This window comes from Pseudopodoces humilis, chromosome 14 (genome assembly GCF_049639895.1).
Source record: "Pseudopodoces humilis isolate 2021_Gansu_Grassland_sample_001 chromosome 14, ASM4963989v1, whole genome shotgun sequence".
NCBI classification, from domain to species: Eukaryota; Metazoa; Chordata; class Aves; order Passeriformes; family Paridae; genus Pseudopodoces; species Pseudopodoces humilis.
The window spans coordinates 18,749,024-18,889,153 of record NC_142213.1 but is presented as its reverse complement, the minus strand read 5'-3'; the positions used below and the strand labels follow the sequence as shown (position 1 = coordinate 18,889,153).

Sequence of the window (140,130 nt, the reverse complement as noted above, 5' to 3'; positions counted from 1 at the left end):
TGGGAGTCTCCCAGAGGGAATGGCATTGAGGTGAGGCTGTGGTTGTCACTCAGGGTGGCTGTGTGGGGTCCTTGTGCCACTGCCTATCAGCTCCATCAGCTCCATCAGCTCCATCAGCTCCATCAGCTCTGCTCCTGGAGGCAGTACGGCTCTGATCTGGTAAAATATGCATTTTCATAGCCATAGTTTTATTGCTGACAGAATTGGGATCAGGATCTTGCCTGCAGTACTGGGAGGCCGTGTTTGGAACTGTCTGGCTCCTGCAGCAAAGCCCATTCAAGGAGATTTTGTGCTGCCTTTCACAGTCCCTTTTTGCTAACACAAGAACTGATTATTAGATTTGTACGGTAAACTCACAAGCAGTTGTGTAGGGAAAATTGTGAATAAAATTGAGGGAACTCTGCAGACTAACACTGCTGCCAGGAGATATGAACTGCAGGATGTAGTTCAGGTTGTACTGGGAGCAGGAGCAAGGGGCTGATGCAGCTCAAAATCACATTGGATGCAGCTATGTCTGAGCAGCCTCACTGTAAAATAGTTGCCTGAGGATAGAAGAGTCTTTTCTTTTGTATTTTTTATTTCAGCATGGTTTCAGCACACTTTCAGCATTGCAAATGTGATAGAATTGTGCCTTTCAATTGTTTATCACATTTGTTTTAACAAGTCAATTATTGCTACATTTTCTTCTTTTTAGTGCTATCTTTTTAAAACGAGCTGGAGGAGAGTGATCTGATTTTACGTGACTGAGACACAGTAGAATAGCAGAGCATAAATATTAAATGTTTCCATTTATCTTTTCAGAGTGTTCACACTTAGGTTGTTCCACTTAACAACCCTTAAAATAGCCACTCCAAGCGATTCCCTTCCAAACAAAGAAGAAATACATGCAAATGAATCACTGTGGCAATTTTTATAACAAACATTAAAACATCAAAGGGAGCATAGAATGCAAACATATATTGACTCATGGGCCCTAAAGAATAAGTGCCTACCGACCTCGTAGGAGATAATTGGGCATTGAAACATCTTAGGGACTCAGCCAAAACACACTGCAGTGCATTAGCTATTAAAAATCCCAAGCTCATTAAACAGGCAAAATGTGTATCAGACCATCCTGCAGCTTCATCTGTTTCCACTTCGTGCAGAAGCTGGGATCAGGACCTTACTGCAAAAGAAATCTCGTGGAATAATGGAATTTCACAACAAAAGTGGTTCCTACAGCTAATATGTCCTTACTGAGGATCAGGCCCTGAGTAATTACCATGGGCTTTGTCCATGCTCTGCATTCACTTTGGTGTCCTTATCCATGGATATGCAGCACCAGGACTGCTGGTCACTCCAGAGCAGCACCAGGCAAGGCCCAGGGCAGAACTTCCTCGTGTCCAGGTTTGTCACAAGCAGGTGGCATCAGGTGCAGTGGCCCAGCTGATAAAAGGAGCCATGTCCCTGAAGGCAGCTCTCACAGACAGGCTCCTGCTCTAGCTGGGAGCAGCAAACCAAAGAATGGAGATTGAATTTTCCCTCAAGTTCCACCCACCTGTGCTGCCCTAGGGCTGGATGACTCCTTGGTCATGCTGGTTTTCTTCCTGTGGTCCTTGCTGGTTGCTGGGCTGATTTTTCAGGAAGGCATTGAGAGCTCGGGCACCCGAGAGAAGTTGTGGGTTCCATCCTGCACAGTTCCATGTGGGGCAAGCAGAGGCACAGGAGCTGAAGGGGGGCTTTGTTTCTGGCATTTTACACCCTCACAGAGGGAAGGTGCCCAGTCTGAGGTGGGAGCTCAGCACAACCTACAAGAGATTTGTTCTGGTTTTCTGCAGTTGCAAACAGGGCCAGAACACCTCATCTGAAGAAGAAAATACGTTCCAAGAGGAGCTCTAGATCTCTGAGCAGGGAGATGCTGTCAGTGCCAGAGGTATCACAGGAAGGTTTGTCTGGATTTGAGCCCTCGAAGATGCTGAAGGCCATCAGGGTGAGTGGACTCCATGGCTGGTACATTCCAAACTGTCCCACAAGTGGGGAAACCAGACCCCCATCAATAGCCTAGAAATATGGAAAAGAGAACATAGAAATAATGTAGGAAATAACATTTTAGATGGATAATAATCTGCTCTGAATGGTTGTTGTGCCTTGGTAGGACCTTCTGCTCAAGCTTCAAACTCAAATTAATTTATCCAGCTGCCCTTCTTGATTTTGAATTTTAATCCTACCCTTCCTGGAAACAGATTTGAGATCTTAATCAAGGACAATCAAGGAAGCTCTGCACAGACACCAGCTGGCTATATAAGAGCAAAACAGGTCACTGCCCTCTTCTCTGGGTGGAAATAATTTTCTTCATCTGTGCTGCAGCAGAAACAGTCCTTGGCCTTTCCACTCGGGTGAGTAAGGGCCTGGAGAAACTAGTGAGCAATATTTATAAATGGATCTTGTAGGTCACTGACAACAGCAGGGAAAAAAAAGCATGTTGGCAATCTGTTCTTAATTCTATTTTAAGATGCCATGACTTCTTTAATAGCAGGTACAACAACTTGGCCCTTCAAGGCCAGAGGCAAAGGTCAGCATGCAGGATAAATTGAAGGCTGTTTTCCTTAGGCTCATGTGATACAAATGCTGAAAAGTGCTGCAGTGCAGGTTCAGATGAGGGCCCATTCCAGACTCCTGCCATTACTCCTTTTTCATATTTCAGTGTTATTTTCTCAGTATTGTCCTGTTGTTACCTCCACTGGATAGTCCACAAAGCTGCAAAACGTGAGGTGTCTTTTCCTGAATGTGGATTCTGTTATTTCCTCCTTGGTCAGCCTCCTGTGTCCTTTGCACTTGCCCTTAAATAAATTTCATTAAGTCTGTCAAACAAGATTTACTACTTATGTTGACTCATTTTTAACAGCATATATATCCTAGTTTTGTGGTTTCATCTCTTATTCATGTAGCTACCAAGCTACAGGAGACAAACTTCTCCTTCCCTCCTGCTTGCTTAGGAACTCATTGTCTTCTGCAGTCCCTCTCTGCAGGTGGATACCACCACTGGAAACTCTTGACATTATGTCCCCAGTTTCTCCTAAATACACTTGAGCTGTTTTTCCACCCAGTTATCACTGCATGTACTTGAGTCTATAGTACAGAACAAAAGCTTACTAATGGAAATATTAAGCAGATAAATTCTATAATGAGTTTTCATTATTAAAATGTGTTTTTAAATGAAAATAAACTATATGAACAGATAATTATAATGGTGTAGTGCTGGGACATTGAGCACACTTAATCCAGACTGAGTTGTAAAAGAAGGTCTTGGACAAGATTTATTCCTTTCAGTTATTTCCTGCATTATAGGTGGCATGACAGGAACAACAAAAAGAAAACAATTTACTGTCTAGATCCTGCTGAAGTTGCAGGTGACTTACCAAATGCAGAGGCAACTGCTCAGCGGCAGTGGAGACATTGGAGGTTTTGTTTTGGGACAAAGTGACAGAGATCTTCCATGGCACATTGTCAGATTAATAAAATTGCTTCTCCAAAAACTGTGCTTTGGCATGGAGAACAGCTCTAAGCAAGGCTGCAAAAACAACATCAGTGAGAATTCATGGAGCAACCTTAACATAAAGCTGCCAGGGAGACAGGGCTATAACATGCAATTCTCTGAATAACATGTCTGGGGTTTTGTTTGGGTTTGCTTGTTTGGGTTTTTTAATGAATGTATAAGCATCTAAATAGTCCTCAGCTTTCAGGGAATGAAGTGGAAAACCAGTTTCTTTTGGTTTGGAGTCTGGACATTGGGGAGTTCAGGATGAGTAGGCAAATTGTACAGACTACTGAAATATTCACTGTGAAGAACACTCTTATTTCACAGATGTAGAGATTTTAAAGTAAAAATGCACAGTTCTGATCATGAGTCTAGCAGTGCCCTACATCCTTGCAGGTGCAGATTAACCAGGGAAAAAAAGGGAATAGAATTTGCCAAATCAGCAAAGTGTCCTGTGAATATCCCAGCCCAGCCCTCACATGCATTATAGATAATAGAGACAAATATTGAATTTGCCCACTTCTCACTGAAAGGTGCACACAGAGCAAAGCTGCTCAGTGTAGTGTTTGTGTAGGATTTCTACCTGTAACTGCAGTAGTGGTGAGATCCTGATGTGACCAATCACTGGGGAAGGGATCAACATGAGCTTCTTCCACCCCTGCCATCCACTCTGGCCAAGAGAGTCCCAGGAACTCTACTGACCTTGCACTCCACCAGGGCATTTCCTAGAGACTCCTTTAGTGTCTTTTAGAGCAAGATGTTCAACTGTTCTTTAATTACTTAAAACTGCAAGAAAAATACTGCAGTAGTCTTTTTGCAGAATACCAAGCCCACGGGAATAAAACCTTATTTGTACACACACAATCTATGGTTTTTATTGTCTGATATTTTGTAAGCAGAGATTTAGAAGCAGCAGCTGAAAGTGCAGACACTGCTGTGTCATTCCAACATTGCTAAAAAGAACTCTTACTGTGTCTATGTGACTCATGTCTCAGGTGATGTCATGAGATGTCTGGAAACAGATTTTGAAGCAGGAGCAATATAATGACTTTTAGTGTTGCATTGATTCAACTTCATTTAAAGAAGTATGCATAATGCTAGCCTCCCACACTCCCCAACTTTATTAAATCAGAAAGTAGAAATAAGGGCAGAGAAATGATGATCAGAGGACTACAACAGAAGTCTCTGCCATGTGAGTCCATGGATTCCATATGATTCAAGCAGTGTCTGTAGTTCATGTTAGTATTTCTTGAATTACAAATATAATTTACATTGGGTTTGAAATAAATATATAAGCATATATCTAAATAGTCCTCAGCTTTTAGAGAATGGAGTGGGAAACCAGTTTCTTTTGGTTTGGAATCTGGACATTGGAAAGCTCAGGATGTCTAGGAAATCTCTTCCAATGATAACGGATAAAAAAGGGATCCAAACCAAGCCACAAATTCTTCTTATTTGCCAACATGAATAAATGATGGAAGAAGCAGTGTATTGCTTCCCTTTGAATCTCAGACTGGGATTAATCTTTCAAATAAAGAAAGTTTTGGATTAGCAAAAGCCACAACCCAAAATCTGTTAGGCCAATGTGCCTAATCCTGCTGCCAACACCCAAAGTTGTGAGTGCACCCTTGGAGACTTCCTGGGAATGCAGAACTCAGCTCCTTCCAGCCCTGATTTTGAAACTGTTCAGGACCGGGCTTTTGGAGTGCTTGACACTATTTATATTCAGGAATGAATCATCCCATTTGATTCCCACTGCAATTGTCTATAAAGAAATGTGGTCACAGTCCTCTTGTTGACCTTCCCCTCTTGGGTCCATGCTGTCAGTGCTTTAGCAGTCAGCAGCTGAGGCTGCCTGGGGTGGGTTTAGTGCCAGCCTCGCTCCCCCTGGGCAGCTACAGCAGCCTGGTGGGACACAGACGAGTTTTAACTCACAGCACTCGCTCCCACAGATGGTTCTTCCATTCACAATGGCATGAGTAGATTCCCCATCTGCTGTCACAGCTAGATGTGATTCAGAGGCTGAAAAAAAGCATTCCTGTCCAACTTACTTGTGGGGTTTTTAAGGTAAACTGGTTGGTGATGTCACTGTGTGGGAATCAGAGGCGAAGCAGCTCCCAGAGCTGGGCATGGCTGGAGCTCGGGGCTGGAGGGGCAGCCTGGTCCTCACACACAGCCTGGCACTTCTCTCAGCTCTTCCCAGCCTCACCTGACTGCGAAGCAGCTTTTGGGGAGGAGAAGTCACACTGAACTTTTGATGTTTGTCACACTTGGTGTAATCTGGATTACACTGCCTTGACTCACAGAACAGAGACATTTCCAAGGTGCAGCTGTCCCAGCTGCCAGGAATGTGCTTTGGAATCAGGGAATTGCTGCTAAAGCCTCAAAACCAGCAAGAGCTGTTCAGCTTTTCCTTGTGTGCATTCCTACTGCTTCTCATGATACAACACTGGGGCATGAAGGAACTCTTTCTCAGTTAAACAGCAAACTTAATTTGAAAACAAAAGAAAGGTCTACCAAAGAACACTTGTTTTGTATGAAAGAAAATTCTTTTTGCCACATGGATATAGTAGCTTACAGTACATTTTCTCTGTTGTATTCAGGAATAGATTTTTGCAGGAATAAACAGCCACACCAAAGGTTTCTAATAATCCTTGCAGTCCCCACAGTGCCACAGAATGCTCTCCACTGATCTAAATGTGTGCAGGTATCCTGCCTTTCAAGGAGTAAATAACCCACAAAGGAAGACTTTTATGGAAAATGGATCTCAAATTAGGCAATAATGATCTATCAATTTTGATAATTTCATCTGAAGACAGAAATTAGAGGCCAGGAACCTCTATCTTCATGTTGCCCTCAAAAAAAAGAGAATCACAGGAGTTTCCCATGTATGCTCTGTCATAATGTTCTTTAGTTTGATTTTTCTAAATGTCCTAGCTCTTGAAATAATTTTGCAATCTGTATATCAGGGTGTTGGAAGCTGGACAATTGTGTGTAATACATCCTTTAAAGCAATATTGCACTTTGAAAAATTATTGTCTGCATATGAAATAGCTCTTACAATTCTTGACATTTTTTACATTGGAGAATGACTGTAAAGGGCTACAACAGCTCAATCACAGCAGAGAGTGTGCTGGGTTGGAGGGATGCCCACCTCTTTTATCTGGAATTTAGATGTCCAGATATTTGAAAAGGTGGAAAATGCAAATCAGTGTCTTAGATGGGAAGAAGTTGAATTAAGGAGCTTGAAAAGGAAGAATCTGTACTAAGCAGTCCAGGAATAAAATATCAATGCTAATAAACTTTAAGTCTGACATAGGATACAGATGTGGTAAGTTACATGAGAAGTTGTACTGCTGGATTGGCAGAAAAGAAAAATCTAGATTTCTTTAAGTTCCTCTATATGGTGCTCCCCTGCATTCAGCTCCTATTAACCAGTGATTTATCTACTCTGAAAAGAATCTATGTTCTCGTGTTAATGTTGTTTGGGAACACATTACCAAGGCAAATAGAAGGGAATTTGAGTTGTAGATTGTGCTTTGAAAGAAATCAAGCATTAGCTCATTAGTGCCTGTGTGCTTGCTGGCAGGGTGCCAAAGCATCTTAGAAACAAAGAAACAAACAAAAAAAAAACCTTAGATACTGCCTCAGTTCTAACCAGAATTCCAGAATTGTTCTTTTACAGCATGGCCAACCTTTTCACTCTTACTTTCACTTGAGGTTCTGTATATAGAAAGGAAATATAGAAAAGGAAATGTGCTATGCTATCAAAAACCTGCAGCCTTTAAGGCTGACCATGAGTGTGATAAATATTTTCAGAGCATCAACATCTTTTCCATCCTCTTTCCTCAGCTGGCAGCATCCAGGTGCTACTGGGAACAGCTCAGTCTCTTGTGTGGATTTGACAACTTCCCCAGCATCATTAAGGAAACAAAGTCCACAAGTCCTTTTGAACGAAATTGTTCCTCCAATAGCTTGCCTTATTGATTTTGGCTATTCTAATCATTGGACAGCAAAGTGTGCAAATAAGGAAGAGTAAATAATACATCAATGATCCCAGCTACAGCTATGAACAAAATTCTCACATTTCAGTTCTTGCCAGAACAGCCTTTACTGCCAAATCCAAAACATTCTTCATAATTTTATTTCTCTGCCCCTTGCTACAAAGCTGAAACTTTCCAAGAGTTTATGGGTTAGATACTTTGACTAGAAATATTAATGAACATGCAGCAGTGCTGTTGCTGGTATTGATAAACCTGTTCCTAGCCCACGTTGTTATGCATGGAACAAGAGAAACCTCTGCTTCAGCTGTCCCATGTACTTGACTGGGTTTTAAGGACCACAAGTTACACTTTTAGCATCACTGCTCAAGACATCCACATGTCACAGCTCCAGGTTTCAGTGCAGGTGGCAATCTCCTTTTCCTGCCTCTGGCCAGGGCACAGCTGCCAGAGCATCCTGAAGTTGGGCATTGCCCTCCCCTGCTCAGCTGTGAGCCTGTGGAGGGTTTGGCATGTGGCCTCTGTGGAAATTAAGATAGGAGAAAATAATTAATGGGAAGAGGCATTTTTATCACAATAGCTCCAAGAATCCAAAAGACTGACATTTAATGACATTTCTCTCATTCCAAAGGAAAGAACATGAAATTCACCAGGAGAGTGTAGTAGGTAGGGCTGTCCTCAGTCCCCAAAGGGCAAAAATGAGCAGGATAGTTACAAAGAAGAGTCAAGTTTATGGTCCTGTTTTCTCCTTGGGCTCTTCTTCTTCAATTCTGGATGCTGTTTATGCTTTTAATAATTCAGTGTTTTTAGTATTTTTGTTCAGCTATCACAAGCATTAAAACCTTCAAATTAAGTTAAAAACCTTAATTCCCTCTACCTAGCCTGTGTCCTCCTCAGATAAATATTATTCTGAAGGAGAACAAAAAAACAGTATAGCAATTGGATGAGTATCTCCCAACTAAGAAAAACTGGCTACAAATGAAGGACCCAAATCAGAAGCAGTAGGGACAATTTCTCTGAATACCACAATAATCTGATGGACACTTAAATTTCCAGCTGTCTTGGATGTGGTGATTTACCTTCAGACATGCCTGGCTTGGCATCAAGGCAGTGCACAAACCACAGTGAAATTGTAGAGACAGAGCAGAATTATTTTGTCTTACCAAACACTGAGACAAAGTCAGCATTTGTCTCAGAGATGGTAAATGAGGTTATGGTAATATAATCACTCTCACTCTTTAAGGGCTGCTGTGTAAAGCCAGCTCATACAAACTCATGCATGCTCTGAAGGATTTCCCTGCTCTGCACTTGGGTCTCTGCTGAGGGACTGTATTTGGGGTTAGCTGTAATCATCTCTGGCTTGATGTGATTTATGAAGAAGTGGGAAACAATTACTGTTTACCCCAGTTAGTCTAGGCACAGTTTTAATGGCAGTTACACAGAAACACAGAAGAACAGAATGGCTTGTCTGGGAAGGGACCTTAAAGGTTTATCTAATTCTTACCCCTCTGCCACAGGTTGGGAACCTTATCCCTAGTTTTAATAGCAATTACATGAACACTTGTGTTCCTGTGTGCCCCCTTTTAAAATAATCTCAGCAATCTCACAAGATAGCAGTGATGGGTACAGAGAATTCAGGACAGGCAGTGTGGTGCTGGGGATCTCTGTCCCAGGCACTGTGAGACCTCAGCTCATCCTTCTTTGCTGCTTGCCACCCTCCACTGTCATCCAGAGACAGGAATTCCTCTCTGGAGCTTCCAGTGGCAGGATGATCTAAATGCTTTTCCCCTTTGGAACTTTTTCGACAGAAATGTGACTGATATGTTGACCAGAGAGAGAAAACTGACTGTCTCTTTCTTGGGAAGTTATGAATTTACCCTTCAAATTCTACACTTCAGCAACCTGAGCCAAGCTCATTGAAATGAGAGTAATTAAGCACTCTGGAGGGTAAGAGCAATTTAATTTAGTTTGGTTTAGAAGAGTGCTATGGATTTCTTCCTCTGACCTTGGGATCTAACTATCTAAACTCCATTCAAACTCCATTCAGGAATTTGCCTGATTCAAACCTAGCACTTCATGGGCCACTGGTATGTTATTTGTAAGTGTGCTGGTGTGGTTTTTTTTTAAAGCACTTTAGTCTTCTCCCTTTGTTTCTAAGCTTTCAGGCTCTGACCCCACATTTCCCACTGGGAATATGTGAAGCCCCTTGGGGTTCCAAGTTTCCAGTGCATGAAAACACAATCTGATGGAGAGCTCCAGCAGGGCTTTCCCCACATCCTTGTGTGGAGTGGGACTGAGGGCTGGTACTTTCCTGCTCCCCATCCTGTGAGAGAGAGACCCAAGGGAGGAAGGCAGCCAGGAGAGGCATCTGAACAGAGATAAAGGTCTGGAGAAACACGTGGAATACAGGTTACTCTCATTTTTAAGGTATTTGAAAAGCACTGTCTCCTGAGGCAGCAGAACCACCGGATAAAAATGGATATTCATAATTAAAAGCGTGTCCCCTGGATATAATATTGCCATATTCTGCTGCAGAGTATTTCCTGGCATCTGCTGAGATTCAATAGATTGTGTTACATGTCAAGGACAAAATGTCTTTTTAGTTGGTGGCACCTAACTCCGTACTTTTATAATCTGCAAATTGGATAAAACATTATTTTAACTTTTTGGATTTAAACAAACCATTTGAAAGTTCAGTTCTGAACTAACAAACACCTTGTCTTTTGAACAGTTTGTACTAAAATTGATACTTGATAGCTGCCAGCCTGTGCTTATTAAGTTATTGACTGAGAACGTGCTGGGTACTTGGGTCTGAATATTCTCTTTTACCTAATTCCACTTTTGTCAGAAGCTAAAATTTCCTTGAAGGTGACATGCAGGGACTAAAGACAGCCTGTTCCAGCTGACCTCACTGACAGGATGTTATCATTTACCTGGCTGGCTGCTTAGCAGCATTAGCACTTTCAGTGATGACACCAAAAATCCCAGGTTTTACCCTTTCACTGACGTCAGCAGCAAGGCAAGGCTGGTTTACACAGAAATAAACCAATAAGGATGTACTGCATCACACAATTACTAAAAGATAATCTCTTTTTTTCACTGCTTTTATTAGTGACTCATGTGGTCCCAGGACAGAACAGACACTGTGGTTTAATGAATTCTGTCATTGCCACTTAAATCCAAAGGAAAATGAATCTCCAGGGCTCGGTTCTTATCCCTCACCCTGCAGGATTCCAGCCAGGGGCAGAGGTTACACCAGGGGTGCAAGGCCAGGTATTCACAGCCCCATCTACTCGTGGGGATGGCTGCAGAAATAATTCAGGTTATTTTAACAAGTGCAGTGACCCATTTGTTTACTTATTCTGCAGCATCACTTGTCACTTCAATTACAGCCAAACTGCCTGATTAAAGTAGAGGAAGAACTAAACAGTAATTTTCAGGAGCTTAAGGCTATATTTTAGGAAGGAGGTAATTTAATTTTAATTTAAAAAAGAATAAATATTTTCATCTCCCTTTTTCCTTTTGTAGCTTTATATCACATTGTGCTCTTTTCCAGGCAGGAAAAGAGGGAACAGTCTGGGTTTCATAGAAAAGTGGAGTTACCTGGAAACCAGATTACAACAAACTGAAGGATTTTTGTTTTGTTTGGTTCTGTTCTTTTTATTTTAACACTGTTTCAGCTCCATGGAGAGGGATCATGGCTGGCTGTGATTCCAGCAGACTCTTAGTGATACGTAGGCATTTAGTAAGGACTGTTGGTAAATCAGAGTTCCAGCCTGGAGCTTCATCCAGTCCTTGTCTCTACATTGTAAGGATCTCCTCAGTTCTGGTGTTTGATTCGCCCTGATCAAGCAGAAATACCAGTACAGTAAATTGTGTGGAACGGGGGCTAAAGTGTCTTTTCTCCAGAGTTTTTTCTTTTTGTGGATTTTTTATTACTGGGTTTGGGGTTTTTTTTCTCCTTAGAAAGTCTCGTGTTCCTTGCCCTACACACAGGGAAAAAACACATTTATAACAGTGAAAGCAGGGTCCAGAAGGGTCATTAAGTCATTTTCACAAACCCTGATTACCTTAAATCTTCAGAAGAGAAGATGTTCGGGTTTAGAGGACAGACTGAACTGCTTCTAAATAACTCTTATTAGATCTTATGCTACAAAAAGGCTGGAGTGCTATACAAGATCAGTCCACAGGCTGGTAAATATCTGGGAATAATAACTTAGTTTGTCAGCTGCCACCATATTCAGGTACTTTAGTGCTAATAACACCTCCCTTATCATATGGTACCACAGTAAGAGCAAATTATGGACAGAGCTGATTGAATAAAAATGTAATTTAAAAATTTATCATGAAGGTATTTCTATTGGTTTTTCATGCATCTACTGTGAGAAATAGCATTTCTAGTTCTACAGTTTGTATTAGGAGCTGCCACTATTCTAGTATTTATTAGCTGAATTAGTCTAATGTCTGAGCTGAAAACACAGTGAAATTCTGTTTTCAATTCCAAGAGAAACCCAGACTCTACAAAGCACACAGTTACTCTGGACTGGAGTTTTTTATGGCACTTTGTATTATTTTTATACTGGAATTTACTATCTAGCCCAGAGGTTTAAATGTAGAAATTAGTTTAAACTGGTAAATCTCTTCTGCTAGACACTTTGACCTATGAATTATCCCATCTAAAAATACCAACTTTGCAATGCAAGTGTAACTTCCAGCTTTTTATGTATCACAACATGTTCTCTAAGTCTATCACAACATATTCTCTAAGTCTTTGTAAGTGACCAAGTACACAAACAGCTACTGGCTGAATTCAAGCTTAGTGGACTTAGTCATAACCTCTTAATGTGAACAAATTTTAGCCCATTGGTTCATAAGCTTTAAATTATTTTGTCCCTGGCTAGAACCCAGTGGTATCTTTGCAGACCAGGTCTCACAGTCTGGGGTCATTTACACTTTTGAAGGTTCCACCATCAAATGATGGTGGAATGAACCATGAAATGAGAGTGAATGAACTTGGATATGAGCTTCACCTGCTGTGCCCATGCTTGCTATCAGTGGCTGCTGACAGAAATGAGTCTCCTGTCTCACACTGGGCAAGGTTTGTGCCAGTGCAATCAGATTTCCAGCTCTGAACTCCTCTGGGACATCAGACTACAACAAGCCTGATTCTTCTCCCAGTGGAATTAGTGAAGATTTCATCACTGACTTCAGTGGGAACAAAATCAGGTCTACCCTTTCCCTGTGTCACAGCTGTCTACGTGGAGAAGTGCCCGAGCTGGCAAGTCCATGAGCAGCATGGGCCACTGCAGAGAGGGCCCTCGGGGGTGTCAGCACTCCTGGCACAGCTGCCTGTCACAGCAAAGTTTCCACGTCTGCTGTGTTAATCTGGCCCCTCTGAGATCAAACACTGCACCTTCTATAATAAGCCTGACAACATCTTAACGGGTCAGATACTTATCAGGGGTGCTTGGAGCCACTGCTCTGCTTTGAGCTGTGTTTATCTTGGCCTTGAGCCCTCACAGGCTCTTCTAAAAACAACTGAGAAATACTGAGATTGTGAGAAGGAGCTGTCAGTCTTACTGAAGCTGCTTTTAATTTTCAGAGCATTTTTCTAGCCTGAGCAGGCCATGTCTTCAGAAACCAATGGAAAGGAGAACTTGTCAAACCTGGGTGTGCAGGATAAAACTCTGACCTGCAGTAAAAGCCTCAAGATGCACCTGGTATTTTGTCAAGTACATACAGGTGTGTAGATATCCAAGTTAGTGTGCCCATGCTCATGCTGCTAAAATCTTCTGAAAACAGGTACTTTAATAAAGTTTTAAATCCCACAAGCAGCGTAGAAATGTGAATTGATTGAAATGCAGATGTTCTAAAAACAAATGACAATTTTTTCCCTTCTCCCCTTTACAATTTGTCTGTAAATCTGTCTCTGTGTGGATGTTGGACTTAGAATAATGTCATGGTCTGAGAGACTTCTCCCTGATGTTTTTAACAGAGATGATGTTCCATGGTATAACTCATCCAGTCACTACCGGGTGCACAATCTGTACAAACAGATTTTTGACTGTACATTAAATACAGGCAAGAGCAGGTAAATCTGCACACCTGCCTTGACAGCTCACACACCTCCCAAAGCAGCAAACATATGGACTGCTAGTCCCAGAATTACTCAAATACATGTTTAAAGGTGCAAAAGAAGACCTATGAATGTATTTCCAGTCCCTCCAGCCCCAGATTGTGCCTCTGTGCAACCACAGGTGGGTTAACCACCCATGCATTGGCCATGTGCCTATTAGCTCATTAAAATATTGGTTTGTTGTCCATGGTTGATAAATACATTATAAATTTGAGTCCCCATGTCTTTCCCAGTTTATTGGATCGTTCAACAATGTGTCTGGGCTTGCTTCATGTACAGAACAGACAGGAGACAAGCCCATGGCTGCAGTGATAACCACTGTGGCAGATGCTTCTGAGAAGCCTTTGCAGCAGAGAGCATCTCCTGGTCACCAGCACAGTGCTCAGCAGGAACTGCAGGGCAGGAGCTCACTAACAGCAGCAAAGAGCAGCCCTTTGTGAGAATGTGGGAGAGTTGTTTACCTCCACCTCTTTAAGGAAAACATTACAAGAGCTGCTAAGAACCAGTGAGGAAACACAGGTGAACTTGTTGACCCAAAGGAAATATTTTTTGCAGAAGCAGAGGTTCTTTAACTGTGCTGTCTACTGCAGGGTCTGTGATGTTGTAAGTTTGACAAGAAAGAATCTGCTCTTCTGATTCAAGATCTGTTCTAGACCTGATTTCAAGAAAGTTGGGATAACAAAATTTGAGTGATCGGTTCAGTCAGTGCAGTGTTAATTGTAAACTTGTCTGTAACTGTGAAATTGTCTGTGTATGTGGATACTCCGTGTAAAAAGGATTTGTGTGCCTGGGTGGTCACTTCCTGACTGCCATTATTTATGTATTTCTGTATTTATTTATGTATTTAGCAGGTATTTAGCAGGTTCCTGTGGAAATGCCTGTGTCAGCTGCAGCAGTGCTGTGTCCCTGCATCGTTGGGAGCCACCTGCCCAGAGCAGGGATCTGGAGTGAGAATTTATTCCTCCAGGCACTGCAGAACCTGCTGGGCTCAGAGCCACTGGCTCTGAGCAGGGAGGGGACACAGCCCTGGCACCCACATTGTCATCCTGCATGGTTATCTCTCCAATCTCCGTGCTTATCATTCTGTCTCTGCCAGTATCAAATGAAAAGCCATTTGATACCTGAGGCTTCTGGCTCAGTATCCCATAAGCAATTAGCCTATTAGTCTTTGAGTCATTAATATTCTCTGCTTTCACTGTGATGATCTCACTTCCTGCACACAGGAACACTGAGCTGAGAGTGAATTATAAAACCCAACATAAATACAGCAGGTAAAAAGGTTGTTTTAATGATGCATATTCTTTGATCACTACTCAGCAAAAAGAAGTTGTTTAGAGTGATTTGAGAGTTTTTGTAATATATATTTTATAAAGAATGTGATAATGAGTTGCCTTGTAGAAATATAAATTAAACAAGATGTTAAAAGAAACAGACATGAGAAATAAATAGTGAATATTCAGGTATTGTAGATTCATCTCCAATTAATTAATGAGGTCTTTCATCATTTTTAATAAGTATTATCCCCACTGCTGATCTTTGAGCTTTTCCTCAAGGGTTTTTTGTTACTTCATGGGTGATCATGTCTCTTGTAGATCAAAATCAATAAAACTTTGAGTGCTCTTCCAAGTCCTGTGCAAAAAACAAACGGGATGCATTGATTTCTCTCATTTAGCCACTTCTAAGGGAAGATTCTCACTGGAGCAAAAACTGTGCAGCTGAGTCCTAAGTAAATTATTGCTCCTTCTCAGAGTTGTGGCTGGCCCATCCTGATTTCACAGCCTGAGTTACTGCTTAAGAACCATTGTCACATTTGGCTGTGCTCCTTGAGTGCTGCCTGATAAAAGTCCTGGATGGCTGCTGGCAGATTGTCATTCCCATCCATCCCATTATCAGCACCTCAAGGGGGTCACTGTACAGCAGCCTGTCCCTGCTCCCAGCAAGAACATGAAACTCAGGCTGATACAGCTCAAACTGATGGGAAAAAAAAAAAATAAGTTATATGTTTAAAATGTTCTTTTTAAATTTTACTAAAATTTGGCATGAATAATTCCATTTGTATAAAACTCTGCTGTGATCTGCAGTGTAGATATATACAATATTCATCTGACTTTGGAAAAATTGTAAGGATGTGAAAGGGGTTTAAACTGTTAAGAGTTCTGTGTTGAGCTGCACAGGCAGCTTGTGTTTTATATATATATTTTTTAAAACCCTTGTGTTATATAAAACTTTACAATAAGTTGTTTTTTTTAATAGATTGCTTAAAGCCTAGTGCTATATTAGCAGAAGGAATGGAAACAAGAATAGGAGAGGAGAATACAATAGGGGACAGCTAGTGTGTTTAAAAAAGAAAAAAATTTAAAATTCCTCCTTTTTTGCCTCTGTCAATTGTGTCTTTAGTTACAGGGAGGCATAAAAATTCACTCTTAGCTACTCCATGTGGGCTGTGCTGGTAGATGCTCTAAACTTGGGAGCCTCTCTGCTCTGGAAGTGGTGCCTCACCAAAACAAGCTGAGTAGTCAGTCTTGTCCAGGAGCTCAGAGTTTCTCACATGAGCTGGACTACAAGGACAGAGCTCAAATTACTTTCTATTTATAAATTTCTCTGACAAGCATTGATCCCATATCAAATGACACTGGGAGTGTTCAAAAATGAGAGTTTGTCAATAGAGATCCTCAATCAGGACTTCGTTGCACGCACTATTCTCAGTTTCACAGATTCCAGAGAAAAATCTAAAAGCCCTCAGGGGTGTCCCTGCACCCTCAGCTTGGTGTCACCTGCAGATGTGCTGAGGGTGGCCTGATGGCTCTTTCTGTGTCACTGCTGCAGACATTAAAGAGCTCTGGGCCAGCCCAGACCCCTGGGGGACATCACTGGCCACTGATGTCCATCAGGGCTCGGAGCCTTTGGCCATTGCACTGACAGAAAATCACTCCAGAGTCCCAGATGGCAGCTTGCAGGCTTTCCTCATGCATGGAAGTCCCAGGGCTCTTTCTATAAATATCCAGGACCGTATGTTCCTGCATCTCTGAAACATCACTAAACTCTTTGCCCTTACATCCCTTTGTGAAAGTGGGACAGGAGCATCATAGTAATGACATCAGAAAATCTAAGAGAAGATGGTTTGGACAGTAATATCTGTGCTGGTGTCTACCCAGCTCAACATTGGCTCAGTATTCTTGCTTAATAATGCTTGTTCTGGGTTGATTGATTCTGGGATCAAGTTTAGGAGAATATGATACAGTATTTAAATCCAGATTTAGTGTTGCTGCCACACCTGTGCTGCAGCAGGAGTGCACAAACAGCTTTCTGTGCTCTCCTTTTCCTCAGAGGGCTCTGGGCTGCACTATTAATCCAGAACATGTTCCTGTCCTCACTGGGCTAGAGGCTGGGGCTTCCATTCTGTTTTCAGGCAAATTAAAGTTGGTATCCCTGGTATTTTGGGGGAATTGTGACTAATTACATAGTGAAATATCATGACATATAATCCCATGAAAATAATTATGAAAGAAGTATAAAGGAATGCAGTACTCTTATAAAAACCTAAACAGAGTTAATGCTCCAAATCAAATTAAAATTAAAAATCTGAGTTATATGTGAGAAATCACCTCGTTTATAGATGAAGGGCAAATCCCTCTCTTAACTCTGTCTGTACTGGAAAGTGGATCTGTTTTCTGCCACTGGTGTCAGGAGCTTGTTCCTCCAGGGAGGAGTTGAGTGGGTAGGGCACTGAACAGGGTGAGTTGCTGGCTTCCTGTAGGAATTCGGGTGAGTGACTCTGCCTTGTGTCCTTCCCTTTGTAGGGTGAGATAATTGCATTTCCCCACTGCCCAGAAATGCTGCAGGGCTCTCTGTTCTGGTGAGCATTAGGGTGGCAGGGACAGAAATTCAAGTGCTGTGAGACAAGGAGTTATTAGCAAGCAGAAGATTGTTTCCCTGGCCTTATCTTTCAGGATCCTGTTGTTTCACAAATGTGAAGTTTCCTTAATCCATATTAACAAAATCCTCTCTGTACTCAGATGTTCTGAGCAGTACTTGAAGAAGTCATGCTACAACTTCAGACTGTTTCTTGTATTTTTCCTTACCTCTGCCTGACTTTGTCACTAACTCTCTGGTGCCACATAAATAATTTCAGCTGGATCAATGGAAAAAAAAAAAAAAGCTCTGAGGGAGCTCCCCCTCAAACTGTAATGGACCTCTCTACTTTGCCACTGAACCTGGACTCATGGCTAAAACATTAATGTAAATGGAAATATTCTAAGTTAAAAAAAAAAAAAAAGAGAAAAATATTAGAATGTTTAAGTCTCAAGGACAAAGGGTCCCTCAGAAACAGCATTAAAATTTTGCTGGCAGCTGCAGGAGGTTGCAGTTCAGAATAAGCAGGCATAGAAATGAAACTGCCCTGCAGAAATCATCTACTCAGAGAAGTGCCCTATACTGAGCATGAACCAACCTTGTCTCTGGTGTTAGCAGCCCTGGGTTTGATCTTACCAAAAGAACTTTATCCTTTTTTTCAGTTGTTTTTAGAGAGGCAGCAGAAGGCCTCAGAACGAAGCTGGGTACAGCAGAGCTCTGGCATCTCCCACAGTGCAGGGTCTGCTCCCAGAGCAGCTGTGATGGAGGCTGTGCCAAGGGCTTGTGCCAGAATAGGCTTCTTAAGCTGTTTATTTTATCCAAAATGTTGAGATGTGGTCTGCTGGCCACAGAAGGCATCTGGGAATGGAGAAATGCTGGGCTTGGCTCATTCTGTGCATCAGTAAGCAGAGGAGTTATGACTCTGAAGTTAACTGGTTTCTATTTTACTGGATTTGTAAATTAATATCTAAATACTCTGCATCAATTATGTATGTAAAACATAATAATTTATGCTTGTCTTCTGCAATATTGCAGGACTTCTATATGCAATTTTCTCAATCTGCTTTGAGATACTTTTGAATGTGTAATTTTGTTATTATTCAGACCTCTGAAGAGATAGTGCAAGTCTCCACAATTCCCCAAAGAACAACATTTTATATCAAATTCAAATGAGTAATAATGAAATTGAAATGAAATAATGAAATAATTGAATTCTAGAACTTTGGGACACCTTTCCACATTGTTACATGGTGTAATCATTGTATCGTCACAAGCCAAAGCAAAACCAAATCAGTGAAAGCTTTGCCTGACATCCTTTGGCAGACTGGAAGGCAACTCATTTTCAGATTGATTTGAATATGAAATTGAATTAGTGGAGCTAAAAATATTTCTGCAGTGCTGCACTGGTGAAAAGCAATAAACCCTTTTATGCCAGATAGTCTGTGGAAGAATGGACAGCAACCTCTGAGAAAATGATAGCCCATTTTTTTGCTGTTACCATGGCAATGCAGCTATAAACACTTGTGTTTGGACTTACAATCCTCATGAAATACAGCTTGTCAGTTCTTTTTATGAGCCATAAACCCTTTCAACTCCACGGATGCAGAACAGCTCCTAAGAAGGAGAGAGTAGAAAGAGAATGTTATACATGGGAGGTGTGCAGGTTCTCATCAGTCCTCAAAACACCAGGGCGAGGCCCTGATGGAGGCCTCATTCTAACTTAAACATCTATTTGTTAATCCATTCATGTGTTTCTTGGGTGATTTTGTTTAGATTTTGTGCCTCTTAACCCCTCTGACTGCATTCCCAAAGTATGTGGGAGCTCACTCTCCCCACTGCATTCACTTGCTGCACTGTGAGGAAAGGCAGGGCAGTCTCTAATCCATGTTTAAAATAAGATTGTTATTTTAAGCAACCTTTCCTCCCCCTTTTGAATCTTTGCATGCTTGAGGGATTCCCTTTGGAGTCCCAATAAATAAAACAGCAGGCTTTACTCTGCTTTGGGCAGCCCTGTGTTTCTGTCACTGCTGAACAGGCAGTGAGGGCTGGAGCAAGATCCTGGGAAAACACAGCAGTGAATTTAGTTATTCCCAAGAATGTAGGGGTCAGAATGCAAAAGTGTGGAGTTTAGCATTTCTCCTTTAGCCAAGGAGAAAAACCAGACTGTCATTCCAAAACACAGGCATGCAGATGATTTTAAACTGTTCATGTAAGTGAACCACGTTGTCAGCTGAACACTGAAGGTCAAACACCTGGGAGCTGTTTCTGATCCCCTCATTAAAAAGGGCCACACTCCCCTGCTGCCACATTTCCCTTTTGTTTTCCAATGTGCAGCACACAGCAAATGTGCCTTTCATAACAAACCTGTGCACGCGGCAGCATTTCTGCAAATGTACCAAAAAAAAGGCTGAATTTAATGAAATTATTCATAAGCTTAAATTAACCACAGGTTTACAGCATCAAAGCCAATGTTCCTAATCCAAAGGATTTACCCCAAGTAGATTTAAGATTGCACAGAGTAGATTTAGGATTGCGGGAGAATCTCAGCTCATCTGAATTTAATGATCTTGAACATCAGGGTCTCTTGAATTACCTTGACAATTATCTGGAGATAACTCATGTTCAGAAGTACTGGAAGGAAAATGGCACCTGGGTGCTCTCCAGAATTGCAATTTCCAGTGTTGCTAAGACACAATTCCCTGGAGACTGATTCCCCAGATCAAACTCACACAATCAGATGACAACTGCTGACCTGGGATTTTGGCATAGAGCTGTCTACAAATAAGGGAAACTTATCAAAGACATAATTTATAATTTTTTTGCAAATGCGTGACAGCTGGTCCAGGAACATGGAATTAAGCTGCCTTTCTTGTTAATTGCTGCTTAATAATTACAGCAGCTACTTGCCATCAGGATGTTTCTGTATTCTTGAGTTTGTATATTTTCCTGTATTTCTGTACTTATGGTCCACCCCACTTTTGTTACTGCCAGTGGCAGCAAGGTCCTGAGGAAGAAAAGAGGAATTTGGGGGGTTTCTGGGTCTGACCTGTACCATGTTTTCCATGACACCTGTGGGTCATTAGCAGCCTTTCAGGGAGGTGTAATGGCTGTACTGAGGTGACAGAGAGGGGTTCCTGAGGCTCAGGCCTCACTGCCAGGCCTGCAGCCTTTGCTGCTGGAAAGGGAACGAAGCCATGTCGGGAAAAGCTGCCCTGAAGGAGAGGTGCCAGGAGAGAGAAGCACAGCTCTTGGCTCGGAGGGGAAAGCTGCTCTGGGAGGGGCAGAGGAAGGGTCTGTAGGCAAGTGTTAAGAATAATCAGAAGATTGTTAGCTATGTTACAGTTTGTAAACCCCTTACCTTGTACCTCTGTCCCAAATTGTTGTACCCCGTGTTTCTTGTTCCTTGTTCAGCCAGGCCCTGCCCCCACTGCTCCTAGACTCCCACATGCCAACCTTGTACCCCTGCCCCAAGCTGCTGTACCTTGTTCAGCTGGGCCCTGAGGAGGAGGATGGCATAAGGACTTTTATGTAAACGAGAGAAACCAGAGACTCATGGGACGCACACAGACTGAAAAAAAAAACCCCGAGACAACGAGTAACACTAAAAGGAAGGAATAAAAACAGGACCACCGAACGAGGAAGACCCAGAGGAATCTTCTGACTTCCCTCCAAGAGCTGACATAACCTGAGGGGACTCGACTAAGATGAGACCCTAGACTACGAAGCCAAGAAAATGAGCGTTCCTGCAGACTCCTGTGAGGACGGAAGTTTCTGTGTGGTAAAGTTAATCTCCTCCTTTGCATAGAAACTGGGCACGGTGGCGGTGTGTGCGATTCTTCAGCCCCCCCCCACTCATTTCCCAAGTGAGGAAGCTCAGCTCGACATGAAGCTGATCTGGCTCTGGGGCTGTGCCTGCCGTCCGTCAGCCGGGGCTTTGTGGCACCCCGCAGCACTGCTGCTGCAGGCACTCGGGGGAAAGGCTTTCAGGGAAATGCCCCTTCCCATTTCCAGTGGAGGAATCCTTTCAGATGAGCTAACACCAGCTCCTTACTCCTCCATGAGTGCCTGGTGTGCCAGGGTGTGATGGGGCCGGGCAGGGATGATGTCAGGCTGGGTCAGAGTGACCAGAGCGTCCCCAGGCTCACAACCTGAGCCCCAGCAATTTGTCACCGGTGCCTCCTACATCTCCCCCTGCCCTTCCAGCAGAAGGCAGCCCTTCCTCTCCCCAAGTGCTCTGCAGTTCTCCTCCAGCTCAGGATTTTGCTAGGTTACCTTTGTGCCTCCTCTGTACAAGTAATCTGTGACTGGAGTTAGGAATGTCAGGTGTGGGAGGGGATGGAGGGCTTAAACTTATCTTGACAGAGCCTGGAGGGGGGACAGTGATTTATCTTTGAATGCTGCTCCCTCCTACATTTCTGTCGAGCTGATGATGCAGCTTTCTGTAATGATTCTGTAGTGACTAATACCTGAAAACCACGGAAATTTCTCTGAAGTCTTGCATGAGGGAAGATGGGCACTTCTGTTATCACCAGGGAGGCAGAGGATGATTTGCTTTCGGATCAGAGGTGAGATTTGTATCAGGTTGCTGTGTCAGCCAGGAGATGGAAGTTTTGAGAGCTGGGTGTTCTTCCATCTGTACCCAAAAGAGAGTTATCTGGATGATGTGTTTTGCTGTTAAACTGTTCCTGGAACAAAGGAAGTCAGCTGAAGGACAGCTGTATTTTACATATCAGATGAGCAGTATTAGATTAGAAAACTGGGAAAATATTTCATTTGAAGTTTTCTTTTTGGTGCTTGTTGCTTAATTTGACACACATGTTCAGTGATTAGTTGCAGCCTTCCCATAACCTAAGAAACCAGCTGTCAGGCTGGTCATTGTTCCTGAGTGTTGCTCTGACCTCAGCCTTTATCTAAAACATAAACAAAGATCTCAAGTCATGGACATCAGCTGGTTTTCCATCAGAAAAAACTCTTTTCCCAGTTCCATAAAAACACTTAATTTACTGTTTCAGCATTGGGATTTTTTTTAAGTGTTCTTCCCATTGTGGTGGTGAGTCTTGCATGGCATAGGGAAATGTAAAAATAAGTGAAAAATACATTGAAGAGCAGTTCACAGACCTGCGCTTTTAATTTATAATTAATTGATTGAAGCTTTCCATGCTCTTGCATACAGAACATGGGGAGATGACCAGTGTGCTTTTGTAACAAAATGCAGTGCTGTACATTTAAACAGGGCACTGTGACTTGGGTTAGCTTCTTAAATGCTGAAATTATTCTCCCTGCCCAGTTCTTTCCATTAGTGTTTTTGCATTGTCCTGTTCTACTGCTATATCTACAAGTTTCTTTTCTCTGTATAAAATGTCATTTCCAGAATGTCCAAGGAAGGTGAATCTACTACAGAGTCAGCTCCTTGCAGCCCAAGCCAAAACATTAATTCTTCAGGCAATATAGCATGTAATTAAAAACTTCCCAGGCTGGATATCCTGTTTTGGGGGAGCAGATATTTGAACTTCTGCAATGTTTGACATTTATTATTTTGTAGGAATTTTTTAAAGGAAAGGCTCCCTTTCCCTTCCTCTTTTCTTTCCCACTGATGTAAAATAATATGCAGTTTGTTGACACAGTTCCAAATTACAGAAATTTAGGTTTAGAAAAACCCAGATAGATTTATTTAATCCCCATCCCATACATCTATCTTTTAACTGCACTTTCCAAAACTTTTTATGGCTTTTATGTTAGTATGGATTTAGTCTTTCAAGAATCTCATACAGTACAAATTGACTGCAGGCACACAAAATGAACTTCAAAAATCCTTTCACTGCACTACAGAAAAACCCAGTCATTGGTGGTGGGGCACTGTGTGGGTGTACACAAAGCATCAGGCAGTGTTTTTCAAGGACAGCAATCTGCACATTCTCAGCTGTACTTTATGATCTGCAGATTCAGAAAAACAATCCAGTATAAAGTCAAATTTCCTGGATTTTATTCACAAAAGAAGTGAGGGTAGGACTCATCAGGCCAGCATCATCTGGTGGGAGGTGCACTGGGATGCAATCTGGTGTACAGCTCCATGCCTGGAGTCACGAAAATCTCGGTATTACCAAGCTCATTGTGGAGTTCCACTCGGTGAGTAATGCCAAGGTATTGTGTTTCTGCTGCTTCAGTAACCTGAAATCAGAACTGAAAACCTGATGGAAAATTTTACATCACATATGACTAAGGGCCCTTGTTTTCATACAAACCCAAGGAGTCCTGTGATGTGACAGCTGCTCTGTTGGGTGCTCTTGTTTCCCTGCTATGTGTGAATTTGGTTATTCAGGCATTTTATCACTGGAGCAGTGCAGGGAGCTCAGGGGATTGTCTTTATGTGGTAGCAACACCCAAACAGCTCTCCAAACCTAGAGCCTTACTCTAAAAGAGACAGCACATCCTTGAGCTCTAAAAACATTTCTTTAGTTCACATGCTTGTCTGTGTTCTGCAGGGTCTCAAAATAGAAAATTGCCTTCTGTTTCCTAAGACTTAAGGTCTATAATTGTTCCAACACTTCAATACAAACCAAGAGAGAACTACTCAGCTGTATCTTACCTTCTACAGATAAAGAAATAGCTGGTGTCCTTGAATCTCTCTGGAACATATGCTCTGAAGGGTGCCTTGGAGCCCGTGGGAGGGTTTTGTACCGTAACTCAGTGTTTGGTGTGAAGTGTCGTGGTTTAAGCCCAGCTGGCACCCACAGCTGCCTGCTCACTGCTCCCCTCAGCCTCAGTGGGATGGGGAATGGAGCCAGGGAAAAAGTGGGCTGAGATAGAGACAGATTAGTAGGCCAGGAAGTGAAGGGAAAATAATAATAATGATAACACAATATACAAAATGAGCAATGCATAATACAGTTGCTCACCAGCAATGTCCAGTCAGTCCTCAGGCACTGATGCCTGCCCCATGGCCAACTCCCCCAGTTTATGTGCTGAGCAGGACGTTCTGAGGTCTGGAATATCCCTGTGGTCAGTTCAGGTCAGCTGTCCTGGCTCTGCTCCCTCCCAGCTCCTTGTGCTCCTGCTCTCTGGCACAGCACAGGAAACTGAAAAGTCCTTGACTTGGCATAGGAACAACTTAGAACAACTAAAACATCAGAGTGTTACCAACATGACAACTGCAAAGCACAGCACTGGACCAGGAGGAAAGTTAACTCTCAGCCCAAAGCAGGACAAGGGGGGATCTGAGTCAGTGGCACAGGCAGGCCAAAGGATGCTCCGGGCTGGAGGGCTGCAGGTTGGCTCTGGTGGCACAGTAATTCATCTAAAACCCAGCGGGATTCATCATGACAAATCCCTTGTACAGACACACTTGTTTTCCCAGTGAGCATCTGCCTACCCTGCAAACATTATATGCATTGTATTTATAGGCATTTTGTGTGGCACTTTGCTGTTTTTTTCAGGTGGAAAAGAGAGAGTAGTGTTTTCCTTCCCATAATCACTGTGTTCCAGCTGATCCTGCATTCTTTGCTTGTTTCGTGGTTTCTTTTTTTAAACTTTCAGTTCTTAAATCTTAGAGCTGCCTTGGTTACCTTCTGTAAATGTGAGACTCCAGCAAAAGCATATTGATAGCACCTTTTCTCTGAGGCATCCAAGGGCCTTACTGTATTCCTTACCAGCCCCATCTTGGAGGCTCAGTGTTTCCAGCTCTTACAGCATTTGTTGTCTTTCCCACTAACTCTTGCAGTATTTGTTGTCATTCTCACTAACCCATCTGCTGACAGTTTTGATTAGGCTGTGGTGGAACAGCAAATTTTCCTGATTGCACAGAAAACCTTTAAAGTGTAGCCTGAGGCTCTGGGCACAGGAGGTTCTTTCCAGTTATTGCTTTTTAAACCCTTCAGCTTAGCTGGAGATGTTTCTCACAGGCTGTGTCTTGTGCCTTGGAAACGTGTGGAGAAGGTACAGACAGCTCCTTTCTGGTTTTGTTCTTAAACTGTCAGACAGAAAACTTAAGCTGATAATTTGGGGTTAAAGAACTTCCTATGGTTTCTGTTATGTTTGCATGTGTGATGTGTGGAAGGAGCACAGCAGTCAACAGAGCAAATCTTCAGGCACCTGTGCGTGTGTCCTTGTGCCAGCAGAATCTCCTGGTGCTTCACCAAAGGTACAAAATTGAAACAAAATACAGTGATTTGTCCAAGTGGTGGAAATGCAGGGCACAGATGTTGGTGAGCCTCATCTGTACACACACCCCCAAGCTGGGATGGAGTAATTCCTGCTGGATCCATGGAGTTTCCTTTTGCCTTCACTGAGATCAGTTATGGCTCATGAAGCAACAGCTCAGACATGAGTTCAGGTCAAGGACTGTCTCTTGGGGATGGCAGTATTTCAAAAACCTTCATTTTCTGCTTGGAGTGAAGACAAATTCTCTCATTTCTCTTGCAAAAGTGTGAAGCAGCCACCAAACAGATGTTCTGCTTAGAGTGTTGGTTTATCTCAGTGATTTTCCCTCATGTGAACAATGTCCATTCTTTCCTTTCTATATTTTAACGCTATGCTCCTGACTTCTTCAGAATGAAACGTACCTTGAAGAAAACCTTTTTTAAAAGCTTTTTTAAAACCATTTTTACCTTTGTGTGAGCATTAAACAGCTGCTAAATGGCTTTTGTGTTCCATAGTTGTGGCAGCTGTTTCTGTGGTCAAAACCTGGCCACATTTTGCCTTTGCCTATGTGTCAATGTAAGTGGGATTTTCTGGACATTGTGGAGAATTTCCACGTGTTTGTGGCTCATGCAATCAGGTAGCATCTGCCAAATGTAAATTCAATGGTGGTGTTGGAATCGTGGTTTGACATTCGTGGGGAATCCCAAAGGACCTGCCAGGACAAAAATGTGACTCTTCTTATGAGGGATAATGCAGGCCCAATGAAGTTTTGCAGAATTGCTTTGAGGATCCAACATTAATAAATCACCTAACCCAACACAGTGTATTTGCACCGATATGAAAGTGGAGACAGCCCACGTGAGGGTCAGTACTGGGAACAGCAGAAATATTAACAAATAGCTTTAAGAAAGCACTGTTGTGTGACATGTCAGTAATGTAGCACTGTGGATTGGAGCCCTCCATTTCTCTACCCATTTTCCTTTTGTTCTCAAGGCTTTTTGTTCCAGGTTGGAGCAAATGACAAGCACACATTAAAACTAATTCAGCCTTCACACTATGAATCTCACTGCTGCTGTGGTGGGAAGTGACTTTTTCCTCTCTTGCAAACACATGGAAATGCACAGCAAAACCCTTACAATGTCTACAATTTAACAAATATTGCTGTCAAAAGCCACCTTCTGTGGCAAAATAATACAAGACAGCATGACCAGTGCAAGCCAAAAGAATATATTGAGGAAACCTTCACACTGAAGACAACTAAGAATTTCAGAAAGAAAGAAATTTCTTGTGATTAATCAAGGATCTTATTCTCTGGCTTGCACCTCATTTCCATCAGTATAATAGACCAGAGCTCTGTGGAGTTACTCCTGATTTATAACAAAGCCAGAGGACTAGAGTAAGTACCAAATAGGTCACATTCTCTGCTGATTGCTGCCTCGCATCATGACTGCCTGACATCTCTGCTGGCTTTAAAATACTTTCTGTTTCATGTAGGAGCTTTTTATACCATTTGTACTTGCTGTGTAGGGGAGAAGAAAATTAATTGCAGTCTAAATTAAATCCCTTTGGCATGCATTTAGATGTGACTAAGAGGACTTCTAAAAATATGTTAACTAACATGCTTTATTGGGAAAAGAAAATAGAACATTTTAATATATGCTTGCAGGTAAAGGTGATCTATAGACTGAGTGTGCCTTTTTGGGATCAGCTCAAGAAATTAGAGCATTATCTAGTCTGTCACCTCTCCAGTCTTTGGCAATGTCCATCATGTGCTACCTAAGGTGGTGTAAAACCACCTCTTGTCCTTTGTGGTCCCAACACATTTTCTGTGTTGTAAACATTGACAAGTGAGACGTGGTGCACCTGATTTTGCTGCTCTCTGGCATTAGTAAACCACAAGCAGATACTCAGTTAGTTTAATGCACTTTTTTGCTGGGAAGCTGACAAATCTCTCCAGTTTAAGTCTCAGGTATGTTTCTAGCAGATGAGGGGCCTGCCCTTTGCTGTTTGGAGCTTGTGTGCTGGGACAGTGAACATCTCAGGTACCACAGGTCCCAGGATGAGGAGCCCCAGAGCAATGGACCAGCTCAGGAAATGCGTGCACATGAATCAAGTGCAGGGTCCTGCACCCAGCCCAGAGCAACCCCCAGTGTCAGAACAAGGCGGGGGATGAAAGGATGGAGAGGAGCCCTGGGGAGAAGAGCTTGAGGTGCTGGTGAGGGAGTAGCTCAAGGTGAGCTGTGTACCTGCAAGCTGGAGAGCCTGAGCCCAGCGTGGGCAGCAGGGCAGGAGGACTCTGCCCCTCTGAGACCCCACCTGCAGAGCTGCCCCAGCCTGGGCCCAGCACAGCAAGGACCTGGAGCTGCTGGATCAGCTCCAGAAGAAGGTTAAAAAATAATCAGAGGGCTGGAGAACCTCTCCTGTGCAGAAAGGCTGACAAAGTTTGTCTTGTTCAGCTTGGGGAAGAAAAAGCTCTGGGGAAACCTTATTGTGGCCTTTCAATACCTGCAGGAAGCTCGTGGAAAGATGGGGATAGACTCTTTAGTAGGGCCTGTGGTGACAGGACAAAGAGCAATGGTTTCAAACTAAAAGGTGTGGGAAGTTTTTTGGGGTGAAGGTGGTGGAACAGCAGAATAGGTTGCCCAGAGAAGTGGTGGATGCCCCTTCCCTGAAGTATTCAAGGTCAGGTTGGACAGGGCTCTGAGAAATTTGATCTCATTGAAGATGTCCCTGATCACTGCAGGACTCAATGGCTTTTAAAGGTCCTTTCCAACTCAAATCATTCAATGATTCTATGAATTCCTTTTATTGCAAAACTGAGACTTATCAAGAAATTTGCACTTATTTACCATTCCATATCATCTGAATGCTTACATGAGGATAATCTTCTCTTTACTTCTGATTTATGTCCTGAAAATTTAGACTTATATTTTCCCCATTTTTCTGACAAGCAGAATAATTTTAACATAAAGGCTTAAGTGCAGTAGCAGCTTAAACCACCAGCCTAACAAGTTTAAAGTATCTCCCCTAAAATGAAGGTCCTGAAATCGCCCCCACTTCCATATTAAAACACTCTCTCCTTTTGACTTTACAATTGGCTAAGGAAAAACATTTGCTCTTCAAAAATATGTTGGGAAGTTTATCTATAGAACTAATGATAGAACAGACCACGTTTCTAAAATAGTCTCCTTTTAGCCTGCTTATCTCTCCCCTGACATTTCTTACTGAGCATCAGTGAGCAGGCAGCTTTGTACTGACATCTGAAAGCAAGGCTCCAGCAGCAGCGTGCAAACGGCTGTGGAACAAGCAGTCACATGGTTTCTATATTTTCTCTCTTTGTTTACTGTGTTCATAATGCCAAATGGCAAATTAAAAGAATGCCCTAATCCCAAAGAGTGAGGCATGGTATTTCTCCTTCCCACATGGATGGTTGTGATTATCTTCGGGGAGGGAAGGCATTTTATATTTGGGTTTTTTTTCTAATATTCTGCTCAAGTCTTCTCTCTGGTAATGCAAATAATTTGTGAATTTGTTAGTATAAAAATGATGTGATTTATAGAAATTGAATTATTATAATGAAATGTTTGACTAAATTTACAAAGATTGATATGTATGGTCTGCAAAAACTTTGAATGTAGGAGAAGACACAGGAATGCCCCTTTTTAGAAAGGAGCTGGGAGGTTGCTGTTAATTTGCTAAGTTGTGTTAAGAGCTGCAGAGAAGAACACCACCTTTGGTCATATTGCCTTTTTTCATCTTTTACTGCTGTGGTCACAGAACTGAAAAATTCTGGCTGCTCACCTTCATCTTTCCCAAATGCCAGTTTTTAAAATGTGTTTTATAATGCGCATGGGGATACTAGAGCAGTAGGAAAACTTCTATCAGCTACTGCTAGTAAAGGGCATGTGACATTTAAAGTCCAATTAAAAATTATTTAAAATACAGGGAAAAGAAACAGAATGAGATGTGGAGAGAGGATTCCTCTGTCCTATCTGAATCTGTCCCTCAGAAAAAGGTGATGGGAACACAAAATCAGGCTCCAGCTGAGACCTCCAGCTCCTGCCATTGCTGGTAGCAAGGTCCCAGGGACAGAAATCTGGGATTGCATGGGGCTACTGGGTTTTTCCATCCAGTGACCTCCAGGTGCAGTGCTCCAGTCTGACACAACAAGTGAGGACATGACAATCACAGGAGAAAAGGGATATAGATAAAAACACATTTTTGATAGACATGGGCAAAACATATGTTGGTTGTAATAAGAATTTCTGGGTTTTTTTAAGCAATATGACCTTAAGGATTTTGTCTATATTCAACACTTATAAAGTGTACAGAAATGGATGCATCTGAAAGTAATTTTAAGGAGAAGGCAAATTGGTAGCAATTTGTTATTTAAAGAGGTTCTGCTAATGTTTTCTGAGTAGCCTTTCAAGAAAGATCCAAAATATCTCTAGCAATACTTTTCCACATGCATTTAATATCTATTTCAGTGCACAAAAGTCAACTCTGCACTCACACTTGGACAGTTATGCAATCCAAACACACTTTTAGTTCATAGAAACATTTTAAAATCGCCTTTAAAAATACGTACTTTAGTTTCACTGTATGAAAAATAGCACAGTCTTATTTCAATGATATTGTTCCTCAGAATTCAGAAGAGGACAGGTGGGGAAAATAATAAAAGACTGGGAATAAAGTTCCAGCAGAGGTTACACAAACCTGGAAAGAGTTTTCAGGGCTATTGACATTCTCAGCATTGACTTTAAGGGTCCAAGGAGCTGCTGCAAAGCACAGCAGCAATAAAATGGCAGTGTTCTGTGCAAAGTCAATTTAAGTACAGATTAATGAGTCACTGAAGCACCTATGAAATGGCAGATGGTGCTTATGGCTGGGAAGGAGAATTTCCATTTGTTATTCTAGCAGAGGGCAGTTACTGAAGTCAAACTGGTTGTTAGGAATTAAAAAGCAAATAGAATCAGTGGCATTTATTTTGTTTTGGTTGCAGGCTCCATGATAAGATTGAACAGGAAGAGAAAATTTAAGGGGACTTCGGTTTGTTTTGAATGATTCTGATGCCTTCTCCGAAATCTCCCTGTGCTTTATTAGACCCCAAGAACCCATTGCACTTTGTTTTCAAAATGTATTTAAAGTGAGTGACTCCAGTCAGCAACATTTATCCTTACAAATGTAGGATATTGTGTTTGTTTTCCACCATTCACAGTGCAAAGGTTATAAAGTAATTGTAGACCTCAAGACTGGCTGGGTATGTAAAAATCTTCATTGAAAATGTAGCTGCTGACTAAAAACTGAGAAATTACAGCTTCAAGTAGTAAAGAATATATTTGGAGACCCTCAGAGCCTTCTAGAATGTATTCTCTTGTAGCTCTCCTCTCCTCTGTGAACTTACCTCCATTATCCCACTTTTTTTTTTTTTAATGCACAAGGACCAGGAACTCTTTTGATGTGGAAGAAGCAGGAACACTTTGGTGCTTTATGGATGCCTGTTGCCCATGAGGGACCCAGCTCATGCAGTAGAAGAGAGTATGAACTGTGGTTTCTTGGAGCTACCAGCATTTGGAGCAACAAATTCAGGCCCACATTTTCAGGAGGTTTTTTTTAAATTATTCTATTATTTAAAAAAAAAAAAAATGTTTATATGTTTCTGATGATATTTTTCTTGGAGGAAAAACATTTTCTAAATACTCCTTTTAAGCATTGAGATAATTCTTTTAAGTAAATGAAGACCAGACAAAGCTATTATAGTCCCTTACTTACACTGAACTTCCATTCTCGGTCTGTTTCAAAAATGTTATTGGTATAAAAGATTTTTTGGATATAAAGCAGAAAAGAGGCTGCTCAAGACAGAGATATTAAAATCAATATATTTTTATTTGATACTAGTGGCTTTTTCATGTATTTCCTGGATACCAGCCATAGGGACCTGGAAGAGTAGAAAGGATTGGGAAGCTCACAGCAAGTGAGATTGAAAGTTTCTCTTTATTATTTATTATTATAAAGTTTCTCTATATTATTTATTATTTGAAAGGTTTCCTGACAGCAGCACCAGGCTGTGGAGTGCAGGTGAGCCAGCTTAGTCTGCCTGGCTCACTCCTGGTTTACAGTGGTGTCATTTCATGGACTTGGATGGTGCTACCAAACTGGAAATGAGAGGAGAACAATAATTGTGTAATCCTGGGTGGGTTTTAGGGCAGCATAAGGAACATTGAGACTGAGCCACCATACTTTTCAGCTTCCTTCACACATTCTAATGAGTTATATTGTTAACAGCATAAAAACCTAAAAGATAAATTATGTTCTTAATTCAGACAAAGTCAACTGAAAATAACCACAGAATGATGCATTCCCTTTCAGCAATATAACCAATACCAAACTCATTCAGCACCATAACTCCCTGAAAATTAGTCCTGTTCTTCTGAAGTTGATTGATAGGCACTAGAGCAGACCTTAGTCCTCCTTTCTCCTCTTTCTAATCAGAATAATTGTTTTTTCTTATTTGCACAGTGCCCCTAAGCACAGAACAGAAACACTCCTACACAAAGGAAATGTTTGCATAGGTTAAAAACTTAAACACAACATTGTGTGTTTAATCTTCCCCTTCAGTGTGAGCCCAGTGGCTGAGATCTGGCTGTACTTCAGGAAATGTCCAGACTCTTTCTGGCACTAGAAAGGATAAGCTCCAACTGTCATAGAGGATTTAATCTTGAGTAGTGCTGGACACTGACAATGTCCACTGAGTCACCTGGCATCCAGAATGTCTTTGTGTCAGGTTTCTAATCACAGGTACCTGAACTCATCTGTCTAATCTGGAGTTTTTAATGCTCAGCAATGAGCTCTGAACCAACCTGTAACGTTTGGGTTTGGTCTGAGCTCCTCAGCTCTCAGTACCTCGTACAGGAACCAGGCACAGTCAAGTTTCTTGTTCTTAAATAAACTCCACCTAGCAGGTTATTGTAGTTAGAGATGGTCAGAATAAAAGCTGAGCAATAGATACCCCTGCATTTGTGAAAAATTTTGCCTCAGGCTAAGTTTATGGTTCATGATCATGTGAATAATTACCATCAACCTTGAATCAGGTCTGAATAAAGTCTCAGGGTAATTAAACAGACGGGCAGATTTCACAGGTGGCTGCTCAGGTGACAGCATTCTGCACTTGTAAAGGTCATGTGGAAGAAATACATCTCATTCCCAGCACTGCAGAAACAAATGTTTCTAAACTCCCTGCCCATCAGATGACATGAGGAAACAGAACACTTGAGCTGGGAGACTGAGAGGTGTTGCATTTTCATGATTTGGTTTTGATGTTTTCCACTGATTACATCCTAGGCAAGAAGCATAAAGGAAAATTCTGAATGGAGTCACAAACATATCATCCCATTTAATCATAAAATGCCATTAGCACTCCTTGATACAAATATACCATTACTTACTCACTGCTATGACATTACTGGTATATTGGGTACCAGTATAAAATATATTTCTCATATATGGGGTCCCTATTTGTATTAAAGTGACCTGCAGGAAAGATAGGATATCCCACATCAATTTTAAGTTACCTCCTTTTATTTACTCCCTAGCTGAGTTAACAATTCTGTGCATAGTGAGCAGTGAGAGAAAAGCTCAGGCCATTACCACTCCTCTGAATGAAGGAAACAGGGGTTTAACCAAATCCTGGATACAACTCTACATTGTACATTTGTATGATGCCTGTCCAATGAAAAAAGGGTCAAAACAATACAGTTGTTTCACCACCCAGTAAGAAAAATGAGGAAAATAACTGGTGTCTATTAGTATTGTGAACTACCACAGAGAGGGAAAAAGAATATGAATAATTGTGGGCTGCTCCTATAACTCTTTGTAAGGATGAAGAGATCTCAGAGGAGTGTTGTAAATCTGTCTGTAATATCCAGAAGGTGTGAAGAGGAAGGAAATGGAGGCTCTGCTCCTTTGGTGCTGACGTCACCACACAGGCAGAAATACCAGTGACGTTCCCTGCGATGAATCTTCCCCTCCTGGGAAGCGTGGTATCCAAGTGAGACAAAGCACAAACTCACTCCTGCAAAACCAGAGAGTGGCTGGGCTTCAATATTCTGTCAGTGCACGGCTGTGAGGTTTCTCTGAGTCTTTGGAAGCCTTTGTTATGATCTCCTACAGTGTTATCACCTTATTTTCATAATTTTCTGCTTTACTGGGACATTGCCTTTGTCATCCTGCGCCCTTTTATATCTAATTATGGAACAAATGCAATAATAAGCTGGCTGTGGATAGATGTGTTATAAGATTGTAACAATCCCAGTCATAGCAAGGTTTCTGCTCATGGTTCAAACTCCCAGAGCAGGTTCATTGTGTACTTTAGGGACAAAACCAACTCACACCTTTTATGATCCAGGAAGAATATCTGTGGTACAAAGGACTCTTTTCGTCCCCTGTTCCTCTTAGAACACAGTGTTACAATCCAAATATCCTTTTATTATTCCTGTGAAGATGTGTCTTGTCTGATCACCCTAAATTTCTGAATATTTGGGTTTAGCTGGCCCTTGCTGAGCCCTCAGTTTGTTCAGAGAGCCCAGAACTAAACCTGTCCCTGCTGTTTCCCAGCTGACGTGGATCAATCAGCATTACGTGGCAGTGCTGGGAAACTGCAGCCTTGCCATGAGTGAGTCTGGCTGGAGAGAGAGGGGAAACCTGCACAAATGGGATTTCCCACAGGGATTGCCCCCAGATGAGGAACAACACAGCCAGGCCTCCCTTCCTCTGCCCCTCTTTTATCTCCAGGCAGCTGGCACCTCATTCCAGCCCTCTGCTCTCCTCTTGAGACTTGCTTTGCATAAAAATATAAAAGGGAAGTACAGAGGGGGTCCCTCTCTATTCCATTCTGATCTCACAGCAGCATGAGTTCAACTCAGTAGAATAACTCTTGATTCAGGCCATGATTCACCCCCTTTCTTGAGTAGACATCCAGTTTTAGGCACATGAATAAGGCAACGACTCATAGGAGGATGACAACCCTGTAGTGGATTTTTTTATTGGAAGGGACTTTCCATCTTTAGAATGGAGCATAGCTGGGATCATAAATCTGTATTTAACACTAAAATCTTATTTCCTTATTTTAATGCTGATAAAATAAGTTGAAAAAGTGAATCCTGTTTTATTTCTTGTCAGTGACAAGACCAACCCTTTTGTAATATTCTACTACTTCTCTTAGCTGGGACTTCTGTTGAAATTCCTCCCTGGCAGGGTGGGCAGGCCCTGGCACAGGGTGCCCAGAGCAGCTGGGGCTGCCCCTGGATCCCTGGCAGTGCCCAAGGCCAGGCTGGACAGGGCTTGGAGCACCTGGGACAGTGGGAGGTGTCCCTGCCATGGCAGAGGTGACACTGGATGGATTTTAAGGTCCCTCCCAACCCAAACCATTCTGGGATTTTATGATTGTTTAATTTTTATGCTGCAGGTGGAGTCCTACAATATCTACTCCATGGAATCCTAAGGTCTGTGTCACAGCAAAGTTATTAATAGAACAAACTGCTTCTATTTTCAGGTATGGAAAGGAAGTGATCAATAAGTGGGCAGAAAATTTTATTTTAGGCACTCTGAAATGAAACGAAAGAACACAGCTAGAAAACTTTTTACACTATTTTAATCTTCTGGTTTGCTTAGAAATAACTAAAAAAAAAATCAAAATACATTAATGGAGTAAGATGCAAATAATATGTTAAAATGTTATTAAAATACATATAGTTAGCCTTATGAAATAATAAAAGAATTTGAATATACAGCACCTAAATAAGAAATAGGGAGGATTCCTGCTTACTCCCCTGGCAGTAAGTATCCCACTAGGCCCACAACTAGTGGTAACTCTGCTCATTAAATTTACTCTTGGACCCTTCAGTCAAAAGAAAGAATAAAGGAAAGAAACACTGACTTCTTTCTAGAAGGCCTAACTCTTACCTACCATGGTTCTGGATTATTTTTTTCATTTACATCTTCAAAGAAAATGTTGTTTCTTTCTAAGGCTCAGAGTTTTAACTAGAAAAAAACAGTCAGCCTTGAGCAGAGGTGTCTGCATTTGTCAGGGATCTCATTACAGAGGGGCTGAGCTCCCCTGTGCCCTTGGTGCTGGGACCTCACTGTGACACTCCCAAAATGAGACTGATGATGGTGACAGTAAAAGATTTCAAAATCATAGAAAATTCAGGGAGTTAGAAAGAAAGTCAGGCTTGGCAAGCCCTGGGAAAAGTGTTAAAAGTAGGCCCTGGGAAATGTTGGGCCTTGTGCTTGCTAAGATCAGGTGAAACTGCACCTGTGTAGTCAGTAGATGATAAATGATATAATTGTTAGATGTGATTAGATATAATTATTGTTTAAAGAATCATGAGAAACTATGTTAGGGGTTTGGGGGGATCATGAGAAATCCATGCTTGGGTAAAATCAATGCCTACAATAGAACAATGTAAGCTTAATAATTAATGTGAAAGTTATATAATGATAGAGTATAAAAACATGTTCAGCTCAAAACCAAGTGGGGTCAGATTTGGGTCTGTGTACCCCTGACACCCAGAGCTCTTAATAAAGCACCTTCATATAATCCTTCTGGGATTCTGTGTTCCTGAAGGCTAACAATGGGTGCCACACACCTGGAACCTGGTGTTTAAATAGCCCCATGAAAGGGATTTCAAGGTGAAATAAAAGCTCATTTATACCAGAAAACTGGAAGTAGCAATTTGATCAGAAGGGAACATTAAAGAAGGATTTTTATTGTAAATACTTTATTTATTAAAATTAAATGGATGATTATTAGAGTAGTATGGAAATGCTTATGTTTACTGAAAATTAATGATAATGCAACAATATGTGGAAGAATTATTTGTGAAGCCAGCTGTGCCTACTCTCTGGCTCAGTGTCAGAAAACTGGCTTAATTGCATCTCTGGTATAAACTAAATTAAAAGAATTGAATCAATTTAATTGACCATTCCCATGATGTAATGCCACAAAATCCAGCAGTGGATGAATGCTTTTTATTTCTCCTGTTTTCATGTAAATCTTGGGCACTATTTTAATTTATCAGTATTATCCTGATGTCTTTCAAATAAATTATTCTGGGATGAAAATATTGGTTTGCACAAAAAGAAGAGCAATAGCACAGTGGATGTCCTGCTCAGTCACTGGAGCAGCAACTCTGGAAATACATGTGCACAAATTACTTTGAATTTTGTTCAGGCAGCATCAAGCACAAGGCCAAATGTCAGCAAATCAGGGAAGAAGCAATAAGCAAAGTACCTTTGGTAAAGCTGCCCATCAGTTTCAGTTCTGATCCATTCTTTACCACACAGCAGCCTGCACAGGAGAGCTCTGAGCAGTGAAAGCTGTGATAGGAGAGCTTTGGGACACTGCTGTGGATCTCTGACATGTTCACAAATAAGGACGGCACCTCTCAGGTGAGGAGCATCCAGGTCGTGTTTCAGCCCTGCTTTTAGTCCTGTGCCTTGAGCTGGGGTGTGGGGAGCAAAGAGGTGAGGGACAGAGAGCTGGGGCAGGTCAGCTCCTCAAAAACCCAGCAGATGTTTAATTTCTTAAATTAAAACTGTTCCTCTGAGCTCAACTAAGCTCTTCTGCAGCAGACAGTGTGGTGGAAGCATTTGTCTTTGTAGGACCTCTGCTATTTTTAATCAAATTGAATGCAAGACCTGTCCACAGTTTTGTTGTTGTTAATTACCTCCCAGACATGGAAACATACTTTTGCTTTTAGTCATTCAAATATTTGAGATGTTGGAAACAAAAATAATCAGAAAACCCTTACTGGGTTCATTTTCTTAATTTCTCTGTCTGAATGCATCCATCTGTCAAAACATTTCTGTGCAAAACACATAACATGAGGTACAGGTTTCAAATTCTTTCTGTGCATAGTTTGCCATTTTGTTCAAAATACCCTTGAAAACAGAAGTATTTTTCCCATTTGTGCTTTTTCATCTTTGCTGAGAGGAAATGCAGCTACAGTCAGCTCTGAGGGAAAGCTCAGTGTCTTCACTGGGGTGGTGTTTAACACCTTGTATTTGCCAGGCTCAGCAGGAAAACATTGTCCTCCCACTCTGTTCTTGGGGACATTCAGCTTTTTTCTTATTCCCAGCCTCAGGACAGCCCCCCAAATTAGAGAAATCTAGAGAAATCTAATCTCTGCATTAGAGAAATCTCATCAGGGAATGATTCTGGAAGCTAAAGCAGCTGGATCCAGAACCATCCATTCTCCAAGATGCCCTTGGGATGGGTCTGAATTGTGAAAGAAAAGGGAAAAAATGTGACATTAACTATTAAGGCTCAGAATGTTCCTCATCAGTGGAGGAATTGTTTGGCTTTGGTTTTGATCAGTTTGGAGAACTCTCTCTGCTTGCTCATGTCCTTGCCCCAGTGTGGTTGTGTCTCCCAGAAATCACCCTGCAATTATTTTCTTTTCAAAACTCAAATGTACCACTCATTTTCATGAGGTGATGAAGACCTCACCTGCAATACCAAGTTCTATTTTTGTTTTTCCCATAGTGTAGCAATAACAAAATTCTAAACTGTCACCCTTTGAAATATTCACTCAGTTTTACACATGCAGGGTACTCTGCTGACAGGATGTGAGTGCTGGTGTTTGCAAAAGCAGAGCCTGAACCTGCTGACTCTCCAGAAAAGAGCAGCATCTCTCCTGTGAGCCTAATAACATTATCTGCATAAACAGCTCTGAGTTGAATAAGGAATAAGCTGTGTGTTCATTTAACAACAGAAGTGCTGTGCCTTCTCTGCCACCCAGGTATTGGGAATTTCAGCTCGGGATTTTCCCACTTTTCATCTTTGTGGAAATGACAAAAAAACATTAAAATGCAGTCAATGTTTTTAGTTCATTATTCACCAAGTGACCTTAATAAGTATTTCCAATGACATGTAAAATGTTTCAGAGATTTGAATGGTTTGGGCAGTTTTTCTCACAGAAATTCAGCACAATTCAAGGAAGAGTGCAGAAAACTGCCTAAACCTCATCTCTTAGGTTAACCAACCTCATCAAGGATTTATTTCCTGAAATGGATGGATTTTGCTGGATTATGTTAGTACCAGGTGGAGTTTTAATTAAACCTCTAGCCTGCTGTTAGGAAACAAAGCTTTACAATCAGTGAATTAAAAATAGCTTTCTTGGGGGAAGCAGGGAGGGGAGAGCAGGAGGGATGGAGGTGATGCTTTGGGATGCAGGAAGTTTCCCACCATTACATGGACCAGCAAACTCCTTCTTGAGCACTTTGGAGACCTTTCACTTGATCCTCTTCAGGCACAGCTCCCTGTTGAAGTCAGCAATCCTTGAGCTGCTTCTTGAGGCAGCTCAGAGAGCAGGAATTAGTGCAAGTGATGTTTTCATTCCTCCTCTGGTTGGAGTTCCTTTCTCTGCCCCAGCTGGAGAAGCCCTGGCTTGGGCTGTGGAGTTTGGGCAGGGAGCAGCAGGGGTGACCCAGGGCAGCTGGACCTGCAGGATTCCCGTGCCCTGTTGATCCACTCCCTCCTCCAGCTGCAGCTCCAGAGGGGAGCTCGGGGCTGGTTTTGCATCACAAACCCTCCAGCTCTGCCCTGGGATGGCAAATCTCTGCACACACAATTCCTGTCAGTGCTTTCCTCTGCACTCTCTTTTGTGTGGCTCCAGTGGGTGCCAGCACAGGGGAAGTCTGACTGTGACACCCAAATTAAAAATCCTGGAAAACTCAATATAAAATAAATGTGGTTTTATAGGAATACTTAATTTTTGATACTTGCCACCAGACTTACCCTGCTCAGCAGGGTAAATTTAGAACAAAATTGAACATTTAGGACAAGGACAAAATTGAAAATTTAGAGTACTTGAATGCTTAAAAGCTCCTAAATGAAAACAAAGCTACAAAATACTGACATATTTTTTGTACTGTCTATACAGTTATTAATGAGAGTAGTAAAAGTCTTTGTCCAGCCAAGGATGGCCTGAAGTTACCACCCAAAATATTAATTTGCCTTTGCAATATTCACAACATCCAAACTCCTGTCAAAATTTGCCTGTGGTTTGTTCTTTTGGATTTGACATCTGCTCTACATCAGATTCCTCAGATGAATACTGTATTAGCAGTAGTCATTCAAAAAGAAATGAAAAAGCAGAAAAGCAGGAAAAACACTCAACTGCTCACTTCAGAGTCTGGAGATGTCCTCCCTCACACTGGAGGGGGACAGGTGAGAGCAGGCTGAGTTTAAAGGGGTCACAATCCAAACCAGCAAAAAAAGACAAAGTCAACCAATTCATGGTTAAAATTTGATGCTTCTTAATCCATCTTACCCTTGAAGGGCAGAATGTTACTTTGGGTCTGAAATAATAAAGATTTGCTTGTTAATTATTTATTCTCTAATTAAAAATGAACCAATTACTAGCCAAGCCAAGATCTGTAAAATTTAAATAAGAATTTAATTTGCTACTAATTTTCTGAAGGCTGAGAATAAATCTGTTCATTAAAAAACTCCCCACACCTTTTTGGTTTTGACTATGTTTTTCTTATATAATATTATTATATTTATATTATTATATTAATATATTATTATAATATTTCTTTTCTAGAACCCCTGAAACCTTTCTAAACAGAGCTGGACATTCTGCTAATGAAATCTCTGGGAAGATAGGAGGTACAGTGGTGCTTATTTGCAGCCTAAATCTTTGTGCTTGAGGACTTGGCTGTTCAGGAGTTTTGCTCTGGTACTTGGCCAGCTCAGCCTTTGGATAAATGTTGTGGAGAATGCAGGGATCCTGCAGCTCTGCAGGGTCTTGAAAACCTAACACTAAATATGAGACAGATGTGCAGGCGGAATCAATTGCTCACTCAGTGCTGTCTGCTGCCTTATTTTCATGCTTATTTATTTCTATTCCATAACTTAGACCTCCACTGTTATTTTTTTTAATTACTACCTAAGTAGAAAAAAGGAAGAAAACCAGTTCAGCAGTAATGACCACATGTAGATGCATTTGTTGTGTATTTATCATACATATGAGCTGAGGGTCTTAATTTGCACCAGTGAAAGCTTGGATTGGAACAGCCTGGTCTTATAGTTTCCATTTTCTCTGCTTCAGTGCAGTTTAGTACAGACTTAGATCTGCTGCAGAGTATCTAAAAAAGCACAGAAAATATTTATTATTGATGAAGACAAATAGTTTTTTGTTTTCTATAACATAGATTGGTTTTTTTTAAAATTTAATGGGCTACCAAAGTGCTGTAGACTGTGGGTTGTAAACCCTGCACAGAAATGTTGATTTGTTACATAAAATGCTTTTGTTAGTGCCTTTCAAAATCACACCAACTTTGCAATTGCTCATTGTTTTCCCTGAGATTTCATGTGTTAGACTTCTTAGAAGATTTTCTGTATGGGACTGGGCAGGAAGGATAGAGATCCAAGGATTCATGTGTAGTGAGAGGGCAGAAGAGCATACACAACATTATCCAATAGCCAAAACTATTTCTATGGAGAAAACAGCTAGAGGGTAAAAAAGAGAGGTGGCTATTGGATTCCATAAGTTTTTCTTTCTTTCCTCCATACACAGATTAGCTGGAAGTCTTCCCTTTGCCTTGCAAATGCAACCACAGCTCTGAGAGTCAGGAAGAGAGGAATTTAATTTGCTATGCCATCTTAATCAGGGACTTAAGTGCAGCAAAATCTGACATTTTTTACCCAGCCAGTGTTATGTGAAGCAGTGAGCAGGGGGCCCAGGTTCGTGATGCTTGCAGGCAGTTGTGCAGCAGCAGCAGTGCAGGGGTGACAGTGTTGCCATGGAGGCTGCAGAGATAAAGCTGCAGCTGATGTGAAAGGCGTGTGACAAAGCTGCCCCACAGCTGAGATACCCAAAACTGAAAGATCTGTCAGAAAGTTGCTCAGCACCTGGCTGATACCCACGGGTCCATTCTTGTTTTTATTGAGGGACAGGGGTGGGTTCTCCCCGCTGAATTCCAGGCCCTGGAAGGAAATGCATGGATTTAAAGCTCCCTGTGTGTGTGAGTGCAGTCAGGCATCCCTGAGCTGCAGGGGGAAGGAGGAGGGCAGGACCTCCTGCAGGTCCCAGGGCTGCAATGAGCCCCCAACACCTGCAAGAGCTTCCTGCGCCAGCAGAAATGCACTTTGCTCTTGTGGAGCAATTTCCAGCCATGCTGCTGAATTCATGGTGTGCCAAACACACTCTGCAGCCAGCCAAGAGACTGCAACCAAGAGAGGCATTTTTGCCATTGGTGCAGTGCCATTTCCAGCCTTTCTGGGAGTGCTGTGCTCCTTTGGCCACGGCCAGCTCCGTTTGCAGGGCTCCATTTCCCACCTGCAGCTCCTGCAGGCTCTTTGTTAAGCACAAGGCATTACAATAATCCAATGCAGAACTGACAAAAATTACTGTCCCTCTGCTAAGGCATATCCTGAAAACTCATTCCCAAAGAAAGGGTCACAGCCTTCAGTGGGGCTGTAAGCTTAACAGTACCGTAATTATTTATGCTAATAAAGTGAAGCTGATGGAAGTGGGACTTAGTGCCAGGAACAAGCTGAGGAGATTTTCCTGGGTCTCACTGAACTGTTGTGAGCAGGAGCACTTGTTGTCCAAATCCTTTCCTTTCTCCAACCCTGTGTAAGAACTTAGTGAGGCTTTTTAGGAAGGCAGGAAAATTAATATTTGCAAACATATTCTATTTACCTTTGTCTCTGAGCATTAAATTGTAATTCAGATTAATATTTTCTTCATTTCCTATGATGGGTATTATTGAAAAAAAAAAAAAAGAAAAATCTGTAGGCTCCTAATTGGTTTCCAATGATTCATTCAGCAGCACATTTATAAATAGGAAAAAAGGGGACGGGGAGAAGTCAGCAAGAGAAAGGAAAACCTTCAGACATACAGCTGCCATTTTAACCAGGGGCCAGAACATTTCTGTGCTACTCAACTGATACTATTTTGTTGGTGAAGTAAATTTTTCATCCTGCTTCCTACCTTCTAGTGCTGGAATCCTTAGTACATTTTCAAGTTAAACAATGTTGTTCCCTCTTGAATTCTGAGCAGTGGCTACAGAAACATTATTTGCAGGCATGCAATTGGGATTTGTTCTCTCTTTTACTTCTCTGTTCAACCTCCATGGCACAGAGCACAAGGACAGTGGATGGAATTTACTATTTCAACTTTTAGAGACTCGTATTTTCAGTAGTATTGGTGTTCAATTCCTTTGTGCAAAGAGGGAATCAAGGTGTCCATCACAATGCCAGGGGTCTTGTGGTAAATTATGAGTTAAAGTCATTGGTAAATTATGAGTTAAACCTCCTGGAATGAACAGGGAACACTTTTGATTGCAACTGCAGATTCATTCAGGTCTCTGGGATGTACTTGAAATTGAACCTGTATGGTCTTTCAATAAAATTAAGAGCACTGAAGTAAATTTCAGCATGACATAAGTATTAACTCGCTTTTTTTAGGCTACATCTTACATCTTCTGACATAGGCTGCATTCTTAATCACTGTCAACTCACTATATTTTCCTTCTCAGTGAGGAGTGGTGATGTTATGCAATGTTACTATGTAGATCATGCTCTGGTTTTTCTACTCCTATTTTGAGAAAATGCTTCTGAGTAAAACTTCATTTTTGGTGATGCCAAGTCTTCCCCAGCAGATAACATTTCATCTATATTTATGTGACATGATTTTATGCTTCGTGGTTTTGGCAGGTGGAGGAATGCTATTTTTCACTTTTTTTCATATGGTGAAGAATGTAGAGAGCCTAATTTAGCACAGCAAGCACAGAGGGTTTGATTTGTTTTCCTAACATGTGTGTCACATCTAAAAGGCAATGTCCTTGCACTGTGCCTGTTAATAACTGTCTGTTCCAAATGGATTTGTGCCAACACAGAATCCACCACCACAATTAGCAGTAGTGGGAACTTCAGCTGGCAGCAGCAGAGAAAGCAGTAAAGATTAAATGACTGTGTGAACTGTCTCTCCAAATTAAAACTGATGTGCATTGGCAAAAAATAAGAAAACTCACGTGTTACCCCTTATACTCTGTTCTACTTAATAATTAGAGAAAATGTTGCTGTCTGGGACTCAGTATTTTTGATGTGACAGATTCACCCCATTAATGACAAGAATCTGAGTAACCACACCAGGAAAACATCTCAAATTGCAAAAACTTATAGATGACTTTCAAATGTTTGAGGATACAGAAAACCTTTTGAAGAAAGTTGATTTTTAGAGACATTTGTCAGCCTGTTACTGATTTTTATCTAGTGCTTCATATGTGCTTCCAAAAACTCCGCTTGGAAATTCCAATAAATTAGAACAATTTTTTTTTTTTTTTTCCTGGGCAGGATATCTTCCAGGAGCTTCAAAATCTCTGCAAAATACTACTCATGATAATACTTCCACAGCATAGAATATGATCTTGGTCTGGAGCAATTATTGTCAGAGATGCAATAAAAACAAACCTTCCTCTCCTCAAGAGCCATGGCTGAATTATGCTAATACCTGTACAAACAAATGAATGAAAGAAAAATACAATGAGGATTTGAATAAGTATTTAATTGTGCAATATCAACAAGTGATAGAAAACATTCTAGATTAGCCTATGTTTCTTTAGAGTGACTCACAGTTTATTGTCTCACAGTATCCTATATGACACACTTCCAAAATACAAATTCTTCTCTACAGTTTAAATGAGCCACTAGGAACATGTTAGAGCTCCTCAGAAATATCTGAGGCTTAAGAACTGCCCCAAACCGACCTGTGAATTCATGAACAGTAAAAACCATCTGATTTCTATGTCAGTGTGCAAAAACCCCAGCTGGTAACCACAGCCTTGAAGAGATTTTGCAGCTGCAGTGACACAAGAGATTGTTGTCACTTTGTGAACACCCAGTCTTACACTCCAGGTGTGCATCCCATTCCTGGTGCTTCTTATGGACAGGATTTCATCCCATAAATCAGCCAGACAGGTCAGTCCTTTCCTGGCCACTGTGAAAGCAAAGGGCAACCAGAAGTCCGAGGCTTTGCCAGCAGGGAACACGATGTAGTTTTGCCATTAACCTTGGCACGTACCTGAATAGGGATGTGCCAAACTTGGACACTTTGCTGTAGAATTTTCAGGATTAGAGCAATTGCTTTGACAGCTGGCAATTGAAGTTTGACAATTGGTGTTGACATTAAAAGTTTCCATGTACAGAGATGCCCGGTGCCATACTCTGACAGTGGTCAGATGTCCCATAATGGATAATAATAGATATATAATAGGCAGTGATAGATATGTAATAGAAAAATAACTTGCCAGGAAGAAAGGCTAGTGGAAAAATAAAGCCAAATCCAATTAAAGTGTCTGCTCAGGTAAATGTGAGCTTTGACTGCAGGACAGAATCGGTCACTTTAGACCACTCAGGACACAAAGGCAGCACTTCACAAGAAATGTGACCTGTTAGCAGCAACATAAGCTAAACTTGGCATGTAACCAGCCAGGCCCAGCAGCAGCACAGCAGGAGATGTTCATTTCCTAATTCTTGCATTCCCCATGTGAATTCCTGTGCTGAGGAACATGGAATAACTCCGTGGAGAGCTGTTTGTCCGAGCTCTGGCAGCCCAGTGCAAGGTGTGAGATCTGAGGAAGCCTCCCAGAGCTTTGGGAAAGCTCAGCCCCTCTGACACCATGGACAAACTGTGCTCTCAGGCAGCTGGAACAATCTCTAATGAACTGAACTCAGGCAGGGACAGTGGAAAGAGGCAGAGGAATGTGTGTTTTATGGGCTTTGAGAACAGACTTTATGGATTATTTTTAAGAGAATGTTTCCTATGAAGAAGAATTTATAAAGAAAATGCTGTCCCAGTTCCTGCACTGCAATATTTGGTTTTAACTTCATTGATAGCAGATAGGGGAAAATCAATTATTACACACTAAATTGCCACAAAAACAGCACTGAAGGCCACTGTACACAACTGAATCCTACAACTCCTTCAAACACCCTTGCCAGCCTGAACTTCTTGAAAGCACTGGAAGCTATCTACAGGAGTGGGAGTAGGTTGGACAATTATACTGCTGCCAGGAAGGAAAAAACCAACCTCCTGCATTTGCTTATTGGCTGTAACACAAGACCTTCAAGCCAGAAGAGGACTTCAAACATTACAGGGCTCAATTTATCAATATAAACACAACACATCAATCTCACTAAAGGCTGTATATAAAGCCTTGCTCCTGCCAGAGCTGATGAGAGCCAGGTTGAGGATGAACAATAATATGAAGGGTCAGAGGCTCCCTTGCCAAGAAGAGCTGTTGAAGCAGAGTGTTCATAAAAGCAGGGTTTACTTTTTAAAGAAACTCTCTATCAAAGAAAAGGACAGAGGATTTTCCCAATTCACCTTGTTCCAGAACTTTATCACATGTAAATCTTCAGTCTGTGTATAACATTTTGTGCGGTGGAAAAAGGTCAGTATAGAAATACTGCTCTCTCATTCTTTATCCACACTATGAGAAAAGCACAGTTTATTATAACAGGAAATAATATTTTATTATAAAATCTGCATGTAAACAAGTAACCAATTAATTGAATAACAGTTAATGGAAGTGCAAATTAATTTCATAAAATGATATCTGTTCTGTATTTAAATATATATATAATTTGTTTTCTCCCATTCTACTGTGGTTCTACTCCCCCCTCCCCACATTTGAGTTTAAAAAGATTTATCACTGCTTGCTTTATACTAAAAAGAGCGTACGAGCCTGCGTACAAGTTTAAGTTTTGCTCTGCAAACGAGACAAGTCTATGGTGATAATTATCCTTTCTTATCTTTGCATCTCTGGTATCCACAAGACAAGAAGATAAAGAACATATGTACACAGTGGGCATGTCAAGCCTCATATTTCAAGTTAGTTCATTTACTTGCACACACTGAAACTTAAACCATTTATCAATGGAGCGCTGTAGTGTAACTTCCAGACTTGCTTGAGCACCTTAAGGCATGAACGAGAGTCTCAGTGGAGAAGTCCTGGCTGTTCCCAGCACGAGGATCCTCGGCACACTTGTGAGGAGCCAGGGGCTTGTTCATCACCCGCCCCTGCTGAAAGCTCCTATAGCACAGACAAGTCATGGCAAGACTTTGATTTTGCTTTGAAAGCCATCTTCTTGTTGTTCTTTGCCACAATTCTGCCAAGGAATCTCTTGGCCTTTTTGCTGATGCTCTCCCTCCTCTTGGTGTTGGCCATCCTGCGGGCGTTGTCCTCCTTGCTGTCCTTGCGCAGCCGGATCTGCCGTACAATGCCCTCGAACAGATCCTTCACATTGTGGTGCAGAGCAGCTGAGGTCTCGATGAACTTGCAGTCAAACACCACAGCACAGGCCCTGCCCTCTGCACAGAGAGACAAAAAGGAAGATGAGTGGAGATGGACGTTTTCTCTTCACATATTGTCAGAAAAACACAACAAAAACTGGCCCTAAGTAAGGGAAGAGCCCTCAGTGCCATGAAAGAGCTTTACTGCAAAATAGGAAAACCCAAATTTGCTCTCATGGTTTTGCTCCCTTACTCTTCTTGGTTTTGTTGTGTGCTATGGTCAGAAATCTCATTTGATCAATGGAACTGAATAGATGGCAGCAGTGGTCCTTCAGCCAGGCTGCCCCTGATCTGTTTGAGAGCTGAAGCTGGTTTAGGAGAGGCTCTTGGAAACATGTTTGCAGTTTGATAAGGAGCACTTTGAGTGCCCTGGTTTTGCATTTAACTGACTTTTGGTAAAGACCCACTACAGTGAGATAAAAAAAGAAATGGAGTTTATTCTGGGAGCTGTTGAGCAATTCTGCACCTCTGCCTTGCTGTAACAAGTGAGTTTTCCACACCAATAGAAGTGGAGCTGATACAGGCCACAAGGTCAAGTCATTGAACACACATCAGTAGAGGTCACAATGTTGTGTACCACTGAATCTGACCAGGGCTGAATTTGAAATACAAGATGTTCATTGTTCTGGACATAAGCACTTAACCCTGGAACATATCTGCAGCACAAATTTCCACAGTCAGCTGAAGTAAATAATGGCAGAGTTGTAAACCTGAGGAAAGTACAGATGCCAGAACTAGGACAGCTCAACCATGCCCTGCTCCAGCCTGAAAAAGTAATCTCCTGATAAACTCCAGTAATTCGCTGTGCAGGAATTTAACACTCGGAGCATGGGAAGCCAGATAGGGAGAGATGGTTCATCATCAAGGCACCAATGTTTCAGAATATTCTTTCCAGTGCAAGGCAAAAAAAAACACCCCAAAACAAAACAAAATCCAGCCAAAGAAAAAGCCTCAGACAGTGTTTAAATAAGCAGAATTGATACTGTGGTGTTGGCACTGGTTCCTGTGCTCTAGGCACCCAAATTCCAGCTGGAATTGGCTGAGAGGATTCTCACTGATCACAGCTGAGAAGATACACAAGAAGACTTTTGAATTGTGTGAGCCTGGTCCCACCAGCTCAGCTCAAATGTGGAGTCACCTCCAGCAGAAAGGGCTGCACAGGCTCTGTGACATGCCACTGTGTCCCTAAAGAGCACAGCTCAGACTGTCACATCCCAAGCCTGGCAAGAGCTGCTGCACATGTACCACACAATTAAAGCCTGGTTTTATTAGTCCTGCTCTAAAACTGCAGCTCTAATGCATCTTGCTCTCACACTGCAGCTCAGAGCTCTGCACAGCCACACATTTCCCCCACAGCCATCCCCAGTGTTTTCTGTGGTACCAAGCCCTTCAGCACAAACCAGCTGGCTCCACTACCCCAGTGAGTCTCAAATCACGCATTTTTCTTCATCAAACCCAGGCCATTCCCACTGGCTCTGATCCTGCACAGCCTTTGCTACTACTTTAGTCAGCACTTGTGAAATTCAGTGGCTCTTACCATCAACTGAGACCTCCCGGGACCTGACCAGGTCACTTTTATTTCCCACAAGGATAATAGGGATGTCCTCTGTCTGCCTTGCTCTTCTCAGCTGGATTCTTAGCTCAGAAGCCTTTTCAAAACTAACTTTGTCTGTCACTGAGTATACAATAATATAGGCATCTCCCATCTTCATGCAGTGGTTCTGGAGCCATTGGCTGTCATCCTGAAACAACAGACAAGAAATAGATTTATTGTGCTGAAAAATCTATTCAACACTGAGTGATGATTTATTACCCTAAGCACCTTCAAGATTTTTTTTTCTTAGCTTTATTATTAAAAAAGTCAGTAAAAAAAAGTAAGCCAATCTCCCCAAAATTTCAAAGATTTTGTTATTTAAAATACCAAACAAAAGAAATTACTCTTGTTTCCAGAAATAATATCAGGATTGATAATCTCAATTTTTACAGTAATTCCCTGAGCTGTTCATGACAGATACTGATTATTCAAAGCATTAAGAGAATGCTCAGCTCTATTCAGGGTTTTAAACTGCCTGCCTAGCTACAAGAAATTAATTGCAGAGAGAAAAAAGGCAGTATGAGCTCTAATTTTTTAATGTCACTTATCTGATTGAGCAAATAGGTATAGTTGTTCCATTTCTACTTTTTGATTTTTTAAATTTTTTTTAATAGAACTACAGACCAAGCCATAAAGCAAAAGCATAAGAAAGAGCTGTAGGTACCTGCTCCCATATATCAAACACCACGAGAGACGCTTCTTCTCCATCAACTATAATTGATCTGTCGTATGTATTTCCTATAGAAAATTGAAATAAATAAATAAATGAATAAAATTCAGCAGAAGAAGTTATTGTGCTCCGTCCCTGCCGGTGGCCCGGGAGGGGATGGCAGGGAAGGCTCCGAGCCCGCTGTGCCCTCACCGGCCTCCTCGGCGTCCGCGCACTCCTCCACGCCGCCGAAGATGCGCGCCAGGCTGGTCTTGCCCACGCCGTGCTCGCCCAGCAGGATCACCTTGTAGAGGCCGCCGTCCGAGTCGCTGCCCGAGGAGATGACGGAGTCGGAGGAGTCGGAGGCCCAGCTCTGGCGGTGCTGCCCGCCGGGGCTGTACGAGGTGCAGCGCACCAAGCCCGACAGCTCTCCGGGCGGCAGCGGCCGCAGGTCGCGCTCGTCCACGGGCATGCTGCGGCGGTGCAGGTGCTGCTGGGCCGCGAACGGCGTGCTGCCCCTCCGCTTGTCCCCGCGGTTCAGAGTCATGGGCTGCGGGCAGGGCACGGCTGTCAGCCCGGGCTGCGGGCACGGCGGGGCCCTCGGCACCCGCTGTCCCGCACTGCCCCGCAGAGCCACAGCCCCACACAGCTCCGCACAGCCCCACACAGCTCCGCACAGCCACAGACACAGCTCCGCACAGCCCTACACAGCTCCGCACAGCCCTACACAGCTCCGCACAGCCACAGACACAGCTCCGCACAGCTCCACACAGCCCCGCACAGACACAGCCACAGCCACAGCTCCGCACAGCCACAGCCACAGCCCCGCACAGCCACAGCCACAGCCCCGCACAGCCACAGCCACAGCCCCGCACAGACAGACACAGCCCCGCACAGCCCCACACAGCCCCGCACAGACACAGACACAGCCCCGCACAGTCCCAGCCCCGCACAGCCCCAACCCCAGCCCCGCAGCCGCGCTTACCTCGGGGCGCTGTGCGGAGCGAGAGCGCGTGAGGGATCGCTGAGGGAGCCCTGAGGGAGCTCTGAGGGCGCGGTGAGTGAGCGCTGAGGGGAGCGCTGAGGGGAAGCGCTGAGGGGAAGCGCTGAGGGGAAGCGCTGAGGGGAAGCGCTGAGGGGAAGCGCTGAGGGGAAGCGCTGAGGGGAAGCGCTGAGGGGAAGCGCTGAGGGGAAGCGCTGAGGGAAGCGCTGAGGGGAAGCGCTGAGGGGAAGCGCTGAGGGGATCGCTGAGGGGATCGCTGAGGGGATCGCTGAGGGGAAGCGCTGAGGGGATTCCCCGGTGGCCGCCGCGGGAGCTCCCGAGCGCTGCTGCCGCCACCGCTCCCCGCTCCGCTCTTTATGTCCCGGCGGAGGCGCGGGGCCCTCCCCGCCGTGACGCTCTCCGGGCGCTCCGCCAGCGCATCCTCGGCAGCGCCGCCGCCCCCGCGGGCTCCGCAGCGCTGGGCGGGGGCGGCGGCCCGGCGCGGGGAGCCGGGGGAGAGGCGGGAGCCCCCGGGGGCGGGGGGAGGCACGATCCGCTCCGCTCTCAGAGCGGGGGTTCCGCCCGTCGGGGCTGCTCTGCAAACTGGGGTTGCCTCCCGCTGCCCCCGGTGCAACACCCGCAGCATTCGCCGTGTGTGCCTCTCGTGTCCCCTCCCGGCCCGTGTGAGAGCGCATGGGGAGCTTCCCTCGGCCCTGTCGCGGCGCTGGAGCTGGGGCGAGCTCCTGGCGTGTGCGGGAGTGTCAGGGACAATCTCTGCGCTCTCTGCATCCCCCGTGCATGCCCCGTGCATCCCCCGTGCATCCCCCGTGCTGGCTCTGCCCAGCGCCCCGGGAGCAGCGCCCGTGCCGGGATCACTCTCTCTCACTGCCGTGCCACTGCCCCACGTGCGGGGCGAGCGGTTTGAGAGGCTCAAAAGGCTTTGAAAGGTCAAATTCTCCTCTCGCTTTCACCTGAGCAGCAAAGCGAGACAGTGCAAGCCGTATCTCACGAGTGGCACAGTCATGTGCATGTGATCGGGCCAAGAAAGCACTCAGCAGATAACTCTGCTTGTCTCCTGCATGGCTCACCCAGCGCCCTGAATACAGTTTGTGTTTACTTAGCAACCGAAACAGGTCCCACGTTGTGCGGCCAAAATAGCCCTGGCCCCTGCTCCCGAAAGATTACAGCCCCAGAAGAATGGGAAAATCCCTGGGACTCTGGACAGGGATGGCTGCCATCAAATCCCTGTCAATTTTCGGGTTTCCCAATCAGCAGCAGAAACAAGGTTAAAGAAGGCAAGAGGTGATGGAAACGAAGTTCGAGATGTAGGGAAGAAAATAAGGGAAAGAAAACTCTGTAGGATTGGGCTAAGTGGGTGAATATTCTGTTACTTTCAGGAGCCAATTTTAACTCTCCAGTCCACGCTTTTGGGCTGGTTTTGGCCGCTTCACGCTGATAAACTGCAATTGGGAGTGTTAATGTGGTAGTTAAAGATCACCAAGCGCTCGCAGCGAGTTGTCCCTGCTTGTTTCACAAAACAGCAACCAAAATAGCCTTGTCAGTTTAAATAGTCAGAGTTTGGGGGTAAAACATGCATGCTTCAGCTAACTGAACTGAGTTAGGAAGCTCTGGCTAGCATTTGGAACCATATGTTAAATAAATTATGGTTTGCATTGGAACTACACTGTGGTTGCTTTAGGTGGATAAACTGGAATCTGCCAAACTGCCTTGATCATTCTGAATTTATAAATCAGATCATATATATACATTATAATTGATCATTCTGAATTTATAGACAATTAATTATGTAAATACACTTCTAGATATGGTTGGTCTTCAGCTGACTTCCTTAAAATTTGGGTTTTTTCTGCCTAACATTGTCACCTGAAACTATTCTCAGGGAGATTTTCTGTCTTTTGCACCAGACTTTGTTGCATGCCTTTACTGTGTGTCAGGATCACACTTTAGAAGTTGACATATAAAATGGGGGTATTTTTAATTCTTTTCTGTGTGGAAAAAAAGAGAAATCTGAGAAGCAACAGAACCAAAGAGACAGCGCCACTTCTGTGCCACCAAGAGCACTCTTGGACTGGAAACACACTAAAAATGGGGATTTCATTGACACCACTCAAAGAAGCTGTATTTTATTCCAAGTCTTTTGCTGATGAGAATTATGGATATTTTAATGATGTAAATGTTAGATAGACCCTGTGCTAGCCAACAACTCTCAGGAAAGGTATATGTCAAAGTGATGAATAAAAACTTTGAGAGAACAGTGTTTCAGCAGGAAAAGGGACCAAAAATAAAATTCTACCCAGTGGAAATCATACAGAACATTCCATGACAAACACGGGGGTATTTTCCCAGCACCCAGGTCCAAGTAATGAATTTAGAGTTACAGAATAGCACCATGGTCACAGGATCCTGCTCAGGATCTGGCACTGGGTTCTTTGAGTGTCTTTTACTGGAAGGTGAGGTGGCCTTGGCTTGTGCTGGTTCCTGGAGGGATGAGCAGCACGGTGCCAGGGCTGTTCCTGCTCCCCTCTGCCCTGGGGAACACAGGGGGCATGAGCTGAGTCACCTCCTGGGATCTTAATAGGTCCAGCTATTTTGTGAAGCTGGAAGGAATTAGCTGATAATTCAGGTTAATGACTTAAGAAACATAACATATCTCTTCACATCACATGTAGTTCTGCTTGCTGGTAATTATTGCTGTGTTTTTCCTGTTTGCTGGTAATTATTGTAATTACTGTATTTTCATGTATACATTACTGTGGCACCCACTGATTTCAGTGGGGTGCATATGAGTCCTTCAAATGGTGATCTTTCTTTTCTTTGAAGGACTTTAGGATCATCTTCTCACCTGCTCTCCATTTCCACTTCTGTGTGATCATGCCTCTAACAGATACATGAACTGTAATTTATTTCTATTTAAAAGATATTTTCATGCCTTGCTTTTCTCCCCTTATTTTCTATTGTTCTAGCTTCTACTTCTCTCTAAAAAAAAAGGATTACAATTTTTTTTCAGTTTAATTTCATCTTTGCATGATTTTAATTTTCCTCATTTCATATACTTTCCACTTATAGTGCCTTTCCTTGCATTTCACTGTTGTAGTATACCCAGTTTCTTCTTTTTCTCTTATCTCTTTCCTGTTTTATTCTTTCTCTGTTTCTTTCCCCTCTCACTTTTCCTCAAGCTTTTGAGAAGTGCTGGTGTTCGTTTCTAGTGCACTCTCTCAGCCCAAGTACATTTCATCAGCTGGAAAATATAAAACATGCAGTTTGATCCTGTTTTTCCAGTTATGTATTCCTGGGGAAATAAAGCTAAAGGAATTCCTTTATTCTGTATTAGGGGCAGAGGGCATTTCATGGTCTAAATGACAAGCACAGACTGCAGGGGGTGCAGTAAACTAAGTTAACTAAACTAAACTAAACTAAACTAAACTAAACTAAACTAAACTAAACCAAGCATGTAAAACCTAACACCTAATGCCCTCCCCTTTGAATTTACAGCTTGAAAAGGAAAAATTTTGGGGTTGCATGAACTTTATGTGTTTGATCCTCATGAGTATTTGTTCAAGGTCAAATGCCATACTATAAATAGTGTTTATATTTTTTACATCAAATTAATATTATTACCAAATTCCAGTTTGTGGGGTTGCTGCTGTCTTACACCAGAACTGTTTCACCACTGATTGGGAAAAATAGGACTATTTTGATATTTTGACCAGTCCAAAGGCTGAATTAGCCATTAGTCAGCATTGTTCTTAGTGTGGCTCTACACTGAAGTTGTGGGTTTCTCTCCTCCTTACTTTTCAACTCATCTGCAGTGCTCAAGTCTAATTAATCAGCCATTATGTGGGTGAAGTTATTTCTATACAAATGGTAGAGATACCCACAAAGGTCTGTTCTTGCCAAGGAATATGAAGCATTACTCCTGCAGGAGCATGAGCCTGGCTACCTTCCAAACACCTGGACTGAGAAAGAAATAGCAGCATTTATTATTACTTTTATTACAGAACTGACACACTCGGGCCACTGGGAGAAGAGACAGAGGCAGCAGCATGAAATATGTTGGGGTTTTAACCTAAGCAAGAGAGATAGAGGTACAGGGAAATGAAAACATATTTGTCCTGGATATAGTGAAAATATGGTATCAATTTTCCCTCAGCATCACCCTTAAAATCACAGATCACTGTGAGCTGAGGAGCCCTGGGCTAACTGGTCCAGTTTGTATCAGACCTTTTTACATGAGGCATATTTATATTCCATTGTCCTGCAGGTGATGTATGGGGTAAAAGCAAGGGACTCTTTGAACTGTACAAGAAGCAGCAGAGGTGGAGCTTTCAGCTCCATGAACTCCTTTGTGGGAAGGTGATAAATGTCACATCCACACTGACCTTGCCTTTGGAGGTTGCTGAGGGAAGGCAGCACACCTCTTCAGCCAAGGGGCCAAGCTTTCCCTGATAATTACTCTTGGATTTAACGGCAGATAATATTTTTGATTGAGTGGTGGTAGCCATGAATCGAGGCTGAAAGAATAATGGGAGAAATATGAGCTTTGGAGTCAACAGAAATTGATACAGCTTAGAAAGCTCACACAGAGTGCCAAGGGGGAAATGCAAACAGAAACCAAACTAAAGCCATTGTTACAGCTACAAAAATAATAAACCTTTCATGGCTACTGTGCTTCCTCCCAGCTCTAGACCAGAAATTCTAAAGATCTCTACAAAAGAATGCAGAACTGTTTGCATTTTCAGGTAGAGAATGATAAAATAGGCACGTTTTAAGTTCATGGCTCATAATGTAAAGCTAAGGCCTGTCTTTCTTAAACTCTTGCAAAGGAGTGCAAAAAATAACCTGGGACAAGAATAACGGGAAATGTGGTTCATCTTTCAGCTGCTCTGGATTTCTCACTGCTTTGAGTAAGCTACAAAACTTCCAGTCCTAGAAAAGCCAATGACCAGCGGAACCAGGTGAATCATGGCTCTGAAAAAAAGGAGTTGCACAAGGGGCAGATCCAATTTCATTGTGCCCATGGAATTCCTCCTCTTCTTTACCACAGGCTGTTAGTAAACTACTAATATATGTTGGGGGATACTTTGGGAAAGCATTCTGTCTAAGTTTAACACTAAATTCCTGCTTAATTTCAGTTTTTCAGTGGCGAGTTTCCTTCTCGCCAGGGCGGTAACTGCTCGTGTACCGCGGCTACGGGAGGCAGGCTTTGGGTGCTCGGATCCTCCTCGGGCTCTCAGCACGTACTGGATGTGGTCAGCTGTTTGCCCCTATTACATTTCAAGTTCAGAGTAAAAGCAGAACATGACCTAAGATATTGCCATAATTGTTTTCTTTAATCACCACTAATTCCTCTATTTCAGAATTAAACCTGTCGCAGCCGATGTGTGTGACATACATCATCCCTCCTTGACTGGAACGCTAAATATCCCCTTACAATTCCTGCAGGATGTATTCTCCTTGGTGGGGATTTCACAGCCCCTTCACGAGAAATATTTGGAATTCAGAGACCATGAAAAGGTTTCTGAATTTACTGACAGTTGGTTTAGGGAGTGGGCAAAGTAAGTGGCTGTGTGTCTTACTAAGCATTACGTAGTGCTAAGGAAGCAAACTGAGAAGGGAAGATTTATTTTTTACCAGCAATAGCCCTTGGCAAGAGGAGTGAATCTATTTACAATAACAAATTAAAGAAGCCATCCTGGGTCAGACACAACTTACAGCCAGTTTCCAGCAGCTGTCTGTAGCAGATATCTAAAGAAGAATGGACAGTAAGAACATGATAAACACAATTAAAACTCCACACACGCAGCCACCAGAGGCTCTTGATGTAGGATTTTTCTGCCTATTTTTCAAACTGGTTTTTAACACACCTTGATTTTCAACACCCTGTACCACCCCCATTTACTGTATGGTGAAGCAGAAAATAAGATTTCCCTCATGTCTCCTTCACACATGCAGTGGTTTTACAGCTCTCTGCAGGAGTTTTCTCTTGTGGCTTTGGAACCTGGAGTTCCTCAGTCCATGTATAAACATGAATCCCTGCTTGCCCTTCTCTATCTTAACTAATACATCTTTTTAGACATTAGGGGACAAAAAGTACAGATTAGAAGCATGGATTATTCAACATGTTCCTGTAGACTTTCACTGTGGATGCTGAGGCTCTCTGCTTTCTTTCTTAATCCCAAGAATTTTTATCATCTGTTTATGCTGTCAGCTGAGCACTGAGTAACATTTCTGCAGACCTACTTCTATTTTATTGAGGACATTAGCATTTGATAGGCAGGAAATTGTGTAGAAAACAGCCTAAAGCCACCCTTGCTAACCCACAGAACTCATTTCTCCATACACCTGTGGGACAGAGTCTTCAAAAGTTGCCTGTTAGCAGCTCTGAAAATCTGATAGAGTTGTCATAATGTAGATATTCATGGAAATGTATTTCATGGAAATGCAGATATTTCCATGAAAATGAGAGGTGAAGAAGAAAAAGTCTCCCTGGATTGAAAAGCCATAGTGGGAGCAGCCCTGTGACCCTCAGAGGAAACACCCAAGAGGCTTCCAGAGCCACGTGGATGCACTGCTGAGGGAAGGACACAGCACAGAAACAGCTTCAAGTGCTTATGGCAATATAAAGGGAAACTTCTGCTGTGCTGCCCTCTTCTGTGTACCAGGTAAGAAAAAAAGGACAAGGAATGTTTAATGTAGCTTTTTTGTACACAGGTGCCTTCAGTTCTGTGTCCAAATGTGCATTTCCAAGGCTGAGAATCACTGCACATTACGTGAGGCTCCTGGTGGGGACCAGTGGGGACAGAATCAAACAGAGCTGCTGCTTTAGGTGCCAAAGCTTGTTCTTGCCTCCCTTGTGGAGAAACTCCATTTTCCTTACATTTCAATAAATGAAACCTTGAAGCAGGGACAAAAACTCACAGTCACAGGGGAGACAAGAATTTGAATTGGAAAAGCTTTGTACTTCTTTATAAGCCAGTGCAGAATTTATGGTGTCTTTTCCTGTGGTGAGTGGAATCACCCATGCAAAGTGTGTGGGAATTTGGATGTGAGAGATGTTATCATTTCTTCCAGGAGAAACTCAGAATTTGTCCTGTTGGAATGTACAGAGTTTGGCAAATTCCATATTTGCATCATAGCAGTAAAAGGAATCTCTGCTTCTTTTGAATGTCACATTTCCTGCTTTGCCTCTGCTGCTATACAAGACTTTCTGGTAAAAACCTTCAAAATTCTAATTGTAGAGTTATACTAGAATGAATATAATTATCCTTTATTTTTTTTTCCATTTTAAATTATCAATTTTTTTCTTGATTCTATTCTTGAGAAATTATGTCATTATTATAACCATAATATGCTTCATTATCCACCACTCTCTCTCCAAAAATATAAAATGGTCAGCATTTAGGCTCATAATTAAATACAGAGAACAAGTACGAGCCTAGACTGAGATAAGAGAATGGTATGAAGTGTGTTCCTTATATAAGGGGGTTTATAGGCAATAGACTTGAAAAATGTTATCTTGTGAAAGCAAATGACAATCTTAATTTGAAAGCCAGCCCTAACTAGATAAATCTGAATCAAAACTCCAGTGCTAAAATCTGTCAGTCCTAAAGACAAAAACTGCAAAATCCTGATGTGTATCAAGGACATCCTACACCCAAAGCAGTTACAGTGAAGCAGGTAAGAAATAACTTTATTTCCCTGTTCATCTTCCCAGAGGTAAATCCCCACTTTGAGGGAATAGCAGAATGCTGGAGTCTTCAGTGAGGATTTCACCTCTGGGCACCCTGAGCTGCTGATCAGGCTGGGACAGTGACAGGGAGTTATTGCTCAGCTCTCAATCTCTGCATGTCTCATGCATGAGGAGTTTCCAGTCAGAGGTTTTTTTGATGGGCTCATTACAGTGTAAACCTTTGGGCTTTAGGCCCTTCATTTCCCAAGTCATCAAAGCTACTTATTTTCAGTGAAAGACTCGGTGATCATCCCATTCCCTGGTGCTAATGGAATTCAGCACGCTGGTTGCTTTCCATGGCATTTTTCCATGTCACAGTTTTGGGAATGAGATCAGAATCAAGCCTTAGCATTCTTTTCCCTCCTCTACACTTACTCACAGCAGCAATTAATGTGAACCAAGCAAATGTTTCCTTGGCATCAGACTCTCACATTAAAAACATCGAGCATGTGTGTCAGTCACTGCCTGCTCATATACCTGGGCTGTGGGGTGAAATGTACTTTATTCAACAAGTAATGTCATAAAAGAATATGAAATACACAGCAAATTGCTTTGCTGCAAAGCCTTTCTTTCACACTCACCCCTTTCTTTCATATCTTTACAAGGGTTATAAATTTGCATCACTCCTCTGTTCAAGCACACCAGCTCCACCAGAATCATTCAGATGAATCTACAGCCTTCTAAGGTAACAGCAGCATGTAGCTAGGCAACAAAAAAGAATATAGTATTTTTCAGGAAGGAGGATTTTTCTAGATGATCTCATACAGATGCAGTGCTTTTTTGCCATATAAGAAGAAAATGGTTCATTGGAGAAATGAGTCTGTCATCCTGGCACCATCAAGCCACGTTGATGTATAGGCTTCCCTTGATTAGCTGTGACAGAAAATAACAATGCATTCTATACCATTCCTATTTATTTCTCCGTATCTGTTACATATTTGTGAGGTTTTTCTACAAAGACTAAAGCCACAAACGATTTTATTGCAGATTTCATTAACCATCACCCAGATTAAAGTGGAATGCTTCAGTAATTACCAAGTCAGCTGAGATAAATTGTATCTCAGTTCAGCTGAAACTGTGTCAGCTTAAAAAAAAAAAAAAAAAAGGTTTTATGAATGGGAAAGACATCCTGTGTATGAACAGTCCATCACTCTTTGTAGGGACAGAGCTGCTGTGGATGGTGTACACTGATATTTTGCTCGTGAAGGGATTCGGTCAGGTGCCAGATATGATCCAGCAGGATCCTGCCTTGGAGCCCGGGGTGAGGATGATGAGCCTGGCAAAGGGGCAGGCAGAGGTGTCTGGTCAGTGTCCATGTCCAGTCAGTGTCCAGTCAGTGTCCATACCTGGGCAGTGTCCATGTCCATTCAGTGTCCATTCAGTGTCTGTGTCCGGTCAGTGTCCATGTCCAGTCAGTGTCCAGTCAGTGTCTGTGTCCGGTCAGTGTCCATGTCCAGTCAGTGTCCATATCTGGGCAGTGTCCATACCTGGGCAGTGTCCATACCTGGGCAGTGTCCATACCCGGGCAGTGTCCATACCTGGGCAGTGTCCATACCTGGGCAGTGTCCATACCCGGGCAGTGTCCATACCTGGGCAGTGTCCATACCTGGGCAGTGCCCATACCTGGGCAGTGTCCATACCCGGGGCAATGTCCATACCTGGGCAGTGTCCATGTCCATTCAGTGTCCATACCTGGGCAGTGCCCATACCTGGGCAGTGTCCATACCTGGGCAGTGTCCATGTCCATTCAGTGTCCATACCTGGGCAGTGCCCATACCTGGGCAGTGCCCATACCTGGGCAGTGTCCATGTCCATTCAGTGTCCATACCTGGGCAGTGCCCATACCTGGGCAGTGTCCATGTCCATTCAGTGTCCATACCTGGGCAGTGTCCATACCCGGGGCAGTGTCCATACCTGGGCAGTGTCCATACCTGGGCAGTGTCCATGTCCATTCAGTGTCCATACCCGGGGCAGTGTCCATACCTGGGCAGTGTCCATACCCGGGGCAGTGTCCATACCTGGGCAGTGTCCATACCCGGGGCAGTGTCCATGTCCATTCAGTGTCCATACCTGGGCAGTGTCCATACCCGGGGCAGTGTCCATACCTGGGCAGTGTCCATACCCGGGGCAGTGTCCATACCTGGGCTGTCCCTGCGCTGCGGGAGCCGCTCCCCGCTCCCGCTGAGAGCGCAGCTCCATCTGCCGGGGGCCCGCCCGGGAACCCATCCCGGGAACTCCTCCCTGTTCCCATTTCCCCACATTCCCTGTTCTCCACCTGCCGGGTGCCCCGGGGATTCCATTTCCCCTCGGTGGGGTTCCCATTTCCCCGCATTCCGTGCTCCGGGCTGGCAGTGTTTCCCTGCTCGGTGCTGTGAGCGGTGTTTGCGGGCGGGGCTGGCCCGGGGCGCTGCGGGAAGCGCCACAAATCCCGGCCGGAGCATCCCGAGCTGCGCTGGCTGTGCCGGGCCGGGCTCCGTGCGGGGCTCCCGCTCCAGCCCTGCCTGCGGCCGATCGGGGCCATCACATCACAGCCTTGGCAGCTCTCCCGTCTTTCCTCTCCTCGGCTTCTTGTTTTATTTGTGTGTTCCAGAGCTGTGGGCAGAGCCGCACCAAGGCGCGGTTCGTGTCTCGCCCGCCCTGCCGAAGCGGGGGTTGCCCGCTGGGCCGGGAGAGAAGCCACAATTCCCTTGTAGCCAGGGAAAAACTCGAGCGGCTTTTAAGATGCTGAACCCCCCCAGGGCAGCAGAATGTCAGAGGAAGGTGCACCGGCTTCTTAACGCTCCCAACAAAATTCCTGCAGTTTTAAGGATTAGCAGAATATGTCACAAGGGCTAATCTAATACGATGCATTACCTGATGTGTACAGAATTTGCATATAAGCTGCAGTGTTTATTTATTCAGCCATAAAATGGAGCAAACCAGTTAATTGTGTGACTTGGTAACTGCGTAAGTACTTCTCCTGTGCAGCCAAGTGCTTAAAATACAGATGAGCTGAACTGTGTGCACCCAAATGACATATGCACTTAAAGGAAGGCAGGTATGACTGATATTAAAGCTGATACAATGTTTACTTTTTGTTTGAAAAAATAAATTCACTCTCTTGTTTTACTAGGAATGGCCCAATATTGTCCTTACAAAGATAAATGTGACAAAATTTCATCACTTCTATGCTAAAAATATAATCCAGAGTATGACCTCAGTTAAAGGTTAAAGTTTTCAGGATCAGACCCAAAATGGTAAGTGGAAAGGGGAAGAAATTTTTTAAATAATAGCTCCTGTTTCAGGCTCCTAGTCAATTTTGTCATTAGTAAGAAGCATTACTAAAGTAGAATTTGACAGGGTCTTTACAATGTTGACTTGTGTTTTAAAAAACCCAGTGCATAAATGTGTTGTGATGAAAATAAGTCAGTACAAATTTGAAGAGAAACAATTTATCTGACTCAGTCCTAATTATTTTCTTTCTGCCTAAAAAACAATTGTTGTTTTTTTTTTTTTAAAGTTGTCTGCAGTGTTAGTGAAACAATTTTCTGATTTTCAGTAATAAAAACTAATTTTGTTGTATTAAAACTGCTAGGGGAAAATAATGGAATCTGTTGGCATTATTTGCTTTTCTCTGCAAGCATTTCAGATTGTGTGGATGATTTATTTGTCACTTTGCAGGGGAAATAAAAAGTATTTTGCTGCTTAGATACCTTCATAACCCTTAGGCAGAGCATGTGCCAGCTCTCCCATCAGCAAAGTGAAGAAATCAAACTACCAGGGATCCCAGGGTTAAGAAAGCTCCTGACAACCTCCTGAGGTCACTTCAGACAAAGCCAGGTGTGGCACATCTGATGGGAAGCTAGATGAAACTAATTTGGGTAGATTAGAGATAAAAGTGCTTTGATAAACCATCATCTCCAAGTTACACCACAATAACGGGGAGGATCAGCTCCAGAAGAGTTTGGCAGCGATGCCTCTCTGGGTCCTGCTCGGCTCAGCAGGGACACAGCTGTGCCCAAACCCTTTGGCCACTGCACCTGGAGCTGGCCAGTGGGTCAGAGCTCTTTGTCAGCTTCAAACACGGGGTTTTTGGGGACAGGGGTTGTCCTGATCCTCCTGCTCTGTGTGACCCACATGCAGCAGGGCAGAAACACCCTGCAGCAGCACGGGGCGCTCCGGGATGTGGCACAGGAGGCACAGGGGCCAGGCTGGGGCTGCAGACCCCACACCTCGAGGGAACCTCCCCTCCAGGCAGGCAGCTCGAAGGGAAGGAGGAAAGCAGAGGGCAGGGAGGTGTTAGCATGAGGTGATGGGATCGGAAGGACAAAGCCTCCAGCAAAGGAGAAGCTCTGTGTGAGGGCAGTGGCAGCACAGGGAGGTGTGGCACATCCCTGCCATGTCTCTCTCTCTCTCTTCTCAAAGGTACCTGGCAGCAGCTGCTCCTCATTCCCCGGTCATATTTTTTCCACAGATTTAGTGGAAAATAACTTCTGGCCTATTCTCTCCCTCCTATCCTGCTCTGGAAGCTCAGGAACCAGGGCCTGCCTTAGTTCCTGTTCAAGAACCTCGCTGTCAGAAGTGTGCAAGTGCTGCCATGAGGTGCTGCAAGGCAAAAAACTGATGAGACAGCTGGAAAGAGACCCTGAGCAGTGGTGGAATGAAACTGGGAGAGCAGGGATTCACCCATCCAAAGAACCAGGAGATTTTTATCACTGCAGACAGTGCTGATCCTCAGGTCCACAAAAGAAAAGTTAAGGAATGGAGATAACCTGTGTGTGGCAGGATGCAAAAGCTGTCTAGAGGTAGGACATAAAATAATAAATGAGTTGATGATAAGAGGTAAAGAGATCAGAGTGTGACAGAATGTGTTCTGCAGCTACTGAAGTGTGTTGGACAAAATGAGGGCTCTCTGCTATTTGTGCATCTTATAAAAATGTCCTGTATTTTTAGCATTTTGTGGAATGAAAGTTTTATGTGCTATTATTAAATGTTGCTGGCAAATGGCTGAGACCAGCAAACTTAAACACACCTCAATTTTCCCTACTTTGGTACTCTTTGCTGTTACTTAGTAACATCAGAGAGATTTTACTATGAACTTTTCTTTTGCCTATGAAAAAACACTCACTCTGCCACTTCCTCAGTCTGTATTTAAGCCAAACAGCACATTTGGTAAAGGAAGGGAAAGTGGTCCAATTCTCTGCCTGACAGACCAAAGAGAAATGCTTTTAACAGCTATAGAAAAAAAAAAAATAAATTGTAAAACACAGAGTTTATAAATCAAAGCTCCAGAGGGAGATCTTTATCAAAGCCCTCTATTGATGCAGACACAGCACCCTTGAGCATGGCCAGAATACTGAAATAGCTTTTATTAATTAACATTTACAGTGTGTGGCACATGCTGCTCCACCCCAGGGCCATGAGAAATGATGCCATGCAAGGGTGAAGCTCTTCCACGGACAGTTCAGCTGCATCTTTGGATACAAAGCTGCTTCTCTGCCACTGCTGAACCTGAGACATGCAGGGGCTGCAGAGTTCAGAGGTTGGGACCAGCAGCAGGGACACTGTGGGAGCAGTGGGGGAATCCTGCCCCACCCCAAGGTGCTGCTGTGGGCTGAAACACTCTAGAGACACTGTCCTGGGAGTGGGGAATGCCATCCAGCTGCCCTGGGAGTGGGGAATGCCATCCAGCTGTCCTGGGAGTGGGGAATGCCATCCAGCTGCCCTGGGAGCACATGGAATGAGTAATGCCATCCAGCTGCCCTGGGAGCACATGGAATGAGTAATGCCATCCAGCTGCCCTGGGAGCTCCTGCCTGCACACTGGGAGTGGGGAATGCCATCCAGCCACCCCTGGAAGACTCTGCCCAGAGCTCAGGAATGTGAAGCAGATGTCTGCTCCTGGCATTTTTCCTGGACTTGAATAAGGCTGTTTGTATTCAACACAGCTGCTCCAAAGGGTCACAGTTTCTCATGGAATGTGTCCTATTACAAAGCATTCCAGAGGCTAAATTTAGGGGTGGCGTTTTGGAATAAAAAGCATCTGAAAAGAAATATTTCTAACAAATTAAGTGTTTTCTTCTCCCATTTTGTCTCCATACAAAAGGAACCAGCTAATGATCATCAAAAGCAGGATGGAAGGTTTTTACCAGAACTGGTGAAAACTGGTGAGAAACATCAGCAAGTACAGAACTGAAGGAGCCTGGACAGGAGGGCCTGGGGCCTTCAGCAAAGTCACTGTGGTTGTTTCTATCCTAAATACACTTAAAACACACCAGACCTAAAGTAATCAGATTCTCCATCCCTAAATAGCAGAAGTCAGACCTCTTCTTTTGAAAACCCACAGCAGATTCCCCTTACTGAAAAGTCATTCCCCAACTATTAACTAGAAATGTAAACCATCAAACACATTCAGTTGCTTCTCTGAGAAGGTAAATGGTACAAAGTGCATCCCCAGGGCTGCTGTGCTTCAGGAGGCAAGTGCCAACATTCCAATAAATTATTTAAGACAACTATTATGGAGTGGTGAAAGCCAAGCAGAGCAAAGCACCATTTACTGATCCCTTCTCTGTTTGGAGTGCAGGTTGAAGCAATCTGTTGGAAGCTCAGCCATTCTCCTGTTTTCCCCCTGGCACATACTTGAATTTCTTTCTTCCCCAAAATATGGGGGCAATATTTATTTTATTTTTAAAAAGCCACCAAAAACCAGAAAACAAAATAAACCAACCAAGCGTGGTGCCCAAGAGCTGCCTGCATGCATTACCATGGCTGGAGTTTCATCTGTGGTGCAAATGTTGGCAATGTCAGAACTAATCAGTTCAGTGATTCAACAAGAGAGGCAGAGGAAAGCTGGGTCATTCTGTTCCCTGCCCAATATTAATATTACATAAATACTGTCTTTATTTGCAGTTTCATTCATACATCCCAGCAGTGCTGCCCATTCAAAGGATGCTGAGCCACAGGCTGAGGCTGCTGCAGAGTTGGCTTTCTGTAGCCCTGTGCAGACAGGGAGGCTCAGCTCTGAAATGGGAAGGTCTGGCTTTGTGTCTCTCTTGCTTTGGTGTGTGACTCTAGATGTCACACTTGGAGCACTGGACTGGACTGCTAGGCTGAGATTTACACAATGTCCATAAACTTCACCCTTTTCAAACAGCATCTGAGACCCTCCCAGAGAAAATGCTACTGGAGTACAAAGCACTCCCATCACACTGATGTGCACAACCTGTATTTTCAGAAAGTGTATTTCTTATTTTCCAGATAACTGATGGCAAAGAAGGCAACATTGGTGCATGCACCAAAGGACCCACCAGGATTTCTCAACAGGTTGTTATTTTTCCATGTGGTCCAGGACTAGAGACATCTTTTACAAAAATTCAAATTAATTCCTAATGAATTGTCTGCCAAAGACACAACAGTTTAGTGAATGCCACAGTTCCCAAACCAGAAGCATAGGCTGGGTTTTAGCATTAAATCTCAAGGCATTTAGAGCAAAACTTGTCCTTTAGCTGTCAAACACTGCCAGGACAGTCTTTCAGCAGAGCCTGCTGGGCTGTTCCTACTGAGAATTGGTAATGACTGCTGTATTGCAGGTGCACAAATAAAACCTCCTTCAAGGATACTCTATTTCCTACCATAATGGAGTAGGAATTAAAAACAAATAGTGTTTTACACAGGTCTAAAGAGCCCTCCATATTCTGGCTAATCTAAGGTAAGAGAATTAAAACCAGACACATGATTTGGAAGTGTGGACAGTTACTGTTAAAATGTCCTCCAATTTGCACACAACCAGTTCATACAACTGCTGATGTCTGAAAGTGAAACTGTCTTAGCAGTCTGAAACTGTCACAGGAATGTAAAGATTTTAACTACAAGTTCTCATGGTGTATTTGTGAAGTCCAGTGTGCAAAATCCACTTCTAAAATGCAGCTTATAACTTATTTTTAGTAGTGAGAAACCACTTAAAAACAAGAAATATTTTTTATGTAAAATTGTACCTATGCAACGACTCATACAATTAAAAAGCCAATTTTCATTATATTTTTATAGCTGTTTGTAAGCTAACTCCCCACATAGTATTTTTGAAAGAGCAAGAAAACATTTCCTCAAGATGACTTTATTTTGCTCATAGGTTTATGTAAATTGTAACATCACCACTTATATACAAAATAAGTTTAATAGATCAGAATACCAATGATTTCCTCACCAGGCAATCATGACCGAGCAGACAAACACTGATTCACCACTTCCAGCAGGTGAGAGTTTTCCAAAGCAGCTGCCACACGTTCTTTATCAGCGAGCTGTTTGTTAACTGTGCAGGAAAAAACCCACAAGTCAGGACTGGGACTCGATGTCTTCACGTCGAGCCACATAATGACAGTTGCCATGGTGCTGCAGCTCTGAGGATGCCAAGTGCACCCCAGAGCTGCTGTCTCAAGGCAGAGGCTCTCTGTCATCACAGTTTTGCAGGGAGCTGGCTGTGATTCAGCAGCAGGGAGCTGCTCTGGAGGTGTAATGAGAAAAACCCATTTCCCTCCCCTTTTCTGAGTGCTCAGACAAATGAGTGACTGACTGAGAGCACAGGTTGCCTGAGGAGATGCTTAAAGAACACTACAGGACGATCTAAGTGACATTCCATGTTCTTGTTCTGGAACATCCCCCAGAATGGGAACAAGTCCCAGACACTGAGCAGCTGTTCTGCAGCTGTGGGAATTGCTCTCCTCGCTAATCTTCAAGATAAAACAAATATAAAGACCACACAAGAGAGGACTAAAAGCCTTACCTGCATGCTCAGAGACATGTGTTCCTGGCGTTATATGAACATCCAGCTGAAACAGCAGCACAAAAGAAACAGGAGATGAGTTCAACAAATCACTGGAAGGCAAAGTTCAAACAAATAAAAACAAGATAGGAACAAAACGAAGGGAGAGAGGATGTTCTTGCCACTATCAGTTATTCTACATGACTATATTAGTTACTCTACATAACTTTTATTTTGTTCTATAAAACAGATTAAAAGCCTAAAGTTACAGAGTACTCTGCATTTGCATGTGCTTAAGTCTGCTTGAGACAAGGGTGAGACCTCTCCTCCTGCCATGGCCCAGAGCACTGCAGTGATTCCCCTCAGAACCCCCTGGGCCCATAAAAACAGCCCCACAACCACAACTGGGCACTGATATTTCAGCCCACTGCCCTCTCTGCTTCCTGCAGTCTCCCTCACACAAAAAATCAAAAAAGCTCCAGTTATCTTTCACTGCAAGCCAGTTAGCACTTTTTTTTTCTTTTTTTAAAACAAAATTTCCAAATACAATCTTCTGCTTCACCCAGTGATTTGATTCCTCACCTTGAATCTCTCGGGCAGAGAGCGGAGCAGTTTGACCTTGATGGAGAGGCCGATGAGGGTGGCCATGCTGCAGTGTGGGATGGTGGGGGTGAACTCCACCGACACCGTGCTCTCGGCATCGCTCACCTGCGATGGGGAAACACAGCCCCTGCTCCAGCCCAAACCGCCCCGAGGCAACTGACAGACATGTGCTCAGTGACATTTTTCAGGACTGTGTTTAGGCGCTACTATAAATATATTTAAATATTATAAAAAAGCAATTAGTTATCGGGGGGCTGAGGCAGCACGGGATCTCACTTTCACTCGCACTTGCTCGACGACGTTCAGCTCCTCCAGGGTGAGCGGGTGCTCGGGGTCATTGATGGAGCGGATCAGATGTGCGGGTTAAGGAAAGTGCCTCTGCCCGGCCCATCCCTGCCCTGCCCGGCCCTGCCCGGCCCATCCCTGCCCCGCCCGGCCCGGCCCGGCCCTGTCCGCCGCTCCCGCAGGATATCGAAAATCTCCCGATCGTCGATGGCGTCGGGCAGCTCATCGTCCTCCTCACGGGCCGTCACGGGGCGCCCCCCGGAGCGGCGGTAGATGAGGGGGTTCGCGTTCTCCAGCGGCGCCGGGCCCGGGCCCACCATGGCGGCACCGGAACCAGCCCGGACAGGAACCAGCCCGGACCGGAACCGCGCACACCGGAACCAGCCCGGACCGGAACCAGCCCGGATCGCGATCGGCGCCGCACCGCGCGGGGCCCTGGGCGGGGGCGGATCCGGGCCCGGTTCCTCGGGCTCCTCCCGAGGGCGGCAGCGGCTACGGGGCTTCGGGCTGCGGGCCTTGGGCGTCGGGCTTCGGGGCTTGGGCTTCGGGCTTCCCCCGAGCCCCCATCGGCTGCAGCACCAGGCTGGAAGTGAATGGAGTTGGCGCCGCGGTGTCCGCCAGGGGCCTCGGGGCTGGACCAGGTGCTGCCGAGGATGCTCCGGTTAAAGTTGTTTATCTCTTCTGTTCCCTAGTTTGAAAAATCAAACAAAAAAACCCACGCAAATTTAAACTGGAGTGATAGAATACAGCGATGACATACTCTGGCTTCGTACACCCCTCTAAAAGGGGATTAAGGCAAGAATTAACTACTTTGATTTGCTTATCTTCTTTTTTTATTGTTAGTTTCTAGTTAATGTCATTTTTTTATTTGTAATCTCTAGTCCCGGTGGTTTTTTTTGGGAGGGATTGTTACTTGTTTTTATTTGCGGAGGTGTTCTGGTGAGATTTTTGTTGATTTAAGGGGGGTTTTAAGAACTTTATAGTGTTTAAACTCTGGAGTCTGTTCAGACTTGCTCTGTTTTCTGTGCCACTGGTACTGACAGCAGATGAACGAACTGCGGATTGGGGCTGGCGGTGCTGGGCCGGTGCCGGGAGCAGGAAACGCGAGGGGGTGGCGTGAGGAGCCGTGTCCCGGGCTGTGAGGGGCCGTGTCCCGGGCTGTGAGGGGCCGTGTCCCGGCTGTGAGGGGCCGTGTCCCGGCTGTGAGGAGCCGTGTCCCGGGCTGTGAGGGGCCGTGTCCCGGCTGTGAGGGGCCGTGTCCCGGCTGTGTGGGGCCGTGTCCCGGGCTCCGTGGGGCCGTGTCCCGGGCTGTGAGGGGCCGTGTCCCGGGCTGTGAGGGGCCGTGTCCCGGGCTGTGAGGGGCCGTGTCCCGGGCTGTGAGGGGCCGTGTCCCGGGCTGTGAGGGGCCGTGTCCCGGGCTGTGAGGGGCCGTGTCCCGGGCTGTGAGGGGCCGTGTCCCGGCTGTGAGGAGCCGTGTCCCGGCTCTCCGGCCTGTATTTATCGCTCTGGAAGCGTTCCACGCTGCAATTCACACTCGCAATTCAGCCGCGCTCCGAATGCCCTTGCTGGGACCTTTGTCCCCTTCTGTTCCGCATAAAACCGGAGAGAGTCACCGGGAGCCCGATCGGGGCTGAAAATGTCTCCGGCGAGCCTGGTCGCGTTGCTTTGTGCCTTGTTTTGTAGCGTGGCGTTCCTCGTGTGCGGGGCAGAAGGTGAGAGAGTGTGCAATCTCTTCATGTTCCAGCTGGGGAAGCCACCGCACCAACAAGTTCCAATGATTTTTTCAAAGGCGGTAAATCTCTTATGCTTTGGTTACCAATCTGCAAAAATGCTTTCATGATGCAAAAATTACGGGTTTTGTGAGATGAAACTGGTTTTGAGATGATTTAATAAAAATAAAGCTTTCTGTCTTTTTTAAAAGGTTGAAAGCAGCAACATTTCAGAATTCTCTAAACAAAATATTTTTAAGATCTTGCTGAATGATAAATTTAGGAAATGTTAATGTTTTTGCTGTTTGCTCTGGAATTTGCTCTTGAACAGTGACTAAACTCTACCCTACCTGGCTCCAGGTGTCACTGACAGGAGGGTTTGACAGGGGGTATCTGTCACTGCACCAAAGCAAAATGAAAACTGAACAAAATTGAAAGGAATAAGCTGAAGTGTTCTAAATTAAACAATCAGTTAAAAATACTTAATAGAAAAGTCTGTATGATAATTATGAAGATGCAATTTATTTTATTTTTTTTACCTTTTGTGTTACTTAGGACAGAGTGGTGCTGAGCCAGAAGTGACTATTGCACTCGGCCAGCTCAGAGGAACACAGGAAAATGTGAAGGGGACAGACAAGCTTGTAAATGTTTTCCTTGGAATTCCTTTTGCAAAAGCCCCTCTTGGATCCTTGAGGTTTTCCCCACCTGAACCACCTGAGCCCTGGACTGGTCTGAGAGATGCAACTTCTTACCCACCACTGTGAGAGCTGTTAATTTGTAAATAGAACCTACCCATGCTGGTCAGAGTTGTGTTTATTGGGGTGCAGTTTTGGTTTATTGACCTGTTTTTGCTGAGGAATTTATATTTGGTAGTGGAGGCACTGCCAGTACTGGAGTATTTCTGGTGCAGATGTGGGGATGTGCTTTTACAGGCTGCACCTCTCACTGATTATAGATAACACAAAATTCAAGTATCCTGTGGGGATTCAGCCAGGGGCAAAATAAGTGTATTTTCTCTACCATTGTTACATTGATGCTATTGCAGGTTTAGTACTAATGACTGTGTGTTTTGTTCTGTTTGTTTGTTGTTGTTTTGTGGGTGTTTTGTTTGTTTGTTTGGGGTTTTTTTGTTCATTGCTTTGTTTGTTTGTTTTTGTGAAGCTGTCCTCAAGATCTGTCCATGTTGAAAACAGCTGAAAAAAACTATAAAGAAAAGCACCTTGCATTCCAGACTTCTGAGGACTGTTTGTATCTCAGTGTTTACAGCCCTGCTGGCTCAAGCAAGAAGGACAAGTTACCTGTATGTAAACCACTGAATAAACTTGTGTTTTATAAAGCTTGCAAGTAATGATTGCTCCTAAGGGACTTAAATGCTTTTGAAAAGGTGATGCTGCACAAGCAGAAATAATATTAGCATGTAAAATTCGAAGTCCACCAGTCTGAAATTTGGTGATTTGGTGTTCCTAATTCTCTGATGTTTTCCAAGTGAAATCTGCAAACCAGTGCATAAAGCTGTGTCTCACCCTTTTGTTTCCAAGGTAATGGTGTGGATCCATGGAGGCAATTTTATATTTGGTGGTGCTGCTCGGTATGATGGCTCTGCACTGTCAGCCTATGAGAATGTTGTGGTGGTAATAATTCAGTACAGACTGGGACTCCTTGGATTCTTTAAGTAAGAGCACCTATTTTACTTTGTAAAAACTACTTGCTGTCATGTTTAAAGCATGGGTAGTTCTGTTTGCTAAATCTGCTGAATGTCTATATTAGCTTCCCACTGTTGCAGTGGTTTAAATGTACATAATTCACTGACATCAGGACTTCAGAACAGCAAGAAATGTCTGTACATTCCATCTGCATGGTTGTGTGATTGCAGCCTGCTATCAGATCATAGCTGGGCGTGTTTGGTGCTGGACAGGATGTTTGTTCTGGCCTTTCCATCCTCTGGTGTGTAAAGCCAAAACTCAGGTAAAGGCCAGGGATCCAGCTGTGCAGGGGTGAGCAGAGAGTGGAGGGGAGTCAGGGGCGGAGGTGTGACTGTGAGGGCTGTAGGTCACTTTGCACAAAGCACAGATGGCTGAGATTGCCTTTGTTGTGGTGTTGTCACTGTTCCTGAGGAGTGGCTCTGCTGCTTTCCTTTCAGTACTGGTGACGAGCACGCCCGCGGGAACTGGGCGTACCTGGATCAAGTCGCAGCTCTTCGCTGGGTCCAAGGAAATATTGAGCACTTTGGTGGAGACCCAGCATCTGTCACTCTCTTTGGGATATCTGCAGGATCTTGCTTTGTTTTTGCACATGTAGGTATATAGTAGATAAAAATAAAAATCTTCAAATGCTCAATTAAGACAACATTTCATGCTTAGTCTGGTTTTTGACAGTAAGTTTAACAGCACATTGGGCTAAATCTGGAGATTTAGCAAATAAAGATGTATAATACCCAACTGAATCCAAGGGTGGAATCGACAATAACTAGCACAAAGTTATGTGGTAAGGATGTTAATGCAGAATAAATATTTTTTCATCCCTTTTGGCAGGTGCTCTCTCCTTTATCTAAGGGTCTCTTTCATAAAGCAATATCAGAGAGTGGAGTTCTAATTCCCCCCAGTAAAGATTTACATCTTTCAACAGATCTTGAGGTAAGCTCATTTTTTTTTTTTTTTGCATTTTAAGTCTTTATAGCCTAAAATAGGCTACTTCTATGTGATAATTTGTTTAAAAGAGAAAAGGGGAAAATCTCATTGCATAGTGTGCAACAAAGTTGATCCAGTTAATTGTTGCAGCAAACCTGTTTAATTTCAGTCTGACAGATTGTACAGCTGTATGATTATAACAGCTGTGGGCTGACAAAGGTATTTTCAGTCACACACACACTAAGCTAGGCAAATGTCCATTTTCATACCTAGTGTACTCTATACAGTAACTGTGGCATTTATTATGGAAAGTTTAACAAGAATCTAGGAAAAAAAATTGTTTTTTTATTGACCTACAGTCTTTTAGGGTGGGCCTTTTTGTGAGGTAAATTAATTAAACATAAAACAAACAAAAAACCCTAAAATAAAATCACCTTCTCTAAGTGCCTTTTAATATCTTCTCTTGTAATGGCAGATAGTAATAATGTAAATGTTTCTGAATTTTCTTTTCTTGTGGGGTTTATGCTACAAGCTTGTATTATCTCTACAGCAAAGTTTGAAAAGCAGTGAATGGAAATAAAGCAAGAAGGAGAAGTATACCAGAATGATTTCACTTTGTGATCAAACTGTAGCATTTACAGTAAAATAAAATACTCCAAGATCTACCAGTCTCACCTAAATCTGCCACTAAATCAAGCTGTTAATAGCAGTGTGTCTAATGATTTTATAACAGTGCCTGTCTTTGTTGATAATTTTCAGAAAATTGCCAGTATCTTCAAGTGTGAGACGAGCAGTTCCCTCTCCCTGCTGAGCTGCTTGAGGAAGCAGGAAGCAGAGCACATAGTCCTTAAGAGCAAGGTCAGTGAGACTTCATGGCAACTGAGCTTTTTAATGGCTCACTTGCAAAAGTTTAGCTCAGCCTCTGATCAGAGTTCATTGATGATCCATTCCAAAGTTGATTTTTCTTATCTTTTGTCAAAATACACTCCCTATGTTGAAATAATTTCACATGTAATTTCTTTCTGGAAGTTTTGACCACGTCACAGCACCTGTGAAGTTGTGAGCAAGGTTTGAGCATCCCTGTGTTTTAATGTCAGAACAGCACAGGATCAGGAACTCATTACATTCCTCTACACCTTGACCCAGCCAGGCCTGCATTTTATACTCCTGTGCTAAACTAAATTTATGTTACAGTGGCTGTAGATACTTGAACTTCTTAAAGCTCTTTTTTGCACTTAGGACATTTAATGTGGACATCTTACACGATTTGAAGGAAAAATTGGAAATACTATTAACAACTAATTTGATTGGGTTTTTTCTCTTCCTTCAGGAAATCTCATTTCTACCCTTGGTTTTGGATGGAGTGTTTCTTCATAAGCCACCTGAAGAGATACTGGCTGGAAAAGAATTCAATGCAGTCCCATTAATGATAGGAGTCACCAATAATGAATTTGGCTGGAATATTAGATCGGTATTGTAATGTATATTCTTTCTTTTTTATGTATTTTTAATGTTTGTGTTAAGTGATAGGACAAGTCTTTGCATTGCTGGAAATACTTACAAGGTAAACTTTGCTTGCATCATGGCTCTGCAGTGACCCAGAACCACTGGGTCACAAGAGGGTGAGAGAGGCTTCATCCTACATGGACACATCAGTTGGAACATCAATTTTGTACCGTGTTTTCTTATCCTAAAATCTTAATCCCTCATCCAGGCAGAGAGAGGAAAAAGAATGCAACAATCAAGGACTTACTACTGAAAGACAAATAAAGCAAATCCTTTCCCCTACAAGGCTCAGTAGTCAGCGTTGATACATAGTGTGCTTAAAAATGTGCCACTGATCAGCTAGACCAGCTTCCCCTGGGTGTCATTACCACCCTGCAGGAAGAGCTTTCATTTCTCACCTGGGGTAGAGTGAGGCGACATTCTCCTTTCTCATGGGAACACAATGGGTAACTCCAAAACAGGAGCAAATTCTCCCAGTGCACAAAAACTGCAGGAGATTGATTTGTTTCCTCTCTCTTTCCTCTCCCTTTATTTTAGTACCTAAATATTCAGGTTCCTTTCTGTAGTACAAAGCATTTGTTCTGAATCTATGAAGCAGCTGTCACTGGGAGCTGGTTGTAAGTCCCAGAAGAACAATGCAAAGTGAAATCTGAATTAATTTTGCAGACAGAAGAGTTGTTTTATGTTATGCTGTAAAAGAGGAGGAACACTGCATTATCCTTACTTCAAAGGGCTCAAACAGTTGGACTAGAGACAGACTGCCAGTGATTTTTAAGATCTCCCCAATAGAATGAAAATAAGCCTGTGACAGAAGCAGCTTCTTGCTTCAACTCTGCCCTCATGTCTTCTAGTCTTATAAGTTTATTAATGTTGATTTAAGGATAAACTTTATATTATGAGTGGTTTATGTAGAAACTTTCATCAAGGCAACATTTACTGCAGTAAATACAATCTTTTCAAGACAGTTGCTGCGTTGAGCAGCACTTTTGCATACATGATGCTTCAAAAATAAACACCAGTAATAAGAATTAATAGAATAATGTAGTTCCAGTGTTTAAAGTAATGGAGACATTGGATGGTGCTAATAACATTGCTTTTTTTTCTCTGTACAGACATCAAAAATGAAAAGTTTGAGGGAAATAGGAGATAGAAAATCAATTGCCTCAACTGTAGAGGTTTTTCTACCAATGATCGTAAGTACTGCTGCACTAATCTAATTTGAGAAGTGAATTTCCTTTTTCATGTATGTTACAGATTTGGGTCTCACAGCTTGAGTGAGAGTGTTACTGAGGGCTGAGGTGATGTTATGCTTTGGGGAGGGTCCCAGCAAAGTTGACAGGACCTGGGTGTATGGAATTACAGAAATAGGATTGAGCTGGGATTTGGGAAAATGTTTTTTTCATTCCAGACCTCAATCAATACTTTTATCTTATGTATTTGTGGGATTACTGTAATAATATCCCTAATGTTAAGGTATCTCATGGCTAATCTCCTGCTTAGGGAATTTCAATGTGTATTTTTCAGTATGTTTACATTAAATGTAACTTTTAAAGTAGTTACTTTGCACTCTGAGTTTTGAGATGTATCTTTCACGCAGCAAATTCTAACCCTGAAAACTCACACTGCTTGGAGATCCCATTGGTCTTGTCCTCTTGTAAAATGATCCATAAAACTTCCAAGGACTGAGAATTTACTTTTGTGATTCCCATCTCTGTTTTCCTGAAGAAAACAGAAGCCAAAGATAGTGTCAGGAGAAGTTGCTGGATCTACATTTATTCTATGGATCTACATATATTTCATGTATATAAATTACATGTATAATGTCTTATAACCTATATAAATCTGGTGCAAATTTGACCTGAGGTGGTTGATTTGTTTGGTATTTTTTGCCCACAAAAAGCATGAATAAGTTTTGTTTCCCATCACCTGTCCTGGACATTTGTGCCTTTGCAGAATCTCTGAAGTTTAAAATATGTCAATTTTAGCTGCTAATTCAGACAGTGTTTGATTGGCTATTTGTTTCTTGTCTCTTAGGATGTACCCTCTGATTTTCTGCCCATGATCATAGATGAATATCTGGGAGACACAGAGGACCCTGCAGAGCTACGAGACCGATTCCTGGACCTGCTGGGGGACATGGCAATTGTCATGCCAGCCATTAAAGCACTGAATTATCACAGGGGTAAGCTGATCAACAGCAGTGGGACACTCAAACCTCCTACTGCAGGCTGGATCCAATGATGCAGACACAAATCCTGTCATATGTAGGCAACCCTTCTTGAGATTCCCACTGGGAACATGAGGAATGATACAGGTCTGCAGGGTTGTGTGTAGTCCCTTCTCTCTGTATAAGTGTCCTGCACTGTGCTCATAATCACAATACACTGAGAGCAGAGCATGATACCACATGTATATTTACCACAGGTAAATGTTTGATAGCTGAAGTATGCAGGCTTAAAACTTTAAATATATCAAAGCAACCTTTGTCCTTTGGCTCATGGCTACTTGGGAAGTCAGCAGCTCTGTGGTCTGTAAATTTTGTGGTGTTTAGGTGTAGACAAGATACTCAAAAGCGGAAATAGTTTGATTTTTTGTGTTCTGCAAGTTTTGTTAGGGTGGCTCTTCCAATTTTTTTAGTGTAAGTGCTGAATTCTTAATTTTGCATTAAAAGTACATATTTGAATGTTACAATTACACTAGAAATATGCCCAGTGTAAAGCTGTCGTGGTTTTAAACCAATAACTAAGAAAATTACTTATTTCTTGCTGTGAGATATGGATTAGAACAAGAGCAAAATAGGCATAAAACTTAAAAGGGAAAAAAAAGAAAGTTTATTGACAAACTACAATAAGAACACCAGAATAAACTTCCAGAAAAACCTTTTCATCCCCTGTCTACCCACTATTCCCTTGTTCACATGACAAAAGAGACAAAACCTTTGGAACTTTGATGGTTAAAACAGTCCCAATTCTTGCTACAGTCTTTTCACCAGTCTTTATAGAGAAACAGAAGTTTCTTCCTGTTAATTTATGGAGTTTCTCACAAGAAAAACTATTTTTCTTATAGTTTTCCATTGCTCTAATGTTAGCTGCCCAGAGCTGCTGTTATTAGAGCCCACTCCTCCCATTTTCACATCCCAAGTGTGTATGGGCCATGAGTCTAGGGATGGGATTTTTAAGGATAAGTTATTCAAAGGCAAAAAGTCTTCTTCATCTGTTTCCGTGAGCTTCACCAGAAAACAGTTTTCTCATTGCCTCTCAAGGCTTCAAATCTTCCAGCACTTCACTGTGCCATAATTACTCTACTTTTTACTCAAAATTTACACTTTGAACACTCTATTCCTCCCTATTTACTGTCATGAATTAAAGGAGTGTTTTCAAGACCTTATTGTCCATTTCCATAGTTTTAACAGAAAGATATTTCAGCTTAATTAAAGCATCTTCTTAATTCTCTACCTTTTCTTTTCTTTCCTGTCACTAGTAGTTTATAAAGTCTCTTTTCATGTTGATCACTCTCTTTTCTCTGTCTGGATAAAAAGATTAATCCGCAAGTCTCATCTGGGTAATGAAAGAGTTAAAATCTTGCCCAGGCTGTTGTAGGTAGTTCTGTGGCCTCGGCCGGTGCAGGAGCTGGAGCCGTCTGTGATGGAAAGCTCCTCATGGCTGCTCTGGAGAGTGCAGTCGCCGCGCCCAGCCCGCTGCAGGCCCAGAGCCCTCTCTCCTTCTTCACTCAGCAGTCTCCAGTGAATCCAGCCACAGCAAAAAACCTGCAGCCGAGCCAGAGATCGGCTCGGCCCGGCCCGGCCGGAGCCCGGAGAAAACCCCCTCCACAGGACCCGCATCCCCCGGCCGGGAGACACTGGGCCCAGCCCAGTCCCCGCCCGGCCGCATGGCCTGGGCAGGGAACGGGAAGCCTGGGGCTCTGCCGCCCTTCCCAGCCAGGAAAACAAAGAGAACCAAGAAAGCTCTGGTTTTACACTTTAAGGTAGGGTTCACAAGTTGATCCCACTTTTCAATGGCCTAAACTGCTGTCAATTCTCAGCAATGACCGATAATTGGTCAGGAGAAAAGACGCCAGGCAGATCCCAGCAACTTAAACTTTCTTAAAGGTAAAGTAACTCCATGACAAAAGCTTTGTTTAAAGTAGTATTTTAAACAGCTGATGACAGCTGTAGTTTATGTATCTCTTCTGTAACTCTCTAAATGTTGTCTTGCAGAGTCTGGAGCTCCCACCTACTTCTTTGAATTCCAGCACCGGCCGACTGCATACTGGGACAGCAAACCAGACTATGTGAAGGCTGACCACGGGGATGAAGTTGGTTTTGTCTTTGGGGGGCCATTTCTGGCTGGGGACATCCAGCTCCGCAGTAAGGAACAGACACCGTTCACTCATGAATTGGTCCTGTGACCCTGGCATTTCTCTATTCAGTGTTCCTTTCATTTTCATCAGATTAAAGTGCATATATTGGCACTGAGACCAAGCCATAACTCTTTCCCCTGGCAGAATTGGTTTTATGCATTTAACTGTCTTCCCCATCTTCTCTCCTTTACAGTTTGCTCTTTCTGAAGCACAGTAAGTTCCACATCTTGCCAGCAGTTCAGCAAATAGGGTATTTGCTAGAAAATTCACTGTCATTATCCCAGCACTGTGCATAAATTTGCCAAATATCTTTGGCTGAAAATTAAATTGAAGGAAAGGTCAATTAAACTTACAGAGTGCTTGGGAAGCAAGAAATCCAGGATCTCTTATTTTCCTGAGGAGTTTAGGCCAGTGTCTCCTCCTTTCCAGGAAATCCCACAGGCTGTCAGGCTCCAGAAAATGGGGGACTTAGTTTCTTCTGCAGGAAGTGATTCCAGTTGTGTTCACAGCAGGGCTTAGAATTCCAGTGTTTCATTTTCTGTGTGAAGATCTAATGGTTAGGTCTGTTCTGCTTCACAATTTAAGTAATACTTGAGCATTTATTCAAATGGAACCACTCCACTGTGGGAGGATTAAGGGCGTATTCCCAAAATTTCCATGGGATTCTGGAAATTCCTTCTGGCAGAATCCCACATTGTTACATTCATGAAGAATCTTCCAATCACTGAACAGTTAAGAAACATGATGCCACTTCCTAAGGAACATTATGAATCCAGCAATATTCTTTAATTACATATGCTTAAGACAATAATACTCAGCATGGAGTGTTTTCTTTCCCATGGAACATGTTAGGAACAGTTCTTATTTTCACAGAGACACAAAAATTCTGCTTATTTTAAGTGAATTCACTATTTTTTTCTGCTTCTATTTTTGTCATTTGTGCAGTAGTTCATAGTCTGGTCAAAGCCTACATAAGTGAAAGTATTTCCTTGTACTCCGTTGAACTTTGGAGCAATCCAGCTGTGTTGTAAAGCCCCTTGTTAATCTGTTACCAGAGCCTTTTCCTTTTGCTTATATTTTACATTTTTATTTTTACTTATGTACCTTTGGTGCTAGAAAATGCTGACCTCTTTGCCTGAGTTTACCAAGGTCTTTAAGATACCAAACATTTTTTTTAGTGTATTGAGATGCATTTATAATTAAAAACACACAGGAACTGAAATAATTTTCACCTAGTGATAGAGTGAGCTTATGTGTAACTATATTTAAAGAAATACTCTTGAAGTACTGAGAATGAAGAAATCTTTGCCTAGTCATGCTCTGAGTAATAGGGAGAATTTCAATCCCACAAAACTAGAATGGGATCCAGGAAACACTGCCATGTAGCCCATTCCTGGAGTTGTACTGGGATGCAGAACACATGGGGGGTTTTTTGGTCCTGTTCAGTTTTCCTGGAAGGTTACAGGCACATCACCTTATTTCCTTGTTCCCAAATTCCCTGATTTCTACAGTAAGGTAATTATGCTGAAGTCATTCATGAGGAGTCCCTGGATGCTTGCTGTATGAGTGATGTTTTGCTGGTGGTGTGTCACTGTTGCAATTGCCAAATTGTTACAGCATATTCTCACAGAGAAATGCTGCTGCTGTAGTAGCAATGTCTTGATTTCTGCCACACAGAGTAACTGGTCTGTGTTTTGTCTTCCAGGTGAGGTTACAGAGGAAGAGAAGAACCTCAGCAGAACTCTAATGAAGTACTGGGCTAACTTTGCTCGAAATGGGTAAGAACCATGAGATACATGACAGATATTGCTGCTTTGCACTGGCTCCATGGGGAATTGGCTGGTTTATTGATTCAGTCTTAATTTGTGTGACTGAATTCCCCTGTGACTGAAAAGAGCACTCAGTCTTTCCTCTTGCTTACAGAAATCCTAATGGAGAGGATCTGGTTGAATGGCCATCTTACAACCTCAATGAAGAATACCTGCAGATAAATCTACAACAAAAGAAAGACAGAAAGTTGAAAGGAAAGAAGGTAGAATTCTGGAAAAAAGTGATCCTTGAAAAGACAAATAACAAAAGCATGCCAAACAAGAAGTTTAAATTAGAGTTATAGTTTACAGTCTAAACACACACATAATATGCAAACTATTAGGGTATTAAAAAAAATTACTTGAAGTATATTTGAGGATAAAACTGCATTTCCCTTTTTTTCACCTTTTCTTCACAGTTGTCATATTTGCAATTATTCACTGTAATAATTCCAGTTGATCCTCACTTTTGTTAAATACAGCTGCCAGATTTCCCCAATGCTCAGGTTTTTCTGACACTCCCCCATGACTGAAGATAGAATGTAGCAGCAGCATTGTTTTAATAAAGTGGAATAAATGAAGACCCAATTTGTAAGACTGTCTTGATGCCAAGTTTATTGGTGGTACAGAAGTTTTGGTGTGGTATAGATATAGAAATGTCCTCTGTGGAAAGAAGATGAAACTACAGAATGTTCTGCTTTGTCAGTTGCTTTTACAACTGAGACAGGATAGTTCTGACTGTTGTGGTACTTAATCTCTAACAGTAGTGCTGGAATTAAGACTTCTCCCAAATGTTAGAAAAGGGAGAAAATTTTTCCAGTACCCACAATTCTCTCCTTTTAAATTTAGTTGTAACTCCCCTACAAGAATTAACATTTCTATCTTCTCCCCAGTGCTTTTCTCTGCACTTGTCCCCTGTGCCACCAGTCAGTGCCACTGTCCCTGTCACAGCCTCGCTGCCAGCACTGGGTGTGTCCCAGAACCACTCCAGGGCCCTCACCGGCTGCTTGGTGCTTAGGCTGCCAAGAACAAGGCTTGGACTCTTCATGGCAGAACTGTCCATCGCTTCTCTGCCATGTCTTTGGCTCCTAGGCTGCTCCAGCTATCCCAGACACATTCCTGGTCACACTGGTGCCTCACAGCAGTGATGCAGCTCCACAGATCTTACAGGGCAATGAGCATCATTTCCCTCTCCCTTCAGCTCCCCTCTGTATCTCTGGAAGAATTTTAAATTGTTCATGGCTAATAATGTCCTACAGCAACTAGCTACCCATCCCTTCTTTCCAAATTACTTTACTGGAAGGAGTAGAGTGGGATTTTCTACATCTTCTTGCCCACATTCTGTTGCCAGGCAAAACTTGGGAGTAGGGTGAGACTGTTTAACCACTGCTGTTTTGGTAAGCAGAACTTCCTCCTTCCTCTGTCCCTGCTTCTTTGTTTTACCTCCTTTTTCGTGTGAGGGGAAAATAATTTCAAAACAGTCTTGCTAAATCTTCATTGCACAAACCCTTGAGGTGCTGTGCCACTTTCTTTAAAAGGAGATAAACAGGCAGTGTGGTATGGGTGTACACAGAATACATACTCATCTTGTGTATGCAGAGCAGTTGAACTGACTTCTTAGCACAGGCCAGCACTAAAAATAAATCACAGTAGAAAATGTCAGAAGATCTTTAAATTTCTGTAAATTCTCTATACATTTCTGTGTAGAGAAGACCACTGTGATGCTCTTGTCTTATCCCAGAGCCCTCCTGAGGTGAGATTCACACTGTCTCTTTAGCATGTGGTGAAGCTGTCTGAGCTTTAGAGCTAGAGCCTCTAAGTTTTACATTCTGTAGTTTCACTGAATCCCCAGCAGGGACTGTGATTTTTGTCTATTTTTTTTCAGCTGTTGAAATCAGGACAGGTAGCAGTTCATTGAACTACAAAGAGGCAAAGGTCATCATGTAGCAGGATTTTTTGATTGACCATTGACTTAAGCATTATTCACTGAGGGCAGGGTGCAACGTCTCTTTAAATTAATGCCAAACAGGATTCAAGAATTGTACTCACCAGGTATTTTCCTCAGACTCTACAAGTCCAGTCTGTGTCACTGGGGTAAGAGTCTCCACATTTGCAAAGCATATAGGCTATGCTTGCAAATCTACCAAAGTACCTCCAGACAAGGCTGTAGGCATCTAAAATCCCATTTTGTGTTATCTTACTATAAGATGGGCAGAGTTTGCAGGAATTGGTTTGCACATGTAATTTTTTCAGAATGGCTACTTGTCCAGGCCTGTGGATGGGATATGGGCTCAGACTTTTTGCAGAGTGGGTACTTGAGAGAGAAGTTGTGAGTAGAACAAAGACTGAAGAGAAAAACTTAGGAATTAAAATAGTAACGAAGGGGAAAAATAAAAGGAAAGTAAATGAGAAAATATGGAGTCTAGTAAAATCAGCAAAGAATGGGAGATAGAAGATAAATTGGTATTGGAAATAAAAGTTTTTTGCAGCAGAAGAACAGCAGGTGGAGTACAGAGTATTCAGCTTTGCGGCAAAGGACTCCCCCTGTAGCTTGTGGGTCTTGAGTGAGCTGATGCATGAATGCCCACCAGTGTGGAAACTGAACCAGAAAGAGGGATTCTTGCAGTTCCACCTCGCAAGGAAACAGTTTTCCCTTGCCAGGAACCAAAGCAGCCCAAGATAAGAGGAGAGAGAGAGTTTACAGCAACACCCAAGTGCAGTGCTTAGCAGTACTCCTGTGCAGTGCTTCTGAGGTGTCTCAGAAACCTTCATCACACAGATACAGGTGAAAGATAAATTACTCTCAGCTCCATCACTGGTATCCCAGGCCCCTGTGCCATTAACTGCGTTAGACACTGCACACATCTATCATTACTGTATAGGCTGTATATTCAAGCACTGCAGACTATTCCCAGACCAGTTTTATTGACCATTGGTGTCACTCGAGAATCAGCCAAAAGTCTGCCAGGGAACACCTATAGAGTCACAATTCATTGTAATTCTGCAGCAAAGTTTTTGTCCTCGTTGTCTCAGCAGCTCAGATTTAGAGCGTTTCCCATCTGCAGTGCACAGGGAGCACCGGCCGTGCCCTCAGCCTCAGGAGCTGCACCCCAGCACAGCCTGGCCGGGTGTGCAGGACACTGGGGCAGAGCTCAGGAGCCACCACAAACACAGCAAAGGCTGCAGACACAGCATGCACTGCCTGGCACCACCTGCAGTCCCTGCCAGCAGTTTGCTCTGTGAGCAGCCAGGTTAAAGTTGACTGGAGTTTGTCTCCAGGGGCTGTAACTCACACCTGTGCACAGACATGGAGGAACATCTGGAGTAAAGGCCACAAGCAGCATTTGGAGTGAAGTGCACAAGCACAGCCACAGCACTCAGGATTAACAGGTGCATCATAGATGTGCTAAACTAATTTAAAGACTGTGGGTCTTGTAAGCCACTGAGCTGTAAAGAGAGGCGTGGGCAGGAGTGGATCTGTAGAAATGGAGCACCTCTCCTGTGGAGACAGGCTGAGAGAGCTGTGTTGTCCAGCCTGGACAAGAGAAGGCTCTGGGGAGACCTTGGAGCCCCTTGGAGTACCCCAAGGGAGCCTGCAAGAAAAATGGAGAGGGGCATTTGCCAAGGGCATGTAGCAACAGCACAATTCAAAGCAATTCAGGTGTGAATCAGATATGCAGCAGAAATTCCTCCCTGGCAGGGTGGGCAGGCCCTGACACAGGGTGCCCAGAGCAGCTGGGGCTGTCCCTGGATCCCTGGCAGTGCCCAAGGCCAGGCTGGACAGGGCTTGGAGCAGCCTGGCGTAGAGGAAGGGGTCCCTGCCCATGGCAGAGGTGGGAGGAGTAGAGCTTGGAGGTTTCTTCCCACCCAAACCATTCTGTGATCGTATCATGTGATTCTTTGAAATGCTGTTTCTGACAACTGAGAATTCCCATGACCTGAAATTACAAAAGTGCATTGCTGGTGCAAGAGCTGCTGAGTCAGGGGAAAAAAACCAAACAAACAGAAAAAGGCAGAGCCTAATACCTGCATAAAATCAACACAACCTCTTAGTTAATGTCAGCAGGTAATCTCTGTTCAGCTAGTCTGTTCTCTCCTTTTCACATCATCCTTCAATTATGGGTGGGAAATGACTCAAAATAAATCCTCTGGATTTTCCAGAGTGTGAGAAATAAACTTGTAAAAATTCGTAAAAATCTAAATAAATGTATATAACAATAATGATATAAAATATAAAGTACAGTATGACACACAAGCCCTTCCCAGATCTAGCCACGAATTCCCACTCAAAGGATAACGATCCTAGCCGGCGCCCATCAACAAAAGAATAGACAGGACGCGGCCCATCAAGCTGACAGGAAAAAAAAACAACTCCTCAAACTGACAAGGACAGGCTCGGTGACCATCAACGGGGAAGAATAGGCAGGACACGAAACATCAAGCCAAAACGGAGAGGCACCGACGAGATATTCATCACCGAACCCGAACACCTCGCCTTGCGGGCTACCGTTGGGGGAAGCCATCAAGTAAACAAAAGGAAAAATCCAGCCGAAATATCCATCGGCTCCAACCCGGATCCAGCCATCCCATCCGGATGGCCTGAACCACAAGAGCCACTCAGAATTTCTTTACATATGAGGAGACTCAGTCCGGACGTCCATTCGACTCTATTCTCCAACGCCAGGAAATCAATTCATACGACAATCAAAGACTGTTGATGAATGGTGCCTGCCTGGAATTTGGCCTCAAGGCTAAAAATCCCTATAAAAACCCCGGACAGTTTACCCTCCTTCGTGGATTTGGGAACACCTATACCTTTGGGTATAGACCCCTGTCCACCCAGCGCTGCGCTGTTTGTTTTATTGTGGTTTTCCCTCATTGTTTATTTTTTTATAGAAATTGTTTTATAATAAATTGTTTTTATTTAACCCAAATCTGCCTTTGCATTTATAACAAGAGGCATTAGATATATTTAGTTACCACCCAAATACACCCTTCAATATTGCTCCCACGTTACCAAAGCTGATCATTCATCTGTTTATTGTTGTAACTGCATTGCAGCACTAAACCAAACATCCCTGCACACACAGAACTGAGTGACAGGAGTCTCCTGCACCCTGCAGGAAAAGCTGGGATTTCTCCAGTATTGTTTTTTCTGTCCGAAAATACCTTTGAATGTGACTAAATATCACTCAACTTTGACTTCAGTAAAAGTACACTTTGCAGGGGTCTTGGTGTGGAGGTGGCTATATTGTGTTTCTTCCAGTGCGATCTTACTGGCCAAATGCAGTAAATGCAATAAAGCAGACTGGAGGCGCGTTCCTGGTCTCTGCAGCGCAGGCTGAGGAAACCCTCCCCTCCCTGTCCCAGGCGCTGGTGCTGCAGCAGCAGGACAGCGCTGCAGCTGCACCAGTGCAGGGCTGTTTGCAAAGCACTGGCAAGTTGTGCCCGAGCTCCTGTGAGTGCGATTCGAAAGGAGCAGTGAGGAGGCAGCAGGAGTCCCGAGGGGCAGGAGGGCTCCCCGTTGCCGAGCCGAGCCCGGCAGTCCCGTTGCTGGCTCGCAGCCCGAGCACTCCCTGGCCTCCTCCGCCTTTGCCTTGCGTAAGGCGGCCCTGGCCCAGCCTATAAAGGCCCGGCCTGCGGGCTTGGTGCCAGCGGCACCATGGCAGCTGCGAGGGACACGGCGCTGCTGGCCTGCATCCTCTTCCTCGGGGGCACGGCGCTGGTGGCGACAGGTAAACACCGGGGCTTCTGCCCTTTGGTCCCTGAAGGGCGAGAGGGAACCTGCAGCTGCCTCCTGCTGCCACCCGAGAGCCGGGCACAAAGCCTGGGCTGAGCCGGGCACAAAGCCTGGGCTGAGCCGGGCACAGAGCCTGAGCTGAGCCGGGCACAAAGCCTGGGCTGAGCCGGGCACAAATCCTGGGCTGAGCCGGGCACAAATCCTGGGCTGAGCCGGGCACAAAGCCTGGGCTGAGCCGGGCACAGAGCCTGGGCTGAGCCGGGCACAAACTCTGGATTGAGCTGGGCAGAAATCCTGGGCTGAGCCGGGCACAAACTCTGGATTGAGCTGGGCAGAAACCCTGGGCTGAGCTGGGCATTCAAACTGAGCTTCAATAGCAAAAAGTTCATTTCAATTTTTAATCTGCTTTCAGTCATTTGTCTCATTTGCCTCCTATGCAAACAGCAAAATCAAATTCCTGTCCCAAAATCTTGCCTGCTGACACTGAGCAGCCACAGTGCCACATCTGTAATTTGATATTAGAACTTTCACACAGATCTTAAAATGAGACCTGCTTAAATGTTATCAGGATTTGTTTGTGCCAGACTATTTTTAGCTATGTTAGAAGCTTTTTCTTTTGACTATACTTACTACTAAGAGTTTCTGTGTTCATTGTCTTTTCTTAATGAGAGCAATCTATTGGGTTTTTATCTAACAACCCCGGGCAAAAAAAAAAAGATTAAGATCTATGTGCAACCACTAATGCCTGGGTGGTAAGACAATACATATTACATACCTGAAGGAGATTGTACATTCAGACCAATCAAAATGAAGGCTAAAATTATGTCAGCTATATTGATTTAATAAAGGTATAATAAAAATGTGTTAGAATAAATTAGTAAATCTAAAATTTAAATGAGGAAACACTAGTAATCAAATGAGTAAAATATTGAGTAAATCAAACTACTAAAATAAACTAGCAGATTAGAATAGTGTACTGTTTAAAGTGATTGGAGGTTGTTGAAGCTTTTTGTATAAACATTACTTGTTTAAGTAAACTAAAGGTGCCTATTTAAGTAGCAAATCGAGCAATTCCTTAGAAACAGACCAATTCTGTGTTGTTGTGCTCCTGTCCCACAGAACACCCAGAAGCAGAGACCAAACATGGGAGAGTGCGAGGGTACCAGTTCCGAGTGGACGCAGCTGAGAGGACTGTAAATGTCTTTTTGGGGCTTCCCTTTGCTAAGCCTCCGGTTGGATCACTGAGGTTTGCTGAACCCCAGCCACCTGAGCCATGGGAAGGTGTCAGAGATGCCACTTCCTACCCACCAATGTAAGGCAATGATAAAACCACAGAACCCTTCCAAATGTTATGCTCTATGCAATTCCATGACTCTGATGTGCACACAGGGCCATCCACCAGGATAAATTCCTTGGTGTCCTGTGGTTGCTCCTGCAGCTCTTCCAGGGGATGCATTTCTGAAGACACTTTATGAGCTGCTGTCTTTACCAAAAGCTGCTGTTCCACAGGCACCAGCAATGAACTGAGATGGAGCAGCACTTTACAGATAATGCTCAGGAGCACTTGGTCATCACTTACCAGTCACTAGAGACCTTTGGAACAGAGATAGAAGAAGCTGAGGAAATGTTGGAATACAGCATTAGGGAGAAAGTGCTGAGTCAGCTGCTTAGAAGGGCACGTAAGATAAGGAGAGCAATTCTGATCTACCTTGTAAATGTCTCACTCCCGTGCTCCTACTGCCCTTGTTTAGTGTCTCAAGCCTAATACCTGCCATTGCAACATAGCAACTATTGGAGATGTAAAATGATTAACTTATACTTTCACTGAAGTAATTTATAGCCATATGTATTTGCTGATATATTTCTGTGATATTTTAAAACATGCAAAATTGTATCTGAATGTCACTGTGTACTGCAGTGGCTTGATTTTTACAGATCTCATTAATGACAGGTCAAAGGAAGAAAATCTACTAAAAGTAGAAATACATTATGCTTGCAGTGCTACCAATCTAGAAATGTGCTAGAGATCATTTCCTGGTTGGCACTTTGTTGTGGAAACACCAAAAAGCTTCTCTTCATTGCTTCCAGGTTTTAGTTAATTCTGTTGCTTGTTACTTTTTCATTTATTCAGGTGTCTACAGGACAAAGTACTAGGACAGCTGACTTCAGACATGGTTACCAACAGAAAAGAGAAAGTTCCTCTCCAAGTGTCTGAGGATTGCTTGTACCTAAATGTGTACACACCCGTTTCTACAGGAAAACAGGAGAAGCTGCCTGTAAGCAAAATCCTCATAACACCTTGAGCAAAATCATCTGACAGCAACCTTCAACCTGTGCCATGAGCCGACATGCAGGGGCAGTTTTGTTGTGATGGTCAACTTACCTGCTTTGCCCCAGCAAATATTAGCTGAGATTGAAGAGAGACACAAAATCCCATTTTACAAGTAAAATTGTATTGGCATTTTAGCTAAGCAGTGCTTGATTTAACCTAAATGATCTGTCCAAAGTCACAGGGCACTGGCACAGTGTAGGTATTTAACCTGCTATAAATCAGTGACATTTTGTAGACCTGCAGGCCGGAAACTCAAAGGCTACAATTTGTGAAATGTAATCTAAAAGTATCAGGAATAAAACAGTACAAAATATTAGATCTTGGGGTATATTTAAATTTTATCACGGGAGCTCATACCTGTGCTGGGTTGATCCTGCTTTTCTCTTTCCAGGTTTTAGTTTGGATCCATGGAGGTGGATTAGTTCTTGGAGCAGCTTCATCATATGATGGCTCAGCATTAGCAGCATTTGAAAACGTGGTGGTTGTAGCAATTCAGTACAGGCTAGGTATTGCTGGATATTTCAGGTAAGATGCTTGATCTCTGTTTTTCCTAAGTGATTTCCAAACTGAAGTGTGCAAAGCCATTTTCATAAACACAAGTGCAGAAGACTTGCTTATGCAGAGAAACATTTCTGAGCTGCAGTTACAAGAGCTGGGGACAGTTTCCAGTCCCCAGGCAGTTTCCAGCTCTGTTCTTGTGGGGTTGCTGCTCCAATCTCAGGGCTTTCCGAGCCATTCATCTGTCAGTTGTGTAGAGAAGTTCTGTGTAGAGAACGGCAGATGATTTCTCCCACCACAGATTGTCCTTTCCTCTGCCTTTCTGCTTGCATTGAGCATTTAAACAAATCTGCTCTCTCCCTGCAGCACTGGTGATGAGCATGCCCGAGGTAACTGGGGCTATTTAGACCAAGTAGCGGCTCTTCGGTGGATTCAGGAAAATATCGTACATTTTGGGGGAGATCCAGGATCTGTCACTATCTTTGGAGAATCTGCAGGAGGAATCAGTGTTTCTGCTCTTGTGAGTTCACAGTAATATGGAATTTTATTTACTTAGGGGGAGAAATCCCCTCCATCCATTTTCAGTATCTGCAAGAGAAGTCAGCGAGAGAAAAGGGACGGTGTTACAGTGACACATCACCTGGGTCTTTGATACAACAACAAGGCAACAGGATAGCAAAACAATACAGATTCTGATTGATAAAAATGTGCACTTTTCATACTCAAATGTTGTAGTTAAGGAACAGAATGTTATTCCTCATCTGCTGAATTAAATTCTGGTGGGTTTGAGATTAGACCCTCAAAAGTCTGAGAAATGTCCTTTAAGAGGAGTTGTGGACTCTTGCCCATTTTTGGTTTGCTTTGACAGCCGCTTGTGCAAAGTGCTCGAGGTGAATAGTGCTGACAGCTGCAGCAGCCCTGCAGTTTGTGACCCAGTGATTGTGTAAAATCTTTATTTCAACCTGGAGCACACGAGCTGTGACAAAGCTGTCCTTCTCCAGTCCCTCACACTTTGTTGGAGAGCACACAGCCCAACCAGGGTTCATTGTACATGGGGTACAAACCCCCGTTTCCTGAGGCCAAAAGCTCTTTCTTGCCCTTCTGCAGCAGAGCCAGACTGCCTTGGGCACCCTCAGTCTGTACCTGGCTTGCAGTGTGGTGCCGTGGAGCGCTGGAAGCAAAGTGCAGTGGGAGGGGAAAGGCAGCTGAACTCCTCCTCCCTGCGAGCGCTGCCAAAGCACTTTGCACTGCTGGACTGTGCTCAGAGGCTGCACAAGAACACTCTTACCACATGGGCTGTCAAAATGTTCCAAATGGCCACTGCTGGCACTGAAATCCAAAATCACTGCGTGGAACACAGTGCTTGTCATGCTTGTTCTTGATTTTTCACAGGTCTTGTCTCCCCTGGCCAAGGGGCTGTTCCACAAGGCCATTTCAGAGAGTGGTACTGCAACCATGGGCTTGTTCACTGACCAGCCTAACGAGGATGCACAAGTGGGTATTTGTGGCAATTTTAATCCCTTTTTCCAGATAGATTTGCACATCCTAAACTGTTCCAAAATACAGAAACATTGTTTTCTACCTGTGAAACAAAACACAGTCATTAAAGTCAATATTTCTGTGTGCAAATCATACATGTTTAATGAAGTGTTGCTTTTCAAACACCCAAATATCCACAAATAGAGAAGAATGAAATGTAAAGGACTTGGTGTCTCATAGAGCCAGATACAGGAAATGTGTCCAAAACTGTTTGTTCTCACTGCTTGCAGAAAATTGCTGCTATCTCTGGCTGTAAAAAATCCAGTTCAGCTGCAATGGTTGAATGCTTGAGAGGAAAAACAGAAGAAGAACTAGTACAGATAACACTGAAAATGGTAGGTGAAATGACACTTCTTGCATTTAAATGACATCTCAGATCTTTTCATAGCAGAGAATACTCTGTGTGTGCTGTAACATTAGAAGAACCTGATGTGGATGTAAACTCTGACTTTCTTGACTTTTTCAGGACATGACAGCCCTGCAGCTCTGCAGCGACGCCTCACCTGAAAATTGCAAACAGGTTCCTGCCCTTCCATTCTGCATCACTTGGAGCTTCCTGTGGTTTGCTGTTGTGCTCTACCAGGGCAAGGAGAAGAAAACGGCACAGATTATTCTGGAGAACCTGAAAATCAAATCATTTCTTATCTCCTACTTAAAAGCTCTTATCACAATGCTCATGTGCCTTTGGCACTTCAATACAGAAATTGGTTTTTGCCCCACTGTTCCAAACATCCATGGCCATACTGAACTAAGAAAAGATGTAAATTCAACATAATGACTTCTGTTTCACAAACATTAGTATTATCTTCACAGTCTTCTGCCTAGTGCAGAAAATCATTCAGAAAAAAAATTAAGATGGCTTGGAAGGCATTATTTCATGTATTTTCATTTGTCTTCACATTAGAACTGCAGTTAAATTTGAACGTCCTTTAGAAGCACCATGAATGTATTAATTAAGCTTTATTTTTCTTTTTCTCCTTTTTTTTTAGGACTTCTTTTTAATCAATACATGTGTAGATGGTGTATTTTTTCCAAAGAGTCCCAGGGAATTACTCTCTGAAAAATCAATCAATGCGGTCCCATATATAATTGGAGTAAATAACTGTGAATTTGGATGGGATATTCCAGTGGTAAGACACTGAATATGTTCTAAAATAAACATCATTTTGTAAATAGAAGCTTTTTGATTTAGTATGATTCTCTGTATCACACAGATGATGAAATACCCTCCTTTCGTGGACGGTCTGAGTAAAGATGTTGCACGTCAAATTTTACAGAGCCAATTGCCAGTATTCATTAAGGTAAGAGGCCATTGCCAGAATAACCCCGTGCTGCTTTCTCGCTGGTCTGGCTGTTTTTACCCCTGGAGGAACATATTTCACTGGAAATGCCATTGTGCTGGACATTGGGCTCCCTGAATTGGGGTAGAAATGGGCAGAGATGTGCTGCACTCCTGTTACCCATAGTGACTGAAAATACTCTCTAAATGTCCAGCCTAAATGCCCCTCTTGCTTAAAAGGAGGCCTGTGGGAAACCAGGAGTGATGCAGGTACCTGAACACAGGTCTCTTGGGATATTTTAGATACCCCAGGTAACGCAAGACATGCAGAGTCCCAGCAGGTATGACAGGAGACCAATGGGACACAACCTCCTGAAATGCAGCAGGATTTCTCTGCAGTTAGGAAGGTTCTTTCCACAGAAGGGAGAACAGTCTGCTTCACTGACTGCTGTTTATCAAGAGGTGTTGGATCCTTAGATCTTGCATCCCCCTTTTCCCTGAGATCACCTGAATCCACAGCTGTGTAACTCCAGTCCTGAGCTCCGAGCCACACTCTGACACAGCTGAGGATTTTCTCTGAAAGGTGATGTTTGGGGTTAGCCAGGGATGTGCAGATGCCACAGACTCACTGCTGTTAGTCCTTATACTGTTCATCATCATTCTAGAGTGCTTTTTATTGCTGTTTCAGGGTATTACATCTGAAATTGTTGACAGAGTGTACAAGGAGTACATGGGGAATGCAGAAAGCCCTGCTCAGGTCCGAGATGGCCTCCTGGATGCAATTGGAGATGTCTTCTTTGTCGTCTCATCTGTGGAAGTGGCCAGACACCACAGGGGTAACTCAGCAGCTTCTACAGAACAACTGTAGAATTCTGTCTGGGGGTGGTGTGGGCAGTGTGCAGCACTTTTCACTACCCAAAGAACTGGCAGTGTTTTCATTCAACCAAAACAGCTTCTAAGGAACCTTTATCATCCCTGGGACAGATATTTTCAGCTCTCAAACCAGCACTTCTCTGTATCCTCTAGATGCTGGCAACCCAGTCTACTTTTATGAATTCCAACATCGACCAAGTTCAGTGGAAGGTGTGGTACCCGAGTTTGTCAAAGCAGATCATGGAGCTGAGATTGCCTTTGTCCTTGGAAAGCCATTCTTAGCTGGTGATGTACCCATGCTTACTCCATATTCCTTTTAGAAGCTCTTTAGTACTCATTTTAATTACTGCAGGTCTTTAGAATAGAACTTCTCTCTTATAAGCATTAGAAGCATTATATATAAGCATAATTTATATATCATAAGCATTATTATGAGCATAAACATTTTCTCTCCTCACTAGTAGACACTTTTCATTCCATCATTCATCTGCAGTTCTCTCCTAGAAAACACTCCAGTAGCTCAGGGCAACAAGTAGAAGTGTTGCAATTGATAGAGCTCATTCCAATTATTTACTTTCTAATGTGGCCGTTTCATCTCTCCCATTTCAGGAGATGCTACAAAAGAAGAAAATAAACTGAGCAGAACTGTTATGAGATACTGGACCAACTTTGCTAAAAATGGGTGAGAACCACAATGCTAATTACAGCTCAGGTTTTGTCTGTGCTGCCCAGAACACACCTACCTGCCTGAAGCAGTACTTATATGGTGGTTCCTAGAAATTTGGCAGAATTGAAGATAAATGTTGAAGCAATTTCTCTTCTTCATGGTCTTGTAAAAGAACCTGCAGACATGAGAAAACAAAAAAAATCTAAGAGCTGTTACTCCAACTGCAGTGGTGTTTAGATCTAAAATTAATGACAACTATTATACTTTTGCTCTTCCACTGAGGAGCTTTTTCATCAAGTACTGTCCATGTATTCAGGTACCAGAATCACATAGTCTGGGCTCCTGCTGGTTTTCTGGAATGCTGTGAACCTGAACACTCAGAGAGCAATGGATTGGCAAATGGAGAGCTAACTTTTCCTTCTGTTATTTCCAGAAATCCCAACGGAGAGGGCTTGGTCCATTGGCCCCAGTATGGCCTGGAGGAAAAATACCTAGGAATAGACCTGGAGCAAAAGGCAGCAGAGAAACTGAAAGAACACAGAGTGCAGTTTTGGGCACAACTCATGAAACAAAGTCAGACTGAAAGGAGAAAACACACAGATTTATAAGAGCTGTGGAGGGTTCAGTTTGCTTTTAAAAGCCAAAGGAAAGTCAAACAAAATGAGTTTGTCAGGATGCAGAGTAATAATCACCTTTTAACTCATTGTTGTCATCTGCTGTCCTAATCTCAGTGAAAGTAGAGAAACAAAGGCCATTTGGAATGTTTGTCAGACTAAAAATCACTATTTAATGAAGCAAGCAGAAACCCCACCGAGTCTTTCCGGGTCCAAACAGACCATGGTACCTCCTCAGTGCATATTAAAGCTGAATAATGAGCTGGGAATGGGCAAATGAACTGAAATCTGTAAGAAATTGTTGGAGTCTGAGACACAGAGTGTGTGCCCTTGTTTCTGATGCATAGCTCTGAGATCCAGAAAAACACTGAATTTGAAAAAATTGAAAAATGAATTGAAATCTGTAAGAAATTATCTATACAGAATGTACCATGAGTGTCAGACTGTTTGATGTGCCTATTCACCTCTTCTTTCAGAAGAGCATGATCAGTTGTCCTTCCTAGAGCCCCCTTCTGCCTTCTTTAACTGGAAGTTGCTTGTAGGCAGCAGAGCATCCATCAAGCTACATCTCTGAGGTGGGCTTGACATCTCACAGAAGAGGACGGGAAATCTTTATTTGTTGTATTGGTTTGTGAATTGTTATAAATAAATGGTACTTTGATTTTTTGGAACTTGCTTTGCTTTCACATAACAGACAGAGGCTAATTCCCGAGAGGTTAAGTCATACCCGAGAAGCCAGAAATGTGCCCAGTTTCTCTCTTCCACCTCAATGGTTTCAGGTATGAATCTTTCAGGTTTCTGTGCAGGACCTGAGGCTTAAGGCTCTTTCCAGAAACTCTTCTGGGCTGTGACTGTGTGTCCTTCAACCCTTCCAGGCAAATTCCCAGGGCAGTGACTGCAGGGAGGACGCAGTGCTGGCAGGACAGACGTGCACAGAGGCAGAGGGGGGAGCAGAGGCTGCTGGTATTCCCTGCACGTTGTTGGCTCAGCAGCAGCAGCAGAGAGAAGATCTGCTGAGGCAGAGTGTGCACCCCCAGCCTCCCACAGCTGTGGGAGGGGTCTGGGCACACAGGCACTGAAGTGGCTTTTTTGCCAAGTTACACGAGCAGCAGCTACAAAGGAACAATGTGGGAATCCAGCAAGCCAGGGAAGCTCTCCTCATGAGCACAAACAAAGAAACAGCCCTACTGTCACTACCACCCCTTTAACTGGTGCTCAGCTCCCACACGCCACAGCACCCCGGGGGGCTCTCACAGGGACAGCCCAAGCTCCTGCTGCAGCTGTTGACCCTTTGAAGGCAGCTTCTTCTTCTTCCTCCTCCTCCTTCTCACCTCTGGCTTCACTTGCTTTTGCCCACCTGTGGACCTCAAGCAGTGAGATCTGCACTACCTGGCCAATCCCTTTTGTGCATGTTCCATAACTTGTGAAAATCACCAGTTGTTGCAATTAGTAACAGCTGATTGCAGCAAAATTCCTTTGACTTGTGTCACACATTTCTTCTTCCTTCCCTTGTTTTGGTCTGACACAGCCTTTAGGCCCATTATTGGTTTGCTGAATCAATGTGTCTGTCCTTGTACTTTGAAAAAATCATTATCTGACCAGGACAGAAGAAATGCCGTGTGTTTGGGAATGCAAAGCCACAGGTATAACTCCTGTGTAGAAGGCAGCTGTTTTATTAGGCACACATGATAACAAAGCAGTTTCTGACTGTGTGAGAGGAAGTATTCTGTCTCTGTGTGGATTTTAAACAAACCCCAAATACAGAGACCGGTACTCTGTCAAACAGCTGAGAAAGGAATAACAGCAAAGGCACAGTGTACAGGCTACATTTAAGCAACAGATCCTTACATTATGGGCCAAACCTAATTTTATTTCATAGCTTTAGTGTTTGTGGTGACTTGGTATAGATTCCCAGCTGCACCTATATTGGAAGAAATTCTTAGCAGTATATTTAGGGGTAATACTCAACAAGAACTGCTGCTGTTCTGTTTTTCACATTCATCTATAAAAGCCTTAAGTATTTTCTTTAAATTGTATTAATGTTCCATAATTACTCTAATTGCCTTTCCAAGGTGGTCACCAAGTGTGTTTGTTCTGTGCCACTCCTGCTTCTCTGATCCTTTTGTTGCTAAATGCAAAATATGGAAATTTTCATTGCCCTAGGATGATCTTTGCTCTTTGATCTCTGTCCCATTCAAGCCTGATCAACAAGGAGGGAGATTTAATCCGTGAAACAGAGCAGGCAACAAGCGCTAAGTGATGTCCAGCTGCTCGAAGCACAAATTCCCGCTCAGCAGAGTTGCCTTGTTAAGATTTGGGGCTGGACATGTTCCAGTGATCTCGGCCCCGGGTGAGGTTAACAAAGCTCGGCCAGAAGGATTTCCACTGATCCACGCGGAATGCAGAATTCCTGGGCCACGAGGACATTGGGCAGAACCCCCAGATAAGGAAGAGACAAATAAAGGAACTCGGCAACGGTGTGGGATCAGCTCGGCCTGGCTAAAGGGCAATTCCGGCAGGGGCAGATCAGGACCCCCGAGTGATGGAGCCCCCCCACAGGAAAGCACCGAGCCAAAGGAGGAGAGAGATAGAGCAGGGCAGTAATTAGCACGAGAAGCGAGAGACTCATTAAGCGATAGAAGAGAGAATAGTAGTCAATAAGAGAACTATGTACCTTGGAACCGTAAGTGCAGGTTAATGTCTTTGTTTGCTAAAAGGTGTCAAGAGTGGAAAGTTGTGCCAGTCGCGCCGCCTGGCTTGGTGGATTCGGCACCTTTCGGTGCCCTTTGTGGGCAGAAGTGTGAATGAAGGCATGGCGGGCCCTGGCAGGAAAGGGCCGGTTCGGGGCCAGCCCCGAGTGCCCCGGCCGAGGCTCGGTGCCTCAGCCGTGCGGGCGGGAGCGGGGACGGAGCTGCCGTGAGGGGAACGCCCGGCCCGGGGGCGCGCGCGGCGCCTCAGGCGGGCAGGAGCACAAGGGCCTCTCTGAGGGCTCGTGAATTCTTGCTCTGATTTTGTACCATGAGATGGTTTTGCCAGAACTGTGCTGGTGGGAGAAGGAACTGTGGCTGTGTTGGGAAGTACCACGGTGAGGAGAGTAGGTGCAACAGCGCTGAGCATTAGGTTAAGGCCTCAATTCTGTCATCTGTTAGATGCTGAATTTGAGGGACGTCAGGGTGGCAGACCTTGGCAATGTTCTCTTACCTTTTGGCTTTTTTTGGTTCTCAGAAAGAAGAATGGAACTCTGCTGCAAAGGATTGGTGTGAAGATGCGGATGACTGGGGAGCCTGTGAAGTTTTTATCCCCACTGTTGTCTCAGCAGCTCAGATTTAGAGCGTTTCCCATCTGCAGTGCACAGGGAGCACCGGCCGTGCCCTCAGCCTCAGGAGCTGCACCCCAGCACAGCCTGGCCGGGTGTGCAGGACACTGGGGCAGAGCTCAGGAGCCACCACAAACACAGCAAAGGCTGCAGACACAGCATGCACTGCCTGGCACCACCTGCAGTCCCTGCCAGCAGTTTGCTCTGTGAGCAGCCAGGTTAAAGTTGACTGGAGTTTGTCTCCAGGGGCTGTAACTCACACCTGTGCACAGACATGGAGGAACATCTGGAGTAAAGGCCACAAGCAGCATTTGGAGTGAAGTGCACAAGCACAGCCACAGCACTCAGGATTAACAGGTGCATCATAGATGTGCTAAACTAATTTAAAGACTGTGGGTCTTGTAAGCCACTGAGCTGTAAAGAGAGGCGTGGGCAGGAGTGGATCTGTAGAAATGGAGCACCTCTCCTGTGGAGACAGGCTGAGAGAGCTGTGTTGTCCAGCCTGGACAAGAGAAGGCTCTGGGGAGACCTTGGAGCCCCTTGGAGTACCCCAAGGGAGCCTGCAAGAAAAATGGAGAGGGGCATTTGCCAAGGGCATGTAGCAACAGCACAATTCAAAGCAATTCAGGTGTGAATCAGATATGCAGCAGAAATTCCTCCCTGGCAGGGTGGGCAGGCCCTGGCACAGGGTGCCCAGAGCAGCTGGGGCTGTCCCTGGATCCCTGGCAGTGCCCAAGGCCAGGCTGGAAAGGGCTTGGAGCAGCCTGGCATAGAGGAAGGGGTCCCTGCCCATGGCAGAGGTGGGAGGAGTAGAGCTTTGAGGTTTCTTCCAACCCTGTCCTAGTTTAGGGCAAATTAGGAAGGAAAACTCCAAATGGGGATTTCCCCAGGGAAATGCCCCTCCCCACCAACTGGTCCGGGAAAAGGAAAAAAAAAAATTCCTTGGAGAGAAGTGGAAAAAGCTGTTTATTTAACAGAAATTGAGTAATATTAAATAATAAAACCTCTTGCTGTTCGATGGGATGGCAAATCTAGGAAGAAAAGTCCTTTCCATGTGGTGTAGCTCGGCTCGCTCAGGTTCTTATCAGTCCCTCCGGCACTGGAAATTGCCGAGGCCCAGGCCCCGGTGGGCCACAGGCGTGAGCTCCCGGGGTTTGGCTGGGTGTTCAGTCCAGAGCTTGCACAGATCGAAGAAAACTGGAAAAAGACAAAGGTCCAGGGAACTCCTCTGCCTCAGCTAGCTAAAACTAACTAAAAGCCAGAGAGAAGCTCTGTCCCGCTGTCTGTCCGTGCTGCAGACACCACAGTCCAGGAACGAGATGTGTGGGAGTGATGTTTTTCCTTAACACAAACTGCGCGCTTCTTCTTCCCCCTCTCTTGCTCTCAAAGCCAGTCTTAAAGGTGCAGAACTTAATATATAACATAAACCAGATGATTGGGGATACCAGTATCATAAAGTCACCTCACGACATTCCACCCTTATCCCCATATCGTCAACTTATTATCAAAATTAATATATATATATATTTTAACCCTACAACACATACATTATATACAGACAAGGGCATTTATTCATGATCTTCACCCAACCATCAGGTCTTCCTGAGGTACACATTGTGTTGTTCCATCTTTCCGCATTATCCACCATGTGCAACCCGGTCCTTGAGCAAAAACAACCCCACGAATAGGTTTGTCTGCACTCGAAGTAGAATTGATCCAAACTGTCTTTCCTAACAAACCTCTGAGATGTACCGCTGGGACTTCGTCTCCGTCTACTATATGAAGGGGCTCGGATTGGGCTGGGCCTGCTCGGTTGGTGGAACCTCGGGTGTTAACTATCCAGGTGGCCTTTGCTAGATGCTGCTCCCAATTTTGGAAAGATCCCCCACCCAATGCTTTCAAGGTAGTCTTTAACAGTCCATTGTACCTTTCCACTTTTCCCGCAGCAGGTGCATGGTAGGGGATATGGTACACCCACTCAATGCCATGTTCCCTAGCCCAGGAGTTCATAAGGTTATTCTTGAAATGAGTCCCATTGTCTGACTCAATCCTCTCAGGGGTGCCATGCCTCCAAAGGACCTGCTTTTCAAGTCCCAGGATGGTGTTCCGGGCAGTGGCATGAGGCACAGGGTAGGTTTCCAACCATCCAGTGGTGGCTTCTACCATTGTGAGCGCTTGCCTTGGCGGGTTTGGGGCAGTGTGATGTAGTCAATCTGCCAGGCTTCCCCATATCTATATTTGGACCAACGCCCACCGTACCATAGCGGCTTCAACCACTTGGCTTGCTTGATCGTGGCACACGTCTCACAATCATGGATAACTTGGGAAATACTGTCCATGGTTAGATCCACCCCTCGATCTCATGCCCACTTATAGGTGGCATCCCTACCCTGATGGCCTGAGGCGTCCTGGGCCCATCGAGCTAGGAACAACTCTCCCTTGTGTTGCCAATCTAAGTCTGTCTTTGACACCTCTATCTTTGCAGCCTGATCCACCTGCTCATTGTTTCGGTGCTCTTCATTAGCCCTACTCTTGGGGACATGGACATCTACATGACGGACCCTCACAGACAGTTTCTCTACCCTGGTGGCGATGTCTTTCCACTCATCAGCAGCCCAGATTGGCTTTCTTCTGCGTTGCCAGTTGGCTCTTTTCCACCTTTCCAGCCATCCCCACAGATCATTGGCTACCATCCATGAATCAGTGTAGAGGTAGAGTTTTGGCCACTTCTCTCTTTCAGCAATGTCCAGGGCCAGTTGAACAGCTTTGAGTTCAGCAAGTTGGCTTGATCCACCTTCTTCAGTGGCCTCTGCGACCTGTCGTGTGGGGCTCCATACGGCTGCTTTCCACTTCCGGTTCATCCCTACGATGCGACAGGAACCATCAGTGAACAGAGCATAGCATATTTCTTCTGCTGGCAGTTGGTTGTATGGTGGAGCTTCTTCAGCTCGTGTCACTTGTTCCTGCTCCTCTTCATCAGTGAGACCAAAGTTTTCACCTTCTGGCCAGTTTGTAATTATCTCCAAAATCCCAGGGCGATTTGGGTTTCCAATACGGGCGCGCTGCGTGATGAGAGCGATCCACTTGCTCCATGTAGCGTTGGTGGCGTGGTGGGTAGAGGGAACCTTTCCTTTGAACATCCACCCCAGCACTGGCAGTCGGGGGGCCAGGAGGAGTTGTGCTTCTGTGCCAATCACTTCTGAGGCGGCTTGAACTCCTTCATAGGCAGCTAAGATTTCCTTCTCTGTGGGAGTGTAATTGGCTTCGGACCCTCTGTAGCTTCGGCTCCAGAATCCCAGTGGTCGGCCTCGAGTCTCCCCAGGCACTTTCTGCCAAAGGCTCCAGGACAGACCGTGGCTCCCGGCTGCAGAGTAGAGCACGTTCTTCACGTCTGGTCCTGTTCTGACTGGGCCAAGAGCTACTGCATGAGCGATCTCCTGTTTGATCTGAGCAAAGGCTTGTTGTTGTTCAGGGCCCCACTGGAAAGTGTTCTTTTTGCGGGTGACCAGGTAAAGAGGGCTCACAATCTGGCTGTACTCAGGAATGTGCATCCTCCAAAAACCTATGGCACCTAGGAAAGCTTGCGTTTCATTCTTGTTGGCTGGTGGAGACATTGCTGTGATCTTGTTGATGACATCCGTAGGAATCTGACGCCGTCCATCTTGCCACTTTACCCCCAGGAACTGAATTTCACGAGCTGGTCCCTTAACTTTGCTTTTCTTGATGGCAAAACCGGCTTTCAGGAGAACCTGGATGATTTTCTCTCCTTTCTCAAAAACCTCTTCAGCCGTCTTTCCCCAAACAATGATGTCATCAATGTACTGCAGATGTTCTGGAGCCTCACCCTTTTCCAGGGCAGCCTGGATCAGTCCATGGCAGGTGGTGGGGCTGTGCTTCCACCCCTGGGGCAGTCAGTTCCAGGTGTACTGCACTCTCCTCCTCGTGAAGGCAAACTGAGGCCTGCATTCTGCTGCCAGGGGAATGGAGAAAAATGCATTGGCAATGTCAATAGTGGCATACCACTTTGCTGCCTTGGACTCCAGCTCGTACTGGAGCTCCAGCATGTCCGGCACGGCAGCGCTCAGCGGTGGAGTCACTTCATTCAATGCACGATAGTCCACAGTCAATCTCCATTCTCCTTCAGATTTACGCACAGGCCAGATGGGGCTGTTGAAGGGTGAGTGGGTTTTGCTGACCACCCCTTGGTTCTCCAGTTCTCGGATCATCTTGTGGATGGGGATCACAGCATCTCGAGTTGTTCTATATTGTCGGCGGTGCACTGTTGAGGTGGCAATTGGCACTCGCTGTTCTTCCACTTTTAGGAGTCCTACTGCAGATGGGTTCTCTGACAGTCCAGGCAAAGTGTTCAATTGCTTGATGCCCTCTGTCTCTACAGCTGCTATCCCAAATGCCCACCTAAGCCCCTTTGGGTCCTTAAAATACCCACTTCGGAGGTAGTCTATGCCCAAAATGCATGGGGCCTCTGGGCCAGTCACAATGGGGTGTTTCTTCCACTCATTTCCAGTCAGGCTCACATCAGCTTCCACTAAAGTAAAGTCCTGTGATCCCCCTGTCGCACCAGCAATAGAAACAGATTCTGCCCCTACATATCTTGATGGGATTAGGGTGCACTGTGCACCAGTGTCAACCAAGGCCTCATATTTTCGTGGTTCTGATGTGCCAGGCCAACGAATCCACACAGTCCAAAAGACACGGTTTTCATTAGCCTCTACCTGGCTAGGTAAGCCTGGTTATCGTTCTTTCCTTGGGTATATGTCTTGGAGGTTCCTTCAAGGGAGTCAGACATGTCATCATCATACTTGTCAGTTTGACTACAGGCTACTGGAGCGGCTTTCTTTTTGGTGGAGTATTCCCCCTGAGTCTTGCTGTCTTTCAGTTCATGCACCCGTTTTGCCAGAGCAGCAGTAGATTTTCCATCTCATCTTTTCATGTTTTCTCCACAGTCACGTAGGAAAAACCACAGCTCAGCTCGTAGCTTTTTCTCTCTATCTGGGGAACTTCTGCTTTGAGTACCAGGGCTCCTGGTCTGTACTGCTGAGACTGGAAGAAGGTCCTCCCTGAGTTTCTTGAAATTCTCCTCCATTTTGTCTTGGAAGTTTTGCATATGGGTTTCCATAGCTGCAATTTTTGTCTGTATGGGGCCATGCACGGTATCTGCATATGCTCGAAGCTTCTTCGCCATATCCAGCACAGTCTCCTCCCTGTCATCCCACTTCATTGTTGCTAAAGCAGAAGCGTATTCTTGTGGCTCAAGTCAAACAAGTTTTTGCCACATCACAGATGTACATGGCACCAAGTCTGGATTTCTAATACCTAAGTCACCCACGAAGACAATCTCTACTATTGCCATTTCTCTCAAGCGCTGAATCCCTTGTTCTATGGTTTTCCAACGAGTTTGCTGTATATAGAGATCATCTGCACACAGATATCTTTGTGCCATGCTTCTTAGGACCCGTTCCCAGAGACTATAAGGGTCAGCCCCCCTCATCATCTCCTGGTCAATAACCGGATCGTGTGACAGGGACCCCAGATGCCTCGCTTCAGTGCCATCCAGAACTGTAGCCTCGCCTGCAGCATCCCACAGACGGACTAACTAACTAATTATAGATTCATCAGGTCATCGAGTGTAATCTTTTCTCAGGCCACGAAGGTCCTTCAGGGAGAAAGGGTCACCAGTGCCTTCTGATTTTGTGTCAGTTGCTCATCTTGAGGGTCCTTCCCCCACATCACCATTATCATCATCTACTGGCCGATCGGTTTTGGTTTTGAATTTCATGCCTCTCGTGGCAGAAGCAACAGACACTGGCTTAGGCTCACTGTCTGGTTTGGCTGCTGGCTTGGCTGCAGCCTGAGTGACTGGGGTAGCTGCTGATTTATCTGCCTGCCCTACAGTATCTAGCAGCGTGCGATAAGCATACGCTAGGGCCCAGCTTATTGCAATGAGATTTTTCTCCTTAGAATCATCATAGCAATTCTCTTTCAGATATTTCCCTACTTCATCTGGGTTCTGAATTTGTTCACGTGAAAATTCCCAGGCTGGGGGATCAGAAAATTCCTTCAGAGTTCGGCCAATTCTCTCCCATTCTCTACACCACTCAGGATTTCCCACACCTGAGTCTACTTCTGGGGCAGGGGTCTCGTTGGCTCCTCTGGATATCTCAGCCCTCACTCTAGAGAAGTTGCAGACTATATAGAGGAAGCTTAACAGCTGAACTACCAGGAAAGTGACCAGGAAAGTGGTATCCTTAACACTCAGGGGAAACTGGATATTCTCAAAGAGGGACATAACAGATTCAAAGGAGAAGACGGAAAGGAAAGGCTGAAAAGCCTCATCCCCTGGTCTTTCTCTAACAAACTGGGTGCAATTACCAATAAACTCCCAAAATGTGCTACTGGGACTGGGAGGCAGGGTCGGGCAAAGAAACCATAAGCCAAACATACCTGACAGAAACTTCAGTAGTTTTATGAACTTCCTATAAATACTTATCACCGAGCCCAGTACAATAACCATTCTAATCCGTGCCCCTCTACTGTGAAAGAGGGCAAAGACAGGTATTAAAACCTCAAAAACTTTTAGGGACCAGGTCCACATGAAGGCCTCCACCCCAAGAGACATTATGTATCCAAACAACATGGCTACTGACTGCTTTATCCCAATACAGAATGAATACAACCAACAATCAGTACAGGTTTTTCCACTTTCTCTTGCCCCTGTTCAGGCGCCAAAAACTGTATTTGTCCTAGTTTAGGGCAAATTAGGAAGGAAAACTCCAAATGGGGATTTCCCCAGGGAAATGCCCCTCCCCACCAACTGGTCCGGGAAAAGGAAAAAAAAAAATTCCTTGGAGAGAAGTGGAAAAAGCTGTTTATTTAACAGAAATTGAGTAATATTAAATAATAAAACCTCTTGCTGTTCGATGGGATGGCAAATCTAGGAAGAAAAGTCCTTTTCATGTGGTGTAGCTCGGCTCGCTCAGGTTCTTATCAGTCCCTCCGGCACTGGAAATTGCCCAGGCCCAGGCCCCGGTGGGCCACAGGCGTGAGCTCCCGGGGTTTGGCTGGGTGTTCAGTCCAGAGCTTGCACAGATCGAAGAAAACTGGAAAAAGACAAAGGTCCAGGGAACTCCTCTGCCTCAGCTAGCTAAAACTAACTAAAAGCCAGAGAGAAGCTCTGTCCCGCTGTCTGTCCGTGCTGCAGACACCACAGTCCAGGAACGAGATGTGTGGGAGTGATGTTTTTCCTTAACACAAACTGCGCGCTTCTTCTTCCCCCTCTCTTGCTCTCAAAGCCAGTCTTAAAGGTGCAGAACTCAATATATAACATAAACCAGACGATTGGGGATACCAGTATCATAAAGTCACCCCAGGACAAACCCAAACCATTCTGTGATCGTATCATGTGATTCTTTGAAATGCTGTTTCTGACAACTGAGAATTCCCATGACCTGAAATTACAAAAGTGCATTGCTGGGGCAAGAGCTGCTGAGTCAGGGGAAAAAAACTAAACAAACAGAAAAAGGCAGAGCTTAATAACTGCATAAAAACAACACAACCTCTTAGTTAATGTCAGCAGGTAATCTCTGTTCAGCTAGTCTGTTCTCTCCTTTTCACATCATCCTTCACTTATGGGTGGGAAATGACTCAAAATAAATCCTCTGGATTTTCCAGAGGCATTAGATATATTTAGTTACCACTCAAATACACCCTTCAATATTGTTCCCACGTTACCAAAGCTGATCATTCATCTGTTTATTGTTGTAACTGCATTGCAGCACTAAACCAAACATCCCTGCACACACAGAACTGAGTGACAGGAGTCTCCTGCACCCTGCAGGAAAAGCTGGGATTTCTCCAGTATTGTTTTTTCTGTCCGAAAATACCTTTGAATGTGACTAAATATCACTCAACTTTGACTTCAGTAAAAGTACACTTTGCAGGGGTCTTGGTGTGGAGGTGGCTATATTGTGTTTCTTCCAGTGCGATCTTACTGGCCAAATGCAGTAAATGCAATAAAGCAGACTGAAGGCGCGTTCCTGGTCTCTGCAGCGCAGGCTGAGGAAACCCTCCCCTCCCTGTCCCAGGCGCTGGTGCTGCAGCAGCAGGACAGCGCTGCAGCTGCACCAGTGCAGGGCTGTTTGCAAAGCACTGGCAAGTTGTGCCCGAGCTCCTGTGAGTGCGATTCGAAAGGAGCAGTGAGGAGGCAGCAGGAGTCCCGAGGGGCAGGAGGGCTCCCCGTTGCCGAGCCGAGCCCGGCAGTCCCGTTGCTGGCTCGCAGCCCGAGCACTCCCTGGCCTCCTCCGCCTTTGCCTTGCGTAAGGCGGCCCTGGCCCAGCCTATAAAGGCCCGGCCTGCGGGCTTGGTGCCAGCGGCACCATGGCAGCTGCGAGGGACACGGCGCTGCTGGCCTGCATCCTCTTCCTCGGGGGCACGGCGCTGGTGGCGACAGGTAAACACCGGGGCTTCTGCCCTTTGGTCCCTGAAGGGCGAGAGGGAACCTGCAGCTGCCTCCTGCTGCCACCCGAGAGCCGGGCACAAAGCCTGGGCTGAGCCGGGCACAAAGCCTGGGCTGAGCCGGGCACAGAGCCTGAGCTGAGCCGGGCACAAAGCCTGAGCTGAGCCGGGCACAGAGCCTGGGCTGAGCCGGGCACAAAGCCTGGGCTGAGCCGGGCACAGAGCCTGGGCTGAGCCAGGCACAGAGCCTGGGCTGAGCTAGGCACAAAATTTGAACTGAGCTGGGCATTCAAACTGAGCTTCAATAGCAAAAAGTTCATTTCAATTTTTAATCTGCTTTCAGTCATTTGTCTCATTTGCCTCCTATGCAAACAGCAAAATCAAATTCCTGTCCCAAAATCTTGCCTGCTGACACTGAGCAGCCACAGTGCCACATCTGTAATTTGATATTAGAACTTTCACACAGATCTTAAAATGAGACCTGCTTAAATGTTATCAGGATTTGTTTGTGCCAGACTATTTTTAGCTATGTTAGAAGCTTTTTCTTTTGACTATACTTACTACTAAGAGTTTCTGTGTTCATTGTCTTTTCTTAATGAGAGCAATCTATTGGGTTTTTATCTAACAACCCCGGGCAAAAAAAAAAGATTAAGATCTATGTGCAACCACTAATGCCTGGGTGGTAAGACAATACATATTACATACCTGAAGGAGATTGTACATTCAGACCAATCAAAATGAAGGCTAAAATTATGTCAGCTATATTGATTTAATAAAGGTATAATAAAAATGTGTTAGAATAAATTAGTAAATCTAAAATTTAAATGAGGAAACACTAGTAATCAAATGAGTAAAATATTGAGTAAATCAAACTACTAAAATAAACTAGCAGATTAGAATAGTGTACTGTTTAAAGTGATTGGAGGTTGTTGAAGCTTTTTGTATAAACATTACTTGTTTAAGTAAACTAAAGGTGCCTATTTAAGTAGCAAATCGAGCAATTCCTTAGAAACAGACCAATTCTGTGTTGTTGTGCTCCTGTCCCACAGAACACCCAGAAGCAGAGACCAAACATGGGAGAGTGCGAGGGTACCAGTTCCGAGTGGACGCAGCTGAGAGGACTGTAAATGTCTTTTTGGGGCTTCCCTTTGCTAAGCCTCCGGTTGGATCACTGAGGTTTGCTGAACCCCAGCCACCTGAGCCATGGGAAGGTGTCAGAGATGCCACTTCCTACCCACCAATGTAAGGCAATGATAAAACCACAGAACCCTTCCAAATGTTATGCTCTATGCAATTCCATGACTCTGATGTGCACACAGGGCCATCCACCAGGATAAATTCCTTGGTGTCCTGTGGTTGCTCCTGCAGCTCTTCCAGGGGATGCATTTCTGAAGACACTTTATGAGCTGCTGTCTTTACCAAAAGCTGCTGTTCCACAGGCACCAGCAATGAACTGAGATGGAGCAGCACTTTACAGATAATGCTCAGGAGCACTTGGCCATCACTTACCAGTCACTAGAGACCTTTGGAACAGAGATAGAAGAAGCTGAGGAAACGTTGGAATACAGCATTAGGGAGAAAGTGCTGAGTCAGCTGCTTAGAAGGGCACGTAAGATAAGGAGAGCAATTCTGATCTACCTTGTAAATGTCTCACTCCCGTGCTCCTACTGCCCTTGTTTAGTGTCTCAAGCCTAATACCTGCCATTGCAACATAGCAACTATTGGAGATGTAAAATGATTAACTTATACTTTCACTGAAGTAATTTATAGCCATATGTATTTGCTGATATATTTCTGTGATATTTTAAAACATGCAAAATTGTATCTGCATGTCACTGTGTACTGCAGTGGCTTGATTTTTACAGATCTCATTAATGACAGGTCAAAGGAAGAAAATCTACTAAAAGCAGAAATACATTATGCTTGCAGTGCTACCAATCTAGAAATGTGCTAGAGGTCAGTTTCTGGTTGGCACTTTGTTGTGGAAACACCAAAAAGCTTCTCTTCATTGCTTCCAGGTTTTAGTTAATTCTGTTGCTTGTTACTTTTTCATTTATTCAGGTGTCTACAGGACAAAGTACTAGGACAGCTGACTTCAGACATGGTTACCAACAGAAAAGAGAAAGTTCCTCTCCAAGTGTCTGAGGATTGCTTGTACCTAAATGTGTACACACCCGTTTCTACAGGAAAACAGGAGAAGCTGCCTGTAAGCAAAATCCTCATAATACCTTGAGCAAAATCATCTGACAGCAACCTTCAACCTGTGCCATGAGCCGACATGCAGGGGCAGTTTTGTAGTGATGGTCAACTTACCTGCTTTGCCTCAGCAAATATTAGCTGAGATTGAAGAGAGACACAAAATCCCATTTTACAAGTAAAATTGTATTGGCATTTTAGCTAAGCAGTGCTTGATTTAACCTAAATGATCTGTCCAAAGTCACAGGACACTGGCACAGTGTAGGTATTTAACCTGCTATAAATCAGTGACATTTTGTAGACCTGCAGACCTCAAAGGATTTCTACAATTTGTGAAATGTAATCTAAAAGAATCAGGAATAAAACAGTACAAAATATTAGATCTTGGGGTATATTTAAATTTTATCACGGGAGCTCATACCTGTGCTGGGTTGATCCTGTTTTTCTCTTTCCAGGTTTTAGTTTGGATTCATGGAGGCGCATTAGTTCTTGGAACTGCTTCATCATATGATGGCTCAGCATTAGCAGCATTTGAAAACGTGGTGGTTGTAGCAATTCAGTACAGGCTAGGTATTGCTGGATATTTCAGGTAAGATGCTTGATCTCTGTTTTTCCTAAGTGATTTCCAAACTGAAGTGTGCAAAGCCATTTTCATAAACACAAGTGCAGAAGACTTGCTTATGCAGAGAAACATTTCTGAGCTGCAGTTACAAGAGCTGGGGACAGTTTCCAGTCCCCAGGCAGTTTCCAGCTCTGTTCTTGTGGGGTTGCTGCTCCAATCTCAGGGCTTTCCGAGCCATTCATCTGTCAGTTGTGTAGAGAAGTTCTGTGTAGAGAACGGCAGATGATTTCTCCCACCACAGATTGTCCTTTCCTCTGCCTTTCTGCTTGCATTGAGCATTTAAACAAATCTGCTCTCTCCCTGCAGCACTGGTGATGAGCATGCCCGAGGTAACTGGGGCTATTTAGACCAAGTAGCGGCTCTTCGGTGGATTCAGGAAAATATCGTACATTTTGGGGGAGATCCAGGATCTGTCACTATCTTTGGAGAATCTGCAGGAGGAATCAGTGTTTCTGCTCTTGTGAGTTCACAGTAATATGGAATTTTATTTACTTAGGGGGAGAAATCCCCTCCATCCATTTTCAGTATCTGCAAGAGAAGTCAGCGAGAGAAAAGGGACGGTGTTACAGTGACACATCACCTGGGTCTTTGATACAACAACAAGGCAACAGGATAGCAAAACAATACAGATTCTGATTGATAAAAATGTGCACTTTTCATACTCAAATGTTGTAGTTAAGGAACAGAATGTTATTCCTCATCTGCTGAATTAAATTCTGGTGGGTTTGAGATTAGACCCTCAAAAGTCTAATCTCTGAGAAATGTCCTTTAAGAGGAGTTGTGGACTCTTGCCCATTTTTGGTTTGCTTTGACAGCCGCTTGTGCAAAGTGCTCGAGGTGAATAGTGCTGACAGCTGCAGCAGCCCTGCAGTTTGTGACCCAGTGATTGTGTAAAATCTTTATTTCAACCTGGAGCACACGAGCTGTGACAAAGCTGTCCTTCTCCAGTCCCTCACACTTTGTTGGAGAGCACACAGCCCAACCAGGGTTCATTGTACATGGGGTACAAACCCCCGTTTCCTGAGGCCAAAAGCTCTTTCTTGCCCTTCTGCAGCAGAGCCAGACTGCCTTGGGCACCCTCAGTCTGTACCTGGCTTGCAGTGTGGTGCCGTGGAGCGCTGGAAGCAAAGTGCAGTGGGAGGGGAAAGGCAGCTGAACTCCTCCTCCCTGCGAGCGCTGCCAAAGCACTTTGCACTGCTGGACTGTGCTCAGAGGCTGCACAAGAACACTCTTACCACATGGGCTGTCAAAATGTTCCAAATGGCCACTGCTGGCACTGAAATCCAAAATCACTGCGTGGAACACAGTGCTTGTCATGCTTGTTCTTGATTTTTCACAGGTCTTGTCTCCCCTGGCCAAGGGGCTGTTCCACAAGGCCATTTCAGAGAGTGGTACTGCAGCCCTGGGCTTGTTCACTGACCAGCCTAACGAGGATGCACAAGTGGGTATTTGTGGCAATTTTAATCCCTTTTTCCAGATAGATTTGCATATCCTAAAGTGTTCATTCCAAAATACAGAAACATTGTATTTCTTCTTCTCATTAATACAGTCATTAAAGACAGTATTTCTGTGTGCAAATTGTACATGCTTAATAGTGTGTTGCTTTTCAAACACCCAAATATCCATAAATAGAGAAGAATGAAATGTAAAGGACTTGGTGTCTCATAGAGCCAGATACAGGAAATGTGTCCAAAACTGTTTGTTCTCACTGCTTGCAGAAAATTGCTGCTATCTCTGGCTGTAAAAAATCCAGTTCAGCTGCAATGGTTGAATGCTTGAGAGGAAAAACAGAAGAAGAACTAGTACAGATAACACCGAAAATGGTAGGTGAAATGACACTTCTTGCATTTAAATGACATCTCAGACCTTCTCATAGCAGAGAATACTCTGTGTGTGCTGTAACATTAGAAGAACCTGATGTGGATGTAAACTCTGACTTTCTTGACTTTTTCAGGACATGACAGCCCTGCAGCTCTGCAGCGACGCCTCACCTGAAAATTGCAAACAGGTTCCTGCCCTTCCATTCTGCATCACTTGGAGCTTCCTGTGGTTTGCTGTTGTGCCCTACCAGGGCAAGGAGAAGAAAACGGCACAGATTATTCTGGAGAACCTGAAAATCAAATCATTTCTTATCTCCTACTTAAAAGCTCTTATCACAATGCTTATGAGCCTTTGGCACTTCAATACAGAAATTGGTTTTTGCCCCACTGTTCCAAACATCCATGGCCATACTGAACTAAGAAAAGATGTAAATTCAACATAATGACTTCTGTTTCACAAACATTAGTATTATCTTCACAGTCTTCTGCCTAGTGCAGAAAATCATTCAGAAAAAAAATTAAGATGGCTTGGAAGGCATTATTTCTTCTATTTTCATTTGGCTTCACATTGGAAATGCAGTAAAAAGTCTGAACTTCCTCTAGAAGCACCATGAATTAATTAAATAAAACTTTCTTTTTCTTTTTTCTCTCTTTTTTCAGGACTTCTTTTCTATTGGTGCATGTGTAGATGGTGTATTTTTTCCAAAGAGTCCCAGGGAATTACTCTCTGAAAAATCAATCAATGCGGTCCCATACATAATCGGAGTAAATAACTGTGAATTTGGATGGGTACTTCCAATGGTAAGACACTGAAAATGTTGTAATTTAAACATCATTTTGTAAATAGAAGCTTTTTGATTTAGTATGATTCTCTGTATCACACAGATGATGAAATACCCTCCTTTCGTGGGCGGTCTGAGTAAAGATGTTGCACGTCAAATTTTACAGAGCCAATTGCCAGTATTCATTAAGGTAAGAGGCCATTGCCAGAATAACCCCGTGCTGCTTTCTCGCTGGTCTGGCTGTTTTTACCCCTGGAGGGACATATTTCACTGGAAATGCCATTGTGCTGGACATTGGGCTCCCTGAATTGGGGCAGAAATGGGCAGAGATGTGCTGCACTCCTGTTACCCATAGTGACTGAAAATACTCTCTAAATGTCCAGCCTAAATGCCCCTCTTGCTTAAAAGGAGGCCTGTGGGAAACCAGGAGTGATGCAGGTACCTGAACACAGGTCTCTTGGGATATTTTAGATACCCCAGGTAACGCAAGACATGCAGAGTCCCAGCAGGTATGACAGGAGACCAATGGGACACAACCTCCTGAAATGCAGCAGGATTTCTCTGCAGTTAGGAAGGTTCTTTCCACAGAAGGGAGAACAGTCTGCTTCACTGACTGCTGTTTATCAAGAGGTGTTGGATCCTTAGATCTTGCATCCCCCTTTTCCCTGAGATCACCTGAATCCATAGCTGTGTAACTCCAGTCCTGAGCTCCGAGCCACACTCTGACACAGCTGAGGATTTTCTCTGAAAGGTGATGTTTGGGGTTAGCCAGGGATGTGCAGATGCCACAGACTCACTGCTGTTAGTCCTTATACTGTTCATCATCATTCTAGAGTGCTTTTTATTGCTGTTTCAGGGTATTGCATCTGAAGTTGTTGACAGAGTGTACAAGGAGTACATGGGGAATGCAGAAAGCCCTGCTCAGGTCCGAGATGGCCTCCTGGATGCAATTGGAGATGTCTTCTTTGTCGTCTCATCTGTGGAAGTGGCCAGACACCACAGGGGTAACTCAGCAGCTTCTACAGAACAACTGTAGAATTCTGTCTGGGGGTGGTGTGGGCAGTGTGCAGCACTTTTCACTACCCAAAGAACTGGCAGTGTTTTCATTCAACCAAAACAGCTTCTAAGGAACCTTTATCATCCCTGGGACAGATATTTTCAGCTCTCAAACCAGCACTTCTCTGTATCCTCTAGATGCTGGCAACCCAGTCTACTTTTATGAATTCCAACATCGACCAAGTTCAGTGGAAGGTGTGGTACCCGAGTTTGTCAAAGCAGATCATGGAGCTGAGATTGCCTTTGTCCTTGGAAAGCCATTCTTAGCTGGTGATGTACCCATGCTTACTCCATATTCCTTTTAGAAGCTCTTTAGTACTCATTTTAATTACTGCAGGTCTTTAGAATAGAACTTCTCTCTTATAAGCATTAGAAGCATTATATATAAGCATAATTTATATATCATAAGCATTATTATGAGCATAAACATTTTCTCTCCTCACTAGTAGACACTTTTCATTCCATCATTCATCTGCAGTTCTCTCCTAGAAAACACTCCAGTAGCTCAGGGCAACAAGTAGAAGTGTTGCAATTGATAGAGCTCATTCCAATTATTTACTTTCTAATGTGGCCGTTTCATCTCTCCCATTTCAGGAGGTGCTACAAAAGAAGAAGATAAACTGAGCAGAACTGTTATGAGATACTGGACCAACTTTGCTAAAAATGGGTGAGAACCACAATGCTAATTACAGCTCAGGTTTTGTCTGTGCTGCCCAGAACACACCTACCTGCCTGAAGCAGTACTTATATGGTGGTTCCTAGAAATTTGGCAGAATTGAAGATAAATGTTGAAGCAATTTCTCTTCTTCATGGTCTTGTAAAAGAACCTGCAGACATGAGAAAACAAAAAAAATCTAAGAGCTGTTACTCCAACTGCAGTGGTGTTTAGATCTAAAATTAATGACAACTATTATACTTTTGCTCTTCCACTGAGGAGCTTTTTCATCAAGTACTGTCCATGTATTCAGGTACCAGAATCACATAGTCTGAGCTCCTGCTGGTTTTCTGGAATGCTGTGAACCTGAGAACTCAGAGAGCAATGGATTGGCAAATGGAGAGCTAACTTTTCCTTCTGTTATTTCCAGAAATCCCAACGGAGAGGGCTTGGTCCATTGGCCCCAGTATGGCCTGGAGGAAAAATACCTGGGAATAGACCTGGAGCAAAAGGCAGCAGAGAAACTGAAAGAACACAGAGTGCAGTTTTGGGCACAACTCATGAAACAAAGTCAGACTGAAAGGAGAAAACACACAGATTTATAAGAGCTGTGGAGGGTTCAGTTTGCTTTTAAAAGCCAAAGGAAAGTCAAACAAAATGAGTTTGTCAGGATGCAGAGTAATAATCACCTTTTAACTCATTGTTGTCCTCTGCTGTCCTAATCTCAATGAAAGTAGAGAAACAAAGGCCATTTGGAATGTTTGTCAGACTAAAAATCACTATTTAATGAAGCAAGCAGAAACCCCACCGAGTCTTTCCGGGTCCAAACAGACCATGGTACCTCCTCAGTGCATATTAAAGCTGAATAATGAGCTGGGAATGGGCAAATGAACTGAAATCTGTAAGAAATTGTTGGAGTCTGAGACACAGAGTGTGTGCCCTTGTTTCTGATGCATAGCTCTGAGATCCAGAAAAACACTGAATTTGAAAAAATTGAAAAATGAATTGAAATCTGTAAGAAATTATCTATACAGAATGTACCATGAGTGTCAGACTGTTTGTTGTGCCTATTCACCTCTTCTTTCAGAAGAGCATGATCAGTTGTCCTTCCTAGAGCCCCCTTCTGCCTTCTTTAACTGGAAGTTGCTTGTAGGCAGCAGAGCATCCATCAAGCTACATCTCTGAGGTGGGCTTGACATCTCACAGAAGAGGACGGGAAATCTTTATTTGTTGTATTGGTTTGTGAATTGTTATAAATAAATGGTACTTTGCTTTTTGGAACTTGCTTTGCTTTCACATAACAGACAGAGGCTAATTCCGAGAGGTTAAGTCACACCCGAGAAGCCAGAAATGTGCCCAGTTTCTCTCTTCCACCTCAATGGTTTCAGGTATGAATCTTTCAGGTTTCTGTGCAGGACCTGAGGCTTAAGGCTCTTTCCAGAAACTCTTCTGGGCTGTGACTGTGTGTCCTTCAACCCTTCCAGGCAAATTCCCAGGGCAGTGACTGCAGGGAGGACGCAGTGCTGGCAGGACAGACGTGCACAGAGGCAGAGGGGGGAGCAGAGGCTGCTGGTATTCCCTGCACGTTGTTGGCTCAGCAGCAGCAGCAGAGAGAAGATCTGCTGAGGCAGAGTGTGCACCCCCAGCCTCCCACAGCTGTGGGAGGGGTCTGGGCACACAGGCACTGAAGTGGCTTTTTTGCCAAGTTACACGAGCAGCAGCTACAAAGGAACAATGTGGGAATCCAGCAAGCCAGGGGAGCTCTCCTCATGAGCACAAACAAAGAAACAGCCCTACTGTCACTACCACCCCTTTAACTGGTGCCCAGCTCCCACACGCCACAGCACCCCGGGGGGCTCTCACAGGGACAGCCCAAGCTCCTGCTACAGCTGTTGACCCTTTGAAGGCAGCTTCTTCTTCTTCCTCCTCCTCCTTCTCACCTCTGGCTTCACTTGCTTTTGCCCACCTGTGGACCTCAAGCAGTGAGATCTGCACTACCTGGCCAGTCCCTTTTGTGCATGTTCCATAACTTGTGAAAATCACCAGTTGTTGCAATTAGTAACAGCTGATTGCAGCAAAATTCCTTTGACTTGTGTCACATTTCTTCTTCCTTCCCTTGTTTTGGTCTGACACAGCCTTTAGGCCCATTATTGGTTTGCTGAATCAATGTGTCTGTCCTTGTACTTTGAAAAAATCATTATCTGACCAGGACAGAAGAAATGCCGTGTGTTTGGGAATGCAAAGCCACAGGTATAACTCCTGTGTAGAAGGCAGCTGTTTTATTAGGCACACATGATAACAAAGCAATTTCTGACTGTGTGAGAGGAAGTATTCTGTCTCTGTGTGGATTTTAAACAAACCCCAAATACAGAGACCGGTACTCTGTCAAACAGCTGAGAAAGGAATAACAGCAAAGGCACAGTGTACAGGCTACATTTAAGCAACAGATCCTTACATTATGGGCCAAACCTAATTTTATTTCATAGCTTTAGTGTTTGTGGTGACTTGGTATAGATTCCCAGCTGCACCTATATTGGAAGAAATTCTTAGCAGTATATTTAGGGGTAATACTCAACAAGAACTGCTGCTGTTCTGTTTTTCACATTCATCTATAAAAGCCTTAAGTATTTTCTTTAAATTGTATTAATGTTCCATAATTACTCTAATTGCCTTTCCAAGGTGGTCACCAAGTGTGTTTGTTCTGTGCCACTCCTGCTTCTCTGATCCTTTTGTTGCTAAATGCAAAATATGGAAATTTTCATTGCCCTAGGATGATCTTTGCTCTTTGATCTCTGTCCCATTCAAGCCTGATCAACAAGGAGGGAGATTTAATCCGTGAAACAGAGCAGGCAACAAGCGCTAAGTGATGTCCAGCTGCTCGAAGCACAAATTCCCGCTCAGCAGAGTTGCCTTGTTAAGGTTTGGGGCTGGACATGTTCCAGTGATCTCGGCCCCGGGTGAGGTTAACAAAGCTCGGCCAGAAGGATTTCCACTGATCCACGCGGAATGCAGAATTCCTGGGCCACGAGGACATTGGGCAGAACCCCCAGATAAGGAAGAGACAAATAAAGGAACTCGGCAACGGTGTGGGATCAGCTCGGCCTGGCTAAAGGGCAATTCCGGCAGGGGCAGATCAGGACCCCCGAGTGATGGAGCCCCCCCACAGGAAAGCACCGAGCCAAAGGAGGAGAGAGATAGAGCAGGGCAGTAATTAGCACGAGAAGCGAGAGACTCATTAAGCGATAGAAGAGAGAATAGTAGTCAATAAGAGAACTATGTACCTTGGAACCGTAAGTGCAGGTTAATGTCTTTGTTTGCTAAAAGGTGTCAAGAGTGGAAAGTTGTGCCAGTCGCGCCGCCTGGCTTGGTGGATTCGGCACCTTTCGGTGCCCTTTGTGGGCAGAAGTGTGAATGAAGGCATGGCGGGCCCTGGCAGGAAAGGGCCGGTTCGGGGCCAGCCCCGAGTGCCCCGGCCGAGGCTCGGTGCCTCAGCCGTGCGGGCGGGAGCGGGGACGGAGCTGCCGTGAGGGGAACGCCCGGCCCGGGGGCGCGCGCGGCGCGGCGCCGCTCAGGCGGGCACGCGCACGGCGCCTCAGGCTGGCACGCGCACGGCGGCGGGGCCATGGCGGGAAGGTCGCCCGTGCTGCTGGGGCTGCGCGACGCCGCCATGGCGGGGCCGAGTCCGGCCGGGCCGCTCCCCGCATGGGCCACCAACAAGCTCGGCGGCACCGCGGTACGGCTGGGCCGGCGGGGCGGGACGGGGCTGTGGGGCCCGGCCGGGCGAGGGGTATGCGCCGGGCCCCGGCCGGGCCTGAGCGGTGGTGTCGGTGTTGCAGGACTGGCTGCCGGCGGTGCGCTCCGGGCCGGCGCGGTGCGCTCGGTGCGGGCGGGCGCTGCTGCTGCTGGTGCAGGTGTACTGCCCGCTGGAGCGCGGCCCCGCGCACCGCGCGCTCCACGTGTTCGCCTGCGCCGCGCCGCGCTGCTGGGGAGCCGCCCGCAGGTGAGCGCCGGGCCGCGTCCCTCCTGGGGGGTGGTGGTCCTGTTGTTGTTGTTGTTCCTGTTGTTGTTCCTACCGCCGGTCAGTTGTCCCCCTCACCCTCTGTTTCTCTTTGCCTGGCACACGGAAGCTGGAAGGTGCTGCGCTCCCAGTACTCGCAGGCCCAGGAGAAAGAACCCCGAGATCTCGGCGTCAAACAGGTAGAGCTCAGCTATCTGTGCCTGTCCGGACTTTGCCGGGGCTGCAGGGGGAGCGCTCCGGACCAGAGCCGAGGCTGAGCTGCATGACTTGCACACCCTGCATCTCCTTGTTTAAATAAGCTTCCTGCAGAAGCTGTACTCTGATGGTTTCCAGTCACGTTCCGTGGTTGTGTGGAGAAGTCGTGGTCACAGAATTTTTGTCACTGCACTATGCTGTTGACTATAAGATAGTTAAACAGTGATTAAGCTACTATTTGCTGGCTGGTTTTAAAGTGGAAATAACTGTCCAGCTGTATGGCCAAAACTGATACTTAATAGTTCAGCTGACTAAACTTGCTCTACTGTTACACTGTTTAGGTTTGGATCTTAAAGCTGTTTTCTTTGTCTTCTATTTTAAATGGATCTCTTTAAGTTTAACACAAGCTTTTTAATTAAAGTGACTCAATTAATATTGATATACTTGTGAGAAAAAATGGCATGTTGGCTATAGCAGATTGGAGGAGTAGGGTGAACCAAGCTAGTGGAGGCAGGCAGGGAGGGTTTATTCAGTTGGTGCATTTGCAATGTGAAACGTTGGCCTGTGGTAAATGGGCTTGTACTCTGATAATATGGTGGTGGTGTTATTATTATCTCCTTCTGTATTTTGCCCTTTGGGTGCAGAATTCCAGTTGGGTGCAGTTGCTGCTTCAGCTGGAGCTGCCCCCGCAGCTGGCAGGGGCTGTGCCACAGCCGGGGCATGGCAGCAGGAGCACAAGGGCCTCTCTGAGGGCTTGTGAATTCTTGCTCTGTTTCTGTACCATGAGATGTTTTTGCCAGAACTGTGATGGTGGGAGAAGGAACTGTGGCTGTGTTGGGAAGTACCACGGTGAGGAGAGTAGGTGCAACAGCGCTGAGCATTAGGTTAAGGCCTCAATTCTGTCATCTGTTAGAAGCTGAATTTGAGGAACGTTAGGGTGGCAGACCTTGGCAATGTTCTCTTCCCTTTTGGCTTTTTTTGGTTCTCAGAAAGAAGAATGGAACTCTGCTGCAAAGGATTGGTGTGAAGATGCGGATGACTGGGGAGCCTGTGATGGAGCAGAGCCTCCTGCATGTGCCTCCCTTGAGCTGCTTGGCCTAAAGGAAGCTGTGAGCAGTGAGGTGGAGTTTGCATCCCGGCTCCAGCAGCTGCACCTGTGTGAGCCTGCTGATGGCTCAGGTCCCCAGGACACACATCCTGCAGCCTGGGAGGACATGGATGACCCAGGTGCCCAGGACACACATCCTGCAGCCCGGGAGGACATGGATGACCCAGGTGCCCAGGACACACATCCTGCAGCCTGTGAGGACATGGTGATGGCAACGGCTGCTTCAGCTCCTGTGTTCCAGCCCTTCTACATTAATGTTGTGGATGAGGAAGACTACATGGGTTTCCTTGACATACATCATGCACATAAGCTACTGAAGGAGTATCAGCAGAGAGAGTGTGTTGATTTGGAACAGATGATGTCAGAAAGGTGAGAACAGGTCTGGATTTCGTGGAGAAACAAGGAATTGTGTTGTTTCCTGTATGCTGATTGATAATCTAAATGGGACTCTCACTAAACCTGAAAGAGATGTCTGGAAGCTCCTTCAGAAACCAGTGGTATGCTGTGCAGGATGATCAGAACAATGCAGCCAGTGCTGCCAAATCTGGAGTTAGTCAAAGATGCAGCTATTTCTGAGTGACTGAGCACTTGGAGTGTTCAGGGGCTCCAGGTGGTGCAGTGGGTGGTTAATCTCTGAAACAGTATCTGTGCTAAATGGCATGACTTTCTATCATGATATTTTATGCGTTTTTCTTTACAGGGCTAAAGCTCTTCTTGTGTTCCTGTTGCATTTTTAGGAGTTGAATTTTTCGGAGTTGAATTTTTCAAGGATTTTGGCTAGAGACTGGGTTGATGGTAGGACACCTGAAGGTTTAGTAAAGGTTGCCTGAAAAGCAATTATTGAGCGTGGTTACTGAAAATATTTTCTTAGTAAAATATTGAACTTGGTCACAGTGAGGACTTTTGGCCACTTGTGCCTGAACTGTGGACAGCATTGATTTGTTTACAGCTAAAGCTGCTGTCAGCTGCAGAATCTGCAGAGAAGACTTTTCAGCAGTGCTGGTCCTGTTGATTTTTGTTGACCTTTATACAACTGTAGAAGTTCAATTATGCTTGATTCAAAATTGCAAAAGACAACATCACAATTTAAAAAACACAAAATTTTTCAGGAGTTATTAGAGGAAGGGGTTTTTGATGGCATAAAGCAGGTATCTGGTGGATTTGAGTCCCATGTGATAGTTTGCAACACTGTTAGTAAGTCACCAGAAACCAAAGAATGAGAAGAAAAAAGTTTCACTTGCAACCTCTAACAGGAATTTGCTCTTAACATGTATATATTTTTTTTCAGTGTATTTAGTATAATTGTGAGATTATAGTAACCATTCCTTATTTAAAACATTTATGTCGTACTGAAAACCTTACCAGACAGTTTGTTTCTTGTTTCCATACAGTTTTGCAGGTGAAGATGGTAATGAAAAATATGAGAAGAGTGAAGTAAAAAGCTGGGATCACACATTCCATAAATTCATGAAAAGAATATCTATCTGTCCTGAACAGATTCTAAGGTATGTTGATAATCTGGTTGTAACAGGGAGATACAAATCATTGGCATGGATGGTTGGTACATCAGAATAAATTCTTTATTGGAAATATGTGTATGTTTTAATTCCTTAACTGAAAAAAACTGCAGTGGAGGCTGTTGCCATGTCTCTGGTCAGACTTCAGTCCCTGGTTGGGCTTTCTTTTTACAAAGTTTAAGTAGATGAGAAGCAAAGCAGAATCAGAGACCATAGCTCTGGCTGTGGGAGAGTTTTGAGATAAGACCTGATGAGAAGAGAGCCTGACTGTCTTTGAAGCCTCACTGAAATCCAGGCACAGAAGTTTCCAAGAGACAGTGTTGAGGGGGAAGTATGACAGTGGGGTGCTGTTGTGATAGATTTCCAATGCTGTCTGCTCCTCTGAAATTTTGTGGAATTTCTAATGTCTATCCTGCAAGGAATTACTTGTTTTAAGGCCCCAGTTCTGCAGCTCGTTGTGGACTCCCCTCAGCACCCAGCAGTCTTCAGGTCTTCTAAATCTGTTGCTTTTCCTAGAACAAAAGCAGGTGTAACCTCAGAGTAGCTGCTCTTCCTGAGTGAGGAGTTGATTCTGGATGGGAATATAGCAAAGAGTAAATCTTAAGTCATTCATAGTATCAGAAAATACAGGTTTTCATGGATCACACTGACTGCTCCAGGGAGTCCAGTGCTGCCTGTCTGGTCAGGCTGTCTCAGTGTAGTGACAGGGTTTTTGTTTTACCAACTTTGCAGTACCAGGTGGAGCTAACTGGGGTTAGTTCATCCCTTTTTGATGAGGAGTTAAAAGTCTGAGTGGCTGCTTAGACAGAAAAGGGACATGAGAAACTTATTAATTGCCAAAGATTAGGAGATTTTCTAGTGCAGAGTGCAAGTAGCATTTTCAGACAGCTTTTCACTGGATCTGTCACTTTGCAGTATTATGCTCTTTGAATTTTCCATTCCTATAAAACATCAGCTCTGGTGCTCCTTGGGCTGTCTCTGGTTAGAATCTTTCCATAGCTTCCCTTTGCCCTCCCTGAGGGCTGTCAGTGTGTTCTTAGACTCACATTTCCCCTGCCTGCAGGGTCCCTGTTGGTCTTCAGTAGAGCACAGAATCTCCTGCTTGATACTCAGTGGAAACCATCCTTAGTCTTTGTTTCCTGTAAGCTGCAACATTTTGGTAGCTCTTAAAAATAAACCAACACTTCTGAGCCATAGCTACAGTGGTTTTGAGACCAGTTTGATGTTAAATCTTATACTTGTTGAATTTTGTTTTATTTTGTTGAATTTTTATATTTTATTGCCACTGTTTAGGATTCCATTTTTTAGGCAAATTAATGAAATTATTCCAGTACAGCATATTTTGGACGTGTCCATTCAAAGCATTTGTCTCCTCTAAATACAGCTCTTTCCTTAAGATTTTCCAAATATTAACCTACCAAGTGTTTCCCCCTCCCTGTCTTTATTTTTTGGTTCATGATTCCTTTGAAACTTCTGACTCACAACCATGTTTTTTACTTGAAGCAGGTTCAGAGATTACAGCAAATCCTGAACACTGTTGCAAGCATCTAAGATTTCCTATCAAATTTAGATATTTTAAAAATTCATCATTTTTTCTTCCCTGTCTTCTCTCAGATACTCTTGGGGTGGCCAGCCTTTATTCATCACATGTCCTCCAGCCAACCTGGACCAGGATATTCCAGCCTGCAGTAACTGTGGAAGCAGCAGAGTGTTTGAGTTCCAGCTGATGCCCACTCTGGTCAGCATGCTTCAGAGTGACTCAGGTGCTTGACTTGGTTGAATCAATATTTCTGTCAGTCTCCCTTTTGGGAAAGTGCAGTGAACTGCAGTTTGGGTTGTTTCCAGCTACCCACATGTGCTTAACCACAGGGATGGTGTTCAGAGAATCTCCACTGCAGATTTCAGTGAGCAAAGAGAGAACTCTGCTTTATGAAGTCTCTGATTACAGTTTGAGTTGCTCACTAGTGAACTTCAATAACTGCAGTAGGGATAATTCCATGGCCTTGGGAGCATTTGTCTTTATTGCCTCTTAAAGGAGGCCTTGGAAAATAGATAAGAGATTTGGAGATAAGAGATAAGATTGCAGATAATTAAAAATCTCTTAGAAAATTCTGATTCGGCTGCCTGTAAAATGTTTAACATTAGAAAATACTATTTACAGAGGAGACTGAATTAATTTGTGCAAAGACTAAAGTCTAGAGGTAAGCAATAGCCCCTAATTATGTCACTTTTCATACCCTTATGTACCTTTGTTGCTTTGTTTCTAGATCTGTCAGTGGAATTTGGAACTGTTATAGTTTACACGTGTGAGAGAAGCTGTTGGCCGACAAATCATCAAACTCCTCTTGAAGAATATATTTTTGTACAAGAAGACCCAGATCAGAGATTATTTAAATAAATTGTATTTCTCTGCATAGTTGAAAAGTCTGTTGGGATGTTTTGGTTTCTTTTACTACTAGTATGTAATTACATACAGAATTTTCCTCAGATGTGGTGAAAAATTAAATCTGTTTAATGGCATTGTGCTTATTTCCAAGAATAACTGATTGGAAGATATTAGCATGCCTCTAAAATGTGGTGGCAAAATTCACATACTTTGATTACACATGGAAGTTGTAGTGTAGAGCTTGTTTCACAGTTCTAATTACTCTTAGTATTTGGGAAAGAGGTAAAGGAGAAAACCTTTCTCATATACTATTAGTATCCATCAGCCACACAGAATCCAGTTTCTAAAAACTCTTACCAGTGGAGAACTTAATGCTAGCCTGATTTTAAAAAGAAATTCTGCTCTGATTTGACCATGGATTGGAAATTCGATGGGGAGTGGCTGAAGGGCCTTGCTGTCCCTGCAGCCTTCCAACATGAAGCTTTTCTGTTTTTCCAGTGAATTAAAGGTTCCATTTGTTCAGTTTGTAAAATGAGCTGTGGCAGTGCCATGGGTTTGTGTAGGGAGAAGATGCAGGGGTGAGTTAACCCTTGTGTTCTCACAGGTACAGAAGTGGAGTAGGCTCAGCACCTGCCTCGGTGCAGGGGGATTGTGCAGCTTTAAAACCATCTGCATTCTCCTGTGCCTTCCCTGCTGCCTGGGCTGAACTGCAGTATCTTCACCGACTGTAAGAAAAGTAATTTGAGTGGTCTTAGAGCATTCTATACAGGTTTAATGCTGAAACATTAATTAATGCACTAAAAGTGTGGGTTTAAAGGAAGGGGAGGTTGGGAGGAGAGGAAACGACACACATTGCGAAACTGCTTTTAAGAAGGAATTGTAGCTTACTATGTCAGCTTCTGGAGGCAAGCTAGTTAACTTAGGTGAAGTAATAAAAATTAATATAAAAAATAAAAAACATTAGAAATAAATATATTAAAAATATAATAGAATATGCTGAGCTGTGGGGGACCCATCAGGATCATGAAGTCCTGGCCCTGCTCAGGATGCCCCACGAATCCCACCATGTGCTTGGGAACATTGTCCAAACACTTACTGAGCTCTCTTTATAATAATATAATATATGAAAATCTTTAGCATATAAACATATTAAATATGTATATTTGAACTATAAATATATTAAGAATTAATGCAACAAATAAAAATCTCCTGTTGCGCCAGGAGTGCTCCCTGGGGCTCTCCGGCGGCAGCGGGGCTCGAACTCGGGTCGCTCCATCCCCGCCCCGCGGTGGCTTTCCCGGGCAGTGCGCGGTCCTCCGGGGCGGTAGGGGGCGCTGCGCGCTCGAGGGCGGCGCTCTGTCCCGGCGGGCCCGTGAGGAGGCGCGCGGAGGCGCCGCCGTGTCCATCATGGCGGCGGCGCTGTCGGGGCCTCTGCGCCCCGAGCTGGCCCAGGCCGTGTCCCAGGCGCGGGTCCTGGTGGGGGGGGCCGGCGGCATCGGCTGCGAGCTGCTCAAGAACCTGGTGCTCACCGGCTTCAGCAGCATTTACGTGGTGCGGGTCGATGCCGGGGCGGGAGCTGGGGCGCTCCGGCGCGGGCGGGCGGGCGGGCGGGGGGAGGCCGGGCCCGGGGCCGCGGGTGCCGCTCGGCGGGGGCGCGGCGTCGGCGGGGCCGCTCTGCCGCTGCGGTGTGGGCGCGGTTTCAAAGCGCCCCGGCCCGCCAAAGCCGCCGCGGGACCGCCGGGCCGGGGCGCCACACGGGCGCCGCGGCCTGCGCGCCATCGCCGCCCCCCTCAGCCCGGGCCCCCACCGGGCGCGGGAGCTCCTCCTTCCCCCGCCGAGGTCCGGCCGCCGTCCTGGCAAGGCCGTATGTGTCCGTATGGATGGAACCGCCCGGGAGACCGTGCTGTGCCCTGCTTGCTGCCCGGCGAGATCTTGAAAGTCTTTAGTTTTGCTGAGTGCCGCCTTTGCCGGAGCTGGGGGTGATGGTCCGGTAGTGAATTGCAGCGAGAAACCCCCGGGAGAGGTGAACTGTGCTTTCAGATCCCGGGCTGTAAACCCTTCAGTGCTGGCGCTTCCCGCGGGCTCGTGCTTTCACTTTTGCTTCCAGATATTAATCTGTGAATGCGTACAGGAAGGGCAGATGTGAGAGGCTAGTAATATAAAGGAGATAGAGAGAAATACTGTTGGTGAAAATATGATTGCCAGATCCAGACCTTTATTGGTTTCTTACTGTAGTAAGGAAGAGTTTATGGTTTTAAAACCAGCTAGAGCATAGGTCTGTTTCCTTCCATACCTTTTAACTAACGTGTTCAGGAGTCGCATCTGAGAGTTTTGTGTGACAGGTTGTGAGGAGTTTGGGTTTGCAGTCAGACTTGTTGAGCAGAGCAGCTCCTATCTACAACCATATCAGCTTCTAGAAGAAAACAGTTATTGGTTATTCTTACGGCTTGGGCTTTCCTACAAGTTTTTAAACTTGTAGAATATGTTTAATTCCAATTTTTCCTTTGGTTTGAGAGACTGTCCAGTTTGAACACTGCACCAGGGAAATAAATAACTGCAGAGGAGCTGGGAGCATTTTGTGCACTGTTCCCCTCTTTCTCCCCCTGCTCTGCTGTCAGTTATGTGCTCCTGCAGTCCATTATAACACAGCTTAAAGCTCCTGATTTTCCAATTAGTCATTAGGCATGAATCTCATCAGGGTGTGCTTGTTGTTTCACTTGTTATGGTTTGGGAGTCGGTACTGCCTTTCAAGGCTGACTTGGTGGGACTTCATTAACTTAAATACATGTTGGATCAGGGCTGTCTTCAAATGCCAGTGATGGCAGTGTTTTATGCAAGACATAAATAGGGAACAGGTGGGTACAAGACAAGGCAAAAGCAAAAGATGTCTTGTTAGACAAAGAAGGAATTTGCTGTTAGCAGAATAAATAGCTTTTGTCAGCATTTGTGATATTTTTGAGAGTTTTCATCAGTTATTAAATATTAACAAACTTGAACATCTGAAAATACTTTTTATTTTTATAAGTAAGTTGTGATTTTTTAAAAATAATATTAATACTAAAAAAAAAATTACTAGTTTTGAATACCAGACAGCTGACTAATATGTGACCTTAGTGTCTTGAAAGGCATACCCTTGTCCTATGAATGAAGAACAGAATCACATTTTTTGGGATCCAGGTCTGAATTAAGAACATGAATAAATGTTGTTAAGTTTATGATGCCTTTTCTTCCAGGTTACCAAAATGGGAAGAGTGTAGTTGTCTTATAAATGAGCTGTTAAATTCTCATCATTCTTAGCTAGACTGAAGCTTCTGTTGAGGTCTAATGGTCTCAAGTTTTCTCTCTGGAGAACTCCCTTTGCTCCCTTTAATGATGTAATTCTTGTTCTCAGCAGGAGCTGATGTCACTTGTCATCCTCTCCAGCTGAAATACTCAAAGCTTTCTGGCTAGTGAAGTTTTTAACAGTTTTGTATTTTACTGTTTTCCCTTGAAGTTCTTGGGCTTTCTGGCTTTGGACTAAGCAAACTTTCTGTGTGTCTTTCGAGGAAGGAACAGAGGTAGAAATGTGAATTACTCAAATACCATTTTCATGAAAAGAGACAAGGCCACAAGTAATTGCTGTGGCAGTAATGTTTAATAGTCTCAGCTCTATAATATATTTTCAAAACATAGTATCTTTTCTGTTTGCTCTGTATCCACAGATGCTTTTATTAACTGTTTTATTTAAACTCTGTAGCTATTGCAGTTTTTAGTATGTTAAAACTTACACTCCTTCAATTGAAAATACACTGTAAAGAAAAGAGGTGGATTAATCTCAGGGTTTGGATCTCTCATGTAGAGGATATTCAAAGAGTGTGTGCCGTGCTTTTTTCATAATTCAGGTAGTCAGAAGCGTGTGAGAGCACCCTGAGTAGGTCACATTTAAACTTCACACTGCACAGTCAGTCTGGGAGTGCTCTCTTCAGGGTAGCTGAAGGTGTTACTGTGCAGAGTATGTCAGCATTACCTGTGAGAATTTGGGAGAAATATCTCTGATGCTCAGAAAAACTCTCCTCATTAAAAATGTTAAGGACGGGAGAAGACGCTAATAAGAGCTGTTGATCAAAGAAACTTCAATTGCACAAGAAGAAGTGATAACAAAGCTAGGAATAAATGTCAAAGTTATAGTTAAATCTTCTTAATTCTTGTGGGGGCTAAAGATATGGGGGTTTATGCTGTTCCTGTGCATAAATAAATAGAAACATAACTGTTAGGGGAATTGCAGTCATGGCATCCTTTGTGCTCTATGCTGCATGTTTTTAAACATTTTGATTGAGTGATTTGATTTCTTTTTTTATAAGTAGACTTCATAATTTGTTAATGTGCACTTGGGCAGTTAGTCCTGGGGACAGGCAGTAAAAGCTTTTGCCCTGCAGTGTGTGTGTAAGGTGGCTGTGCAGCCCTTGATTTACCGATTCAGGTGCTTAAAGCCGTGCTCTATAAAGTGGAAGGACCAGTTGGTTTGGAGCAGCCTTTCCTGGGCCTGGGGGAAGCACCGAGCTAGTGCTCAGGGTGGGCGGTGCAGGGAGAGGCTGGCCGGACCTGTTTCGATGGATTTTGGCATTTTCCCACCTGAGCTTGCACTGAGCTCTTCAGGAACTGCTGCTACAATCTTTATCCTGTGCAAGCAGCACCATTGGTGTTTGCTTTCTGCTCACTGCTGTGTGGATGTATCTTGGGAGTAACGTGCATTTTCAGCAGGGGCTCTCTGCAGAAAGTTTGTTCTCATGTAGCCCTGCACTTTTGTCGAGGTCCCCTGTCAGCAAGCATTGATAAGAGGTGGATTCCTGAAGATAATTAGGTGACTGCTTGTGCCTCTTCAGTTGCTGTAGTGCTGATGTAACACCTGAAACGTTTGAGAAGTGGTCTGTAAAGTTTCTTCGTTTTGGCCAATTGTCTTTTCTTCAAACTGTGTTAATGGTTTTGTTCCTTTTCTTCCTATGAAAGTGAAATGCCTCTTTTGTGTGTTTATAGATTGATTTGGATACTATTGATGTCAGCAATCTCAACAGACAGTTTCTGTTTCAGAAGAAACATGTTGGAAGATCAAAATCACAGGTGAGGAAAAAGTCAAAGCTCAAGCCTCATTATTCTGTATTATTTTGTGGATAGTGTTACAAACATGTCACAGTTTAGTTTCTGCTCAGAAGAGGTAAGTAAGCGTTGGTTGGCTGATTGTGGCTGTCCACAGCATTTCATTATTAAAGTATTTAAATCTTTTAAGGTAGTCAAGTTACTCGATACACAGGTGGTATCAAGTCTGTCTTTTAGAAGGAAGGAAGAAATAATAAGTGTTTTTTTTGTTTTCTTTTTTTTGTTTTGTTTCTAGGTTGCCAAGGAAAGCGTGTTACAGTTTTGTCCAGAAGCTAATATTATAGCTTACCATGATAGCATCATGAAGTATGTTTGGTTTTAAGCTCTAATTACATGTTTGATTTGCAAGTACTGTGTTATTTAAATGCTACAATGGTGTGTTTTAACATATCTTACAAGGCTTCCTCAGTAAGGAGAAATAGCTGTGAATGTGAACTACCACACACATGAGTGGAAATCTGGCTTTTGCATGGGTTTTAAGCTCTGGTAGTAAGCTGTAGTCATTTGTTTGTGTCTGTTTTTCATTTTATTGGCAACATGAGTTTCTACTCTGTAAGGATGTCCTGATGTCTTGAGCAGTAATGAAATTAAAAGACATGTGAATGTTGAATATATGATTAAAAAAATTAAGTCCTTTGTGTGTGTGTGTAGGTAACTAAGTATCATTTATATATGCCCCAAGCTGCTGAAATTTAGGCTTTATGATCTGCAACCAGTGAGTAGAGTACAATTCTGTAGGGTTCCACTAGCTGTTCCCCATGTTTTAATTTATATTTGCCCTAATTTCCGTGTACCATGGAGGTTTGAACTTTGATGTTGCTCTTAGCCAGTGAAACACTGACTTGCTGTATCTTTCTCCTGATACTGTTAATCCTATTTCCTCTTTTCTCTCTCTTCTTCTCCACCTTCTTCTTCAAGTCAGAAAAATGCAATGTAAAGATAACTGAAGCATCAGGATTTAAGGTCCCATGTGTTGGCTCCTCAGGGTATGGCCACACAGCCAAACCAATGGAGCTATCACAGCACAATGAATTATGCACAGTCTGATGAGCTGTGGTAATTACAGTGTGCATGTTTTAGACACAGCTGATGGTTTTTAAGGTCAGTTACCACAGCTCAGCCAATTTACTCATTAGGTCAGAGTAGTTTAATCAGTTTCCCTTGTCTGCCTGTTTCATTGGTCAAATTAGTACTAATTGCAGTAGCTTCCTTCCAGCAGCATGGAAGTCATGCTTTCTCCCAGCTTTAAAGTGGGCAGAAGACAAATGGGGAAGTTAAAGGGTAGCTAAATGTATAAATTTCTAATATGTGTAATTTATCACACGAACATCAGTTGCATGAGTAGAGTTTCTGTTGTGCAGTAATAACCAACAACTCAGATGTGCCATTTGAAATGTTGTTTTTGTTTTCTGTAGCCCTGACTATAACGTAGAGTTCTTCCGCCAGTTTACGTTGGTTATGAATGCTCTGGATAACAGAGGTGAAGTTTTCACTATGATTTTATATTGCAGATGTTGCTTGTTCTTTGCTGCAGTGTCATTTGAGTAACAAGTATCTTCCCAACGCATCTGCAGCTGGACTAAGCCTCGTGTGCTTTGCTAGAAACTTGAAGGGGTGGTTTAGCGCTTCTGCAGGTGTTCTGAAAGGAAATGTACACTGCTAATTAATTGCTGCTTCATGAGAACTGCTGGGTACTGTGGGTGGCTTTAGTCACTTGAGTTTGATGTGTTTATTATTGTCCATATATCTTGTGAGAATGGGAAACTGGGCTTTGTGAAAATGGTGTAGTGCTCTATAGAGAAACAAGGTATATTAAAGATAAGCACATAGGATGCTAGTTTGAATATGGAGAAGTAAAACTTCTTTTTTCTTAACTATTCAATTTTTTTCTTTAAAACCCTCTTGATTTGCAGCTGCCCGTAACCATGTGAACAGGATGTGTCTGGCTGCTGATATTCCTCTTATAGAGAGTGGAACTGCAGGCTACCTTGGACAAGTAACTGTTATCAAAAAGGTTAGGTGGGGTGTCACTCTTGTCATTGGCTATTTTGGACAACAGGGAGTGGGTGTTTGGAGATAGAGTTACAGTTCATCTGTTAATAGCCCAAACTATCAGTAGCCTTGTCAGAGTGACAAGTAAATGCTTCATTTTTCACCAGGGAGTGACAGAATGTTATGAATGTCAGCCTAAACCAACTCAGAAAACTTTCCCAGGCTGCACAATCCGAAATACGCCCTCGGAGCCTATCCACTGCATTGTGTGGGCAAAGTATTTGTTCAAGTAAGTGACTTTTTTAAAAAAAATAGCTAATATGGTTCATTCTTCTGGTTTCTAAACCTGCAGAGAAAGAAATAAAATTCTCACACCTTTTATTTACTATAATGGATTTTAAATTAATTTTAAATTGATTTAGATGGATTATGGTGAAAATTGAGTTCCCTGACCTGGGTTCTGGAGTGGTTATAAAGATGGAAGGTTGATTAGTATTTAGGCCTTGCTCTAATAGCACAAAATATCTGGCAGAGTAGTTTGGCACAGCAGTTGAGGTTGAGGTTGCTTTATTCTTCATCTTTGTATGAAGTAAGCACATTTTTCAGTTTAATGCATGTATAAACAAGTGTAAAGTTTGTTGGAACCTTGGATATCCCAGAGGTTCTAAAAATGCATTTAGTACTGCAGTGTAAATATTAGGCTGAATATTGTGTGAAATATAAGTAATATAATTATAACTCGCTACTGAGTGAGTTATACAGAAAATTGTTTTGCTAAATTAATTTTTATATTTGTGTTGTCAGCGTTAAGTCCACATGTGATGAATCCCATCAGTTTAAAAAACAATGTATGAAGTGGCAATCTGTCTGAAAGCAAGAATCCTAAAATGAATATATATCCATTAGCAAATATTGAAGTCTTTAACCAGATATGCTGAAATTCTAGTCTTGTTGTTCTTAATTGTTATACAGCCAGTTGTTTGGAGAAGAAGATGCTGATCAAGAAGTCTCACCTGACAGAGCTGATCCTGAAGCTGCCTGTGAGTGTGATATAAACTGGTGGCTTACCCTGTTACTGAAATGTTCTGTTTCAGAGATTATGACTCCTTTCTGTACATTTCTTAAGGTTAGAGAGTTCAGCCCAGTTTTCTTTAAAGAAGATTCTGTTACTGGCCTCTGGGAGGCTTGTATTTTGAACGGAGTACTGAGTGATGTTTGTAGTCACTCTGCATTTCCCACTCCTAGCTGAGGGTCTGCAAGGAACTTCAGGAGTTGTGTTTGAGCTCTTCTAGCCTGCAACACTTCAGCATTAATCTACACTGGAAATAAGCCCATTTGGAGTGATATTTTTATGGCTATTCAGTATTTTTCTGTAAGGACAGTAATCATAGTTACTATGAGGTGAATAAGCATCATTGTTGGTTGCTTCTTTTGGATCCTTTGATAGATGAATGGACTTGGGAGGGGGAGCTTAGAGGATCCTCCAACTCTTCAAATTCTTTGAACATCAGATAATGATCACTGGACAGGTTGTTCCTACAGGAAATGCAGAATGAAATAGGTGAGTCTTAAAAAGAGTGGCAATATCAAGTCACTTGAAACAAAGTAGTTGATAGGTAGCAAATGCAATGCCACTTATTTAAGTAAAGCCAGCAGGGGAGTTACAGGAGTGCTGAGCTGGATCCTGGTGTCTGCAGTGGCCACCCTAGGGGTGCTGTGGTCACGCAGAGGTGGCAGTGTCCAGGTTTGACCCCAGCTGGCAGCTCAGCACTCCTTGCTCACTGCTGTGCCCAGAGCAGGGAGAACCACACAAAAAGTGAACCTCACAGGCTGGGATAAGAACAGCTAATAATGGAAACAAATGTATCATATTATTGATAATAATTGGAATAAAGAGAGGGGGAATAATACTCAAGACAAACAGGTTACACAGTTGCTGACTGCCTGCTGGCCAGTGGATGCTCAGCCAGTCCCCAGGCAGAGATCAGCCCCTCCCAGCCAACTCCCCCAGTTTATGTGCTGAGCAGGATGTTCTGAGGTCTGGAATATCCCTGTGGTCAGTTCAGGTCAGCTGTCCTGGCTCTGCTCCCTCCCAGCTCCTTGTGCTCCTGCTCTCTGGCACAGCACAGGAAACTGAAAAGTCCTTGACTTGGCATAGGAACAACTTAGAACAACTAAAACATCAGTGTGTTACCAACATGACAACTGCAAAGCACAGCACTGGACCAGCTACTAGGAGGAAAATTAACTCAGCCCAAACCAGGACATCCAGGGAAGAGTCAATGCAACATTTATACAGGGAAGTTGTGCTCTGTGGGTCCGTGGAAGCAATCAGCAAGCCTGTGCACTGTGTGTCTGGTTTAGGCTGTTCTGAATGTGCAGGGGCCAAATCCAAAAACTGTTGAGGTGAACCCAAGGGGTTCCAAGGGGAATAAGCAGCCAAGGGGACAAAAAAGGCTGAAGGTCCTGAAGTGAATAAACTACTTGAATGGTAGAGATAAATGGTGATTAGAGGAGTCTCAGATGGGAGATGTGTGCTGTTCGGCACAGATGATTAGCCAAAGTCACTCAGAATAAAAAACATGAGGACTAACTGCAAAAAGTAGTAGAAAGCTTCACAATACAGAATGTCTGGGCAATGATACATGAGGCAGATAAATATGAAGTAATGCAAATGATGCATTGGTGAAAGGGGGGAAACATTCACAAATTTACACATAAAGTGATGGTCTCTGAGTTGATTTTTCTCATTCAGTCAAGACGTTAATAGCTCCATGAAAACATCAACTTCATTATTAGAAATCATGATAGCAATTGTTGGATGTGACAGGAAAGGAAAGAAAATTATTAGCATCTTTATAGAGTTTTTTTTGTATAAAAAGAACCAGAGATAGGGAACTGATTTTTTTAAATTTGTTTGTTTTGAAATCCCAACCAAACTAAGACTCTAGCCAGAAAAGAGACTACTAAAAGGGGGTGGTAAGACATTTCTGAAGTATCAACATTATGTGAGAAAATTAGTGGGAAACAATTGTTTCTGCCAATAAAGGAGTTGGGTGATATCAAGTTAAATCAGTGAGTTGTATTTGCAGAGGCAAAGAGGATCAGGCACACTGTGCCTAATTCAGCTTTTGTTGGGTGCAATAAAATCATTTTATGCTCCCTGCATAATTTTGGTAATTGACTCTGGGGGTAATATTTGGATGGGATTTTTTTTTTTTAATTTAATTTAAAAGACTGTTTATTGCTTTATTAATAGGGGAGCCAGCAGAAGCAGAAGCCAGAGCACTAGCATCCAATGAAGATGGTGAGATAAAGCGTGTTTCAACTAAGGAGTGGGCTAAATCCACTGGCTATGATCCAGTTAAACTTTTTACTAAGGTATCTTCTTTACCCCAAATAAATGTCTTTATTTAAAATGTATGAGGTGCTGTAAATTAAGTCAAGCCCCAGCTTGGACACTGAATGCTAGCCATCATATGATCGTGTCGTGACATCCACCAACATTTGCTGTTGTGTTGGTCTCTTGCAACATTTGCATATTTTTCAGGATTCCATTGCATCTGTAGAGATGGCTGCAGCAGCCTGGCCACTGTGCAAAACTCCATTGCAATTACTTTTAATGGCAGAGGGTCTATTTGATCTCTGGAATTGCACTGGGCATAATCAGAATCAATCTGAGGACCTAAAAGCATCAGTCATCTGTGCATTATATCTGTGCATTATCAGGCTCTGGCATAAGAAAAAACAAACTGATTTAGGAGTTCTTGTTCCAAATAATTACTGAAAGTGGATAAATAGAGGAAATGAGCTTGAGTGTAATGTTCATAGGTAGCAATAACTTTTCTTTGGAAATTCTTTGGCATGTTCATTCATGTATCTCAGAGAGGGCATACAAAGAACTGTAGGGGTGGCTTCAGTAGACAGGTGAAACCACTGTTTGAACTACTGTTTCTTGATTTTTCACTTTATTCCTCTCCTGATTTATCAGAACTGTGTCTGCTCTATGCAATGAGTGTTAAAGAGTGGGGAATAAGTTTTTAGAATCTTTTTATGTAGTTAAAAACACTGTCAAGGAGAAAATCAAAACCTCATCAATGTAATGCTGATTTTTCAGTTTGTTTTGTGGGGTTTTTTTGGTTTTTGTTCTTTCCCTTTAATTTATTTTTTTTCATGTTTCCTAGCTTTTCAAAGATGACATTAGATATCTGCTGACAATGGATAAGCTGTGGAGGAAAAGAAAGCCTCCAGTGCCACTGGACTGGGCTGAGGTACAAAAGCAAGGTAACTGTCCCTCCTCCTGTTTATTTGTAAGTTGTACCCGCTGTTTATTAATGCATCTCTGTGATATTTACATTTTTTTACTGCTGCAGTTGAATTCTGATAATGAATGCATTAATTCATTCCATTTCCTGAATATTTCAAGTTTTTCTCTATATTGACACCACTTTTTCTAAGACTGTTTCGCAATTGTTGTTTTAGATGCTCAGTATTGGCTGTAGAAAATACAGGTTTAACAAAATTAGGTCAGTTTATTCTAGGACACTTTACCATAAGCACTTCTCATAAGATTTATCTCTGAAAATTGTTAGGTTGAAAATTTATATTTGCTGTAATTTGTGCATGTTTAGGTGACTGATATCTTAGCTATACTTGCAGTTTTAAATGCAGATTTGTCGTAAAATGTTTGGGCTACTGTAGATTAAGGATAGTCTTCAATTTAGAAAATACCAAATTTTGCTGAAATTGGAAAGTTATTTGGGAGAACTTCTGTGGAACTTCTAAATATTCCTGATTTTTTTTTTTTTTCCCCCAAAGAGGAGAACATATCTGACCAGCAGAATGAGAGCTCTGCAGTGTTGAAGGATCAGCAGGTTCTCAATGTCAGGAGCTATGCAGACCTGTTTTCAAAGAGTGTTAAAACCCTGAGTCTTCACCTGGCTGAGAAGGCTGATGGAGAAGCACTTATATGGGATAAGGTTAGTTTGCCATGTATAAAATCTACATGTGTAATACAAGTATTACTTGGGCTCGTTCAGTTTCCTTCCAAAATGATACTGCTTAGAACTGGCACCTTATGGAAACCCTTTCCATATGTAAACAAATATATTCTTTAAACACTGTATTGTGTAACTCACTGAGAGTAAGGATTAACTTCTGTGGTGTGAAATAACTTAATTCACCAAATTCTCCAGCTCATAAAAGCACAGAGTATTTTGTCATATTTTGATTTTTGAAAATATTTTAATAATGCAACTTAACTTTTCCCTTCTTATCTGTCTCCAAAACCTGCTCCTAGCCAGGTGTCAGTAGCTGGAGTTTTACTGAGGTTGAGCAATCAGCTGTTGAAGAAAACAAGAATTTTCTCATTTATCACCACACACAGTATCACTTCTAGTCAGTGGTCATTTGGCATAAGAAAAAAGTATTCTGTAAATATAGGGGGGCAGGGCAAAATAGTAAAATACTGCTGTGACAAATAGTACAAATGCTTCTTTCTGAAACACCCAGTGTTTGAAACTGATTCAGAATTAAAAGTCAATGTTGAAAATGTTTGAAACATTGTAAGACTTAGGATTTAAATATATGCACAAGATGTTTTATTAGTACAAATATATTAATTAAACTAACATAAATATACTAATTATACTAAAATACATGTTTAGAAACTGTAGTTAGTATTTAAAGTGCTGCTGCTCTGAGTACACCATCTAAAAGAGGAAGTATATTGAATTTGAAATGGAATTTTGTATAGAATTTTTATTTTTTAAATTCTGGTTTTTAAGATTTTAGGAACCATGTGTTGCAAACTTTCCAATGAGTAATCAGATTTTTAAATACTTTTTGTATTAACTTCTTTTTAGGATGACCCTTCTGCCATGGATTTTGTCACTGCTGCTGCAAACCTCAGGATGCATGTTTTTGGAATGAATATGAAGAGCAGATTTGATATCAAGTGTAAGGATAAAATGTAGCATTGTTTTATTTATATTATGATCTTCTTGTTTTCTTTTGCTGTTAAAGATCTTCATACTCTTGTTTGTTTTGCAGCAATGGCAGGAAATATTATCCCAGCTATAGCCACTACCAATGCAGTGATAGCTGGGCTGATAGTGCTGGAGGGTTTGAAGATTTTATCGGGGAAAATAGATCAGTGTAGAACGGTAAGTGGGAACAAAATCCTTTTGTTTTCTTGCTATTTATTATTTGTTCAAAAGTTAACATTTTTTTTTTAGATTTAACATTTTTTCACTAGTGTAGTTTTACTGTCACTTGTCACTTCAGTAGATTCTGAATATGCTGGAGACTTCCCAATTTTCACAATGAAAAGAGAAGTGCAGGTCTTAAGGATCAGTAAATTCCAATGACTTAATAAAAATTTGTGCTGGATAGGAGAGAGAACCAGGCTGCCATCACTTGCAGTGTGGCTGTTTGGTGTTAGAGATGTTGGCAGGAGCTGCCCTGTCAGCACAGGGTGAGCTGGTCGTGTGAGACTCCTGCTCAGCAGGCACAGCAGAGGGGATTAGGGAACAGGACAGTCTGGGAGACCAGGACAAGAAATCTGCAGGAAAACAGGCTTAAGACATGCTGGTAATTAAAGAATAATCTGATTTCTTCTTGTCTGTCCTCAAGATTTTTCTGAACAAGCAGCCAAATCCCAGGAAGAAGCTATTGGTTCCTTGTGCTTTGGATCCACCAAATCCCAATTGTTATGTATGTGCAAGTAAGCCAGAAGTGACTGTGAAACTTAACACACACAAAGTTACTGTGTTGACACTCCAAGATAAGGTAAATCTCGAGCTACAGCTTTCATTTAGAATCTAATACTTTACTGAGCAAATACCTTATTTTAATAATTTATATTTTGGCAGAGAATCTCCTGTTTATATTTACTCTACATTTCTCTCAGCTACAAGAGCTGATTAGCCAATATCCTTCTTGCCCATGTGTGTTGTATGTCTTGTGAAAGAATGTTTGCATTTTGTAAATTTTGGTGGTTTTAAAGCCTATGTCTGAGTGCAAAAAATGAAATTTGCATTTAAGTTGAAAGTTCAGTAGCTACATTACAGTTGTAGTCACAATTGATTTGTAATACTGTTATTTTATGAAGTATTCTAAAGAACTTTCTAGAATATATGAACCGGTAAGTATCAGATCTCAAAAATATAATAATTTCGTTTGTGGAAGTGAACAAAAAAGTATGGATTTTCAGTGGATGCCTGAGAATGAGCCAAAATAAGAAAATCAACATAAGATTCTTTTTTTAATAGATCTTTTTAAATCAGAGATTTAATATATTTTAATATATATATTAATTATTAATAAATTATTAATATATTTATGTTTTCAGATACTGAAAGAAAAATTTGCTATGGTAGCACCAGATGTACAGATAGATGATGGAAAGGGAACTATCCTGATCTCCTCAGAAGAAGGTGAAACAGAAGGTATGTATGCTCCTGAGGGTTTGGGGTGAGAGTACACAAACCCTTGGAAGGGGCTCTGCAGAGTGCTGTATGGCAGATGTTGCAGTGCTCACCCTGTGCACTGGGTTTGCAAGTGTTTTAAGTGGTTTGAGGACAGCCAGGGGTATTGTGTACAAGCTGCATGTGCAGCTCAGCTTTCCTGCACAAAGCCCTGCTGGGCTGGAGTGTCAGGATTCCTTTCAGGAACAGTTTTCTGCCTGCAAACCTCCTGCATTTGCTGGCTCATAGGTGGTGCTCTGTTCGTGATGCCAGAAACCATATCCAAAATGTTTCCAAACACAGTAATTGTGAAGTGCTTGAACGTGATGGCATGAAGAGTAAATAAATCAAACATAAGTAGCTTTAACTCCTAATAGGCTTAAATGTCAGCTTTTAATTTAAATATAGCTAATATGTGTTAATCTTATGTTCCTACATAAAAGTTCTGGAGTACTCCGTATTTATTCAGGTATAAAGATCTTTCTGTAAATAGCTCTATACACTGCACTTTTTTTACTGTTTTTGTAGCAAATAATCACAGGAAATTATCAGACTTTGGAATTCGAAATGGCACTCGACTCCAAGCAGATGATTTCCTCCAGGACTATACTCTGTTAATCAATGTGCTTCATAGGTAAGGATTCTGAAATAAGGATCTTTTGTGTATATACATAGAACAGTTCCACAGGGAATTTTTGACTCACAGTTTAAATACATGAATGAAGTTCAGAGATTAAGCGGCTGAAAAGGAATATAGAGGCAAAAGGTAACGGTTATGTTTTATGAAATTACAATTTAAGGGTTTTTGGTTGGTTTTGTGTCTTATTGTGGTCTTGTTTTGTTGTGGTTTTGCTTTTTACAACAATAACTGAAAAAGGTTTATTTCAGTAATTTGTTGTTACACAACATAAGAATACATTGCAAAAACAAATTAACTTTTGAGGCAACCAACAAGCAAAATGGCATTTAAAAAAAACCTAAAATTTAGAAAGGCAAAAAAAGCTCAGCCTGCTAGGATAAGATATCTTCTGCTTGACTGCCTGTGTTCAGAAGTCCCTCTGAAGTAGCTGAGGCGTGTATTTAACCCTGGGTAAGTAATAGACATACACAGAAACTCACACTTCATGTTCAGTGGCAGTAGGGCTGTGCTGTTAAGGAAGAAAGGGAAGCTCAGACAATTTTTTTTCTGATTCCTCAGCATTTGGAATTTGTAGCACTGGGTGGAATAGTGCTTGGGAATAGACAAAGCATAAATTATGAAAGAAGACTGGGCAGATTTTCTTCTTTTTCAGTGTGTTTTCTCATTTTGTCACAGTTGCAAGGTGCTCTAATACTTGAATGGGGTTTTTTTTTGTGTAAAAACCAGTATTTTATTTTCTGGCTGTTTAAAACATGTATTTTTCTGCAGTGAAGACCTAGAAAAAGATGTAGAATTTGAAGTTGTTGGTGATACCCCTGAAAGAATTGGCCCTAAACCACCAGAACCAACATCCAAGAACATTAGCAATGGTAGTGATGATGGAGCACAACCCTCAACATCAACAGGTAATCAACAGTAATCAATATTAAATCAGACTTTCACTAGTGCAGTCCAATTAAAGTTGTCTTCAGTTTTGTGATTTAACTTCACCAATACAAAGTAAAAGGCATTTAAGTTGCCTCTGTATATTACTAATAATACATAGAAAAATGCACATTTACAATTTTTACAGAGCACAAAAGGTACAAGACTATACATACACTCTGAAATTGTTATTTACCTGGTGTTCCTTTGCATATAAAATATGTGCACAGATTTAAGACACCAGGTCCTGTAGTCCCTTCCCTCCTGTTTGAGGGAAAACTAAATTTTAAGAGTATTGCTAAAATTTCCTCCTAATTGTATTAAGAATTGCACAATTTAACATAATTAATAAGTTTTTACAGTGAATTTGTGTTTAAAACCAAACAAAATCCACTAGATGTCTTGAAAGTTTACATTTGGTTCTGTCTTCCTTCTTGATACTATCCATTGTTATCCTTTAGCTTTGTAAGTCTGCTCACCCTTCCACTTCTCCCTCTCTTTGAGGCTTCTCTCTCCTGGAACCTGGCCTCTCCTGGGAGTTGTGCTGAGTGCAGTAGGGAAGGGAGAGGCTGCTCTACAGCTTCCTGTGTTCAAAACTTCTTTTCCCAACAACTGCTGCAGGCAGCAGCAATTCTTCTGTTCTGTATGTGCAAAAAAAGTCCTGCTAACTAACACATTTCCCTGTTTTTGGCTCATTGCAGTATTTTCCACACCTGTAGTGAAGAAGAAATACCAGTGTGAAAACCGTATTTTCTAGTATCTTCAGGGATATTTCAGATACCCTTGCAGTTGTGTGGCAAGGAATGTGGATAAAGAATGCTCCAATTCTTTATGTAGAAAACCAGTTTGAGAGTAGACTGTCTTTGCAGGATCCATTTGAATCCCCAAAACCTCTTTTACAGCTCCAGAGCAGGATGACGTGGTGATTGTTGACTCTGAGGACGAAGGTACTTCCAGCAATGCTGACGATGTGGAGAGCAGGAACCGCAAGAGGAAGCTGGAGAAGGGCTGTGAGTGCGTGGGGCCCAAGAGATTGCGTGCTGAGCAGGAGCAGGATGACCTCATGATCGTGGAGTCTGAGGATGAGGGTGCTTCCAGCAGCCTTGGGGAGGAGGAGAACAGGAGCCACAAGAGGAAACTTGAGGAGAAAGGGTGTGAGTGCGTCGGGGCGAAGAGCGTGTGCTGAGCTAAGAGCAAGATGAAGAGCATTTGGGGGAACCTCCTAAGGCCCCTTGACAAAGTGATTCACATAATGTCATACTGTAACAGCAAATTGTGGTGGGATGTGAAAAATGTCCAGAACTAGACTAACTCTAAGATCTTGGTTCAAAGTGGATACCAAATTGCTGGCTTAAATAATTTGTGTCTGTTTCTCTTGATGATAAAGCTCTGCTATCAATAGACTCTTCAGAAGTTTTTTCCATATTCCATGTATTAAATGTGGTAGAAACATAGTCTATGAATACCTGCAGATAAATATTTACCTAAACAGTCATGGAAACAGCATGGTATTTTTGTGTAAATGCCTTTTAGGTATCATCCAACAGGACAAAAACCCCTACTTTTATTGAGTGAAAGGGCCATCATCAGATGCCCACATTTTAAGCAACTCATTTTTTATTTTTCAATGATTACCTTTGAAGTTTCCCAGCAGTGGCCTGCCTGCACATTTGCTTATCCCTTTCTGAGGCCATGTTGCAAGTGTGCCTGCTTCACCTTCAGCATTCACAGAATCACAGATGCTTAAAGAATAACATTTTTAGCCTAGTCCTATACATTTTTCACACCCTGAACAAGTAAAGAAGAAAATCCAACAAAGCAAATTAGTGCCGTGTTCTAACAGTGTTCTTAAACATCAGCTGGCACTATGTACATTACTGTAAAACTGTTAATTTACTCCAGTTTTTCAGCTCGTACTGCCTGGTATGTCAATGTAAGAAGCAAATTTTTGTGTATTGTTACAGTTTCAGGTTATTTATATTTGATGTTTTGTAAACTCAGATACTACTACTATACTGTACATCTGATGGACCAAATAAATAACATCTGAAATACTTGCTATATTTGCTTGCACAGTCCAAGATTATGCTGACTTATGGGATTTTACAATGTATAGCCTTCAAAAATTACTGTATTCTTTCCATTTTTCTAAACATAACCTAGTAGTACAGAACTTAAGCTTCACTTGTTTGAGATGAAAGGGGAATTTTTTTAATAAAATTTTTGTGAATGTTTTTTTTCTTGGACAATCAATTCTTGGGCTCTTGAGCTGCAGCAGTTGTGCCACCACATGCTTTCACCACCTCATGACTTCAGAAGGAAGAAAACTCTGATTTTTATACATTACACTTCATGTGTAGGACAAAAGTGTAATGTTTAGAATCAGTGTCTTAAATCCTACTGCATTTGTCTTGGGAACTCTCAAAACTGTCACTGTTGCTTCTCAGAATGCATTAATTAATTTGCTTAGCCATTTCTGTCACTGTACCAAAATAATTCCCACTTTTGTGCTGGGGACCCAAAACTGCTCCCATTCATAGGTGAGTGTGCAGTGAGCCTCCCAGAGCACAGCAGCTGAGCAGCAAGATTTATTCTGGTTGCAGACTGAGTGAATTGTAAAGCAAATGTGAATTTTATAGAAAGAGAATGTTAAAAAAGGCCAGCTCATCATT

The 140,130-nt window shown here is 43.5% G+C and overlaps 7 protein-coding genes and 1 long non-coding RNA gene across 11 annotated transcripts; 5 read left to right on the top strand and 3 right to left on the bottom strand.

The window, feature by feature from the left end:
* Positions 1–46,164: 46,164 nt before the first annotated feature.
* Positions 46,165–50,568, bottom strand: RRAD (RRAD, Ras related glycolysis inhibitor and calcium channel regulator). The gene is made up of 5 exons (XM_005533903.3): positions 50,239–50,568; positions 49,467–49,803; positions 49,269–49,342; positions 48,548–48,752; positions 46,165–47,028 (listed from the first exon to the last, which is right to left on the bottom strand). The coding sequence occupies exons 2-5, from the start codon at positions 49,798–49,800 to the stop codon at positions 46,751–46,753; spliced, it is 891 nt and encodes a 296-aa protein (XP_005533960.2). The 5' UTR covers positions 49,801–49,803; positions 50,239–50,568; the 3' UTR covers positions 46,165–46,750.
* A 15,501-nt stretch (positions 50,569–66,069) lies between these two features.
* On the bottom strand, positions 66,070–67,977 carry CIAO2B (cytosolic iron-sulfur assembly component 2B). The gene is made up of 5 exons (XM_005533904.2): positions 67,797–67,977; positions 67,601–67,680; positions 67,304–67,429; positions 66,743–66,788; positions 66,070–66,271 (listed from the first exon to the last, which is right to left on the bottom strand). Exons 1-5 carry the CDS (start codon positions 67,927–67,929, stop codon positions 66,174–66,176), a joined length of 483 nt encoding a protein of 160 aa, XP_005533961.2. The 5' UTR covers positions 67,930–67,977; the 3' UTR covers positions 66,070–66,173.
* Positions 67,978–68,127: 150 nt separating this feature from the next.
* Positions 68,128–80,199, top strand: LOC102111003 (carboxylesterase 5A). Of its 3 annotated transcripts, none has more exons than XM_088062158.1 (13): positions 68,128–68,404; positions 69,874–70,078; positions 70,480–70,618; positions 70,857–70,990; positions 71,459–71,612; positions 71,850–71,951; positions 72,705–72,803; positions 73,276–73,416; positions 74,564–74,644; positions 75,486–75,633; positions 77,668–77,817; positions 79,516–79,588; positions 79,734–80,199. In XM_088062158.1, the coding sequence occupies exons 3-13, from the start codon at positions 70,499–70,501 to the stop codon at positions 79,921–79,923; spliced, it is 1,392 nt and encodes a 463-aa protein (XP_087918284.1). In that variant the 5' UTR covers positions 68,128–68,404; positions 69,874–70,078; positions 70,480–70,498; the 3' UTR covers positions 79,924–80,199. The 3 variants fall into 3 exon arrangements, with proteins under 3 accessions (XP_087918284.1, XP_005533962.2, XP_087918285.1); XM_005533905.3 differs by lacking the exon at positions 68,128–68,404 and adding an exon at positions 68,985–69,321; XM_088062159.1 differs by lacking the exon at positions 68,128–68,404 and adding an exon at positions 69,313–69,401.
* A 5,002-nt stretch (positions 80,200–85,201) lies between these two features.
* On the top strand, positions 85,202–93,831 carry LOC102108247 (fatty acyl-CoA hydrolase precursor, medium chain-like). Its single transcript, XM_088062439.1, has 14 exons — positions 85,202–85,353; positions 86,478–86,670; positions 87,490–87,634; positions 88,082–88,215; positions 88,555–88,708; positions 89,581–89,682; positions 89,958–90,062; positions 90,194–90,247; positions 90,717–90,857; positions 90,942–91,028; positions 91,695–91,842; positions 92,033–92,164; positions 92,489–92,561; positions 92,980–93,831. The coding sequence occupies exons 1-14, from the start codon at positions 85,281–85,283 to the stop codon at positions 93,152–93,154; spliced, it is 1,716 nt and encodes a 571-aa protein (XP_087918565.1). The 5' UTR covers positions 85,202–85,280; the 3' UTR covers positions 93,155–93,831.
* Positions 93,832–104,791: 10,960 nt separating this feature from the next.
* On the top strand, positions 104,792–113,360 carry LOC148183176 (fatty acyl-CoA hydrolase precursor, medium chain-like). Its single transcript, XM_088062440.1, has 14 exons — positions 104,792–104,943; positions 105,998–106,190; positions 107,010–107,154; positions 107,600–107,733; positions 108,073–108,226; positions 109,106–109,207; positions 109,485–109,589; positions 109,721–109,774; positions 110,247–110,387; positions 110,472–110,558; positions 111,225–111,372; positions 111,563–111,694; positions 112,019–112,091; positions 112,510–113,360. Exons 1-14 carry the CDS (start codon positions 104,871–104,873, stop codon positions 112,682–112,684), a joined length of 1,716 nt encoding a protein of 571 aa, XP_087918566.1. The 5' UTR covers positions 104,792–104,870; the 3' UTR covers positions 112,685–113,360.
* On the bottom strand, positions 109,758–115,601 carry LOC148183175 (uncharacterized). Its single transcript, XR_015773817.1, has 3 exons — positions 115,361–115,601; positions 112,153–112,251; positions 109,758–109,830 (listed from the first exon to the last, which is right to left on the bottom strand). It is a non-coding gene; the product is annotated as an uncharacterized LOC148183175 (long non-coding RNA).
* On the top strand, positions 115,058–121,331 carry PDCD2L (programmed cell death 2 like). Its single transcript, XM_088062441.1, has 7 exons — positions 115,058–115,369; positions 115,916–116,079; positions 116,207–116,276; positions 117,282–117,769; positions 118,792–118,905; positions 120,532–120,680; positions 121,185–121,331. Exons 1-7 carry the CDS (start codon positions 115,355–115,357, stop codon positions 121,313–121,315), a joined length of 1,131 nt encoding a protein of 376 aa, XP_087918567.1. The 5' UTR covers positions 115,058–115,354; the 3' UTR covers positions 121,316–121,331.
* A 1,367-nt stretch (positions 121,332–122,698) lies between these two features.
* Positions 122,699–139,692, top strand: UBA2 (ubiquitin like modifier activating enzyme 2). 2 transcript variants are annotated; one of them, XM_005530133.3, is made up of 17 exons: positions 122,699–122,854; positions 126,317–126,400; positions 126,672–126,742; positions 127,852–127,916; positions 128,350–128,450; positions 128,596–128,717; positions 129,401–129,468; positions 131,688–131,809; positions 132,613–132,712; positions 133,247–133,407; positions 134,293–134,386; positions 134,480–134,592; positions 135,062–135,217; positions 135,780–135,876; positions 136,423–136,528; positions 137,303–137,439; positions 138,361–139,692. In XM_005530133.3, exons 1-17 carry the CDS (start codon positions 122,711–122,713, stop codon positions 138,642–138,644), a joined length of 2,025 nt encoding a protein of 674 aa, XP_005530190.2. In that variant the 5' UTR covers positions 122,699–122,710; the 3' UTR covers positions 138,645–139,692. The 2 variants fall into 2 exon arrangements, with proteins under 2 accessions (XP_005530190.2, XP_087918435.1); XM_088062309.1 differs by lacking the exons at positions 122,699–122,854; positions 126,672–126,742 and adding an exon at positions 123,140–123,326.
* The last annotated feature ends 438 nt before the right edge of the window (positions 139,693–140,130 follow it).

Coding starts and splice junctions, on each gene's coding strand:
- CIAO2B (XM_005533904.2), bottom strand. CDS start 67,929: ATGGTGGGCCCGGGCCCGGCGCCGCTGGAGAACGCGAACCCCCTCATC. Junction 67,430..67,600: donor TCGAGCAAGTGCGAGTGAAA/GTGAGATCCCGT, acceptor TCCCCATCGCAG/GTGAGCGATGCCGAGAGCAC. Junction 66,789..67,303: donor CTCTGCCCGAGAGATTCAAG/GTGAGGAATCAA, acceptor CTGCTGTTTCAG/CTGGATGTTCATATAACGCC.
- PDCD2L (XM_088062441.1), top strand. Junction 116,080..116,206: donor TGCTGGGGAGCCGCCCGCAG/GTGAGCGCCGGG, acceptor GGCACACGGAAG/CTGGAAGGTGCTGCGCTCCC. Junction 116,277..117,281: donor GAGATCTCGGCGTCAAACAG/GTAGAGCTCAGC, acceptor TTTGGTTCTCAG/AAAGAAGAATGGAACTCTGC.
- LOC102108247 (XM_088062439.1), top strand. CDS start 85,281: ATGGCAGCTGCGAGGGACACGGCGCTGCTGGCCTGCATCCTCTTCCTC. Junction 89,683..89,957: donor AGCCTAACGAGGATGCACAA/GTGGGTATTTGT, acceptor CACTGCTTGCAG/AAAATTGCTGCTATCTCTGG. Junction 90,063..90,193: donor TACAGATAACACTGAAAATG/GTAGGTGAAATG, acceptor TGACTTTTTCAG/GACATGACAGCCCTGCAGCT.
- LOC148183176 (XM_088062440.1), top strand. CDS start 104,871: ATGGCAGCTGCGAGGGACACGGCGCTGCTGGCCTGCATCCTCTTCCTC. Junction 110,388..110,471: donor TTGGATGGGTACTTCCAATG/GTAAGACACTGA, acceptor TGTATCACACAG/ATGATGAAATACCCTCCTTT. Junction 110,559..111,224: donor AATTGCCAGTATTCATTAAG/GTAAGAGGCCAT, acceptor TTGCTGTTTCAG/GGTATTGCATCTGAAGTTGT.
- RRAD (XM_005533903.3), bottom strand. CDS start 49,800: ATGACTCTGAACCGCGGGGACAAGCGGAGGGGCAGCACGCCGTTCGCG. Junction 48,753..49,268: donor TGTTTGATATATGGGAGCAG/GTACCTACAGCT, acceptor CTGTTGTTTCAG/GATGACAGCCAATGGCTCCA. Junction 47,029..48,547: donor CCGGGAGGTCTCAGTTGATG/GTAAGAGCCACT, acceptor CTCTCTGTGCAG/AGGGCAGGGCCTGTGCTGTG.
- UBA2 (XM_005530133.3), top strand. CDS start 122,711: ATGGCGGCGGCGCTGTCGGGGCCTCTGCGCCCCGAGCTGGCCCAGGCC. Junction 128,718..129,400: donor TGGGCAAAGTATTTGTTCAA/GTAAGTGACTTT, acceptor ATTGTTATACAG/CCAGTTGTTTGGAGAAGAAG. Junction 137,440..138,360: donor ACAACCCTCAACATCAACAG/GTAATCAACAGT, acceptor CCTCTTTTACAG/CTCCAGAGCAGGATGACGTG.
- LOC102111003 (XM_005533905.3), top strand. CDS start 69,246: ATGTCTCCGGCGAGCCTGGTCGCGTTGCTTTGTGCCTTGTTTTGTAGC. Junction 70,991..71,458: donor GGACTCCTTGGATTCTTTAA/GTAAGAGCACCT, acceptor CTTTCCTTTCAG/TACTGGTGACGAGCACGCCC. Junction 73,417..74,563: donor TTGGCTGGAATATTAGATCG/GTATTGTAATGT, acceptor TTCTCTGTACAG/ACATCAAAAATGAAAAGTTT.